This window comes from Poeciliopsis prolifica, unplaced genomic scaffold (assembly GCF_027474105.1).
Source record: "Poeciliopsis prolifica strain line A6 unplaced genomic scaffold, Auburn_PproV2 SCAFFOLD080, whole genome shotgun sequence".
NCBI lineage: Eukaryota > Metazoa > Chordata > Actinopteri > Cyprinodontiformes > Poeciliidae > Poeciliopsis > Poeciliopsis prolifica.
Window position 1 is genome coordinate 424885 of NW_026562455.1, and position 122035 is coordinate 546919.

Below are 122035 nucleotides of genomic sequence, written 5' to 3' on the forward strand. Positions count from 1 at the left end.
ATTAGTTTTATTTGGGAACAAGCTGAAAAGTTAGTGCTACATTGAGTCTCTGCATGCTTCTGTTCCAAAGGCTTTAATATTTGGAATCAAATGTGATCATATCTAAAGTTACACATTAATCAAAACCAGAAAAGGAAGTGGTTTATTTTTTTGATGAACCATTGTGAACACCAAATTGTGTCTGTTCAGTCAGCTGTCACTCTGATCAGAAACCAATACGTTTTCTTAACTGTCTGTTTTAGTCTTTTTAATAGCCTGCATTAAAATGACATTGATTCATTATTTTACTATTGTGATAGCAGTATACACCATTATTAATTTAAAAATAATCCATGTCAGTATAGTTACTTGTTTGTCACTGTTTGTGTTTCTAATGATTGCTGATGTTTGACAGAAAGGCCTTTAATTACTCTGAGGGAAAAGGTTGATAAAAAGCAGAGGTGTTGTCATCAAGTCGAGAAAACTCTTAATAAATGAAGGATGACACTTTCCTGATGAATTATCAGGCTTAATGGCAATAAATCATCTTTACTTACAGTAATGTATACAACTTAAAATCACTAGTTTCAGCATATAATTAAACAAATGCACAGTTTAAATTACATATTTAAAACATAAATTCATCACATCATAAACATGCCCCGTGTCGCTGTCAATGGGGCTAAGATACATTTTATAAGCTTTGTTAAAACCTATCTTGTATATTTATTGCTCTTAAGCTGCCTCTACACTGACAGTTAAACAAGAAAACGTTTTTCTTTTTTTTTTTTTTTTCAAAAGAAAGGCATCAGAACTTAAACAGGAAATTAAAACTAGTTAAAAGTAATAGAAGGTGATGTAACTTGCTGAGTTATTAGCAGGTTATTTGTACATTGTAGTGAACATTTTATCTGCATATTTCCCAGATACTGCAAAACATTCTTATATTTAATCTGGACTTATGTTTGTTCCTTACGTAGATAGAGTAACATGAATGAATGTGCTGTCAGATTCAAATGCAGCATTGACTTCCACTGATCGTTTACAAAGTTGTTTATTTAAGCAAATGACAGGCATGATTATGATGGGTTTTTTAATTAGGAGTGGTTTGCTAATGTATATTTTGGGCTTTTTGGTTTTTAATTGATTTATTATTGTTGCAACAGTTTTTTATGATGCATGCAAGTATGAGGTTCTTCAATTCCTCATAAACTTCAATAAAAAAATGTTGTTTGGTGTGAGGGATGGCTTACGCAGTTTATTGAGCATATCATTAGTGAATCTGTGATTGATTTCATTAGTGTCTTGAAGAAATCTGTTGATGCATTCACCTGAATTATTTAAGCCCAGCTTAGCAGCTGCACTTCCTGAGCCTGGTTTGGTCTTTGAAACGGATAGAGCCAGAATGAACTGATGGTTCTATGTCAGGCCTAGTACGGCAAGGCGTTTTAACATAAATTCAGTTTAACAGCCCTTACATTCCAGATATCTCAAATTGTTTTATGACTAGACATTTTAGCGATTTAAGATATCTCTAATTATATTCTGACTAGTTGAAATGACATGAGATTTACCATTGATTTGTATGAAGATTCAGTTCAAAATATCTTTGTGTAGGTCCCTCTTGAAAATGAGATCCAGATCTCAATGGGGTTTACCTACTGGAATAAAGAAAATAAAAATAAATAAATATCTACAATAAACTACTGACTATCTGAAATACACATTTCATATATCTGTAATTAAATTAGTTTTGATTAGTCATAATTCTAACTAAAGATATCTCTAATTAGTCCATAATTCAAGATATCTTAAATGTATTTTTGGATAGGAGAAGTGTAGTTTTGACTAGTGGAAATTAAATTAAAGATATCTTAAAAGCAAATAATGACTAGACAAAATTAAATTAGAAATATCTTGAATTATAATGTTGACTAGTCAAAATTCCTTTTAAGATATCTCTAAATGAATTAGATATCTTGAATTATTCAACTTTTCTATTTAAGATATCTTAAATCAACATTCTGACTAGTCAGAATGACATTCCTGATATCTTGAATTGGCATTGTGTCTAGTCAAAGTGTCACTGATTTACGTGGCAATTTGAAAGTTTAATAAAACAATGAAAAATAGAAAAAATCGAAACAAGATGTTTGAAAATGCACAACTTTCATGTTGAAAATGGATTGACAAAACAGTTTTAGCTTTTCAAAGCTGTTTTTAAGTGCATTCGGTTCCTCGGAAATGAATAAACAGGAAATTCTTTGCAGATTTGAGAAGTAGTTTAATAGTTGATGAAGTTTTTCATTCTCTGCATATCCAACATTCACGAGCTCTTTCTACATTGTGGCATTTACTGACAATTTTGTGCAGGAAACATAAAATTCTGCAGGCAACTGTTTGAACAGCACAAAGAAATTGTGAATTATTATTCTTACTCGTCAGAATATAAATGCCGATATCTTAAATTACCATTCTGGATAGTCAAAATGCATTTTTAGATATCTAGAATGTAATTACGGATAGTCAGACGGAACCAAATTTATGTTAAAACGGCTTGTCACAGGCCTAGCTTTTTCTCTTCTCCTGGATTTCTGAATCCTACTTTTGTGGAACAGTTCTCTGGTTTTCAGACAATAAGATTGTTAAATCTCAGTTGTTTAAGTTTGAAAGTTGCTGATCACCATGGAGTGGATGTCTGTAGAAACAAATTTGAATCAAATTCTCTACTTCTATTTGATGTATAAAATCTGAATAACTTTTTTGTCCTCACATATCAGATGATAATGTCTTTGAGCCGAACCTGCAGATTTCACTGTTTCCATTTTGTGCTTGTGAACAGACATGGTAGATATTTTTGTTGGTGAGTGGAGGGATTGGGGAGGAACAGCAAAGAAACAACTGCTTCAGTAAATCCCCAGGAGTCTCACTGCTACAACATTGCAGTGGTTTGATGGCATCTCCATAATTCAGCCAGCAGGGCTGATGGGATCACGCTCTGAATGGCCCAGATAGCCTTCATGGTACACGGTGCTGGACCAGGCAGTTGTAAATCACTGCAACCATCTGACTTCTATTCTGTGTGTAATGAAGTGTGTTCTGGTTTACAGTGAGGTAATGGGTCCACAATTCAGAGTTACCTAATTGCTGATAAAATATAGCTATTTTTTTCCAGAAAGGGCAGATTGGAGAGAACAAAAGATACTAGTACCCTCAGGACCTCATGTACACTTTTTAATGAATAAAAGCTACAGCTACCTCAGGACACAATCAGATAAAATGTGGTTTTAAAGAACAGCAGCAGCATTTTGCTTTGTGACCAGGTCCTGCTTACTCTGGATGACTTTGCCGACTCATTGTGATTTACAGTTAGTGATGATGTTCAGGGCTCTACGTGTTTTAATTACTTTTGCTTATTGAGCATCCGTCATGTTCTGCTTTTTTCTCAGTCTGATAAGCTAATACAGAACTTATTTTACTTAATTTACCAACATTCTTTTAACAGCAGGCCTGCTCTGGCTGGTGTACGAATAGGAATATTAAAATGTAAAGTATGTAAGTGTAGAGCAAGTGTAAGACAGGAGATCTAGAGAACTCAGATCGTCCAGAGCAATGTGTTTTCAGTGATTGTGATGATCATGTCAGTGAGGAACATGAAATAATAGGAAAGGGTAAGAGTGAGGCAGTAAGTGGTGTGAGTCTAAAAGAATGAAAACTATCTAAAAAAAACTGATTCTAGCAGAACTTAGACAATCTTACACAAAGAACCTCCTTGTTCCTCAGTCACACACCTGCTTCCCTATTTTAGCTCCAACTCGTCTTTCATTGATGAAGTATAATCAGGAGGTCAAGTTGCTAATTTTCCAAATAAATGTGGCGGTTCCCTTTCAGTGCAGAGGGAAATAAATTACAGGGAGGCATCATCCTAATAGCTTATTATTGGACTGCAAAGGAGGAAGAGATAAAGACAAGATGGATGAAGAGGATGATTGCCCAGCTGAGGGACGCTGGTGTCCGGTGGTATGAATATGTTGCGCTGGCTTGGCTCCATTGCCGATTGTGAAGGCAGATGTTGCTGTGAGCCCTCAGGCATGAACATGACGTGATGGCAGCGGGTTTTCCATGGCTGCTGCCCAGCCAGCTGCCACCTTAAGTGTCACTCTGCATTGGCAGAGAAGAAGAAAAGCCAAACTGGTCTTGACCAGAAGGGCTGGGGGTGCACTTCACACCATGTGCAGGGACAAAAGACCTGGTGATCTGCAGTCACAGCTGAGTGTGCCAGAGCTTTTCAAGCTTCTGTGGAGGATGGGTGGGCTGAGGGGGAGCTGACAGAGACAAATGACTGAGCAGAGTGTCGGTCACAGGATGCAGCTGCTGCTCATCAATTGCTTCCTTATTACAATTAGACTTACTGCCACTTTGAGCTTTAAAGAGCAGGGATGGAAAGTCAAGTTTCCATTTGGTTTATTGATGGGTGTGAGTTGCACATCCTGAAATGAAGCAGAGCAAAAGGACAAACTTTATAAAAACTTTAGGAGCTTTGCCCAGGAAAAGTTAAAGGTTCCCTTTGTCTTTATTTTTTGATTTTGTCAATAAAACATTTTTGGAATAGATGTACAGTAGATACAGCAGATACAAAACAAAACATGAATTATGTTTCCTTCTGGACTCTTATGGTGAAAGCCGGATATCTTTAATTGTAAACTCAGTGTCATAAAGTTTCTTCAGGTTTATTGCTGATAAATTTGCTCCTCAAACTTTCAGCCTGGTGCCAAACTTCCCACCTAATGTAAACTGTTTTCTCATATAGCATATCACTCTGTTATGTGACACCAACAGAGATTGAATGGCAAAATGAATCCAAAAATATACGTATGAATCTATTTTCTATTGAACAGTCACTACATCTTATCACACTATGTAAGAAAATGAGGGATTAAGTGGAGAGACTGGGATAGATGAGACATATGGTCAATAAAATAAAGCAGTTTTCTAGTCATACCTGATGACTCAGCGTTCACCCAGTGCATTAAAATGTTGATCATGGCACACTGGACTGCAGAGAGGAAGGAAGCTGAGGTCACATCTGTAACGTTCAGGTTGTAATATGTTTCACCAGAGAGTGAATGTCTCCATGAGTTCCACACAAATATGCAACAACTCTCTCTCTTAAATGATGCCACATACATATTATTGACTTAATGATTTTGGATTTTACTGATAATTCCAATCAGCTTTTGAACAACCACCAGGCACTCAGAAAATATTTTTCTTCACCCATCAGAATATTAAAAAAACTCCTATTGAGGTGCATATTGTAAATTAAACATTTTGTAAGAATCCATGCAATAAAGAAAGCTGTACATACTTTGAAAATGAAATCTGCGCATTTGTCTTTCCAATTTTCTTTAAATAAAAGTAAAAACAAAATCTGCCTCCTCTTGCTAACAACACTCATTTCTACCTGAACTCTAACATGAAGTAGACAAAATGTGAATGTGAGTTAGCATTAACAACATAATAGGATGCCTTGTTACATACACTTTAATTATGCTCTGACATTTTTTTACAGGGCTTAACACTTACACTTGGCAAAATGTGCTGAAAAAAAAGGTTTAAGTCTGCTTGTCTGTTTCACGCCGCTCCCAACAACACGCCCATGTTGCCCACATCAGAGACCAGTACGACAGTGCCTCAACTGTAGATCACTGAAAACTGCTGCACACCCCTGCATGGTCAAACAGTATGGTATAAATAAACTGCTTTATAAGAAACAGTGGTGAGGCAGGACAGCAGCACCTTCGGGATAACTGGTAATAACAGACAAGGTTAGCCAAATGCATGCATTCAACCAGCGTTATCTACCACACGATATCTTTCTGTTGAACAATTATTCACATGCTCAGCTATTTGCAGGAACATGTAAAGCTGTCATGTTTTGTTTGTTGTGAACCCACATGCAGTAAAGAGAAAGGCATTCCTACTGCAAAGTATGTTTTTTTCTTATTTTTTAAGAGAAAAGTCCAGAACTTACAGACAACTGAAACATGGAGGACACAATAGAATCATGATTCATGAGTCCAAAGCACAATATCCAGAAAGCAAAGATGTAAACAGACCTGCTGAAAGCTGCAAGGGAAACCAGGACCAGATGTATCTCCTCAACAGAACAGAGTGCAGCTGAATGGGGACTTGGACCTGGTCTGGTCCCAATACTCACAGTGCTCCCTAGACCCCTCTGTGAAGTGTGGACTCAGTCAAAGTGAACATAAGGGTTCTAGTGTGCAGCTCACAAGGATGCAAAAACTTGGGAATTGGGACAGTATCGCCTGCAACTCAACTTTGACGTCCAGAATGGCCGACTGGTCACTGTTTAGACATTTTGCTGCTAAAAAATACAGATACAGCAAAAAATGGATTTTAAAAGTACAATGTTTTTGCTTTCCAAAGACATTGCTGGAGATATTTGGCTCTTCAAATACACTTTATAATGAAAAAAATATTTATTCAATACTTTACATTTGAAAACTGACAGAGCTTCCTTAGTGAACATTGGAAAATTTCTATTGTATAATATGATGATTTTGTCATAAAAAGGCTAAATTAAACTCACATTTAATTTAGTTTGAAATTATAGTTTGAATAATAAATTCCTGAGGAACACTGACATAATTTTTTCCCCCCTGACAAGAAAACATTTGTTTAACAATAAAAACAATAAGAAACAAAAACCTTTCTCTTATGAAATTCCAAACTACGTCTGACATTTTCCCTGTAAAGATTTCCTGCAAAAGAAATTCAATATAGATATCAGTTCCTAACCCTACCACCTTCAACGGCATCAATATTTTTAGAAAGATTTTCAAAACTGGCTCTTATACAAGAAATCTATTCCATTTTTAACACTTTCTAAAGTGAAAATTTTATTGAAGAAAACAACACAATAACCCAATATTTATTTTAATATTTTAACAACTTCATTCAACTAACATTTGAAACATTTTCTGTTTTAAGTTCCTCACACAGTTAGTTTATGTTATTTCCTCTCATGTGCCTTGCTATGCTACTTTCTTTGAATTTTGAGCCATTCATCATCCATTCCATCAATTCCTCTTATCCTTCATGAAGTGCTGAGGAGCTGAGAAAAATTGACAAAGAAATGAAGAGATGAACACAAAGGAATCCAAACACGACACAAAACAATCAAATTATCAAAGACTAAAGTCAAATCAAGAATATTGATTTGACATAAATGGGCAAACTAAGAACACAGAATCTTAAATTGAGTAAAACATGAGAACCAAAAGTAATCACAACTCGCAGCCATCCAAATACAGACCAATTTATTTCTATTTATGTAAATAGCCCAGTTAGCACGAAATGTCATGCTGAGACATTTTACTAAAAATCATTTGAATTCCATTAACTATACATTCCAACTGATATTAGTTATCGGACACTACTTTATGCTCAGTTAATTATTCAAATTGGTTCAAATCAACACACATGGAGGGTCATATTGCCCATGTTAGAGCTTCCCTCTGGGATACATGAAATATTTGAGGTCCACTTAAAGATTTCAAAGTGAGCCCAGTGATACCTCCAGTGATATTTTCTGAAAGTTAAATTGTTGGATCCTGTTTATTTAAGCAAAGTGTGGTTAAAAAAGTATCTTGGGTGCGAAGCAGTGGTTGCTTACTTGCCACATCTTTAATTTGACCTCGCTGACCTTTAGAGCTCAGGTCAAATTAACCACTGACCCATTCAGGTGGTTTCAAGATGGATACAATCCACCTTAAGATTGGCAGTTCAAGATCTCAATCTTTAATTGACATGTTTATGCAAATCCACATGCATGTTAAGTACCATAAAACATTCCAGTTTTGTTACACTAACACTGAAATCATACAAAAAAAAAGGCTGAGTCTTAGTCAGTGAAATATAATCAGATTTAAATTGATATGAGTACATAGCTAATTCCTTTTCAGTGGTAAAAGTACAGTCATGTTCAATAAATTCTATACCAAATAAAGGTAAAAGTTACTGCCACAGTTAAATGTCAGCAAATACAGTACTTAAAGTAAAGAGATGCATTTCTAGAAAAAAATAAAAATACATTGAAAATTAAAGAAAATGTTTGTCTCCATATAAAGGCAGATAGTTCAATCTATGAAGGAAGACAATGGTTTTTCATTTGTTGATACAGAATAAAACAGATTTCTCCACCATCTGCTGAATATTTCTTTTTTTCTTTGTGTCTTTGAGGTTGTGGTAAAGTCACCTGTCTCATAACATGACTTTAACTGATTAGCACAGCCTGTAGGACATCCTTTTCTTGGCAGATGAAACTTAATTGGAAGACAGAGACATGATTACATGAAGGGCTGATTAAATGAGACGACCAGAACCATGTAGCCGGCCTCTGTTTCACTTCCCAAACATCTGATCATAATCATGGACTCCAATGATAAAGGTAATTACATTATTTAAAGAGGCAGAGGACAGCAATTTAACCAACAGAAAAATGAAATAATCAGATGTGATTGTCTGCACACACATCAGGACAGAGTTAATGCAGCAGGGAGAAGCCAGCAGGACAGCCTGGGACACTGGCAGAGACCTGGACTGTCTGAATGTTGAAGCACTGTGTGTCCCAGCTTCTTGTGTTTTGAGCAAAGATTCTTCGACAAAGGTTAATACCCACTGACCCATCCCTCTCCAGCAAAGCTCTCTCATCTTATTTAATTCCACTTCTGGATGAGAAGTAGAAGTTTAAGGCAAACTGTGGTCTCAGTCAAAAACGTACAAAAAATAGAGATGTCTAAAGTCCTATCCCCAAAAAAGTTCATCAAAATCAAACAAATATGAATATTTACTTTAATGTTTACACTTGACTATTCACATATGGAAGAATGTTAAACTGCTAATAAAGTGGCTTTGCCACTGGGGAAAAGTTTTCCAAAGGATAGATGGGAAGCTGGGAAGTTGAGCAGCGTTGTAGCGACATCTATTGGTGTATTATATTATTGTAGACTACATACCCCTTTAGCCTTCCTTTTCTCTGCTCTACATTTACAGTTGATGAATAGATTTATACATACAATATTTTATAACCTAACCCCTCCTCTTGAATCGGTTTGCTTTAAATGAACTAAACCCTACAGTTTAGATTTGTGTTTAATCCTACACAAAATTAAACACAAAACTGTCACGTTTCCTTCTAGCTCTCAAACAGTTATGACTGCTGTACAGTAGGAAGGTCACTCTAAAAGAAAAAAAACAAAAAGAAAACACCAAAATATTATTTTCAACCCATTTAAAAGCATAAATGTTGATCACTAATATTGTGATCTACAGGACCAGCTCTGGTGTTGTTCCACATGTTGTTTCATGCACTCAAATTACAAGACTGATCGTTGAGTTCAGATCAACCTCAATGTTATGAGGTCTTATACAAAAATTCAGTTTTTCTGAAATAATGTTTGTCTTACCTAAAACTAGAAATGCGTTTCTGCAAACAGAACATCCATTTCAGGTGCAGCCAGGCTGGTGTTTGGAGACGTAACCAGTCATTGAAATTAAGCTGAAAACAAGGAAAGAGGCGTGTCAGCTGTTGACCATTAAGCTAAAGTGACTGGAGAGTTGGGTCAGACTCTCTGCTACAGCACCAGACTGGTTCAGGTCACGCCTAAAGAACATTTCTAAGAGTAAAAGATTCCTGGAAATGATTCTTTAGAAAGTCTTTCTTTAGACCAATATCTAAAGAAACTCATCCATGCGTTTACTTCAGTCCTATTGATCGCTACAACATCATTTTCATAGAACTGCCTTAGAAAATCAGACAGCTGATCCAGAATGCTGCTGCTCACTTCTCACTAAAACCCCAGAGTCCTTCTGCTTACCTTCCACTATCACCTCCTAGACCACTCAGGTCTTCTGGTTCTAGTCTGCTCTGCTCCTCAGATCCAGAATTCAACACACAGAAGCAGCACTCATTTTCTATGCTGCTACAATCTGGAACAAACTCATGGAAAACTGGAAAGCGTTTTAGCAGTTTTAGCTGAGTTGCATTAAAGCAACTCCACCTGTTTAGAGTTGCTTTTGATTCCTAATCAGTGGCGCATCAATCAATATATTTGATGTATATTTGCTTGATAAAAGCATTTGAAAAAATTCTATTTTTATTGCTGTTTTATAATTGATTACTGTATTGAGTAAAGTACATTGAAATGCCTTGCTACTGAATTGTGCAATACAACTAATCTGGGCTGGACTTTGATTATTGATATGAACTGTATTGTAAATGGACTGATTTTGGCATTGCTTCATTGCTTTGCATATTTCCTTGCAGATTAAATGCTGTACCAAATATGAATATGAAGAGGTTGGTCATGGGTGGATTGGTGAGCTTGGGAAATCTAGTAAATGTCACTTTATAATTATGTTTGGCTGAATCCATCTAAAAAATAACAGAACATATTTTTGATTGTTTATTATCAGTAGGTAATCAAATACATATAAAGCAACAGTAGGAAAGAGAAGTTTAGAAGCAACTTTTTTACAAGGTAGATTTTTCACTGTTACAACCACATTCACTCCTGTTTTCTCTTTCTTTCTTCATGTGAAACATGTTGTGCAGTACAAAAAGAAACATTGTGTTACATAAATAATAAATAAAATTAAGAATAAAACCATTATTTACAAATAATAAGTTCAGAAAAAAATAAATTAAACATTCCATGTACACATTCCACAAAACAATAAAATCCTCCCTACCACCTCCAAGTGACTTGTTATATTTTAGGGATGACCATTCAGAATGCAAAGAGCTGTATTTTAGAACTATCATTTAAAATTAAGGGCACTGTCATTTGGAAGAGAAAAAAACATGATCAACATGTCATTTGTATTTCATTACTGTCTACTGAAGGATCTTAGGGATTAACAGAAAACCCTCCCACAAAGGCTTTCTGTAGGCTTTGATACAAAATGGATTATACCAGAAGAACATCGAATGTCTCAATATTTTAAAAACCTGCAATTGAGCTTCTGTCATTTATCAATTTACTATTACAAACTGTAAAGTCTGTCTTTTCATACAAAATTTTGTGTCTTTGAAAAACAGGTTATAAATGCAGATCAAAGTATAAATGAGTATTTATACAAAGTACAAACATGGCAAACTGGTGGTTGAGAGGACCTAATATGCTTCCCTTTATACAACATAGGATTGGTATGGGTAGTGTTTCTCAGTCCTGGTCCTCAGGGACCCAGCCCTGCATGATGTAGAAGTTTCCCTTCTCCCACATACCTGTTTGAAGTAACAGGTGATAAACAGGCTTCTGCAGCTCTGGATGGCATGCAGAGGAGGTCATGCTATCATTTGACTCCGGTGTTCTGGAACAAAGATGCATCTAAAACACACAGGCCAGTGGCTCCTTGGGACCGGAATTGAGAAACATTGATCTATGGGTGAAACAGACAATGTTCTTTACATTTTTTGCACAAAATCCTTTTAAGATAATGATATTTTGCCTGTTTAGTTCTGGGTACTTTGAACTCCTTTCAGAATGAGCTTTCTTATTGCTGTCACTTTTATGCAAATAAAGTGCTACAGTCGGCGTCAGTAGCATTTTGTGATTCCAGAAGCAGGAATCAAAAAGTACATTTTGCATAATGGGTCTCCTTTAAATAGCAGAAAAAGTAATCAAAAATAAACAACTATGTTTCTAAAAACAAAATGAAGAAAAGAAAAGCAACTTGTGAGAATTGAAACCATTTAATCCATTTCTGGTTAAAACATTAAGAATTTTGAAGTATTCACATTTGGAAGTATTCACATGGCCTCTGCAAGATCAGCAATATGCATGAAACATGAAAACACAGATGCAAGAGACTTCTTATCGTGGGAAAATAATAGAATTTGCTCACAACGTTATCATCAAACATTGTGGGCAAAACAGGTCAATTTAAGCTCAAACAGACCTAATTGTCTGATGGTCGAATGTTTAAGATCCTTTTCAGTCCTGCCTCAAACAGTCCAAATCTGGGTATTTCATATCATTTTCATAACTGACAAAAGTATTCTTACTTTTCAGTGTTCCTGTCACTAATGTACTCTTATACGTTAGTGACAAAAATTAAGAACAAAAAGTAGGAAGACGTTCTGCCTTTGGATGTGGCAGGAGCAAGTTTGTCTCACAAAATGCCATGACTGCCAAAGCTGGTTGTAGTAAGAGATTCATTACAAACCTCTAAAATTCTATGGCACCAAAAAGTCTAAAGGTAAACCTGAAGAGGTTTCACCTGCAATAAGCTGGATGTTCTGTTGTCTGTGAAGAAACAAGCTAATCCTTCTCAAATTAATGTCCTCACTAATTCTGACTACAGTTCAGTTATTATAAAGACGACTTCGGAGAGATGGCCTCAAAGAACAAAATAAATGTCTTCAAAACCCACACTACAAACTTGGCCGTTTAGTTTTGCCAGCCCATTGAAAGCCAGGATATCTTGACGTTTTCTGATGAGAATAAAAGTTATTAGATTGCCCTGATAGCTTCCAATGTAAATGAATAGTTGTTCATACAGCTAGGTGAAGATAGCTCTAGAGTAGAAGTCATTTAAACGGTCAGTATGACCAGAAGGGTTGGGGTTTCATCCATCTGCTACCCGACAAAGCAGCTTGTCGTCTTCAGAGCTTCGTTAGGATCATCCTGGATCATCCTGCACATTATCCTCAGTGGACTCCCACAGAAAACCTTCGGGGATTGAAGAATGTCTAAAAAGCACGATATGAGTGGAGCAACTTACTATGTATTCAATAAAAGGTTCTTTTGCTTGTTTTCGCTCTTGCTCCCATTTTGTTTGATTTTTTTTTCTGCATTTAGAAACCAGCTGACAACCTGGTCACAAACCACCAGCACAAAATGCAAACAGTGTTGCCCTTTCTTAAGATTTTGATCAGAAATGTATGGATTAGTGAGATATTTTTAGTCGAGTAGTTTCAGCTGGGTAAGGGCATTTTATTGATGTAACTTAAATTTCCTAAAATGGTCAAAAATCCTAAAGTCACAGTTACCAGCTCAAATAAAGGCTCCAACAGAGATTTGGATATAGAGCAGTACATTGTGTAATAAATAGCCAAAGTGAAATCACTGAAAAATCTATTTACAAAATTCTGTTGTACAACATACAAGAGGTATTACAAAAAAAATATCAAACATTATTAAGTTTTGTTAGCAAAAAGGTATTTTTGTACATTTCTAGCACAAGAGTTGTTCATTATCTTGTATTGAGAGAGGCAGTTTTCATATGGCAAAGCGAGACATAAGTACATATCATGCTGCACTAATATAGTGCAAAATCACGCCTGGAAATAAGAAGGGAGAGGCGGGCAGAATGATGGCAGCTCCAGGATCCTTTGGGCTCGCTTTCCTTTTTCTCGGTGAAATTTTTACTTTTCAGTTCCATCCATCAAGCAGTGACTAAGAAAAGACAAAATATTCTTTGAAGGACCAAGCGCAAAGGTGGACCAAAGACCATGCAACTAAGCTGTTAAGAAATGAACAACTAACGACTGAATATTTATGCTTTCATAGCAAATCTCTTCTGCTTTCCTCTTCTCCATGTGATATGGTTGAATGCAATTGGTGGTAGTAGATGTCAAAGAAGCAAAGGCAGATTAGGGTAGTGAAGTCATGAAGGCTCTTTTGAAAAAATGTACATTTAAAGTGTTAAAATGGAAATATCAAAGCTGCTAATAAACACAGAGTTGTAGTGTCTTGAGAGGTTTCTTTTTCTGTCAGAAACTTAGTCTGCATATTTGTTGACCAATTCCCAGTAGTGACCCTGACATGAACAGGTATTACCAGCAACCCTGCATCACGAGCGAGGACAGAAGTTTGTACAGTACGTCTGTAAGGAGGACGATTTCTACATGTCGGCGTCTCCATCATAGGCCAGAGTCAGAGGCTTCAGTCTGTTGTTCATCTGCCGTCGCTGTGGCTTCTTTGGCTTTTTGCTGCACATTGGACAAACAACAACAATTGTTTCTTAGACACTCTGATCTCAAGCCAGAAGCATTGCAGATGGCTTTAAGGCTGACATAAACAAAATGACTTTGTATGAGAATGACATGCAAAGGGATGACCACTAGATGGTGCCACAGTAGTAATAACTACAACCTGTGAAGCTTTGTGCTTTTAGATAAATTACGTACTATACACTCCTTTCCCTTTCAGGTACTTTAATACTGAAAATACTTTCTTTTATGTTATTACAGAAATACATTTTAATTAATATTCCGAGCTCATAAACTCCTGCTTTCTCTGGGTTTCTCTGCTAAAGACTTTATTTTCATGTAAAGCTGTCACTAAAAAGTTTGTTTTTGTTTTTCCATTGTTTTTCATTGGAGCAAAGCTGTTTCTAGAGAATAAATCTTCTGTCATTCATTCTGTGGTGGTGATGTGGAGAGAGCTCTCTGCAATACGACCCTGCGGTCATTTGCAGCATGTGATGTCCAGCTCACCTCACCACAGGACAGGATCCACTGGGAGGCAAAAGCTGTTCTGTGTTAAGGCACCTGCTGTTTGGTTGTGCTGTGATGCAACAGGGAGTGAGCGAGTCCCTGACTAAGTGATAAGAGTTTCAAAGTGAGGTGGCGGCAGAGAGTGGTCCAGCTGTGAAGGTGGCGGCTGCTGGAGCGGTGCAGCACACTGATGGAGCTGGCTCTGCCGATTGAACTCGTCTTGTTCTAGTTTCTGGCAGGCAGGGCAGGTGTAAGGCACTGTGCAGGTGCTCGGTTCCGTCCAGTAAGTCCTGTCTGAGGGACAATCAGACCTCGACTTGCAGCAAAGGCACCGACCACAATAACTGAGCACAGTGTGAGAGCGATGACACAGGAAGACAAAATGAGGAACAAAAGGGACAAATGATGAGAAACTCAAAAAATAAATGAATAAAATTAACAAATGAGACTGAGCAGGGATGTGATGGAGCTTTACTTTCATGAGGTGTTCATTTAGTTTGCCAGAGTAATGATTTCAACTTGATGATTTCTGAAGTTGGAGTCTGTGGTGAAACACCATGGTAAACTAAAATAGTGGTTAAACACCGTTCCCAACATATTTTCCATTTTATAAATTCTAATTTTACAATTTAAAATTAGACTTGCACAATTTTTAAAATTGAATTTGAACATTATTGTAGTCATTGTTTTATTGCTCTATTTTATCCATCAACCCATGGATGGATAAAACAAAAACAACAAATCTTAACATTGAGAAGTCAACTTTGACTGCCAAGACAAGTGCTCTGAATACTTGTTTAACTTTTATTCACATAAATCAACAGATATGAATTTGTCAGTACTTTCATGCTGTAGGTTTTCAGTGGTTTTAATGTGCTTCATAGACAGAAGTTGAGCTGTAATTTGTTGCCAATCAGACAGATTTTCTTCAAATATAATTAAGTGATTTTAATTTATAACTTGCCAGGATTTCTGAAGGTCTCTGATATTTTCTTCTGTTTAAAATCCTGACAATATTCAGTGGAATCATTTTTCTTTGTTAGCCACTTAACATTGACCTATCAATCATTGAGCCTCAAAGGACTGAATAATCAATAGGCTCATTTTCATTGTATGTTCACATATTTTTGCTGAATCTATCAAAAAGAGCAAATTTGACAGTTTGACACAAAGACCAGCAGTGGAGGAAAAATGTGGCCTGAAGCAGATAATCAACTAAAAGATGTACCATCTCTACAGCCTTTTCCTAACAACATGGCTTTAAAGTTCTGTTGACTTTAGTATGAGACAAACTCATGTTGTTACTTTTCTACTACATCTTTTCAGAACTAATTGCCTCAGAACAGCAGCTGTATTTATGACCACTTCATATGGGAACATGCTGCCTCCTGAGGGAAGATTTGTTGGTCATCATGACAGTTTGAATAATAATTGTGTTTGTATGGAGGTGGGACACTAAGTGGCACTTTTTAGATGCCAGATTTAAGTGCAGCAGGGATTTGTGTTAATAGTTGTCACATTAGTTGCTGAAGAATTCAATTTGAAATATATATTGGGATAAACAAGTTATAAAAATCCTATATACATTATCAAAACCACAGATGTCCTCCAATGTGTTCATTGAAACACTTTTCTTTATGGTCAGCTCCATCACATCACTCAGTGCTGATAAATGGCAACACAGGTTATGAAAAATGATAAATGTGGAACAATAATTGAGAATAATTATTAAGAGATTGGTACGTTACCAGGCTAAGTATGTCATAGAAATGATGAAGATGAGTAAAACAAACACTCCTGCTGCAACTCCGTACACCCAAGTCTTCAGGGTCCCATCTGCACAGAGTCACACACACACAATAGTTGTGTTAATTTACAGAGCTGTGGTCTGCATGATATTCTTTCCTTCTGTGTGTATGACAAAAAAGTTTAATCAACCAAAACAGCATTTATTATCATGTTCCAAAAATAGAAAAAAAACAGAAGCTGTATTCCATCTTTCATCTAAAATATATGGAGCTTTTATGCATAAAATCAAAAGATGCCAAATGTATGTCAAAAGTCATTTGGAAATGTTTGGTATTGTTGAGAATTCATAATTCTGTGTTTTCCTCTATTTCTTTTAACTATTTGCCTACTTACTTGTATGTATATTTAAACACACACACACACACACACCCACACACACACACATGCACACACACACACACCATTTTCCTGTCAATTCACGATCAAATAAAGGACTGTGACAGCTGTCCCTGCTGTCACAGAATAAGGGTAATTGTTTTCTTTATATTAAAGAAATATAAAGTTTATTTAATATTACTTTATATATTTGTTTGAATTAGTTTAGATTTTTATTTTTAAATTTGTTTTCATTAATTTGACCAATTTAGTTAACTATGTGTAGTGCACCCATTTAGTTAACTTTGTCAGTTCTTTATAATTTTTGTTAAATGCACTAAATTTCTTTTGTTTGAGTTTACCAGTTTCCCCTGCAGCTACAGATGATTTCCAGCTGATGCCCACTGGTGGTCAACTTCCCAGTGGGCCATTCCATCTGCTCACCAGGGGAGGGGGAAATTTGGTTTTTTAGTTTAGTTTCATTATTTCTTTAATGTTTGTTTCTTTTGAAAGTTAGTTCAGTTCTAATATTTATTTAATTTAAAGATTTAGTAATGTTTCTCTGTATTTGTTTTTTGTGTGTGTTTAATTATCCCTTTTGTGTTTAGTAGTGGTTTGATCAGCCACTATTTAAGTTTTCTTCATGTCTTGTTAGTTAGGTCAGTTTTTTGTTTGAGTTATTTGTGTTGCTACCTGAGTTGTAGTTTGTTATGATGACCTCAGTTTTGGGCCCGATTTATCATTTTGAAATTATTTTTGGATTTTTTGTAATAAATTAATATTTCTTTTGAATTTTACTCAATACTCTCTGGCTGGTTTGTGGAAAATCCTCACAAGGAGACAAGAGCCAATAAAACCTTTTTAAAAAGTATCATTCCAGAGATTTTACATATAAATCGTCAAAGCTACCTTCAAGTAAATAATTCCATCTTCTTTTCACACATACACACACGCACGTGTACACCCACACACACACACACACACACACACACACACACACACACACACACACACACACACACACGCACACACGCACGCACGCACGCACGCACACACGCACGCACACACACACGCACACACACACACACACACACACACACACACACACACACACACGTATAACTAAAATCTCCTCCATACCCACAAGTAGAACCTTGAAAATTAAAGTGAAGATCAAAATTGTGCAATAAAGGAAAGTCTAATAAAATGTTACATTTTGTAATTCATAAACAACATGATATTACACATTCTAGAACTAATCAAAGTTTAAAAAGATGCAGTGAGTGGGTAAACACACAAAAATCCAAACCAACAAATAAATCAAGCTCAGAGTAAAATCTTCCATTGCTTATGAATCTTGTGATTAGAATTCAGTCAAAAATATTTCAAAGCATTGTAATGGAGATAGGAAACTATTTCATCAGGAAAAACCCAGATAAATAAACAAATGTACCAATGACAACACATCACATACATACATCACATACACAACTAAAATGAATGCCTGAAGATATATTCTCCCTTTTGTCTCTTTCAAGTCGTTAGTCTGTTTGCTGCATGTCGTACACCGACCTGCTGATCTCCTGATGCAGACAAGTTTCTTTACTTCAACCCAGGTAACAGAAACCTGCTTAGATCTTTGCATGGAAGTGTACCTGAGGTTGTTTCAGGTAGAGAACCAGCATCCAGAGTGTGTTACCTGGACCAAAGGGCTGCAGGAACCAGGTTCTCCCTGCTCTGCCTGGCGCGCTGGCTGCAGGCTGGATGGGGCTGTAGGCTCGGATGGTCTTCACGTCAGCTTTGTTGTCACTTGCAGTCGGGATCTCCAGCACTGGGATGACAGTACACTGATCCAACACACCGTCAGATGTCATCACTTCAGTGTAGCCCTCTTCACAGCCACACACACCGGCCTAAAATAGCGAAGGTTTTACAACAAAACAATGTTTTATCAAGCATTTACAGTCACAAGGGAGCTGAAACAATCAGCCGTAAACACAAAAAGCCCTCCAAGATATATTAATAATCCTAAAACCATTGCTGTATGTTTGCCAGCATTTACAGTCTACAAATCAGCCTTCCTCTTTTCCTCGACTTTGCAAATTGCACTGCAGGGAGTTCCAAGCACCTGCTAATCTCTAAAGGAAATCTCACCCTCAGAAATCCTTGTTGTGCAAACAGCAGCTTGTTTCACTGCAGAGCTGACAGAGAGGAAACAGAGACTGTTCACTGATCCTGACTCTCATTTAGAATTTAAGTTAAGCAGTACATCTCAGAATGTGTCATTATTTCTTAAAGAAACAGCATTAATGCAATTTCTGCACCAACATAATGAGCATTACTGTTTACATTATCACAAACCTCAAAATCTCACTGCTCAAGCCTCAGTGAAGTAACAGCTTAAGAGCAGGAAGGGACCAGGAGGGGGTCAGGAGGTGGGGGCTGGAAACGAGACCGGAGCGGGACAGGAATGGGTCAGGACCTGACCACTCCCACTGGCACTCTGTGATACCTTCAGCTCACATAAGTATAGCGCCAAACACAGAGGGGATAACAGAGGGCAGGACTGCCACAAGGATTAACCACAGACACAACACCATGAGGTGACGGGTCTGCAGCCTGAGACTCCACTGAATGGAAACACTTCATGGGCTCCAAACAGAGCATGAACCCCTAGAATAATATTAAGTTGTTTTGAAATCAGCTAAAGTTGTGACATTCCTTTTCAGCAGGAAGTTTCTGAGAGTTTCATTCTGCTGCTTCTGAACATACATGAAATCTGGAAGCGGTTCCTCACTGTCTATGGCAGTAAAATGTCTCGTCCTCTGCTCTGTCCGCTCATCCCTTCTCACATTAACGCTTTTAGAAACTGGAATATATCCATGGATGTATCTGTTCATTTGTTATTTTAGGGTTTTTGAACTATTACCATCTTTAAAGCTAAAACTATGTTTAAAGCATCACAGAGGAGTGTGCATATAGTCAATAATCAGGCTGAACTAATGATTATTGAACTAATAATCATTTATGGTTTACAGCATATCTGAGTCCTTGTCTTTCTATTTACTTGCTTCCTTGTTGCTTATGCATTCTCATATGTTTTGGCTTGAATCTGGATCTTTTTTCCTGTTAGGTTGTCTCTGATTAGTTAAACTTAATTGACTCACCTTCCTTCACAGCTGAACACAGTTTCTCACCAACCAACTGCTCCATATTCAGGAATCAACTCTCTTGCATAAATATACTGCTGTCAGCTAATTCACTGTTATTATATTCTCCTATGTTGCAACCAGTCAATTAGTTCCACCCATGATGGAACATTTTGTCTCATCACTGGACTTTTGTTTTTCTTTTTCATTTATTTGAAAGCAGCTCTTTCAGGTATTTGACAATTAAATATAAATAATCTTCATTGCTCTTTCCAACACCCACCTCTGTGCACAAAGACCATGGTTTAGTACAAGGAGGTTCACAAGATCGATCCGCCTTTGGCTTGGCTGCTGCCAGACATCCACCTGCAAAGCAGAATGTAAGAGGTCAAACTGCCATGTTTTGTGGTTCATTAGTGGTCTTTATGTGTTATCATATCTGTGCGCATGAATATTTTAGACAGCATACTTAATCTCTGTTGGGTTATTGAACACTTAGGTTGATTCAGTCTTGGTTTCAACAGCAAACTGTTGGACTAAAAACCAATAAAATCTAAATCAATCAAGTTTTAGTCTTGACGTTTCAGCAGAAGGAGCCTTGGTGCATGTGGTATGCTGAACGGATGAAAGCTCTGGAAAGGTTTTCAGGAAAAATAATAAAAAATGTTGGAGTTCTAGTTAATTTCACTGGAAGTTCCAGAAATGAAGAAACTTTATATTGTCTGTACTATGGCAGGTTTTTGTAGCCTTTTTGAAGTAAAAAGTTTCAAAATAGTCTTTTGAGTTGTCAACCACGACAGTGCATTGATTTAAAAATATACCTGAAAGACTAACAAATGCACAATAAAGATTGACGACCTTGAAAACCATCACAATGCTCAAGCAGCCTTCAGTGAATAAGTACGTGACTGCTGGTACTACAGCTTCCTCCTACTCTTATTTCTTCACTTGATAGCTCATCATGACAGCTTTATTGGATAATCACTGAGTGTTTATTTGGGACCAATCAGCAGTCTGAAATGACCAGAGCATATTACCTGTGACATTCATCCCATCAGAGCGCTGACACCAGACATGACGGGATGAACCTCTCCATGTTCCAGTCCTCCACTTGTATTCAAAACACTGTCCACCTGATGACACATGATCTGATTGAATGGTTTCATCTGCATTTTCTTTGTATTATATGTTTAATATTTTCTTGTCAGCCTCCTCACACATATAAACTTCACTATCAAAACTGTCCTCACAGAAGTGCATCTCAAAATATGTGAATACAACATTTTATCACTTATTTCAGAAAGTGAAACAAGTATAGATTCATCATACATAGAGTGAAAAATGTCAAGTCTTTATTTCTTGTTGTGGCAATATTATGGCTGACAGAAAGAGAATTTAAACTAAATGCCTCAGAAAATTACAGCATTACATAAAGTCTATAGTATTTAAATGGAAATGTCAAGTTTATAAAACATATTTCATTTGAAGTCAATACTTGTATGTAACAATTCAGGCATGTAAACCACACTAACATTTCATCATCAGCTGTTTAAAGCATGTTTTTCTTTCTGCTCTGCCTTCACCGAAGCTCTGTTAATCTGACCTGCACATGGCCGAGCCTCCAGTTCTTGTTCAGGACACTCAAGCAGGTTTTCAGCATCCTGAGCAATTACAGCTCTGGATCGAACTTGGATTGAGCCAAAACCAAGGTCATCCCCACTCACACAGCTTAACTGACATGGACTCCAGACAGTCCATTCTGTCAGGTAGCATTCTCCTATAACAAGGCAAACAAACAAATAAAATGTTTACATTTCCAGTTTTTAAAAAACCAGTTAAACTGTAATATACATCAATGAATACAGAAATGGGGGTTTATGTCCTTAAAATTAATGACAAACATAGAAACTGCAGTTGTTGTTAAATATGGCTAAACTGTTTCCAGCAGATATTTTCTGCTACTTGCTCTGCATTTGTTACCGTTTATAGGAACAAAAGTTAGTAAGTACCTGAACTTAGGATTCCAATTCTGCTCACCAAGTGTCAAACTCATCTGCACATCAAATATGTTGCATTGTTAGAGTCTCATGTTTGTTTTTTTAATTGACCAACCTTAGAGTGGTACTGTCCTTTTCCTGTTTCTTATCCTCTGTTTTGTAATTGCAGATTTTGAACTGCTATAAAAAACAGCATCATGATTTATATACCTTCAGAATTACGTTCCTTCCGTCACGTCAGTGCAGAATAAAAGTGTAACAAAATCACATTAAAGTTATGAATATGTAGAGGAAAGCATTGTAGTTATCTACATTATGGAATGTAATGTCACAGTGTATAAACTGGAGATTGGCAATCAAAGTAGAATATTGTAGTCTATGTTTAAACTGTTTTTATAGTGTTTTATTATTATTAGTATGGTGATACTGATAGCAGAAATGCATTTTAATGCTTTTGCTTTTTTCATTAATGAAAAGGTTTGAGAAAAATCAAACCGTTTCTTAAAGAATCAGTTTTCAGTGTAGAGTTGGTCACTTCAGATTTATAAGAGTATTTTCTATCTTGGATTTGGAAAAAATCAAACTATTTTGGAAAAAATATGAACTTTGAATACGTATGGAAGAGCTACGTTTCCTTCATGAAACCAATATTTGTGTTTTGTTTCTCATGTTCTATTGTTTGTATATTTATTATCAAAGTCAATTGACTTTCATTCAATTTTTGGGGGGAACAAACTTATTTAGCACCTTTTCAGACATTTTGACTGCTCAAAATGATACTATTGACACATTCACACACACATTTATACACACACAAGCAAGCTTAGAAGGCAACTTGAGGTTAAGTACTAAATACCTTTATGTAAGTTTTGATATTGGAAAACATGAATTTATTTTTCTTTATTATGGACACTATAGCTAACAAGTTTCTGTTTTTAAATTGAGTTGGACTTCAAAGTATTGCTTTAATGTCAGCGAACACAGAGTTGTTAGAATCAGCATGTTGGAAGTGTGGTTAGTGTACCTGGGCAGGGGACAGTACAAAGCTCCTGCAGAATAATTTGTCTGTCTCCATTCACTGAAAATTCCACATCTCCGCATAGCTCATCATCAACCACGCTACTGTCCAGCTGACCGGAACCATCGGACACAAAGCAGGACACGTTCCTGAAGCGCATGCCTTCCCCACACCTCGCCCCCTGATCAGACACACAACAGAGAAACCTCTTACAAAGTGTAGCATTGTGGAGCTTCAGTTGCTCTTTTCATCTAGACAATTAGTTGTTAGTCTTCAACACATTTGAAAATTGGAAGGTTTTTGTTTTTAACTAAAGGATTAAAGTTAGGTGGCCGGAACCATTGCACACAAAAAGTGTCTGGAAGTGAAACCAAATTAATGTTCATGATCAATCATTAAAACATGACAATTAAGTGATCTCATATGAGGTCAAAGGTTAATTTTTTGTCTTATGTATTAACATATTAAGTCAAGTTTAATATGTTAAACTGAACTTAATATGTTAGTTAATATATTAATTTAAGTGTGTTAACACTTTATATTTGTTTAATCGTCCCCACAATGACAAAGTTGAACTTGGCAAAAATGTTTAAAACCACATTTAATGTTCATTGCTCTTCATAATTCTGCAATATAATTTGTGTTAGTCTTTTATATAGAATCCAAATCTAATACTTCAGAGTTTGTGTGTATTTGATATAATACAGCCTGAATAAGCTGCATGGCTAATAGTTGGGACAGTTTTGCTTGTCTTTTTGAATGATCTTGTTGTGTTTTAGATCCTAGAGTTAAAATCATCTACATTTGGGTGTTTCAAGTACAACCTGCAGCACCAATTCTCTAACTCAAATGTTTATCTAACTTGAAGCAGAGAGACAAAAAGATGAGGAGTCCCTTACATCTGACTTGCAGTCTGACCAGGCGCTGTATCGCCAACTGTAGCATGGCTTTACTAGACAAGGCTTCCATTGTTTCATCTGCGACGGGCACGGCCTGCCATCACCTTGAGGAGCCTGAATTACAGTTCGTGTCCTCAGCAGCGTACCTAGAAGAGAGGAAAACACATCAGTACAACAGTGAATCTGTCTGTTTATGATCGCAAAGACAATTTTCTGAAAAAATGTAAATCTAAGACACTTTGGGAAGAGTTGTTTCTGTTGTAGTAGATTCTACAGAAAAAGTTGAAGTTTAAGTGTATGGTTCCATGTGACATCAGAAAAAGATAGCGAGGGATCCATTCAGCCATCCTTATTCAGCTTCAGATAACTTGTTGGTGTTAGACAGATTTGCGTGTGCACGTGTGTGTGTGCAAGCATACACACACACTGGCCAGTGCCAGTTTTAGCTGATGCTATCAAGCACAGAAACGACTTCACCCAAAAGAATATAACATTTATTTTCTTAGGTTTTTATACATGATGACAGAATAAAGCTGCTCTCTGTTCATTAACTATAAATAAATCAAATGTCTAAGTGATTATGGCTCTGGTACAGACATGGCTCCTCTAGGGAGGAACATCCTCCCAGCCAGAGTAGAGATAAAAATAAATAGGAGCAGGAAAGTGGGGGAGTACTCGCTTTCTCCAGCATGCTGGCACTCAGTCCAAGAGAAAAACACACTCTCGCCTTGGGATAGATTACAGTTGCCAATTAAAGCTTATATTGGTTTATTATTTCCTGGTACAGCTTCTAGCTGCTAGTGCTGTGAAGGAACCGTGCAAAACAGAGTGCTCTCTAAGCCCCCACTCATTCTTGTAATGGACCACCAATCAATGACCTGATCTGATGGAATTACATTCAAGGACATTTTTATCCCTTTCCAGTAACACTATCATTTCTCACATCATAAAGCATTTCTGTTTTCCACACTTATTTTAAGAGGGGTTAGCCACAGAGTGTTATCTGGCCTATTAGGTACCTGATGTGTGTAGTGGATTATATTATGTGAAGAATTAGAACCACCAAAAATGTGTAATGTGTTAGAACAAGTGTCTTCAGAATGACATCGTTTTGTCAACACCTAACCACACGGACTCTACAACACTTTTGTTATTAAAGTAACCAGCTGTGCACCTTAAAGAAGTTTCCATTCATTCATCACTGGCATTAACCACATTATCATTTAGCTATTTTTTCCTGACCAGGGTGATGATCTTAACATGATGGAAAAAAATTTAGAACAAGAATTTGGTGAACAATTTTCTAATCCAATAATTACTCTCTTTTGGGAAAGTGATTAGGCAAGGTCAAGTGTTTGACCTGTCCAGGGTGACCCCGCCTCTTGCCCATAAACGTTCACTGGAGATGGTCACCAGCACCCCTTCAGACCCCACCAGGGGCAAGGGTGGATGGAAAATGGATGGATGGATGTGTTTGATAATTTTCTCTGAAAAAGGATTGGGTCTTGATCTGCTCAGAAATAAGGAGGGCACAGTGCAATCCTGTCTGACAGGTTAGCTTAGAATTGCAAGAACCAATAGGGTCCATTTTTTCTTCCGTCAACCTTGGTGACAGGGAAAGTGTCGTGCTAGGGCTGTGCTCTATATATTTGTCTACATGTTAATTTAAAATACATATATTAAGGTCAACAGTTATGTTTCTGCCGATACACCAGCCAATTTGATCGAGTTCCACCATTTCATGAAAAAGTGGAAAACTTTCAAGCCAGAGTTACGCTGAAAACTTATGAGTCACACAAAAAGTGTTGCTTTAAAGCACCATTTTAAAAGATGTTTAAGCAAATAGTATTATGAATGTATGGAAGTATATAAACATGTTTAGATTATAGAAAATTTACAATGCATTTAAACTTGAACACCCGAGTCTTACTGTCCAAATGTGTCAGCTGTTGAATAAAACCACCCTGAAAAATTGGTTTATATGTACATATTAAAAGTCTCAAAATACTCTGACATTCAAGCTGAATGAGCCAGCAGAGAGTCAGAGACTACGTCTGAGTGCTAGGACAGGTTTTGAGTACAAGCATTACAAGTTTTGAGAAGAAATATATGAAGTCCTTCTTTCAAAATAAAAACGTAAGCAAAAGTATTAAAAGTTCTGAGAACAAAAGACATGAAATTCTATTTTCAGACTGAAAATGTGTGCTCTGGGTCATGGTAGAAAGATTCCTCCATAGTAGACCAGTGTGCAGTCTTTGTTTCTTAGCTGTTTTATCACACAGAAAGTACTTCCACATGGTCACCTGGGTTTAAAATGCACATTTCATAGTCAGGCTCAGACAATCATACCTGCCAAGCCACAGGTATGTGTACACTCCGACCATGGTGACCATTCAGACAGCTGGCAGTTGACAGGACATTCCACCACACAGGAAGCATTCATCTGCCACTTCCGATCTAGACCCAGCTGCAATAAAACATCATTGGTTTTCATCATCTCTTAAAAGTGATAAAAACAAATGGTCTGACGACAAAGTTTGGTGGCACATATCTCACCTCTTTACAGAAACTGAGGTCTACAGATTTTCCATCACTACGCACACAGTCAAGCATGCGGGTTTTGAGGCCATATCCACAAACTGCTCTGTCACTGAGCTGACAGGTGCTCCAGTCTGAGAGGACACATGGGATTAGTAAAATATTAGTGTAATCCTGATCAGAGCTGACCGGGCTCTGCATCCATCTCACCTGTGATGTTGTATGAGTAGTGAAAGCAGTTGCTGTTGATTTTACACGATTCAGCTTCTTTAGTCGGAGGACATTTCTTCTCCTTTCCCGGCTTCCGGAGTGGGAAAGCCACCCTGACCCGTGTGCTGTTCTCACTGCAAGGCTGCAGGCAGAAGAAAGAATCCTGGATGAGAAATACAGAATGCACATCTGCACAGAACTTCCCATTTTCTGTCATGAAGGCAACCTTTCACTGAACCCCACCGAACAAAGAATTCCCAGTTGTTGCTTTATTTTTTGTGGTCATTTGGTAATAAGCAGGAACACAAACAACTTGCTGACCAAACAGAAATGTGCAGGTTGAAGCGCCACAGTCTGACTTTCTCACTGTCTGCTGTTTTAAAAATGGATTGTATATGCTTTACATAGAGAGGATGAATAAATAATTCTGTCTCCTTCAAGATAATATCACCTCAAAATAAACTTTTGTGCAATAAGCGTATTTTGGTTTGTAATCAGAGAAATTACACAAAATAACCCCAGCCTCTCCTTTCTACTGACAGTAACAGCATTATGCAAGAAGCATTTAAATGACACAATTCTTTGAAAAAAGTGTTTGAGACTTAGACACGTTACTGGCACTAAAATGTGTCACTGTTTCTCCCCAATGAGATTCCACCCTCTAGACAGAAGATGTAATATTTACAGTAAACTCGTTATGAACCTCTGAGGCAGCCTCCCTACTGCCACACAGTGAAAACTGCCACACACATATATCCTCCCAGTTATGATGATATATGTATCAGGAAACAACCAGATAACTAGTTGTACACTTCCCAGTGAAAAATATTTTTCATTCACATTGATATATTCTTATATATTCTTCTAATATATTCTTCATTAGCAGTGCAAATGCTGGCCAGTAGAATGTCAATGGATTAGACGAACCATGGACCATTCACAGCTCTGTCAGCTTTAGTTTAACTCATAAGACTAAGTTATTTTTATAAAATGTCATCTTAATGTCATGTTATACTAATATTATGTACCTTATAAATAATAAAGGTACAGTCCACAGTAAATCTTCCTGACACTGCTCCACAACAAGTCATCAAAATCAGGAACAAACTGAAACACTATAGAGACACATTATGAAAAAGATCCTCCTTTTTACAAGGTTCTGCTTTTAGTTGCAAAAGAAAATGAACATACCTCTCTAATTACAGACAATGTAAAAACAAATAAACAAACAAACAAACAGCTTGATCAATGATTACTCTCTCTAACTGACCATGCTTCCATAAAGAAGCTGTGAGAATAACTCTGAAGCCATTCCTACCAGAGGACATGAGCTCCACGCTCCCCAGTCTGACAGCACACAGTCCTCAGGGCAGGGCAGGCGGCTGTTCCGGGCTCCCAGAGGCATCTCTTCTGGGTCACAGAGGTAGTCTTCCACCTGCTCTGATGGGCCATCTATTGTGTTGAGCATACACCTTTTCACAGGAAGATCAAAACAGCACACAACGAGTTTCTACAAAATCCAAGCATCAGAGATTTACTGTTTTCATCTATAAATCTGCATGACTGTCAAAAAAATTGACAGTCACATTAACTTAGCATTAATGTCAACAAACACATTAATGCTAAATTTATCATAACAGATGTCAGATTGGTTTGTCACTAATTTTAGTGACAAACCAATTTATAAAGCAAAAACAAATTCTTAAAAACAATATTTTTTGTGTGTGATACAACTTGGATCATCTCACCTGATCTTTCGGGTCTGCACACCTTCACCACAGTTACTCTTCAGGTCCACACTGCTGACCTTCCATACACTCCAAGGTTCTGTCACCCAGACATACTGTCCACAGTCACTGACGCAGGGCACCACCTCATACACCTGACACACACACACACACACACACACACACACACACACACACACACACGCACGCACGCACGCACGCACGCACACGCACACACACGCACGCGCACGCGCACGCACGCACACGCACACGCACACGCACACACGCACACACACACACACACACACACACACGCACACACACGCACACACACACACACACACACACACGCACACACACACACACAAACGCGCGCGCACACACACACAAACCACAGTTACCAGGATGAAACTTTAACAAATTCAGAGTAGAAACAAGTGAACCAAGACATACTGCAGAAATGATCACTTCATCAGCTAAACGTAAAATTAACTTAGAAATAATGTCAGAATTTATTTCCAAAAAGTCAAAGCAAATCAAATAGTTGAAAATGTACTCACTTGAGCCTTTAGATGAAATCCATTTGGCACAGGAAAAAAGACAAAAAGTGTAAATGAGCTCATTGTTCCAATTTGACATTTTAATGAAATATGACAATATGTAATGGTTTCATTTATGGATATTCTAGGATTTTGTTCGTTGCTTTTTCCTGTCATTTGATTGTATATTTTATAGCTCAAGTAATTGTGCTTTTAAATTTTTAAATTACATATTTCACTGTTGTTCACTGGCTAAAATCTCCTTATAAACTATTCCCTTACAAATAAATTAAGTATCAATAAAACCCCACAGTTCACCTGGTTCACATGGTCCAGTTTGGGACAAGGTCTTCCACCATTGTACGGCTTTTCTCTGAGCCACTTAGAGCGAACTTTGACCCCACTGCCACATGACTTGCTGCAGCGTGACCAGTTGGACCATTCACTTAATTTGCAATCAGATGGACAGGGGATGATACAAGCCTCCTCGATATACCCTGCAATCAGTCACATGACGTGTTAGGCAGCCTCTGTCCTCGGCAGACAGACAGAGGCTGCCTAACATGTGCAGAAAACATATTATGGAGTTTTCTACAGAGAATTCATTTGACATACACCAAATGTGCTTCCTGTTTAATATCTGAAGCACACTGTTTTTCTTGTAGAAGTGTATCCATAAAAAACGCACCATGACTGTTGCAGCGAGACGTTTCCACTATGCGGTTGTCCTGGTCGTAGCACACCATGGCTTGGTAGCGGTATCCTTGGCCACACTCCTTCATGTCTCCCTGCACTCTCACAGCAGGCTGGCTCTCCAGGCGACTGCCCTCAGGGAGAACACAGTCTGACCAGTTGCCCACAGGCTGAGCGTTGTATTTATTACATGGACAGTACTGCGTCTCACTCAGAGGATACATCTGGTTGTTTTTGCACTGATCGCGCTTTTTACTTTTTCCTGAAAATAATAATAACAACAATATTAATAATAATAATTAAAAAACTCAACTGAAACCAGATGTTGACATACCCTGAATAAAAAATATATTATTCAAACACTTTTTTTCCCCACTATTTGATATTACATCAGACTAAACCTTTTCTGTTTTAAGTCAAAACCACAATTATTTCTCTTTAATGAAAAAAAATAATTGTACATACATTTCTAAAGTTTTTGAGGAGTGAGTTGTCTTTACACTGTAATAGGGTGAAACATTTTTGGTGTACTTTCACAAGCTTCTCACAACAGTGTGTTTTAATGTTGGCCAGTTTCTCCTGACAGAACCAGTGAAACCAAAAAAGATTTTGCCCATTTCCATCCGGGTGAGAAGGTCAGGGTGACCCCATCACTGGGAGAGACGCTTTCTCCTGGAGGCTGTGATTGGTTCTTCTTCTACTACTTTCAGTTTAATGGTGGTTGGAACATTACCATCACAGATTGATAAGAAGTGGGGGCCAAATGTAAAAAAAAGAAGAAGAAAGAAAAGAAAAACACTTCATTTAATACTTCTTGAGTTTTCTGAACTAAATCAATAGGTGTAGTTTTTGACTCTGGTTGATTGATGGACATCAAAATAAGACACAAACACTCACCCACACGCATGCACACACAAACATAGCCTGCACCCTCAGTAATCAGTGGGTAGAATTTTAATGATCATAGTCTAGACTGGATTAGGAAATGTGTGACATGATGACAAAGTCAATGAAGCAACTGCCATCAACATCCAGATCTTGCTGTTGGTGCAGCTCAGTCCAGTTCGCTCTGTCAATGTTTACGTCCCATCCATGTCATCACTATTTAGGTTTTCTCAAACTTGGATAATGGATAAATATTTAAATTACAAGAAATATTTTTAGAAGCATCTATACGAGCCTCTCTAATTAATCTGGTTTTTAGCAATTAAAAATCACTGACAATTCCAACTGGCCTAGATCAGGAAACATTTCATTAATTGTCAGAACATTAACCAAAAATATGATATGTCTCATTTAAATATAACTGTTAGGTTTCATATGTATGACACAAGTGTCTGATACTGACCTACTAGTATCCTCTTGCGGGTTCTGACGCCCACACAATCAGTTGTGCAGGTAGAAAACCTGGACCAGCTACTGAGCTGACAGTCATCTTGACATGGAAGATGGCACAGCTGCGTGAGAGGAGGCATGGGACTGGCAAGCTGGAGACAAACCTCAACGTCTGCCTGCCCACCATCCAGCTTTCGGCAAGAAACAGCTGTGGGAACAAAATAAGGATATTGACTGGATTATTGAATGTGTGTATTTACAAAAATAATTATGAGTGTAATGAAAGGTAAAATGGAAAGATAGATCAGCACCATAAAACCATTTTAGTATTATCAAACATTTTACATTTTCATGTTTCAGTCTTTTTGTAAGATAAATATGCAAAAAATCTATTTAAATCTATTTAACTTAAACTAATAAACAGTGAAATCAGTTTTATTCTGATCTCATCTAAATATCTTGACCTAAGTATTTCAAGTTAAGCGTTAAAATATATGACTTTTATTCAAGTTTGTTTTTGTAATAAACGGATTGTGTATAAAATCACAATATGGTTCACAGTTAAGACTGATTAAACACTAAAGCAAAAGTATTAATAACTATTTTCCCATTAGGGTTAGTTGTGTGTTAGTAGTTGAGTTGGTTGAACAAAATGTTTTAACTGTAAAGTTAAATTTGTTTTGTAAATAAATTCTTGTATCTTTGAGAGATGTTGACTATGTTCATTGCAGCTTTGGTTTCAGATAACACCGGTGCTGGATTTACACCATCATCTGTTATTTTAAAACCTCAGCCTTATCAGGCAGGAGACTGAACTCTTTGACTATTTGCTCCATGGTAACAAATAGTTACCATGTTAGTTAGTTTTATTGATAATTGCCTTAAGCAAATATTATAATTATTCCCATCCAAACCTGACTCTTACTGAAGCACAAGACAATCTTTGATTGACAGCCTGTCATTGTGCCTGATTCAAACAAGAAACTCATCCCTCTCATCAGGTATTTCTGACAGGTGTTAGAAATCAGCCATTATCAAACCACTGCAGAAAAAGAATGGCGGGTGGGGGGTGGCCGCACTTACCTCGAAACTGAATGCCTGGACCGCAGGTCTCCTGAGCTCCTGGAGCGTCCTGTCGGACAGACCATGGAACAAGCTGACATCTACGCCACTTGTGGGTTTTCCATCTGCCAAAGGCCATTAGTAGAAAAGAGATAATGGTAGAATAATATATATATATATATATATATATATATATATATATATATATATATATATATATATATATATATATATATATATTATATATATATATACATCATTATTTAACTTAGCATCAGAAATTAGTATACTGATTCTTTCTTTTGCAATGTAAACTGGACAAACTTGCCAAAAGATGAGCAAGCTAAAATAAAATAACACACAAACTTTTAGCACATATTAGAAATGCAAAAAAAAAAAAATAACTAAACTAAACTAAAAAAAGAAAAGAGAAAAAAACAATAAAAGTCCTGGCAGGATTCCTTTTAATGATTCTATAATATTTCATACTTAAGATTTGGGTGAGGTTGGACTGGAACACTGAACCCATATAGCTGCTCTGTTTCTGATTTAATCTGCACTGTCTGAGCTCAAGCATATCATTTAATACTTGTATGTTACTAACATTGGTAACAGTTTCACAAAAAACTGTGGTGAGAGAATAAATGCAAAGAGATTTTCTTGTGATTGTAGCTTTGTCTTGTGGCCTCCCAGTAAAGTGAAAATCAAGTGTCTTCATCTTTAAATTTACTATGATATGATTTCAACTATCAAAATGTTTCCTACATTTTAAAATGACATTTACAGTGAAAAATATACAGTATTGTAATACAGAGTTAATCCCTATTGGGTTATAGCAAAGTAAAGTTGTTCTGCAAAACCTCTGATTGGAAGATAATATCTACTGTTGGTGAGTGAGTTAATCTGGGCACTACCACAATACCAAATTAGGTGGTTAAGTATCTAGATAAATCATTTCTCAGTTGTAGTCCTTGAGATCTAGAGTCCTGCAAGTTTTAGCTCCAAAGCTACTGCAACACACCTGAATCAAATGATTGAGTTACAGTTTCAGCAAACCATCTAAGGCCTGGAAACAAGAGATTCATTTGACTCAGGTGTGATAGAGCAGCGTTGCAGGAGATCTCAAAGGCTAAGTTGGAGGCCATTAGATAATCAGAAAAAGGTGAAATATGTAATGTTGGTAAGTCTGAGAATGTACCTGTAGCCATGACAGACAGATGGTGCTTCACACTCTCTTTCCTGACTCAGAATCTCAGGACAGTCCTGTCCTCCATTAGCTGGTAACTGAATGATCATCCGCTTCCTGTACTGCTTCCTCTTAGTCTTTTCACCTGAAGAGAACCACAGAAGGACACTTTATGTAAACAATATACGTTCTAGCATTTTAGCTTAAGTCTTTAATAAGGGTGAAAAATGCAAAAGCATGCCATTAGCATAAAATATTACATAAACATGAGTAAAGCAGATTGTCTGCCGTCTACATTCTTCACTAGCTTCTTTGAGTTCATGTTTGCTTTTTTTATATATATATAAAAAACTTGATTTCACAGTGGAAATGAATTTACACTTTTAACTGACTGACTATTTCACACACACTTCTCACATTTGGTTATTTATCTGTCATACCTGCCCTGGGACACCACGACTCCACAGTTCTACAGACCCTTCTGGACTGACTGCATCATTTTGCCGACAGGCAAAAGTATCCATGGGTGTAGGAAATAAAAGCCTTTCTCTTATCTACATGTTTACTGTATCACATCACAGTTAATAAACCAGCAGAGGTCTGGGCATTCATGATGCACAGCTGTTTATAGAGGTCTGATGGATTAAAGGGCAGCACAGCTCTTTTCAACTGTCTGTGGGTTAAGTGCATGGAGAGTTAGGAATGTGTAGCATTATGCTACTGTGAAACACATGTTAAGATTTCAACAAAAGACAAGATTCAGTACAAGAAGAAATGTTATATCAAAAGAATGTGCTGATAAAGAGACATAATAACAAATATTTGTTTTGTTATGATGCCTATTTGCTGATCTAGTACTAATTTACATCAACTACAGCATGAGTTGTTTATTAGAGTATACTTCATTACACCTGATCAAACTCCTTGTCATGACTTTCCTCAATGGGTTCATGCTGCATCTTGTAAAGAACTTTAATGTGCGCTATAGTTACCTGTTTGACATGCTGGGGGACAGAGGCTCCAGTCGCTGTATGGGGTAACAGTACAGTCTCTTTTGCAGGGAAGCAGGCACGGCCTTACAGTGTCTGGACGGAGACTCTCTGGACACCTGGAAGAGCAGAATTGCTGTGAGTAGTTCAGATACACCAAGAGCCTGTAAAAATCGGACAAACCCAAGATTTACTGAATTATGTCAAGCATCACAATAAATATAAATTAATAAAATAAAAATGTCTGCAAGCCAAATAGAAACATTGATAAAACTACTGTCACATGCATAAATATGTTCTCCTGTCCGATCGATGTTTGTAGGTAGCAGTACCCCTCATGTGGGCAGCAGAAAGGGCTCCCAGTAAAACCAGCTCTTCATCTTTCTATTAATGTGTCAGTGTGTCCCCAGGGACCAGACTCAGTAAGCAGTATGTCCTGTCCGATTTCGGAGTCAGTACAGGCATAAAAGCCAGATGAGTTTCCAAAAACAGCATGGAGGCTGTGAGGGCTCGCCTGAATGTGGCTCAGATGCCAGAATAATGTTACTGTTATGTTGAATAAATACATAGATGATTCATGTTCCCAGCAGTTGCCTCCAGGAAGGGAAAGACAAGCAGATGCTTAGAACATTTGGCAAAAAGCTCAGGAGCTCATCAGTCTATCAGCAAGCAGCTACCAGACATGTTAACGAACCTTTAGTCTACACAGCAAAATGAGAAATATGCAAAAGATGGCAGCAAACCAAAGCTATTCTTTCATTTAATAAAATAAGTCCTCACATTACAAAAAAACATTTATTTATGAATATTTTTGTTTTATGTGCAAGCAAAAGCTGAACATAAATCAAACCAGACATTAGAACTTTCAACTAATATCAGATAGCTGCAATGTCAATGAATTCACACCCTTGGAAGACAATGAAAACTCTTGATATGCTTAAAACAGTTGACTTTTTGAGTTTTGTCTATGAAAATTGTTGAAACACTTGCATCTAAAAAGCTTTAGATGTATTTTTCCCTTTTAGTTGTTGTTCATTGTTTCACATTGTACACAACATTCTTTTAACAATGATCAATATTTGAAAATTACTTTTTTCACAGACTCAGCTTATCTTTGCCTGATATTAAAATATGTTTGATGATCTGAAGCATTTAAGCATGACAAAGAAATAAACCTCTTAGAGAGCAAATATGTTTCTTTTTTACTGAAAGCTACTTATTTTGTCCATCAATCCATTATCTTATACACTTATTTCTGAGGTCATGAGGGGTGCTAATGACTGTCTCCAGTGGTCAAAGGTCAAGAAGCGGGTCACCTTGAACAGGTCGCCAGTCCGTCGCAGCCTTATTTTGTCACCTGCTATATTTCTTATTAATGATGAGAAATCTTACTTTTTTGGAGGAACTTGGCCCACGTTGACCCGGACACAAATGACTTTGCGGGTTTGCATTCCCACTGAGCATGAGATGTCATCACCACGCGTTCTCCCCAAAGACGTGTTAGTGTTTGGACCTGAAGAGTCCTCAATGCATTGCCCCCAGGAACCAGTTTGCCAATGATACACAGTGCATGGATGCTCATTGCAGTTCCTCATCTCTTGCAGTGCACTGACATTGGGACATTGGAGTCCTCCTGAAGTACAACAAAAACAAAGAGCAATCTTAGATTTGGTAGAACTACTTCCAAAAAAACCTGGCTTCATCCTTTTTGGCAGCATGTATACATCTGATTATGAAAGGATGAGGAAGATAAAACTGAAGGAGAGTCTGAAGACTACTTGTATTGCTTTAACTCTAATTTGACATTGAGCAGAAATAAGTGTAAAGCGCTATAGATACATATGCAGTTAGCATGCACCCCTTCCGTGATGTTGGTCTGCTTTTATTAATATCAATTGATTTTGTTGGATTTCATAGGCAGAGAAAGAAAATTGTCTTTGAGGCCTAATAATGGTCATAACCTAAGACAGGGGAGCTCAAGTCCAGTCCTGGAGAGCTACCGTCCTGCAACTTTTAGTTGCAGCCTTACTCCAGTAGATCAGGCTCAGCTCTGAACAGGCCTGGTAACGAGTCATTCATTTGATTCATGTGTGTTGGAGCAGGGATGAAGCTGATAGTTGCAGGATGGTAGCGCTCCAGGACTGGACTGGAGCACCCCTGATATAAGACATTGTTTTGAAAGTTTGTTCTAAAAATCTTACAACATATTTCAACATAAGTATCTTTGTTTTTCTTTTAAGTTTTCATTTTTATAGACAATGGCTATGTTGACACTGCAATTTTGAATGACTGCTCATTACGAAAGTAATTAATTCTGAGTGTTTGGTCCACATGTTTACAAACCTCCTCCTGTCCAACATTCTGTCACATTTGAAATGATTTGAAAGTGAAATAAAACTTTGTTCACTTTGAATATCAAAAGGGAAAAATAGTTCATTTATTTTTTAAATTCATTTCATTCTTTGTGTTAAATTGGTTTCTGTAGTTATGTTTGAGCTCTGTTCAGTTTATTTTGATTCATTCTTTTAGATGACTGTCAGTCATTTTTACCTTGGTTTGAAGTTTCTGGGAGTCTGGTTCAGTTCTCACTGAGGTAATAAATTGCCTTCTCTCAGTCTCTCTGTTTTCTCTCTTTCAAAAGCTGCTCAGTATTTTTCCTGCTTATGCTCTTTTGACCTTAATGTCATTATGACACAATCAAGTAACTAAGTTACTTTCAATTGTCATAAAAAATTCTGTATCTATCCTACATGACTTAGAAATTTGAAGCCTTGAAGTTGACCTTTGTTTCTTTAAGAAGCTCCTTCCCTTTCTGACCCGCTACCTTCAGCATATCACCAAAACAATGCTCTTCCATTATCCTGTTTACTAGCATTCTCCGGAGCTTTGGAATGAGAAATAGCTGACACTCAGTGTTGCTTTAGAGACGTTATATCACTGACCCCAGAAGCCCAGAGAATTAGTAGATGTGAAGGTTTCATTGGTGATCTGCTGCTTTCACCTGTTTGTTCTGGATTTGAAGTGAGTAAAAAGGACTGAAAAGATAATATTTCGACAAGAAAAGGAAATCTATTGTGGCAGAAAAATACTCTAGAGCTAAAACATCAACAAAAATCACATCTGGTGCCTAAAAACATCAAATACGGTACAGACCAAAAGTTTGGACACAACCTTCTCATTCAATGTGTTTCCTTTCTTTTCATGACTATTTATAAGGTAAGAAATCCACTTATTAACCTAACAGGTCACACCTGTGAAGTAAAAACCATTTCAGGTGATGACGCAGAGTGTGTGCAGAGCAGTGATCACAGCAAAAGGTTTCTACTTGAAGAAACTACAATATAAGGCGTATTTTCAGTTGTTTTACACTTTTTTGTTTAGTACATATTGTATTTCCACATGTGTTAATTCATAGTTTGATGCCTTCAGTGTGAATCTACAATGTCAATAGTCATAAAAATAAAGGAAACTCATTGAATGAAAAGGTGTGTCCAAACTTTTGGTCTGTGCTGTATAAATATATATATATACATATATATACCAAAAACTGGCTGGACCAGTGACAGTCGCGAAGGACCTTGAACAAAAGAAAAGAAATCTGTGTATATTCAAAGCACATCTTTTTTCTTTTCTACAGCTATTAGGTAAGTTTTAGGAAATGCAAATTCTTACCCTGCATCACAGAAACCCATGCCACAACTTTAGCAGTCACTATATAATGAAACACAAGAACCAATTTATGCACAAAGACACAGTTATGTGCATAAAGTCGACTATCAGCTCTCCATACAATCTAACCAAATGCCTAAAGAAATCTGAAAAATGTTGACCATTCCAAAAATTAGAATAAACAAATGTAAAAAAGAATACAATTAATGCTTGTGTGTTTTGATTTTGCTGCATTATTACACCAAAAGAAAGTTGGACTTTGTTTACGGACTATAAAACAGCCTGTGGTTTTAAACCAATCAGCTGCATAGGTAGATAGTGATTATTATTATTATTATTTTGGTGTCAGTCTCTGTTATGTGATCAGGTTATGTTCCAGTGATCCCACTGCGCCTTTTTAAGTTTCCTCATGTGTTCACTGTTCACTGTTCTTTCTGCAGGAAGTTTGTTGTTTGTACTCACTTCTGCTGAATTGTAACAGTAACTTAACTTGAGTTGAGTTGATCCAAAACTAACAATTTAACGTTCAACTCATTTACCCTTACACATTTGTGTGTCATTTATTTTCTGCTAATTCTCCAGCTCTACTGCAAATTTAAGTGGGTTACCAACCAGCATTTGCCTTAGAGAGAATTCTTCAGGCATTTTCAAAACATGCAAGAAATGTTATACTTGGGGATTATGATAACTCGCCCATGTAAATAAATAAAAAAAATCATAATGAATAAAGTTTTAAAACAACTAAATATTTAAACAGTACATGATGAAATGTATTTATTCTCACCTTTCTGACATGGATATTAATGATCAATAATTTTGCACTCTGTGTGGCTATTCGGGATGAAATGGAGATGAACTATGAAGGCAACGTTGATCTGGCAACTGATGAGAGGATCCTGCTGGAGTTCCTTTCTCACCAGGCCACCATGTTGTGCTTGAGGTTCAGGTTGGAAAGACTTCTGATCTATGTTGTGAATCTGAACTATCCAGTAAAGTATGATGATTTTTTGAATTTATTCAAATAATCTTGCATTCTTACTGTTTGCATGGATCAATGTCAGACATCATTGCAGTTCATCTATGTTTGCATTTGCAGTAGGTGTATATCAATATATCAGAGTATTGTATGATAAGTATAATAATAATGAATGAAAATGTATATTTATGACAGCTATAGCTCATAATTGATGATAATTAAATCTATTTGTTTCTGAAAGAGTATGGTTACTTTGAACCATTTTGCAATGTATTGATGTATACCTAAAACAATGTTTCAAAAGTACTTGGTGATTTGAATAAAAGTACAAACATGTAACTACCTTTAAGGCATCGGCTTCAAAAGACAATTTTTTTATATTTGTCTGGCACAAATATAAAAAATCATGGCTTTTGTTTCAATTTTGTGGAATCGATTTTCCCATTTTTATTGACTAAATCTAGCAGAGATCTAAGTTGTTTAAAGGTGATCCATTCCAGTTGATTTAACTTAATTTTGATATTAACATGTAACACTTTTAAATAAGTATAAATAAATTCAGCATTTTAGTCCAACGTAATAAATGGTTGCAACATACTGAATAAAATGAATATTACACATTTGAGCTACCTTTCCATAAACGTATCGGACTCTTTAGTTTGTGTTTCAAAACTTCAGTTGTGCAATTGGTTTTCCTAAATCATTTCAGTAACTTATTGGGTTTTACAGTAATGGAGGCATCTGTTCATTCTGCTATGGAGGTCTGAGGAATTCCCACCTTCTCCTGCGTTATGAGCAAGTATGGAACGCACTCGAGTCTGCTTCCCCTCTGTGTTTTTTCCAGAGCAGGTGTGGGAGCAAAATGACCAGGGAGTCCAAGGGCTTAGAGCGCAGTCCTTGGAGCAAGGCACCTGACAGATGGTAGGCATTGGAAGGATGGCATCCCGGCAAAGCTGTTTCTCCACTTTTTCACCTGGATGAAAAAACAAACATGTTTTCGATATTACAAAGAGAATTCTCCACTTCAGATATTTTCCCATCATTCTCCCCTAATGATGGGAAACTAGTGGAGATTGTCAGCATCAGGCTGTATGCTGGATGGCTGACAGTATCCCATCAGTTTAATCTTTTCATTTTGGAACAAATAAAAAAATTGCTAATGGACTGTTATTGTAACGTGGAAAGTTGCAAGCAAATCTTCAACGTTTTTTTAGGTCTTTTATGTTGTAAAACAAATAATTGAGAGAAAATTGTTGTTCTTGGTTGCTTGCTCAAGAATAAGAGTTTAGATTTGCTTGAAGAACTCATTCAGCGTAAAAAAGATTTGATGTTGTACATACCATCAAATACTCACAGTGTCAACTCGGATTGGTAGACATCTTATTGAAAACACAAGAAACGGCAGTACTATCCCATTCAGATGGCCTTTTCTATTTCCATGGTTAAAGGAGGTACTTTTTTACTTATTGTGCCTCTGATAAGATATTGAATCGATCTCAATAAGATTATGCTCTTTCAAATCTGAGTTTTGTTTTCTCATGCCATGACACAAATCACATGATTCTTCAGGGTAAACCAGTTTTAAAGTAGTCTTCATGTGTTGCATGTCATGTCGGAGTAGTCAGGGGATGAATCTTGAAAGTTTCAGATGCTGAGGAAGCCGATTGCCTGTTGTTTGTGGATGTCTGCAGGGACTGTAATCCCTGATGGAGAACATGGTGGTGTTGTGTGAGGTTTCTTTTAGTTCCAGAGTGGCAGAAAAATGACAGCTTTTTCTGCTATCATTTCAGATTTGGAGCGAACAAAAAGTGTTGCATTGTGTTGTGTTCATTCCAGCAAAAGAACTGGAACGGTTCATTCTAGTAGCTCGGATAAGCTTCTTTTTAACATGAATAACGTTTCTGGACGACTTTTTCTTGCGGACCCGGGTTCACAGAGGAGCATTATGTGTGTTTCTGGCAGCTTAACATGTCTACAGGTCACAAAAAGGTGACCTGTAGACTCAATGAACTCACAAAGGGCACAAGTGGTCGATGATCCCAAGAAGGTCCCGGCTAATTCAACACTTTTGGCCCACCCATCTCCAGCAGCTCCAGTGGCCCTCATGACAGTTGCCTCTGGTTATGTGTGAAAAATGGGTGGATGGTACCTGCTAACCATACTTTTATCACACTTTAATCACTCACTTTCATCACTCAGTATCTTAATCTGCTATAACAAGCGAGGGCCTTTTACAGCAGGAAACCGTGTGTTGGTAGTTGACCTTACTATTTCACACTACAATGTAGGCTTTTATTTTGAAGCCTTGGGGAATGGAAATGTTGTGAGATAAAGGGAAGATAAACTCATACTCGTAGTTCGTATTTTTTTGTTTGGAAGTCTTGTTGATTAAAAGCGAGACTTTAGATAGTGTTGTCTCTTTATACCCGTCGTACACAATGGGATTAAATCTATGACAGATGTTCTTGGAAACTTGCTAGAGGCCAGATATGAAGCCTAGGCGTAAATTCAAGCTGGGAGACAGAACACAGCTGATCCCCATCACTCTCGACACGCCGCAGCCAACCAGGATCGGCGCCTCATTAAGCTGGTCCCTTTAAGGAGCCTAGCCACCGGGTGTCTGCCTGCTGGTCAGCCGTGCTTCATCCCGCCTCCTCCCCATCTCCACCTTCAGCCCCACGAACATCCTCCAGGCCCACTCTTCGTTCCTCCTTCAAGGCTCCGCTCCATCACCAGGATTCGGACCGGGGGCAAAGATTAGTGAGCTTCGCCGGACTCATCATCGACCCTCGGCGATTCTCAGCTCACTAGTCTTCTACCGGGTTCGAGCGCCAAAGAATTTGTTCATTAAAATCTTCTAACTGCTTCTTTTCTCTGTGTGAGTCGATACAGATTGAATTAAGTATTTAAACCTTGCTGGACACCAGATGACCTAATCATTAAACATGTATTTTAGGTGCTACCTAATTCTATTTAATATGCATTTCTTTTTTGTTATTTTTTTAAATTATTCTTTTTTATTAATATCATCAAATTAACATTTAAAACAGCAAAAGCTTCCATCAAAACTTTTTTTACTCTGGGGTTTGGAGAAATATATAATTAGATTTAGGAAATAATCTTTATTACCATTCAACACTAAAAGATGATATGACCATGAAAGTATGTCTGCCAGTTTATTCTGTAATATTTTATGGGTCACATCTATCAATAGGAAACTACCTGCTGAGCTGCTGATATGTTCTGTATTGATCTACATTGAAAAGCTGTCTTCGCTATTTTTGCGTCATTCATCCAATTAAATTGTAACTCTTGGATTTTTAGCGATGAAAGTCGATGAAAGAGAGCCTAAGATCTCATTTACACAATGATGACACAATCATGATAAATGATCTCACAGACAATGGAGAAGGAAAGGGAGGGTAAATTCAAGATGGCTGTGTAGATCAGACCATGCTAACTCAATTTAAAAGATGTCTGATCCTTCAGAGTGCAACGAAGGAGCCTCTCTGCACCTCTTACAGAAAGCTGAGTACGTCTCACAAGATAGAGCACAATCACAGATAATGTGAATGAGGACATGTGAAGCTCCAGTCAATAAGGAAAGTCTCAAAGCATACAGGCTTGGTCTGCAGCAAAACAGTCCTTTCTTTTGGAAATGTTCCACCCCACAATCCATCAAAATCATTGGAAAAATGTCTTTCTCTTCACTTCAATAGCTTTCAGGTATACGCACTGCGACTGAGGAAAATCTATAACACAGCAAGCACATGCAGATTCTGAGATTTTAATGAATCTTCTAGTTGTAGCTCATGAAAAACACATTTTTCAAAATTAGAAATACAGTTTGTGTTAATTGCAGGCTGCTGATGGGTCCTGATCACACCTTTTTTAAAATAATTGTTGAATAAAGAATTGAGCCCAAAATAAAGATCTAATTCCATCCCACGTTCCAACCCTCACCTATGAAACCTTGACATTAAGGATGAGATCCCAGCAACAAGCGACTGAAATGAAATTCTTTGGTAGGATGGGCAGGAGTTCCTTCCACTAGCAGAATTTTGAGAGACCATGTCAGCATAGCACCCCACTTGTAGGAATACCATCCTCCAGCATGTCAGAGAATGAGTACAACAGTATCACCAGGGAGTTCGATGACCAGTCAAGCTCATGACCTCACATTGAATAAGCAGAGGACAATAGATAGATAACAAATCAGATTGTTTTCGAACAATCTAAGGGTTTTTCCCTTAATATTGAAGAAGAGATCACTGTACATGTCCGGCATCATTTGACCTCATGTCCTTAACTCAGATTACATTATTAAGACACCCATAGGGTCCTCAGAGAGATGTAGACAAAGCAGCTGAAATACTAGTCAAAAGAGTTTATGAAGTTTACGATGCAGTGAGCAACCATTTCTTGGCTACAATCTGCCCACAAATAACTGGAACTGTATCAAAGTATATTTGATCTTCTCTGGCTGTGTGTGTGTGTGTGTGGGGGTGTGTGTGTTTGTGGGTGTGTGTGTGTGCGTGCGTGTGTGTGTGTGTGAATGAGGGTCAGCTAATGAGGTCTCTGGGGAGTAAGATGCACTGAGAAGGGAGTTGACCACCAGGTTCAAAGACAGCACCATCTGAATTTTGAGTTTTTATTTTCTGTCATCAAAATATAAGAAACAAAAAGTCAAAGTGTTATTATCTGCAATGAAGGTATTCCATAGGAGTTTCACTTTCTAAAGTGAGCGACAAATTATATTGAATTTCCACATGATGACATGTATCTGTATATTAGAACAAAACGACAAAAAGAATAGTGTTCAAATTCAATTCAATCAAAAACACTTTATTGATGCCAAAGGGAAATGTGATGTTGTAACTTAAATTCATTCAAATTCTTCAAGATTATATATACCAGTCCTTCAGATGAGCAAAACCATTTTGCTTGTCTGAAATGGTTAATGGTAACTATTAAAAATATATATTTTTTCATTTGTGCAGACACTAAAGTGAAGGTTTTTACAACACAATGTTATGTCTATCCTACGAGTAACATTGTCAGAAATATGGTTAAATACTGATCAAAACCAAATTTTACCTTCAGTCCAATAATTACATATCTTCTCCAGCCATTGTGTTAAGCTAAACTTTGTTTTCTTTTTTTTCCTTTGTGTTGTGTTTTTTCTTACTTTTCTTGGGCATGGTCCTTGATTATTATTTTAGCATCACCAAGTGACTTTGTCGTAGAAAATTCATTTTAATAACACGTCGGGAGCTTGTTGCTCTAAGCTGCCATTGCTTTGCCAGCTCGACCGGAAGTCCCATCTTCTGTCAATTTCATAGATGAACTCTCACTTTGAGCACCATTTTATGTCCATGTGAGTGACCAAACCTTGGGCAAGTTAATTTGTTTTTTTCTCTCTCTGAAACTGATGATCATAAAAAATGCCTTTATTTGAGTCAAACACTCTGTTATTAAACCCCTCCACTGTGTGCCTCTGATAAATTTGATATTATGCTAAACTGATGTATGCACTTTAAGTTCAGTTAAAATAATATTACTGAATAATCTAAGCATATTTGAAGTATTTTTAATCACTTTTTGCCTCGCTGTCCAGATAGGATCTATTTAAATGCATTTGTTCATACAATTCTTCTCACAGCTAATCAGTGTTCACCATAAGCTACCATGTGAAATAATTGATCAGGCCTGGGGTTGGAAGGTCTTCATGAACTTAAGGTTCTGAAAAATTCCTGGCTTTGCAGAAAGGTTTCAGTGGGGATAAAAAGGGTTGTTACAATGAACCTCCATTTGAGAGCAATATATTTGGATTTTTACTATCTGATAAAGAGCTCCATCATGTAGTTTCACAAGTCTAGTTTATTATGTTCACTCACCATCACTGTTGATACACTGGACTTGGGGAATTTGCGTACCAGGACCACACTCCTTCTCATTGTCAGGGACACATTCCTCCAGTTGAACTACGAGCCACTCGAAGCAGCTGGGGTCTTCACACGGTATGGCCTCCACAAGATGAGGACAGTTTCCTGTCCCATCTGTGGGCTCATTGATGATTCTTCGCTTCCTCAGTTTAAAACCTGTTACAAAAAAACAGGAATCATAACAGCACATGATGAAATATGGATTTAGACATGTGTAACTGAAATTGAATTAAAAAAGCCCCTGAAATTTGAATGTATATTTGTGCTTACTTTTAAGTGTTAAAATATATTTCGGATACATTTTTAGTTCATTGTCATTATATATGGTTGAACTTTCAGTTGTTATTTTCACTTCAACGTAAGGAATTACATTATTATTTTAAAGTTGTTAATGTGCTTGGTAAGATATGCTCCACCCTTAGAATCCCCATTTACTTCTGTAATCAGAGAGCGCTTCATGGCAGTCAGCAGAACACTGAGCAGGCTTTATGTGAGACCTTCCTGCTCCCTCTACTGTGCATGTGGGACATTAATGGGTTGTTTGCAGTTTGCATAAGAGATCACATACAAGCCACATATGTCTGGAAGTGTGCATGACCATTCAAAAAAAAAATGCTAATCTGATTTCACAAAAAAAAACATTGTAATTGAGCATTAGGCCTGCAGTGTGAACGTAGCCCTAGTGACCTGCGTCACATTCGAAACAGTCCAATCTGTGTTGTTTAGACTGTCATAAAAAGATCATACTGCTCGTATCAGAGAAAGAAATCGGATTCGGGTAACATGAGACTGCAGTGTGAACATAACCTTAGTAACATGTTTTGTAAATATGTGATGCTTTAAGTTTATGTAGCTCAGCTAATACTGATGGGAAACTGACACCCAGACAGTCCTGCAAGCTATAACATCAACTCAACAGTGAGTTTAACACTTTTATTTTTATGTAATATTCATTACGCGCTTGAAGTTTCAAACATTGTCTTATGGCTTGATTTAGTAACAGGTTAGAGTAATTACTAATCATTGAACATGCACAGTTAGCATGTTAGTTTGCTGTTTTAACCCGTCTTCCGTCCACACTGGTGGCCCACTTGCACCAAATCTAGCATCTTTTGTCAAACTGATGGCGACCTGATGTAGTTTTTTACATTTCTGAGTTTGTTCACTTCATTGACATACTAATTCCAGAAGTGTTTATATTTAAGTAAACTCAGATCACCAGACATCAAATTTACCATAACATAACAAACATCACGATTATTTTGCATCTGGTCTGCCAATAACAAATCTCTGGTCTGTTCTTAGAGCAATATGCCATATTTTTAACTTGCACCCATTTATTTATTAACCCTTGCCCTGTTAATCCATTCTATTATTTCTGTTTCTTCTATTTTTTTAACCCCAAATCTATAGTGTTTATAAGCACCCAGACTCACCATTTTTTGTCTCTTAGTGTTAATAGTTTGGCTGAATTTTAAACAGAAACCTAGTTAGAAAGAATTTTTGACCGCTGTTCAAATGTCTAATTCATGCATGTCATACTTTTATATAATTTTTCAAACTTTAAATGGTTTCCATATTTTGTTTCTGGTGTTTGTGCTGATCAAGGGCTGGAAAACATGGAACAACACATGTTCATGGTTCAAGGGAATAGAGAAAGTAAAGACAAAATATCAGACAGTGAAATGAGCCAGTTAAATCTAAGGAGGCTGAAATTATTGCATTTGAATTTTGAAAAGTTGAATTTTTTTGTATGCCAATTTTTTTAACACTGAAAAGTTAAACTGGAAAAAAGCTATTTAAAATGTGATCAATTTGAAATAGCAATGTGAATTTTTAGCTTGACGTTAAATTAAATCTCAACCAAGTAGAAATAATGATAAAAATGTATTCTGAATATATTTTAATACTGAAAGAACAAACATGCATTCAAATTTCAGTGCCATTTTTAATTCAAATCCTGGTGACACATATTGACTTCCATGATGAGACAAGTAAGCTGACCCAACCAGGTCAAAGATTATAAACCCCTCCTGTCATTTTAATGAGTGAGGACATACAGCGATGATACAAAATCTAACATGCTCCATGGTAATGACATGGCTCACATTAATTCAATGACTGACACATGCAACAGCAAAAAACATAAAAACATAAAACTGAGTAAAAATGTAAGAATTTCTCCTCTATGAGTGCTCCAGTGTTTCACTCATTAAAACCATTTTCTTCCAAAATGGCAAACTGTCATTACAGTTCATTAATTCAGTTGGACTTCTCACATATGTGCTGCTTAAGGCAAAAGACATTCCACAGTCAAGTCCTCAGGATGCTCCTTCCACCCTTGCCAAGGTCAACCCCCCTTATTTCACACTCCTGCTCCTGTCAGATAAGGAAGCAACCCCCTGGAGTACTTGTGGGGTACAGGCGCTGTTTCATTTTTTGCCTTCCTTTGAAAATCCTTTATTTAATCAGTAGGTCAGCTGGACATGAACCATCCTGTGTCTGCATTCACTGACTGACAGGAGTGTTATCTGATGGAGGATGGGTGGTGTGGAGGGGGGAGTGAGAGAGCTATGTTTGGAGAAAAATTAGGCTCAGGGTCCAGGAAATTCAATTTAGGGCTCATTCTCTAGCTATCTGCAGGGGCTTAATGATTTGCATGGCTGAAAGATAGCAATTCAACACATGCTTCCATTGATAGACCTAGGGGCTTCATTTTCACTCGACACTCATGCATGAATACAATCACAGTTAATGTATTTTGCCAGGCAACAAAATAAGAAATAGTTAAAAGGATGAAAAGGTTAACTGAGTTTGATACAACTGAATAATAAGCTTCTAAAACCCTTTAACATCTCATGTATTAGGAAACAGGACACTGAAAATGATCTTCAAACATAGAGCACAGACTTAAACCCCATAAACCATCATTGGGTGTGCTGGAAAATAAGGAAAATTACAAATTTGTATCTTCAAAAAATTGTAGAAAAGCTCATTTAAAGCTAAAGGTTAGCTGTATGCAAATAAACATTTTAACACTCCATACAAGAACACGGAACTTGACATAGAACATAGAAGCTGTGTTCTTTTATTACATGTGGTTATAACAAGAACAACGTTATTTTTGGATAGACTGATGAATGGAAGGCATAATGAGATATTGCCATCTCACTGGATCTGCCATCATTAGACCTACTGATAAAGGTTCCATATACTGTCTGCAAACTTAGTATATGGATAGAGACAGAGGAATGAATCTTTCTATGAAAATGTCTGTGTGCCTGAGTATTAAGTTCAAACTAAAACTAATATCACTGAACATTGTTATTTTTCAGGAAACAGTATCAAGGCCACAATTTCTAGGTGATTCATAAGCCTCAATCCAGAAAGAAGAGCAAGGCTGCAAATGGAAAAGTGACATCAAAACCAGGACGACTGATGCAAAACTCAGCAGTGAAACCGAAGGCCTCCATTCTCCTCCTTCATGGACCAGTGGAACTTTTAAAATGGTAAAATTACACATTTACACACAATCGGTTCTTTTACTCCATCTCTCTCCTGTCTGTCTTTTCTCCGCCTGTCTCTGTCTGTCCTGTCCATTTCTATCAGACAGACAGGAGGACAGCTACAATGAAGGAAGGTCAGAGTGTCTGTCCACTAAATCTGTCCTTTTCACCCTTTCTGTCTTTAACTGACATAAATGCAGTTTGGAAACTTTGATATTTGGGTACTTTTGTTTTATTAAAGATTATTGAATTCATTGCAATATTACATTGATTGTAAATGTATCAGTTATGTTTGTACATCGGAGTATTTTTACCTTTGGTTGGAATACTCTGACTTCTGTGTAACAAGCAAATATTGCTGCTGCAAAATATTATATTTTGTTTTGCTTCAGTTGGTCAGATTTAAATTGACAATAAAATCAAGTGATTTTAAAATATAGATGTAGATTTTTTTAAATTAGAAGAATAAAACATTTTTTGAGATTTTGGTCAATTAAGTTACAAATTCATATTTAAGCTGAAAAAACTAGCAAAGTATGCAATTTTATGAAGTACTGTAAAATGAACTACTGCTGCCAGTAAGTTACTGTAAATTCTACAGTGACTTTTTTTACAGTGGGAATTCAAAACAATTCCCACTGTTTTGAAGTTTCTTGTTACTAATTAAACACTGATTTCAAAGGCTTTGTTTAAACTATTAATTTCAGCTAGCTTAAAAGCATGTTCAGATGGGTTGCCATATGGCAAACATTTATACCTTTTGTAGTGAAGTGCCTGCACTGCACATGGAAAAAATGGATAACAATTATGAAATACAGTTCTGTTCTACCTTCTCTAATTGTTGAGGGTTCTTTCTACCCTTTCACCCAGTGCTGCCTTAAAACCTTAAGTTAATAGCACCTAAAAATGTCTTTGAAATAACGCAATTCAATCATGGAAAGGATTTCCACACGATTAAATAGCTTTCTTTCAGCATGAAGCATGTTTGTTTAGCTAACTTAATTTCAACTTAATGAAGTAGTGTGAAGGTAACACTGTAAAATATGCTGGTTTCAAACTAAATTTGTATTCATCTTAATCAAATAAAGTCAATCATTTGGTGCAAAACATTACAAAGTACTTGGGCTTGCTCTATTAAATTGCATTGGTCCAACTATAGTAAATGAGTTGAATCAATCTTAAAAGTTAAGTTGAGCCAACACAATTGCTTTAAATTGGAATTGAGAATTACATGGTTCTGAAATAAATCAAAGTAATCAGGTGGACATTTTTTCCATAATTTTTCTATGTTCATCCAAAGAGTTACTTCTTTCAGTGTATGTAATGTGTGAGCAGAAGCAGTGAAGGTTGTGTTTGGTTATACTGTGTTAAATGTCCATGCCCTATTCAATTCCCACTGACCTGCTGAGTCTTCACTTTGATGTTTTTTCTCTAGTATTGGTTTACAAAAGGAACAGTGCTTGACAGTAAAAGCAGAAGTGGCACAGCGAGCAACTAGATCCATCATTAAGGTGCATGGAGGATCATTTTCTACCATCTATTTCATTTAAAGTACTTCATTAAAGCACAGTCAACATGCATTAGTCATGGTAGATGATGTAGCTTCAGGCGGTAATTATGGCTGGAGTAGCAATGCTTCCAGAATCATGCAGTCTGTCATTATTGGAAGATTTTCAGAATGGACATTCAAATTTTACACAAAGAATAGGCCTAACAATCAACAGTACTGGAATGTACTAGGTGAGCTTGTCTGTCACATAACTGGGTAAGCTCCAGAGTTCATACATGGTTAAAATCTTCTTTATTGACTGCTATTTGTTAGATACACAGTCTTAGGCTGATGGTTGCTTTTCATTAGCAATGAAAACCAACCTATGTGTCCTATGGGTTTCCCAGGTAAACACTGTTAAAGCATCTATCTAGTATCTAGTAAATCATTCAGTCACTGTGAAGTAAATGTATCTCTGTTTTCTCCTGCTGAATAGTCATTTTGTGTCATTCTGGATCCCCTCAGCCAAGCGTCTTATTGTATCTGAAAAATTCTGAAGAAATCTTAAGACTCATTAGACTCAACCCTCTGAAGCACCAGAGGTTTTCATAAAGGTTAGATGAAAATAAATTATTTTTGGTAGACACATTTGTGGCATGACAAATAAAAGGAGCATACCACCACTGGACTGTTAGAAGGCACATGGCTCTCTCTCCAGCTAAGCGTGTAACAGATGTGAGGAGTATTAAGTTGTGCTTCCTCATAGACAGTAATACTCTAGGGAGTCCAAATCAAGATATTAGCCAGTCGTATTTGTGCCATGGAAGCATAATTAAGACTGCTGTTTTAAAGGTGAGAAGTAGAGAACCGATTCTGCCTTTGGGAGGTGTGTGTCCCCGTACCTTGGCCATTCCTTCCTGTGGTATTCCATTTGATTAGAATTTGAACCGGGCCAATCGGCGAACAGAAGGAGAAGTAGAGAATGATGATGTTGGCATTCTGCTCTGTTTTATAATTATAGTATTTCTGTACTTTTAACAATGGCAGCGGAGGAAGTGAGCAAAGGTGTTCAGTCCATGTTGGCCACTGTTCAAAATATTGCATTAATATTAATAGCCGTCTCATTCGGGATCCCACTTCTCTCGTTGCATTGGAGGATGGTTGTTGACAGCATAGGCAATTTCTGGTAAGCATCTTAGCATCAAACTGGTAAATTACACATGTCAAGGCCAAATGTCAGCCATTTGGTAAAATTTAAAACCTTTATAGAGACTATGGCTCCAGGAAGCAATCGTTTCTCAATAGCCTAGAGTCCAGACCCTCTGGAAGAAGCAGACAGTGTCGGGGAATGGGCTGGTTTTTACCAGGCTGGTGTCCCATTACATCTGGCATAAAAGTAACACAGCAGTTCAGAAAATGAACATAATACCAACTGTAAAATGTGGTGGTGGTGGCAGTGTGATAATCTGAAGTTGTCTTGATTTCAGAATCTGGAATACTTGCTGTGATAAATGGAACCATGAATTCTGCTGTCTACAAAACAAATCCTGAAGGAGAATGTCCCACCATGTGTTAGTGGTCACTGACATAACCTCCAGCAAACTATAATGCACTGTGGCTTCCACAGTGAGGCTTTATTCTATGAAGGTGTGGTACACTGCACACCTCCAATCAAAGTTACCCAGCAATCTCTTACCTTTCTTAGTAGTCTGGTCTTGACAGTTCTCATAAGTGCAAGGTCCCCAAGCGCTCCACAAAGACACCTCACACTCCACAGGGCAGCTGATATGGCAGAGCTGTGTGGTATTCGGAGGAGCCCCCAAACACAGTTCACTGTCCACTGGCCGCAAACCTATGGAGAAACACAAACGATGAATGAACTAGCAGTAGCTGTGCAAACTCAATTACAGAAACAAAAAAGGAAAATAACAGCAAAATATGTAAATATTATGACTAATCATTGAGGGTTTCTGACAAATATAAATTAGTTGATCAACTGTACTTTTACACCAGTTTTTCTTTGTGTTTTCCAGACACAGTCAGATGTCGGTGACTCTCTCCAAGGTCGCCAGACTGATGAATTATTCAAGCTGTGCAACAACTGCATTGAGCTTCATTCACATGCAAATTGCCATTCCCAAACGTGTGTCCTTTAATAGTGACACTTAAACATGTGTACATGTCATGTGTCCTTTAAACCACATGTAATGCTATTGAAGGTGATAAGTTAAATCAAGTAAAATGATTGGTTGCTCTTTTATTACCATCAAAACAAAAATTGTCCCATTTCTTTACATTCTCCCATTGTTACTCCTATACTGTAACTGCACAGCCAAGAAGTGTTTGGTTTCTGAGTTACTGTAAGCTCTTACTGTGACAGACTGGCAATCTGTCCAGAGTGACCCCATAAAGATTTGCCTTTTAAATCAATGGTTAGCTTGGAAATTACAACCCCAACTTCAATGAAGTTGAGACTGTGTAAAGTATAAAGATGAAACTATAATGAGTAGCAAATCCTTTTCAACCTGTTTTCAGTTGAATCCACTACAAGGGCATAATGTTGGAATAAGGACATATTTATCACTGTGTTACATTATTTATCCTTATAACAACACGCAATAAGTCTTTTGGGAGCTGAGGAAACTAGTTGTTGATTTATTCTTGCTTCATGTAGAACTTCACTTGTTCAACAATATGGGGTCTCTGTTCTTGTATTTTGGGCTTCACACACTTTCAGTGAAGGACAGGTCTGGACTGCTGGCAGGCAGGTCTGATTCCAGCTCACTAAAACTGGAACTAGTGTGCTAGTTGCTGTAGGCTGCAGGTCTGTACCAGACTGATTTGTGATCTGGTACAAGATGTCATACAGGATGCGGTAACATGTTGAAAAGATTATCTACTATTATACATTCCGTATTAGAAACCATGACTCAAAGCTAAATGTGAGCATTTTTCTTAATGACACAAATGTTGAATTACACCAGTAATTTTTTTCTTTTTTATGAAGGGTTTTGGAAAGTCAAACATTCCTCCCAAAATTTTCTTCATTTATAATGTTAAGCAACAATAGTTCCTTTGTGAAGTCAAACAAGCATCGGTAGATTAATGGACACTTCCTCACAGACTGTCCTTGCTCTGGTATCTTCATGCCAGATGGTGTGCATTCCCATGTGCTGTGCTTCCAGACACAAATTAGGGAGCCGAGAGGCCGCCTCCAGGAGCCACCTGCCAAAAATATCCTGGTGCCCAGCTCTGTTCCAGCTGAGGACTCCTGGCATCACACTGGCACAGCTGCTTTCCAGCATGTCACTTAATATATCACATCAACTAGGATGTGCATTGATAAGACTGTCCATACACATTCTTATGAAATGAATTATATCACTAAAGCATTCATTTGTTTCCATAACTCAGTTCACTAAATGAAATGCATTATGTAAATTATTTCCAACAGAGTAATGTTTTCAATCATTATTTCCGGTAATTGCAGTGATTTTTCCACTTTACAGTTAATGAAAATATGCCATTTAAAATTAGAATATCAGATTGGCCCAATAAAAATACATTTTCAATACAGAAATGTGTCCCTAATGACAAGTTAAATTCAGTTCAGACTATGTAGCACTAATTCACAAAACATCATCTCAACACATAAAGTCTACTTTGTGTCATAACATCCTGCACAAAGTCCACATCTGTGTGTGTTTGTGGGGGTAGACACACGTCATCCTTAACCTCAGTCTTATTAGTCAGGTTACTTTGGTTCATTTGGTGGCTTGGTGACTAAGCTGTGAAGCGAGCTAAAACTGAATAAATGGAGTTTTAGCCCTCACACAGTCTGAAGAGGGGGAGAGTGGACTCTGCTTGAACTTTTTACCCTCTGCGCAGTGCCGGTGGGATTCCACTAACCCAGCGTGCGCTTTTACAAGTCGTCTTCTTTTTTTTATGGTTTTGGGAACTAATCAGCTGATGGGAAACCCCCATCAGTTCTTTGCTGAACGACTGTGACATCTGCCGTGCTTTTCCTGAGCGTTACAGTAAGACTGTGGAAGGGCTAAAACATTTAATCTAGTGGAAATGTTTGCCAAAAAGAATAGAAATCAAGCAAACATTGTTGCTTTGCCTCCTCCTCTGTTGTCTGATGTCTCAGACAAATCACCCGATCTTATAATGAATGAATGAATCTGTTGTCAGTTTTCCTTTAGGTGTCAAAACACCTTTAGATAAGTAAATTGTCACTTTTGTGGAAATATTCAAAAGAAAGTTAGGTTGCAGAATCCTATTACTTGTGAAACCTTGACTGTGGAAAGGACAAATTTCTGCCTCAAACAGTTCTAGGAATTTATTAGATTGTTGTATTTATGCATTTAACACACTGCATCAGTTGGGCAATTTCAGTCTAAAAGACATTATTTAACCACTTTCATACAGCTGGAGGATGACGGAAAGGCTGTAATGTTTTTAAAGTGTCTTAAGCACAAGATGGGAAACATTTAGGATGAAGATGCTGCTGTTTATTGCTTGGTATGACCAAATACTACCTGACATGATTCCATACATGCTGTCCGGGAAATGACAGACTGAAGGACGGATGATGAATATGAGCAGTAGAGCTGGCAGAAACATTTTATCCCACCTACACTCTCCACTCCTCCCTTTTCTTGTATATCTTCCTTTGACTCTTTCTTTTTGGCTATTGCCTAAAGCAGAATCTATTGATTTTTTTACATCTCTGAATGCCTTCATTAAAATCTTCTACCTAAAAGCAATATCCATGACAACCAATGGCATTTTTTTATGGTATGTCGACTTAGACAGCAGTAAGGAATAAAACCCAGGAAGTTGCCCGTCTCTTTTAGCAGAATTAGCACCATGGATTCTTGGCATGGAAGGCTGAAAACAAGCCACTGGTTGTGAGCATAAGATCAGAATAATCTCAGCAACAGATGCCAGTTTCACCAGCCAGATGGACGGAGACTTACTGTGTCAATGCTGGATAAAAATGGGCAAGCTTCCAGGCCACTTCCAGCTCTGTGTGTTCAGCACAACCATTGATTTACTGGAAAATCAATGAAGAAAGCATTTCAGTGCTTTCTTCATTGCACTGCACACAACTCAAAATGCAAATGAATGACCATGTGGACACTATTTTAATTATCTGTCCTACATGTGTCCGGAGAGATGAGCCATTGTTGCTAAGCTCATCTGTAACACAGCTTGTCCATGTAATTTAAAACTGGTTTTAGTTATTAGGTAATTTATTTCAAAATATTTGTGAAGTTGATGTTTACTGCATCACATTTTTGCTCAACTATAAAGTTGTCTAATCTTGTTCTATTTGTTCTGCAAAACATTGGCAATCAGTCTACAGTACAACAGGATATACTTCAGATATCTTGACGTTTTATTTCTTTGCAGTTCAGTGAAAATTCATCCAGATTGGATTGAAAGCATCAATATTAAATAATAGAATAAACTCTGGGTCTTCGCTGAGCCATTTTTAAAAGATGATCATACTTTGATTTAATCATTTTATTGCATGGCTGTACTTACACCCCACCACAGTGTTTAGACATTCTACACCCATTAACTCAACCAACTTGCTTGTCCAGCATTAGAAAAGACATCTTAATGCTGCTACCTTCATGTTTCATGCTACAGACTGTGTGATAGGTTTCTACTGCACAAAGTGTTTTACTTTTAGGTCTAAGAGTTTGCTTTCTATGTTAGAACTGCAGTGTCCTCTTCATGACTTTGGGAAAACTTTAAATAAGATGGTTTTCTCATGTTTAGAGTATCTAACGTGTTTAGCAGAATCAACTGAATATAACATGTTGAGGACTGTAGTTACCTTCTCTACTCCTCAGGGAACTGAGATTAGGCGGAGCGACGGCACTGGCCTGCACACAGTAAACCTCGCGTGTCTGGATTCCACCTCCACACAAGCCTGTCAGGTTTCCACGCCGTCGATCCTGCTGGCTCAGCAGCATGTCCACCCTACACTCTGTCCACTCTGTTGTTTTCCAGGTGTAGCTGATGACACATGAAGGCAGATGAAGTGTCAGATTGAGATCACATTAACCTAAGCTTCGCGTGACTAAACACAAAACGCTAAGAAGAAAAGAACACATTGATTAGATGCCAGAAAGTCTATATTTTACGTTAGAACATGATGCTGAGATGGACACAGAGTCTGTGGCATATTTAAAACAGGCATTATGTCTTTTATAAGCAACATCACTGAAGCCCAAAATTATTTCTATTCCTGGCAGATTTTGACGCAAGTTTCTTTTCATCTTAGTCATTCGAACAAATAAGTCTTTTAACTGATACTTTAATAATTAATCTTTGATGATGATCTCCAAGTCTTTGAGTTGGAAGATCCAGGATCCATCATCCTAATCCTCAGGACCTTCCACCAATTTTCAGGTTCAAGTCAGCACTCTGGCTGACACTCCATAATGTTATTATTGCTTCTGGTCAGAAGAGTTAGGTTGTAAAATGAAAAGTTGTTCACTCACACAGTGCATGGAGGAACCGCCCCGTCTTGGGGGCTGCACGGCTCTTTTTCTTCAAGTTCTGGGCACTCCACTCCTCCACCGATTGGAAACTGGCTCACTTTCCTACTGCGACTGCGCTCCCCTTTCACCTCATTGGAGTCGTAGCACTGCTTAGAGCACGCTGACCATCCAGACCACTCAGTCACATCACAGTCTCTGGGAATCACACAGGCCTGAAAGGTCACTGGCAGCATCTCCTGAGAACAAAGGCTGCAGAACGAGACAATGATCAGTTTTAATTAGGTGCTGCTGATTATAAGAACACAACACATAATGTCAAGGTGTTTTTCAGATCAACTGAATGAAATTTATTTTAAAAAACAACAACCAGTTAAATTTGGATTTTCTGTGTGTTTATTTAGGTTCCTGTGTTCTGTTGAGTCTCTGTGTTGTCCTGTCATTTTCATGTTTCTAGTTTCAGTCAAAATATGAAATAAATAATCCAATGGTATTGTGACCCCCATATAATACAGTCAATATGTGTAACTAAGCCTCTTGAAAGCTTTCAGCCATCTGTCTGTACAGTAAGAGGCTGAGAATGAGAAAAGGTCTGTGGTTTCTATTCTTTCAGGCATAACAAGAAAATCTATAGTAGGGCCAGGGCTGTCTTAGGATGGAGTTGATTGTGCTCACTGGCCTCTTTTAGAGTGGAGCGAGCCCAGAGACAGAACAAGGCCATTCATGTGGTGTCAGTGAGCGTGGCTCTCTGACACCACATAAAATTCATATGATGAATGAGTTAAAGGGGATGTTAAAGTGGAGCTTGGGCCAACTTTCATTAAGGTGCTGTAATACTGCCTGTAGTGTGAATGAATGTCATAAAATACTATTAAATTTTCAAAACTTTGGACATACCCTAGACCCGCAGATGCCAGAATTTGCACCCTCTATCATATCATGTTTGAATGTTTAGACTAACTGTAGGAATGCTGAGTCTGCATTCCTCCATGAGAATGACAACAATCACACAAAGAAAAATCATTCTTTCTAAAACAACTGTCAGAATTTGCAGAACGTAAATGGTTTGACACCAGGTAGTTAATCCAAACACTTCTGTAGAGTTAGTGTCTTAACTGTAATTCAGTGCTGAATAAAGACTCTCAATGGCCGAATTTGCTAACATCAACCCAACAATTACTAGTAAGAGCTAGAATTCATTTGTAGATATAAACTACCTGATAAAAATGACAGACTTTATTAACTATACAAGAGGTCCCCTTCCAATAATAGTATCAGGTATACATTTCATTTGTCTGATTTTGCATAGCTTCCTCCTGGCTCTGATTGGTATTTTTTGCCTGGAAGTGTCTCATTTCTGCAGATGGCTTTAGTAACACTGGCAGGAGGTGGAGGAGCTTGATTTTTTGTCTCACAGATGATGTGTTTTGTATTATACTGTTGCAACATGGCAGTTGTGTAAAAAACATGTTTTTTTGTAAAAGTTACATACTGCAGCTTTAACAGCTGAAAATGAATCTTGATCATAATATTTAAAGAAGTCCAGCCTTTAGACATCCCCAAAAAACAGAAAATAATTTGTTGTATGAGAAATTATTTGTAACACCCTAAGAAGAAGCTGTCAGAACATAAAATACTTATCTTTTGATTTCCATCCATACATATTTTATGCCCATCTCAAGCTTTCAGAGTTATGGGAAGCTCATTAGATAGAGTTACCTTAGATATACAACTTACCCTAACCCTACCCCTACACCATGCATGCACCGACCCTATGATCTATCACAAATGTGAACTGTAAGAGGAAGCCAGGGAACCCAGAGAGTACTCACAATCCACCAACACAACTGAGAAAGTTCACAAAGAAAGACCCCAACCCAGAATTTGAATTCTGGACCTGTTATATGCTGGACAAGGTATTCTTGTTCCTTGTCCTATTTCTACCTGTGTGTCTTAATAGCTGGTAACTTTGCTAACAATGCTAACATTGTCTGTGATGTCATCAATCCAGCTCTTAAGATTGTGATTTGTGTTTCTAGGATGTGAAACACAAATCACATCCTATCACATCACCTATCACATCACAAATCACATCACCTCACCAACGTTTTAACTTTTGGTTTATTCCAAACAAGATAAGATCCTCTAGCAAGAGAAATGAAACAGGACCTATACAGATTCACAAGCTTACAGAAAGAATGTCATTCTAATCATTTGTACCTCAGAGCTTCGATGGTCCCACTCTTGTGTACACATGTCACTTCTCTGGTTTGGTATCCAACTTGCAGATCCCAGAATTTTCCTCCTGGGCGGTTCTGACGATTCTTGTTCCTCTTCTTTTTGATTAGCTCTCTGGTTTCTGGGTCTTTCGTTTTCCCCTTTTCTCTTAATCTTCCTTTGCCTTTCTCTCTTATTTTCTCTTTTTTTGCCTTGTTTTTGACCTTTTTCTGTCTTTTGGGTCGGTCTGCCTCTCTGAATGCCTTGCCCTGTTTTTTGTTTGCTCTGACCAATTTTCTCTTGCTCAAAAATGGTTTGTTACCATTTTTGGACATTTTCTCCTCACCTTCTGTGGCCTTTATGTCTTTTTCTTGGTACTGTTTTTCATCATCTCTCATCTTTTTTCTTTCTCTCATGGACTGTTTGCTGTCTTCTCTGGCCTGTTTATCACCTCCTCTGGATGGTGTTTCATCATCTCTTGGCTGTTTGCTGCCCCCTTTAGCAGATTTGTCACTTTCTCTAGATCTCTTGTTGCTCTCCTTGGGTGGATTTTCAGCTTGTCTGGCTATCCTGGGCAAAGGTGCAGAACAGGAGCCCCAAGGTCCAACTCTGAGGCTGTAAAGGTTTTCCTCTCCCTCACACAGGCCAGGCTGACATGTCTGAAATTCAGTCAAATTTGGACAGGCAGACCCACCAAATAGTGGCGGTGTCAGAACAAAGCGTATCCGATTCCGTAAGCCAATCCCACATGTTTTAGAACATGAAGTCCACGGGCTGAACTCAGACACCACACAGTCCCGAGGACACGGTATGAGACAGGCCTGTTCCTGCCTTGGTTTAGGTTCAAAGTATTCACAAATTACGTCCTCCGCAGGCTCGGCATCAGATTTCTGAACACAGCCCACTTCCCGAGTCTGAATGCCCTCCTCTCCCCGTCTGCACACTGTTGGCCGCTGTACCCCGGCGCTGCGCATCATCACTGGGACACACTGGTTCCAAGCACCCAGCTGCCATTCATACTGATCTTTGTGCCAGTCACACACTCTGAAGCAGCTCTGCTGGTTGTCTGGCCTCTCTGTCTGGTCACAGTTTGTATGGAGGGTGGTCCAGCCTTCAGAATGGGCGCACCATACTGCTCTGCTCTGGCTGCCTCCAGGTCCACATTCACTTCCCATACACCGACCCCAAGGACCTGCACAGATGAAGTCAAGAATAGTCAGTGATACATTAGAGAGCAAGCATAGCTTTTGCAAAGGGAAGATTAGTTCTATGTTTTTGTGAAATACAGAATAGAAAACTTAAATTAATTTAAAATTAATCCAAAGAGGTCAGATGTTACACAAGCGGTCAACAGAATGCAGCACTTTTGGGATACCTTAGTTCACCAGAGTTCCAGTCAGTTTTGGATTTCTAAAAGTTCTGAACTGATTCCATGCAGGAACAAGCTACTCACTAAGAAAATTCAAACACTAAATTAAATTGCAAAAATTATTAAAATTGTTAATTTGTGTTAAATAGAATCAGTTTTTAACAACTAAGCCATTACCTTTGAAGATAGTATTCTCCAGTGCCTTCAATACAATCCAGCCCCTTCTGCTCCAGGACAAACTAAACAGCATGGGAGTGGACCAGCACCTGGTCACCTGGATCCATAGTTACCTCACCAACAGGCCGCAGTATGTCAGGCTAAAGGACACCGTGTCTGACACTGTGGTCAGCAGCACAGGAGCCCCTCAGGGCACAGTGCTGGCCCCTCTTCTCTTCACCCTGTACTCCTCTGACTTCCACTACAACTCGGAGCTGTGCCACATACAGAAGTATGCTGATGACACAGCCATAGTCGGATGTATCAGGGACGACAGAGAGGAGGAATATCGCTGTCTGGTGAGGGACTTTGCTCTCTGGTGCCACACAAACCACCTGGAACTCAACACCGCTAGGACGAAGGAGCTGGTTATAGACTTTGGGAGGTCCAGACCAAAGCCGAGACCAGTCGTACTAGAGGGAACTGAGGTTGAGGTCGTGGGCTCCTACAAGTACCTCGGGATGTGGCTGGACAGTAAACTGGATTGGTCAAAAAACACCAGCCACCTGTACGGGAAGGTGCAGAGCAGGATGTACTTCCTGAGGAGACTGCGGTCCTTTAACATCTGCAGCAAACTGCTGTGGATGTTCTACCAGTCAGTGATCGCCAGTGTCCTCTTCTACACCGTGGTGTGCTGGGGAGGCAGCACATCCAAGAAGGACACGTCCAGACTGGACAAACTGATCAGGCGTGCCGGCTCTGTGGTCGGCATGAAGCTGGACTCTCTGGTGACGGTGGCAGAGGCGAGGACACTGAACAAACTGCTGGACATCATGGACGATAGCAGCCACCCTCTACACGCCGTCATCAGCAGCCAGAGGAGCCTGTTCAGTGACAGACTGCTGCTTCCCAAGTGCCGGACCAATAGATTCAAGAACTCCTTTGTCCCCCACGCCTTCAGACTGTACAACTCCTTACTGGGGGTCGGAGGTGACACAGGACAGAGGGAAGAAGGAGTAGTGACCCCTTGTACTTTTCTGCAAATATCCATACTTATCGGGCCAAACCATATAGTGCAATATCATATCACTGGTCAATCTATCTGCCAAATTCCTATATTTTCTTTGGTGTTGTATTTATATTTTTTATTTATATTTTATTTATATTCTTATTTCTTGCTTATTTTTGCTTAATTTAGGGTTTTGGCTACTCACATTTAGTGTGTACCTTTGTATTTAATTTGTATTTCTTGTATTCTTTTGTATTTTGCGCACTGTGTGCCACTTTTCTGCCTGTAAGCTGCTGGTAACTTCAATTTCCTGAGGGAGTCTTCCCAAGGGATCAATAAAGTATGAGTCTAAGTCTAAGTCTAAGTATGAACAAAGCAATTAAAATAGAAATATCAAGCAGCAGTTTGCAGATCTGAACTTTTCTAAGCTGTAATTTGGGGTTTTACTCAACAATACAATGAGCACAGCAGTAGGCTATAGCTGCAAGCAGAGTTTGGATCAATACAAATCAAAAGAGGTGGAAAAGAACTGACCCAAATAAAAAAGACAGCTGCAGACCTGGCAACGTTCAGTGGCACTTCTTGCCCTCCTTCAGTGAGAATGAGGAAATAATTCACATAATAATTCAATTCAATTCAAAAATACTTTGTTACTCCCAAAGGGAAAATAAATGTTGTTGAAGCTCATTAATTCAGATTCTTCAAAGAGTTATTGAAAATGGTGATGGCTGTTGGCAGGTAAGATTTCTTGTAGTGGTCTGTATTACAGACACCTCTGATTTCCCAAAATATCTCCTCATCAATTGTAGTTTTACATTTACCTTATCACACCTTGGGCCGTAGGTAAGTTATCTGATAAAAATCAGCAGTGAACTAAAGTTGTGAATAAAACTACAGACAAAAGTTAATGCTATGAGTATAAGGAACGATCTGTGCTGCACTTTTTAACCACATCCAACTCTGTTAAAAGTGGAACACTTTTAAAGTCCTGAAGTATTACTTCTCCAGACATTATTGTTTCAGGAGCAGGCAGGTGTTCACCATCATTTCTGAATATGACAGTTATTCCCTAGCTACTCATAAGAGTTAAAATGAACCTACTTACAGAAATAAAAGGCATCAGACAAAAGACATTCCATATTTCCACTAAAGCAGTATTAATCTGTGAGAGCATCCAGCTCAGCAGCAAATGGATTAAAGACTGGGTACTGTTAGCCCAAGCTGAGAGGAAAGCTAATTATAAAATTTAGAAATTTGCTGTATCAGACGTACAAAAAAAACTATCAGGACACTCAAAGATGCTTTACACGGAATCAGACATTCCCATTCACACACACACACAGTAACACACTGATGATGGCAAGCTAACGGACAGTAGTTACAGAAGCGAGACCATCGGCCCAAGGTGGGTGAAGTGTCTTGCCCAAGGACACAACAACAGAGGGATCGGGGATCAACCCAGGGACCCACCAATCACAGGGCGAAGTCCTACCGTCGTCATCATCATCACCCCAAAAGCATTTGGGTCAACCATCTGCTGGTTCTGGTATACCCTGTTAACCAAACCCAAAATCAGAAGTGCTTGTGAAAACAGAGATGGCAATTTGGAAAACCTACAGAGATCAATTCCACTTCTTTTTGAATGGACTTTAGAAACCTAACGCAATGCTGCCAGTAATGTTTTCACATCTTTTTGTCACCTAGGGTTAGGGTTAGGGTTAGGGCATGTGAACTCATACAACCTGATCCAAAAAGAGAAAAGCAGAGGAGGAACATTTCTTTTAAAAGTACTTTACATGACATACATGATGGATATAAAACCTGCGCAATGAATATTTATTTATGGGTTTTTGTATTCCTCTATGCAGCTGTCAGACATCCCACCTTATCATCTGTACTGGTTTCAGTTGGTGATAACTGTCTCTGTCTTGGTATTTACAGAGATAAATGCTTTTAGATATAAAGGTGAAGGAAATGAAAAATGGCAGCAGTCAAGCTATGTTCCGGTGCTGAACACATCTGTGATAAAAAGTCTGAAAAGGTCGAGAGCACTGAGAAGCCTAAGTTTTGTGTGTCTTGCAACAATGAGACAGAATGACTGGTTTCAGCTGTAAGTAACATCAAGGGGGGAGTAAAAAGTCTGTAGGCGGCTCCAACCATCACTTAATGTACGCACTGAGTGGAGGTCAGCAGAGAGAACGCCTCAGAAGAGTATTAGACAGCCTAAGTGCTTGTGGGACTGCATGAGACGATGGGTGATGCTGTGTGTGATGATCACTTTTTAAAAACAGCCAGGATTTAGCTCTACAGAGTACTTTACTCTCTGTACTTGACCTGGATTGATATTCCATCATTCTTTCTTTCCACCCTGACTAGGAAGACTATTTATAAAGCACAGGCCCATTCTACCCCACTCAATTGTCTACAAGGAAAAACTTTCACACAAAGTCCTAACCAGGAGAATCGGTGACCAGCTGACCTGCTGTCCCAGATCATCAAACTGAACACTCACTGCCTTTAGTCCTACCAGAACAAATTAGCTGAACCTTATAAAAAGTACTTCTGTTTTTGTTGTGCAGATTCAAGTAAATCATTAACAGCAAAGTTCAGCCACATGTTTTTTTAAGCAAAATGAACATGGACACGTTGATTTACCCATTTATTTTCGGAACTCTTCAGCAGTCGGGTGTGATTATTCATTGAATCGTTTGTCAGCCTCAGAGCCACTAAATGTAAAGGAACTGAAGCAGATTGGTTTATTATCCACTTGTTAGAAAAAATGCAAATGAATCTTTCATTAGCTATATTTTTTAAACAACACAAGCATCTGCAACAGCAACTATGTGGAACACAGTTCAAGACCAATAAACTGACAAAGAAACAAATGAAAACGGAAATTCCCTCACTTGTTCCCATATTTGGGTTTTCTTTCATTAGCAGTAAAAACTTGGCTCACATATACTTTATAGTATACCTAGTGTCATTTATTTTTTTAAGGGTCACCATTGTTGCAAACAGAGAAGTCTAAATTATACACAAGCAAGAACCTGGCAATCTGTTTCTCTGTACTTTATCTAACCTATCTGCTGCTGCAATGCTGCAACTAAAGGGATATTCTGCAGGGTGTTTTATTCTGTCGTATTTTCAGCTGGCGTTGGTGTGAGTGTGTGAAAGTGTTGCTCTGCAGACAGTCAAATCAAAAGGACTGCTACTAAGGAATTGACAAGGCAGAGATCTGTTTTTCTTGTAGGCACCAAAAGCCAACTCTTTCAACTTAACAAGCACTGACATCTAAACACAGCTGCAAAACTATGACAGTCTTTGGTCAGTTTATTGCAACCACTGTCACAGTTTGCAGATCCAGTTTCTTTTTGTCTCTTTCCTTTTGAGTTTCTGTATTTTCATTCCTCGTTTCCTCTTTTGCCCAGTAATAAGTAGTTTTATTACATCTAGAGATCATGTGAGGTTTAATTACATCTAACAAACTAAGTTTGAAAATGTGATGATAGAAAACACTGCTGCTTGTGCCTACTTTCAGTTCATACTTGCTGAGTTTAGCCAAAGCAGTGTTCATGCATCTTTCATAAGACTTGTCAGAAGAGGGAAGCTATCCCTTTCAGGAAGGAACATTACACGGCTCATTTATGGTGTCATGTTGCTGCACAGGGATCTGCTTCTGGAACGTGTTACTGAGCACTCTGTGCTGTTTGCTAAATGCACCGCTGCTCTCCGGATAAACCAGAGGCGAAATTCAAACATATGTTACAAACTGGTTTTCTTTGCCTGTTTTTATTAATTTATGAGTCCAATTTTCAAGATTATCATTCTTAAATCTAGTAATAAGTAATTAGAAGACTAATTATTTTATAGCAACCACATTGGCATTTTTAAAAGGCCTTTTTAGCAGTTCACATGTAATCTTTTGATGACACATTATATAGTTGAATATGAAAGGTGTGTTTTATTTCTGTCTTTGGAGTAGAAGTAGAAGTTGTGTAAGATTAACTGAAATAAGGAAAGAAAAATGTTTTCCAAGATAGTAAACATTGTAGGTAATATAACACAACTGCATATATTCTAGATTATATTAGAAAAGAATAGGTAAACCTATGGTTAAAAATTTCAAATTTTAACTTTTTTTTTTAAGCAAAATATTTTTACCTCCTTTTTACAAGGCCAGTACTTGTATTTTCAAAGTAAGATCTGAAATCAAACATGTACAAATACTAATTAGAGTCACACATTAATAGTGACCTGCCGCGCTGCCCCACCGCCACCTCATGATGAAACAGCTTTTCTGACACGCAGCACACAAAATTCACAGCCCTGGAAATCTATAAACACAGATCTCTGTCCACTGCAACTGCAATTAAAAACAGTAATATAATATCAAAAGCATATTATTGTCAGACTGTTTCTCAGTGTTCATGGTTTAAAAGACACACACTGCTGCTTTGAGTTGAGCTGGAACAGGACAGGAGGAGCTGAGATCAGGACGCCAGCCTGCTTTCTCAACACGTCATTTAGAACAATTTCATTGAAGTTAGAAGAACTCTAACTTCTTCTGAGTTAGTTAGGCTTCTAACTCAGAAGAAATTGTAATAATTTCCAGATTTTCAATTATTTAGAGCTTGTGAGATGTTTCTAGTGTAAATGTATTGACAAACATGCTGCAGCATTGCATCTGCTCCATTCAGACGATGCCATGTTTACTGGTTAAGGTAGATCCATGTACAGAAAAGTAGTATTATAATAAAGTTGGTTAAGAAAAAAATTACATTTGTAAAAGAACAGTGACCAAAAGATAATTCAGACAGAATGGATAATACACTCTAAGAAGTGTATTTGGGCTGCAGATCATGTTATGGACTTATTTGCATTAATCTCACAGTTTAGTTTAATGATTAAGTTAATTCTGTGTTGAATTGACTTAAAAGTTACAAATTTTAACTTAAAGGAACTTTTTACTTTAACTTTACCTGAAACAATTAAGTTCAATGCCACATTCGTAGCTTTGTGCTGTGCTGCGGGGGCCAGCTGTGCTGCAGGGGCCAGCTGTGCTGCGGGGGCCAGCTGTGCTGCGGGGGCCAGCTGTGCTGCGGGGGCCAGCCTCCTGACTCAGGGCGTCTCTGTGTGGCTCTGACAAAGTCTGACAAAGTGAAGAAAATAACCTGGTCCTCAAGGTTCCTAATATGTCCTGTACAGAACAGGATAACTTTATAAGGCTATAGAAATCAAAAATGCAGGCCAGGATAAAATATCTAAAAAATGAATACATTTAAATCTATTTAACATTAATGCAAGGTCACTTTGAAGGTTTCGATGATCAAATCTGTACATGATAATCCTGTGGAAGTAGATTATTATTTCAAGTCATTATTTTGGGGGAAAATGTGAGCAAATTAAAATCTGACTAAGATTCAGATAAAATGCAGGTATAGTAAAAAGAGCTTTTGTCCAGGCTCACGGGGAACAAAGAGTAGCAGTGATAGTGGTGACGATATGAAGTGGTCTGAAACGTGGGGGAGGGCAGTTTGTTTAAATGTCAGAGACATTGAGGAGAGATGAGGAAAAGAATAGTGCAGATGAGGTGATTTCTTTTATTGAGTGTAAAGGTGAGCTATTGCTTACCTGACAAATCTAATTCACATTAAAGCTAAAATGACCATCAAGAAAGCTGGAAAGGGTTAGGGTTAACATCTGCGTTTGTTTTCCCACTTTCTGTCTCAAGAATTCTCCTCAAAATATGGATTTGCTGAGAACGTACAAGGGAAATATTTAAATGATAAATATGCTTTTAGAAAAGTTGCACTCTAACATATGAAGCATAAATCTAACCAATCAGAAGTCACTGACAATGAAATGAGCTCAGACTACCTTTTTCATGGAGCCTAGCCACCAAGATCCCATGAATCCTGATCAAAGGTGAAAGGTGAAAGCTTTACTCCATAGCTCCCTACAACATGGTGCTGTTGTTACTCACAATGGATTGCTCCCCTCCACTCAGTGTCAACATACAATGCAGCAGATGGCAGTTATGTGAGGTTATGTAGAGTAATTTATGTTGGTCTCTGAACATGATAGTAGCCACTTGCCATCATTCCAGGACCTCTAGTTCCTGTATTCTTCCAAATGCAGCTTTGTCTTCTTTGATGGCTGTAACTTTAGGTACAGTGAGCTGCTTGGTGCCCAATGAAAGATTCCCCCCATGGTTTGGTCTGCATCATGAGAGCCTTCATCCTCCTAACACTTTGTCTGAGTCCATCTTCCTGATTCACCACAGGATCTCTTATCCTGTAAACTGACTCTGATCTTTACTGTGTTTCTGCACATTCATGTTGAGCATATTAATGAGTCAAAGGCTCACTGACAACTCCATGTCATCCAAACAGAGCAGGTCATGCAGTAGATGTATTACTACACAAACAAGTCAAGTAAAAGAGGTTATCTGCAGCAGATATGGAACATAATCCACATGTCCATAATCCCTCCCCCCACGCACAACCATCCCAATAGTATTCTTTACTTATCAGCCAGGTCAACTAAAAATCTGGCAATGGAAATTGGATGATTGGAGCAATCATCAGATTTACAGTTCCAGGTGTTTCTTTCCCATCAGAAGGTTATGGAACCCTGTACTTGGATTTCCTCTGACCTGTGTCTGAGCCAGACCCTTAGAATTCTCTCATTCATTATTTGCTGACACGGCAGAGCTATTCACTAAAGTCACAAAGTAGACAATATCATTGACTTTCACCAAAAAGCAGTAAATGTTCTGGCTGGCTGCAACATCCTAATATAAGGCTCAGGGGTAAAAATGGTTTTATGAGGGAATTCCTCGGATTGGTAGAGACTCCAGAACTACTGACAGCAGGACTGGCTGCAGAATATTGTGAGAGGGTGCAAAGCTAAGTCTGCACCTGACCCACATGAACACATCTTCCAAATCCCTCTTTGTACAGCGCACAAAACCAGTACAAACCTAACCCACACAAATACAAGCACCATTCTATTTTTTTTGGAAAACGTTTTGACTAGATTTTACTGATTAACCCTTCTGCTGTCTTACTGCTATGCTCAGGCAGAACATGGCAGTAAGAGTGTTAGCGCTTCAGTTCCTGAAACCATGAAAACAAAACCTGGTAAAAGCACACGCCGGGTCAGTGCAAGCCCATCGGCACTGCACACAGAACGAAAAGTTCAGGCGGAGTCCACTTAACAGCTCTTTGGACCGTAGCAGAGTTAAAACTCAATTTATTCAGTTTTAGCTAGCTGGTCACATTTAGCTTACAAAAAGAACCTGCATGCCAAGCCACCAAATAAACCAAAGTAACCTGACCACTAACATTCAGGTTAAGACCTCATGTGTCTAAACACACAAACACACACACACAGGTCTGGGCTTCAAAAAAGGATGTGTTAATAATCTTGTGTTAATAATAAATGACTAGAATGAATAAATAGAAAATTATTTTTAAAAATGATAATAATGATAATAATAACTACACCTCTTTTTAATCAAAGGAAAATCTCAAGGTAGGTACAGTGTGCACCGCCATGCAGCTGCAGGCGCTGACAGCATGGGCTCAGTTCAGCCCATCATCAGATGAATTGTAATCTGGTATTTGAGTGAGATTCCCACCATCAGTTGAATGATGAACAATTCTGTTTTGTGAATATAAATTTTAATGAAAAGCATTTCCTGTCATGACTGTTTGCCATAAAATAACGGTGAGTAAATTAACCCAAAAAATTACTCAAATAATGTTACACAGTGGAAGGTGTGACTTTCGAATTTTGTTTGTGTTTTGTTTCCTCTAACTTTTCAAAGACACTGAAGTCTGGTCTGTCAAAGGAGGTGGAGGTCAGTAACTGGCTGCTCAAGAACCACATCATTTCAATCTATTTATCATTTTAATATGAAACCCAGAACAGACAGCAGTGAAGTTTAGAGCAACATCATAGAAAAAGCTTAAATCAAAAGGACTAAAAATAGTTTTTAAAAAGGTTCTCTGAAATCTTTGAAGAGATCTTTTTCTATAGATCAAGCTTTTAATGTTCTCCTGACCTGCTGCACACTGTGGAAGATGATCCATGTCGGTGGCAGCAAACAACATTATGATTAAGGGTTTCAGTTAAGCACCACTGTGTTATTTAGATAGATTCTGTTTCAGAGGATTTTGTTCTGTGAGAGGAATTAACTTGGTCTCGTGTCCCCAGACAAACAGCCTTGACTCTCAGCATTAGCTCAGCAGATCAGAGCCACTGTGTCAGTGAGCACACACTAGACATGTGAATCAGTTGGTGGATTAGTGACAGTTACGGGTCATGGATTTTATATATGGCACAATGCCAACACAGATTATACGGTAGATTTGTACAAAGGGAAAAAAAGAGCTAGAGGTAGGCCACTGCTTTCCAGAGGGATGACTTTATGTTGGGCCCTACTCTGCTGGTGACCTTGCATGATTTTTAAGATTTTAGACTCTGCTACTGTGCTTCTTGTATATACTATTATTAATTTATCTCATATATTTATTATAGAAGTGAGTACACACCATTAACTTTGTAGCTGGCTCTGACTAAACATCCAAACTTCTCTACAGGAGCTGCAGTTAATGATTAACAAAACAACATTGGTATTAATTGTGCTTTCTGTATCAGCTTTTTTTCTTGCTATGATTTTGTGACAATAGTGGTATCTCCCATCTTTGAATTAATTTTAAAATCAGCATCCATTATAACTTCCATAAACCAAGCACTCCTTCTTCATCTGTGCATGCGGGTCACTTTGGGAACATAAACCATTCACAAAAAAGACTCATTGCGGTCACATCATTTAGTAGTATGAACAACCATGAAAAAAAAAACGTCAGACTTCAGCAAGAAATTGGAATTGACAAGCAAGTCCTGCTTTGTGACGGTACCCAATAGTGGTACTATACTACAATAGAGCAAACACAAAATGACATGAAAACATTGTGAATTGGACTAAGAGGCAGGTTATATAATCTAATATGATAATGCTGAAAATATGTAAAAATAAATAAATACAATTAAAAGAAAGGGATAAATGATGCGACAGTTCCAATACTTAGCTGCGGCACCCATTTGTGTCATTCATTACATAGATATGCTGTAGAATGGAAAAAGGTTTGAGCCTCTATTCAGTAACATAACGAGCTTAATCATCCATGGCCTCTCTCCTAATCCTTTACTTAAAATCTACTTCCATTTCTTTGGTTGAGGTTGCAGAAAATATCAAGAATTGCAACTTTCTCAAAATACTAAAATACGATGTCATTGCACCACGCTGTGGGTTCGAATCTTATTTTTCATTTTTACAGCTTTAATTGCTGGTCGTCTTCATTTTACCTTAATATTTTTACTTACTCATTTAACTGAATGTTAGTAGCTTAGAGAAATACCTCTGACATGTCAGGTATTTCTACTGAATACTGAGAAAATATCTTCAAACATATGACTTTGGGGAAATCAAGAAAATGTAAATCATAATTCTGGCATTCAGGAAGTAGAAAGAATTGTGTTAATCATAGCTGACAGACACAGGAAAAGGTCAATCATATTTAATGTGAGACAGTGAAAAAACAAACTGTCATGAAGTATGGTGGTGGAGATGGTGAGGCAGACGCTGGAGGCCCAGGTAGGTGAAAGGTGAATATTTAATGATGAGAAACAGTCCAGAAACACAGTCCAAAGCAGAGTGGTCCGCGGCCAGGCAGCACGGCTGAGCGGAAGCCAGGGCTCACACCGGTAGCAACTGGTCTTACAGGCGGAAAAACACTAAACGGCGACAATGTGCGACCAACAACGACAAAATATGACAACTTACGACAAAGACCCGACGAGGAACAAAAGACACAGGAGGGACTAAATACACCGAGGGTAATCAGGAGAACAAGACACACCTGGGAACAATCAAGGGGAAGACAGGACAACGAGGAGACACAGGACACAGAAAACTCAGATAAACACAACAGAAAAACACGGAACATGACACAAACAGTTTTTACATAATTTTATAATATCTAGTTCAATTAAGAAATAGTCAATAAATGTAAAATGTCCCTGTTTTTCAGCTAATAATTAATTCAACATATCATACATTTACTTTTAAAATTTGTTAACAATAACCACAGGCCAAAAAAGAGTCACTCATTTTCAAGAATTAATTTGAGGTCTGTATGATGAAGTCACATTTCTAAATCCACCTTCAAAATGTGAAAGAGATATTCCACTTTTTTGAGCAGGTTCATTTACAATGAGGTGAAGAGCTGAAAATATTTCTGCTTTCAACTCTTATGGTCATTAATAAAACCAAATCTACAGCCTCTCATTGTGGCAGCATAACAAGTGCATGGGGAGTGATGCAGTCGATGTGCTTGTTTGAAGTTATAAAATGTCTTTTTTCAGCATTGATGCCTTTTCACTTATAAGGTTTACGATCTAATTATGTGATTTTAAATCACAATATGAAGGTTCTCTGTGGCACTGAAAGAATTGTCTGTGTAATAAAATCAGATGGTTTGTACTTAAGGTTTAATAATTGTGTGTTGATGTTTTTTTGTGTCTAATTTGTTTGATTTTCCAGAGCACATCAGCCTCAGAATTTATTCTGTTTCCTCGGCTACACTGTCTGGCTTGGTCTCATTAGAGAAAACCCCAAACGTCAGCAGATAGCTCATGATGGGGGAGTTGTTGGGTTCAGCATTGTGCAAAAATTCCTATTTCTGAATATTCCACTCTGATTTAGAGGAGTGGATGAGACATTGCCAGCTTTTCTGTTAAATCCCCTGAGACTGCAGAAAAACCTGACAGGAAACAAGCGAAGGGGGATGGGTCAGTGGCTACCTTTGATCTCCATCCCTTTGCTTTAAACTGGGCTTTACATGCACAATTCTGCCAATTGACTGACAATCATGGAGGAACAAGAGCAGATGGCTCTGCTTTAATGAAAGGCAGCTATTTGATAAGAGTGATATTTTGTTGCTGATCCTGGAAGACAAATAATGCAGAGAGAAACGAAAGGGCAAAAGAAAGTCACACAGAGGCTGATGCTTGAAGCAGCTTTCCAAATATTGTTTGTTTGTTTGGGATGGTGCTTATCCAATATTGATTATCCACTTGAATAAAATTACTTTATGAATTTCTGAAGGGAGATTTACATATTAGAGAATATATTTCTGACAACAACTATGACCAAAGAATAATAATCTGATTTGCATCCACTTTACTGCAGATTGCAAGGATATTTTTATGTTTGTTCAAAAAAAATTGATGACACCAAACATTCATCAGAAAATATCAAACCAGATCTTACATAAAGGATATTCATTGTCATCTTCATAAAATAATCTCTATTTTTGGCCAAAAGTTTTTTTTTTTTTTTTTTTTTTTCTGCCTAAAACATCTGTTGGAAAGAAAGAGGTGGTGAATTTTGTTGGTCCAAGTCAATTGTGTCAAAAAATGATGTAGGCCATTATTTCAGGAAGGTGAGGATATTGAAAGATAACAGGAAATATGCAATGAATGGGAATAAAAACATTACATAGCAAACATGGAGTTATGCTGAGTTCAACGTTTTTGTTTTCAATCTGTTTAGTCCTCGAAGGATCTTCTTCAAGGTGAGAAAAACAAAGATTGAAAAAGTGTTGCTAAGAAAACAGACGTGTACCAGTCCAGATGGAGTAATCACAGAGAAGAAATGCGGGAAAAAAGTAATGAGAATTGAGGTAACATTACTTAAAAACATGTTCACTATGAACATACGCTGAGCAAAGGTCATGTGGTCTGATCTCATTCTACTCCTTTTAATAAACTGAGTTTCATATTCAGCTTATCCTCTTTTCTTTCTAAAACTGAGCACTACTCATGGCAGAAAATATTTAAAACTGGAATATGCTTTGGACTATATTTTTGGAATGTACCATGACAAAAACATTTTAAAAACTAGATTGTGGCATCACTTTTCCTAATTCATCAAAGAACAAAGGTAAACAACCAATGTACCCAAACGTCAGCCTTCCAACTTTCAAAACATAAAGGAATATGAAGTGGTGAGATGGACGAGTTCAAACCAGTCCAGAAGGGAAAGTTTGAAGCTTTGCACTGAGCAAAGTTTCATTTTGACAAACTAGAAATGGAAACATGATCCAAATCTGGGAAACCTGATGTGGACACAATGTGTGTGCAGTGTGGCATCAGTTGGACAAATAATATAAAATGAATGTTGTAGAATATTATAATTATAATGTGAAATTAATCTGGTTGTTCATACTAACATGTTCATTGTTACTTTTTATCATTGTTGACAAGCACAACCATGTGACTTCAGTTTACTTTAAGGTCCGTCCAGTTCCTGCTGGATAGTCTTTGAAGAACATAAAGAATTATTATCTCACATAGAATAGAATATTTTCTCCATTTTAGAGACAATCTTTAGGTCTTAAAGGTTGAAACTCTTATAAAATTGAACAGATACTAATAAAAAGACAATATATCTGGAAATGGATGCATCACAGAGAACTCAAGTAATGAGCAGCAGCCCGTTTTTAGCCACAGCTACTGTTTCCTTACAGGATGAAGGTTCCCAGTTAGTTTAAATCTTCTAACTGGAAAGGCTCTGCAGGATTTTCCCAAGGTTTGCTCAGGGAGCAAAATGCTTTTTTTGTGACACAGAATTACACCATGATGTACCGTCATGATCCTGGAGCTGATCCTGGAACTGATCCTGGAACTGATCCTGGAACTGATCCTGGAGCTGATCCTGGAACTGATCCTGGAGCTGATCCTGGAACTGATCCTGGAACTGATCCTGGAACTGATCCTGGAACTGATCCTGGAGCTGATCCTGGAGCTGATCCTGGAACTGATCCTGGAACTGATCCTGGAGCTGATCCTGGAACTGATCCTGGAACTGATCCTGTTGGCTTCCAGGATCAGTTCCAGCATCAGCTCCAGGTCCCAAGATTGTAATCTGGATTGAATCAGCATACAAACCCAATTAAATTCATACCAGGCTGTGTTTGGAATTACTTTGAATGTTATCAGTTGGCATTTACCAATTTAAACTGGACTGAACGTAACACACATAAAATGGGTTTGTTGGCTTATTTTGTTTTCCGTGTTTTGCTTTTAATTGTGAATTGATTACCCTGAGTTTCAAACTATTATTTCCCCATAAAGATTATTGTAAGATGTCTCACATCTGAGTTTGTTGAATCAAGAAGCAACTCTAGAGCAGCATTTAGTAAAGCATAGAATTCATTCATTTTAATCTGAAATGATATCTGCTGCCCTCAGCTCTCCATAGGTCTGCTATGATTGAGTTACATGTTTTTGATTCTTTGCAGAATAATTCTGCATTATTTATGTCCAAGTAAAGGAAGCTAAACAGTTTACTGGGAAGTGGAATAAAATGTTGCTATTTAGAGAATTGTATTGTGTGATCTGGATGATAAAGAATTTATTCCCTCACCCTGAACCACAGTATTCTAGTTCTCTCTTGGATTCTAGAGTGCAGTAACATCTCTGTCAGATAAAGGGATGAGTGAGCTGGACATCATTCAGTCATCTGATTACAAAGGTTTATCATGTATCAATGTGGCACAAGGTAAATAAATCATTTCAAGGCACCTGTGGTTACTACTCATCAGTTTCATAGCCGTCAAGTTCATGTAAAATTGTTACTGCAGAACATTATTATGTTTATGCAAAATTAAAATAATTCAAGCATTTTAAAAACAACAGCAGGCAACGCCTCTTCAACCAGCTGCACCAACACCTCCTTTTGTCAAGAAACAACTAAAGTTCTTTCTGCTCTGTCCAGAAGCAGAAAGAACCAGCAGACAGTCACACAAAGACCTAGAGAATGAACCAGAACATGACTACATGACTGCAGGTCCAAACTGTGTCAGCACACAGCAGATACAGCTGATGCTGGCCCCTCTCTTGCTATAACCCAAGAGAAAGTTCCAGGTCTGCTTCATTTTCACCCATTGCTCTAATTCTGCCTTTAGTACTGCAGGCTGAAACAGCACCGTGTTCACTGGCCACAGGAGAACACTGTCAACTAAACAAGGCAGCACAGTGAGGGTTTCTCATTCAGTTCTACCAGTGATGATAGAATGGTGACCTAGAATCTCTATAGCAATGCAGACTTGGTCTAATAGTTAAGACAGCAGGATAACAAGTCTACAATAAAAACACATGCTAAAGCAGGTGATATCAAACGTCAATTATTTTAGATCAATAATTTACAATCAAGTACTGCAATCAAATCAAATTTACATATAAAGCACCTCAAACATGAGTTTGACCAAAATGCTGTGAACTAAGCAAACACTACAACATTACAACATCAGAAAATAAAAGTAATAAAGTCATAAACTAATACAAAACGGAAAACAGACTTCTCACAGGTCAGGGGGTAAAATGTGTTTTCAGTCAAGAGGAAAAACAATAATTGTAACCAACAGGACAGATCTATGACTGCAGGTTCTTTGGTGTCTTCAATGATTCTGCATAAACATATGATCATTTCAAAATGTATCTAAATACTCAGCAAAGACAGTTTGGCTTAAGCGGATCGTGAGCTCTGGAGGTTGTGGTGCATTCAACATACAAGCCACAGGAGAGAGAAGAGTAACCAGGCCTGAACTCTGTCATCACAAAGCAGGATCAAATAGGAGAAAGCCTTCCTCTGTTGCTTTTCACGCAACATCTGTCAAACATATGGGCTCAGATTTTTGTGTATTTTCTTTAGCTGAAATTCATCAAGAAATTTTTAGCAATGTTGTTCTTGATGTTTTGTTTTCTTATGTTTCTGTGTTTGCATCTCAACAACTTGCTGTTGATGAAGTTAGGATTTGGATTCATCTTCAGCTTTGCAGAAACAATGTCTTCTATGGATAAGTTTGAAAAATGGTGGTTTTCTTATTCAACTTCTGGACCTGGGAAGCTTTGCAGGTTTATTAATAAAGTGACATTTTAATAACTGCTTTCATCTTCATTACTGATCAATGCAAAAAAACCTAATATTTTAGATGTACTCTGACTTAACAAATGATAACAATAGTGGATAATTGTTTGAAAGAGATTGATTAATATAAGTTTCTTGCGTAACTTCATCTCTTGCTCTCATCTGCATTCAAAGGAGTTTAATACAGTAGACCCTCAAGAGTTAATACCTGGGCTCTTTTAGATTGGATGCAAAATAATTATCTAACATTTTTAAGAAATCAGTTTTACTTTTTTGTCACATTTTAATGTTTCAAATCACATTATCATTCATGGCACACAAACAAAATGTCTGTTTTGAAGTTGAAAGTAAATTTGATTACTTTTCTCTTTGCCTCATGATAAATACTCAGTCAGTAGAATGTAATCTTTTACTTCATTAGTCTCATTAAAGTAATGCCTGGCCCCAGAAAATCATTGTTATCTGGCATAATGCATTCTCAGAAAAAAATCAATATATCAAGTAAATAGAAACAGAAAAAGTAAACAGAAAGCTTAGATAAAATAGTAGAATTTATTTTTTTAAGAGCGTCATCCTATTTGCTTAGGATGGCTATGCAGCAAAGAGATCACAAGGAGAGTTAGAGAGAAGGCCACATTGACGTGTCTATGACCAGCGAGACACACAAAACCCCAATAATGGTCAGTTGAGTCAATGCACAAGTTTGACCCACTTGTTCACAATTCACTTCATTGTTTTCCCTGATCTTTAATCTTTCAGCAAGATAATTTTTAGACTGCAAAACTTTGGTCTGAAAGGATGAACAGCAAATGATTGAATAACCTTCCATCCTCAGAGGACAGGCAGACCCAAACTGAGAAGGTCAACACCTGGTCAAAGCTGGAGACGCTCTCTGTCCTTTCTCTTTCCTGTAATAAGACTGTTTTCTGGTACCTCATGTTCCCGCTCATAAATTCCTCTAAACGTTCTGTTACGGCCCAAGGCCTTTCTTCTGGGTTTTAACATCCCTGTTCTATAACTTGTAATTGGTGCTGATTGGAAGAGGAGGCAGCTGGCCTCCAGAATGACGTCAGATCTAGATAAAGATGCACCATTCCTTCTCACACCAGTTCATTCTTCTTTTGTCTCTCTGCCACTCTCTCCCCTTTTTTGTGCCGTGGTGGCGCAGGGGGTTAGCACGCCCCACGTTTGGAGGCCTCAGTCCTCGACGTGGACGTCTCGGGTTTGACTCCCGGTCCCGGCGATCTTTGCCGCATGTCTTCCCCCTTCTCCTTGCCCTCCTTCCTGTCTGCCTACTGTCAAAAATACAAGCTACTAGCGCCGCAAAAACTCTTCAGAGAAAAAAATGTTATAAAAAATTAGTCCCATTTAAATGATCCCATGCGTTGCTTCCCTTGAATTTGTCATGATTCTAGAGCCAGGCCATAACAGTTCTGACTTAGAAATACAAATTTTCCAAATACAGAGAGAGATTCACCTTTCAGAGAGAAATGGCATTTAACAAAGTTATTTTGACATATCTGTTAATGAAAATTTGAACATTTATTCTTAAACATAAAACCGAACTACTTAGAGGAAATTCCTAAAGAGCTTATCTGATTTAGTGGATAATTGTATTAGAGTGATTACTAATTGTCTGATTATTGATTGAAATAAGAAAAAGTTGGACCTAGACCAAATCATTTCAAGCGTCTGTCTAATTTTGGACTCAAGCCAATTGCCCCTAATCTCTGGTTCCGAAAACCAAATTGCTAATCCCAAATCAGCTGCTTTACAGTCCTTTCCTGTTCTTCAGAGTGTAGGAAAAAACTATATTTCAAATGTGTTCACTAGTCAAATACATAGCACCAGCACAAGTGCTCCTCTCTTTCCAAAATAATTTAATAACAATTTACTAATTGTTATTATCAAATTGTTAATTTATTAATTAATTATTATTATTACTGGTTCCTTCAAAAAGGAACCAGTTGTGTCTTGTAAAATTCAACACCATGTCTCAGTGTAACCATTTGGGTAAAGATGATGATGATGATGATGATGATGATGATGATGATGATGATGATGATGATGATGATGATGATGATGACGATGATGCAGGTGACATTCATCTGCAACAGCTGGGCAGATTGTTCTGCCCAGCTGTTGCATCAAAGGCAATGAGTGTCTGAATGCTACTGAATGCAATTTGAAAGAAGTCAAAGAAAGATTTCAAAACAGTTTCCTATCATTTTCAATATGTACTGATGTTTCCCATACAAGACCACCTTCTATTTCCTAACAGTTTCCTAACGATTTTTATTGGTCAAAATAACAAGTCACAGCATCAGACGCTGAAGAAAGAAAGAAAGAAAGAAAGAAAGAAAGAAAGAAAGAAAGAAAGAAAGAAAGAAAGAAAGAAAGAAAGAAAGAAAGAAAGAAAGAAAGAAAGAAAGAAAGAAAGAAGCAGGTTAAGAGGTTCTTTCTGCTTTTTAGGCCAATCCGGTGACACATTTCCAAAACCTTACAGAGGCAAACTGTCAGTGAACGAGGGTTAATCCAACCACAGGAGACCTTAAGCACTGTAATGTGGTTAGCTGGATTGCTTAGCAACTTTAGTGTCATATTGTGTTTGATTATGTCAGATGAAACAGATTTAGGAAAATCAGGGATGTGGAAAATTCAGCCATGTTGAACAGGGAGCTTTTTTGTTAATCATTAGTGAATCTAAAATATGCAACAAACCTGTTAAAATACCAGTTTTCTGTCATACAAAGAATAAGAACATGATGCATTTTTGGCCTTTGAAACAACTGCATTCAATTTTTTTTGCATTTGGTCTCATCTCTGTCAACAGCCTTGATCTTGACTTTCTTTGCTCACTCTTTTCAAAAGTTCACCAAATCTAACAAATTGTCAGAATTTTTCTTGTGACCCATTAGTAGATATTGTGTCAGATCTTCGTGTGGACAGTGGCTTGGTCATTCCAAATCTTTAAGTTTCTCTTTCATTGATTTGAATGTGTACTTGGATTCAGAAAAATTAGCCTCTCTTTACTATCCATATTCTCTCATGGAACATTTTCCAATGTTCCAGACATTATTTTCCAATATCTGTTGAACAAAAATGTTCAACAGATATTTTGGGGGGCAGGTGCTCCAGTGGGAAAAAATGGCACCTTTTATATTAAAAGGAACTGCTCCTTGCCTCAAGAGTGTAAGATTTATTCCAGGCACAGCTTGAACTTGAACATCACCTGTATATATAACTGTATATGTAGCTATTTCAAATCAACAGCCATGTGCTGTAGATACTTAATAATGTTCACCTGAGGAAAAAAACATCAACTCAAAACAAAGATGCATGTTACAAAATTCTTAGGAATAATCAAAAAAACAAAATTACTACTCAGAGATGGACACATAAAAACTTTACAGTAAAATGTACTTGCTGAGTACAGTACAAATGTCAATGTATCAAGAGTCTTGATTAATATATGTAGCTAGTTGTAGTGTTGTAGCACTAGACCGGTCTTGGTCCCGAGACCACTTTTCGATGGTCTCAGGATTTTATTTCAAGACTAGTCAAGACCACAAATGCGGAAATGTCACTAGATTCCCAGCAATTGTTAAAAATGTATTTGTTAAAAAAAAATTTCACTGGATACAAAACATACCTATTAAAATCCAAGCAATAATACCAACATGTTTCTTTTACCACTGTCACACATCACCTCCCACTTTCACTCTCACATGGGACTCCAACACAGTGCAGTGGTTTTCTCTGAGCGGCAGAAGATGTCTTTCTAATCGTCGGAATCCTGTTACATACTGTAAATCATAGGATTTAGCGACATGTAAATTCAGCTGTGCTTTGCTTTCACAGACAGTGGGGACTATGTTCAACTTTACCATCACTTAGCAGAAGCTCAAAGAAAGATAAGCTTTGTGGACGTGATGTCAGCAGAGCTAACTGTACAGCAGAAATGCCCACAGTTGGTCTTCCAGGGCCAGCATCCTACATGTTTCAGTTCTCTCCCTGCTGGTAATAACAACCTTGTCAGCATCTCAATGTTCCTCTTGGACCTTCTAATGAGCCATTAGAAGGTGTTTTAAACCAGAGAGAGAACTAAAACTTGCAGGATGACGGCCCTCAAGGACCGACTTTGGACACCACTGATGTACAGGGACAAATTGCATTTGCAATGAAAAAAAGTTGTCATCTGTGTGACTCACTTCATTGAATTATTGTGCGGAGTTCTTGAGTAACATGTCACATAAAAGGGGCAAGGCTGTGACTAAAGTCTGCAATACAGTGACATGACATTCACAAATGATCCGATTCTTCTGAGTTGCTCTTTACAGAGAACGATAGGATTGGAGCCTCACTGAGTGCCGTTCTTTGTTCTTGTAATGTTCTGTGTACACTGCAGTAGCTGTTATTATTTTACTTAATTATATACAGTGATATTTATTTAATTAACGAATGGATAAAACACTAGAATGGAAGAGCACGCAGAGCAGCTCGTTGCTCTCAGATTGTTTGTCACCTGTCATGGTGGCAGATATTACAACACTGGCTACATGCAGCGGGACGGAGGGAGCCTGTTGCTCCTTGGTCAGTGTTCGTTGTTGAGTTTATAGTTTACCATTAATGCATTGACTTAATTGCTATAATGTTTAATGTAGCAGACAGTGATGGTTGCTGACATGGGCGATACGGGTAACTGCCCAGGACATTATACTTTTAGGGATGGCACAAGACCTCAGTGGATTGTGGCACAGAGATGGAAACAAAGCAGAATGAAGAGTTTGATAATAATATTGGTTAAATTAATTTCAGCTGCAAGCATTTAATATCTGGGTGTTCTTATGAAACTGTGGGTCTTTTAGATCAATTTAAGAAGCAATTTTGATCACATTTCATTTTGCAGGGCGCCAGTCTTGGTCTTGCGCCAGTCTTGGTCTTGCGCCAGTCTTGGTCTCGGATCCTAAAAGTCTTGGGGCATGAGGGGAGTACGTGTGCATCTGTGAACTATTGACAGAGAAAACAGCTGAATTCTACAGTCTACTCTTCTTAAGAGTTTCCAGTTATCTAAGAACATTTGAAGATGACTTTATGAAACTGTTCTGGTCTGACTGGCATGCTCTGCTGACAGACATGTTGGTGGCAGTGCAGTGGAGTTGTATCTGGATCGAACGAGCTCCACTTGTGCATAATTACTGAGCCTCTCTATGTCCAACGCCTGCAGGTGGGATACTGACAGTTGCACTCCTCCCCCACTGTCAGCCTGCTCACTAGGAGTAATGAGGCACACCACACACATACACACATTCAGCACAAAGCCTATTGTTGTGTGTGTTTGTGTTAAGCTAAAGGGTGTTTCTCTGGCTGTTAGACTGAGGAGCATAGAGGGTAACACAGAAGAAGCAGCATAAATACTAAAGATGTTGGTGCAAGATGAATCGCAGCATCACTCTGCTTTTGCAAGCATCCTCTGATAAAAAAAAAAAACTGCCATATTGAAAATGTTCTTTTTTTTGTCAAGTAACCAAGAGAAGAAATGGGAATATGTTAATGGAGATTAGGGATGGCAGCCAGAGAAGAGAGACAAAGGCATCATGTTGAGTTTGGTGGAGTCGTGGTGGGTACAAGCACCTGTGTGTTTGAGTGTTTGTGCCCTACGTGTGCATGTATACACACACATTCTCCCCATGGGGCAACCCACTCGGCAGAATACAACACTTAAAGTCAGGCTCTTCAGACCCTTACAGAGTAATGGCTGCAATTTGGCACCTGATGAAGCTTAGAGTAAACAAACAATTTCACCTGCCTTCATTAACTTTAATAGTACAACCCCCAGCTATGGTGCTGAAGAAGCATCAAGGAGTTTAAAAACACAAAGGCTTTAAAATAATCTACACACATAGCTGGAGACAAAGAGGAAAACAACATTTTCTCCTATAAAAACCCACCTGACTTTGAATGTCATTCAGATGTGACTCAACACTAATTGTAATTATGAGCTAATTTTGACCTACACATTTCCATCTAAGCCTACACTTCATTTATACACTCAACAGAAACAACTTGAAATATATGAAATGTCATGAAACATGCAAAAATAAAAAATCCACAATCAGCAATAATACGAATCTTGGTCTTTTAGTATGAATCATATAATTTTTACAGTTTTAGCTGTATTATTGTGTGTACGGGTGTGAAAAATAATCTTAGTTTGTGAAGATGTGGTGCTTTGCCTTACTATGAAAATAAATATAAGTACTTCACCCTACTTCGCCTATGTAGAAGTATGTACATATAGGTGCAGGTTGAGTCAGTCAGCTTTGGTACTGCAGAATGCTGAGTTCTTTGCTCTTCCCCTGAAGCTTGTGGACAGACAGGCAGATTGTCTTTGAAAGCAATGGTATTTGAGTGTTTATATTTTAATAAGAATGTATTCCTGTTTTAGTTATAGCGGGGACCTTTTCTGCCACACTCACCAATGTCATCACGAACTGTATATGTGGGTAACATATCATGTGTCCTTTGGAAAAAAACATTTCTTACGACTATGGATACACAAGTTAGGTTTGGTAGAAACATGCAGCGAGATTACAGTTATAGTGAAAGACATGTATTTTATGTGTAGTTATAAAAGAAAGAAAGGTAGTAGGAATTCTTTATGCATGCATGCAGAAAGAGGACATAGGTAGAGAAACAGATCCTCCTAATTCCATTGGTCATAAGATGGAAGCGCAGCGTACTGCTGCTCAGTCACATCTAGACACAATGCCAGATCATAGAAGTCACACATGGAGCTTCATTTTGTAGAAGTTCTTAATAATTAAACAAGGATTTATCTCAGTAGGATTATTACTTCAATACCTTTTCTAGTTTGCAACAACATTTTCACATTTTGTGATTTTCTGCTGTTGCTAAAACAGCCTAGCCATGGGCTTGCTATGTCAATGTACTTCTGAGTTGTAAATGAATACATTAAAGTGATGTCTTGTGTTCTTTTTATGAAGTCAAGATTTCATTAGATTTCTGCTATGCTACAGTTAGTTCCCCAAAATGAAGCCTGTGGTGAATTCTAAGGCTGGTTAACATGAGAACATTGAGCAGCGTGTACATGAGTTGATGCTCCTCCTTCCTCTGGTGGTTTTTGACTGGGAGCGGTGTATTCCTTCACATGCCAATTCCACCATTGGAAGAAGCAGTGGAGCTTGATTTGTTTCACAGGTTTTCTGTCTCACACTATCCTATCCTATCACATAGTCACTCCTTGTCATTTCTGTTAGTCCTTGCACAAAATGTTGAAAAAAATATTCACACTGTTTCCACACATTGACTAGACAGTCCTCTGTGGAGCTAAACAGTGTCAATATTCACAAATGCACAGAGATATTCATAGTTGTATTTTTGATGCAAACAAAAATATATTTGATTTACAAGCTTCTTCTGACCTGTGAATTGTGTTGCACTGGTGTGTGAATTTTGAGACTCCCATGGCTTCTTTTTTCTTTTCTTTTTTTAAATAGGAAATGATTGGCAACTAATCAGACAGCTTCCTTGTTTCAGCCAATCATATGACCAGGCCCCATGTTGGGGTAACTGATCCCATTGACCCATTTCAACAGCACTGTAGCCATGAAGAAGAACAGGTAACTCACCCTGGCTTCTGTTTCCGATAGCAGAGGGGTAAGTTAACTATTTATCTTAACATATTTAGCTACTTGTCCCATTGTTCTGATTCTTAATGTCAATTGATTTAATTTAAATGCGATGGACTGGTGACCTGTCCAGGGTGTACCCCGACTTTCACCCGTTGACTGTTGGAGATCGGCACCAGCGCCTTTCCTGACTCCAAAGGGAAAAGGCTGTAAGAAAATGGATGGATAATTTTCTTACACAAGCGACTTATCAACACAAGCTAGCGACTTAAGTGAGTGTGCTATGCTACGGAGCTATGCTAGCACAAGAGAATGTAGAGAATCTTGTTCTCTGCATTTGTGAATATTGAGACTGTTTTAACTCCATATGACCAGACCCGATCAGTCTTATCACACCACACATGGCAGGATTATCACTTACGATGATCTTTAGCAAAATGACTGCATTGGGAAGTACAAAAGCAAAAGTATGAGAAAGCAAAATCATGACAAAATTGGCATAAAAATCCTGTCATGTGGACTAGACTTTATGGTACAAAAAGCACCAAATGAATCCTGTAAGACATTTTGGACAACAATCTACAGATCAAATACTTTATTTTTTTCTATTACATTGTGTCAAAGTAAAAGTGATCTGAGACCTAAATATGACAAAAACACACCTGCTTTATAAAATGCTTCACTGCTGTTCTGAATAATGCTGCTGCTCTCTTCTGACAGTCAACCAAGCAGCCATCGGTGAGCTAAGAGCCAACGCAGTACAGCCAGAGGAAACATATAAACATGTCTATACTGTATCTAGGTTAACTTTGTCTGGCCAATCTGTTCTGGTTTCTTGATCCCTAATCTCTTCCCCTGCTTTAACACGGTGGGAGGTAGAGCACATAATACCAGGAGAGGCTTTTCCTTCTACTGGGTGTGAACAATGAATACAACAAATGTGATGACCAAAACAGAAATAATCATGTGTTATCAAAAAAAAAACTAAATGTTATCAGTTGATTATTTTATTGAATACTAATCACATAATTTCTTTTTCTCACTTTTGTGAAAGATCTTTGTTTTTTATTCAAAATTTGGAACATGCAAAGTTTGAGCAAATGATTTCAACAGCTTTGTCCTTGTTAGGATTTGCATTTAGCAGTAATCTAAATAACTGTTTTTCTACCTGAAAACTGATTGTGACATGTCAACAGAAGAACACATAAAACTCTAATTCAGTATCTGAAAGTATTTAAATCATTACCATAACATCAGTAAAATCAGGAAACTATCCTTTGTCATACTTGGTTGGTTTTTCTTGACAGTTGCTTCAGAATCTTGTTATTACAACCACTGTTCAGTGGCAGCTGTTCTACTTTCCTCATGCACATGTATGGGGACAACAAAGGCTTTGAATTTTGATTAACTAACTGGAATAAAAAGTATTTTTACAAATGTTGTAGAATTATGGGTAGTAAGTCACAAATTTAAAAGAGGACAGTGGGCCACTGGCAAGGCTGATGACTGGACTCATCTCAAAGATATAAATATTTTCAACATTAAACTTAAAAGTAAAATAAAATACATTAGTAACTGATGTAAAGTATCCTAAAAGTTAAGAATGATTATCATATCTATGTTGCGAGAGGAAGCATCTCAGAGTAAATCCACATGTTCATTTTACAGCTTTTTAAAACAAGCCAGTGCTGTAGATTTAATATGGAAGAAAGTTATCATTGATCCCATAGATTGACAGGCCTTTCCTGGACCATTTCGATTGATTAGCCCATTCTTTGTTGGGTTTTTTTTAGGTTTGGGGGGAGGAGATTGGATAACAGAACCTCAGTGAAACTCATACGAAGATGAAGAGAAAGTACAAGATGAAACACTACAGAAAGAGAACATTGATCTCCAGCTGCACCAAAAGAGCACTTCAATCCCAATAGATCAATAGAGATCCATACCCTCACTCCTGCTCCCATGATTGTCCCTCTGGCCTGCTCCCCTCTGCCTCCTCCTTCACTCTGATCACTGGAGCATGCATCAGTATTGTCCTCCTGACCATGTGCTGCTCTCTCACACTGAATGAGACTCAGCCGGCACCACCCAAAACACCACAAGCAGAAAGACTCTCATATTCCACTGCCTTCAGTGTGACGCTCCGAACCTACATCATAAACATTACAATTTATGTCAAGATGATTAATAAATTAACCGAATAGAAATGATTTTAACACAAAGAAAACTTCTGCCTGTTCAACAATAAAATCCAATGGACTGTTTGTGTTGTGTCTCTCAGCCTACTTAGAAAAGAGCCACATGCCGCTATTGTGCATGAACCATTTCTCATTAACACAACAGACTGTGATAAATGAGTCAAATAGAAGCATAAGGCAGCCGAGGAGTCCCAGCTTCCTGGATTCATTCAAACGAAAGCAGAACCAAAGAGTAAGAAGCAGAAGAGACATTCCCTTCTGAGACTGCAGTAAATATGTTAACACTTTAAACTACAACAAGATGGCTCCAATGCATTACCTTTTGCCACATTCAGCAGTAAACTTCAGCTGTAAATGAAGGTACAGTTTATCCACAGAAGAGACCAGGAGTAATGCTACAAAGTGCAGGATCAATTAACTGCCTGTAATGAAGTGAATTGTACAAGAACACAGAGAGTGTCCTTTATTTCACTTTGCTATGCACAAACATTTCAACATTGTTGTCAGATCATTAAAACAGGATAGCAGATGGGACATTCATAAAAGAACTGGGAATTCCCATTTTCAGAAGATAATAAAAGAAAAAGGGGCATACCTGTTTGCCAGATGTATAAGGGTTTAGTTTCTACAGTGGTTTGTGCATCAAGTGCCCACATGGAGAAAAAGAGCAGTGATAACCTCCAGATGAAGAGGCTCGCTGGTTGTTTTAAAACCCCCTGCACAAGTCGAGCTCCGCCAGGCAGCCCCATGGCCACCACGCTGCCAGAGCGCACTTCCCAATGCAGTCAACTGCAAGCCTGGATAACAGCAAAGAGCTGAAGTGTGGTTCTTCCTTTGTCCACAACAATGTTCCCAAATAGAAATAATCCTGGCCAGACAAAGCTGATATCCCTTAATGTTTCTGTCCTCTTTGCTTGTTCTGCCCTGGTGCTTTAATGGGAAGGAATACGTTCCGGCTGTGGAAAAACATGGAACAATGGATCCCAAAGCACAGCCTGCTACTTCTGCTGCATGCCGGGTTGATGCAGCGTCTCCCTCTCTGTCTTTCGCTCTCTCCAGTACACAGACACACACACATGCCCATCCTTTCATCCCTCCCTCTCTCCCTTGTCTCTCGTGCCCTTTCAACAGACCCAGTGAAGCTGTTCAGCAAGCTAAGGTGCAGGAAGGGATTTGTTTGTGAATAGAATACAGAAATAAAGATAGATTGCATCTTAAATCTTAAACATCTTTTGTTATAATTTACATTTTTACTACTGTCAATATTTCCAAAACGCAAAGCTTCAGTTTAACACTGTTTTGGCAAATGTTCCTGTTTGCATATGACATTTTGAAATGCTTTTCACATATGGCAGCAATATGTAGTGAAAACACTTCATCTAGGATGAATGTTTCTTTTCATAAAAGGTTGAACAACTGTTAAGGATGTCTTGCATCAAAGGCAAAAATTTGCTTCTCCCAAATGTTTTTATCAACTTGGCTGACACTTTAAAACTTTAAACAGGATCGAACAACAAAAAGCTTCAAGTTCATATCCCAGGATGTGGGCCAAATGATTTGAAGAAAATATTAGCAGGTGACAACTGACGACTTTAATTTTTCCCTTTCCTCTCTGAACTTTTTAGAACTTTCAGAATCAAACCTCTATGTCATATTGAACAGAGGCTCCCAAAAGGTTGTGTGCTTGGTTGGTTGTTTTTAACATAAGGAAAATTTGAACATGAAATTTGCAGATGAATCCAAAAAGTAAGAATCAAATGAATCAATGAATGAATCAAAGTACAAGGAGGATAGAATAGAATAGAATAGAATAGAATAGAATAGAACGTCATTTCAATTTTCTTGAAAAAGGTTTTTTTAAGAAAATATCATTGCTTGAGCAGCTGGTTGTTCACAGAGTACTGTACCCATATATAAAACTCTAAGTGGAAGCAAAAGGTGATGATTATGATGATGATGATGGTGATGATTGTAAGTGCGGCAAGCTCTCATTAGTCTACCACCTTAAAGCTTTTTCGTACGCGATACATTTCTTCTAAAAAATGAGGTCTTGAATCCGACGGTTATCTTTAAGTCTGAACTTAAAAGGAAAGAAAAATAACCAACAGATTCAAAACAAATAGAAAGTGACGGTCAAAAGACTGTTACTCTCAAGGTGCCAGACTTCCACAATGAGCAAATGATTTCATCTTTTCTAAACTAATTAGTCAATAACCAATCGAAGGGCACCACGTAATAAGCTTAAGCACAATACCATTACAGATGCTCGTCCTTTTAAAATAGAAGAGTGATAAATTAAACTCACATAAACACAAAATGATATTTTGTATTTAGTTCCACAAAATGTTTGCATGGCTCCTGCAATGATGATGATGATTTATTTCAGACATTTCACCAACAAAACAAAACAACAGTTATAAAGACTTTCATGTGTTGAAGTGTAAATACATCCATTCATCCATTTTCTGTGGTTGGGTACATTCCGGGCGAGAGGGGTTTACACCCTGGACAGGTCGCCAGTCTGTCGCAGGGCAACACAGAAACACACCTAGGGAGAATTTGGAAAGACCAATTAACCTAAACAGTCATGTTTCTGGAACATGGGAGGAACCTGGAATACCCGGAGAGAACCCATGCATGCACAGGGAGAACATGCAAACTCCATGCAGAAAGACCCCAGGCCGGGAATCAAACCCAGGACCTTCTTGCTGCAAGGCAACAGTGCTACCAATTGCTCCACTGTGCAGCTCTAAATACAATACCCTTCTATCAAATTTACAAACTCAAGTACATATAAAGACACCTCTTACTCCTTTTCAGACTCACAGTCACAGAATATGATGAAGTTTAACTTATATTATCAGACCCTTTTCCATTCATCAATTCATAGCTTAGTCTTCCTGTTTCCAGTATCCTTTCAAAAAAACAGAAAAAATAATAATAATGTTTCCTGAACCAGATTCAAATAATACATACACCCATATATATACATACACATCTACCTGCATACATAAATAACATATACCTATTACCCACATATATTTACACACTTACACAATCCTGCACCCAGTTGTCCAAATCATCCACAGTGCTGTAATTCCCAGCCACATTCATCATTCTTGTTCATCCTCATACTTTTGAATAGCAACCATTTTGAGTCTTTTCTTAAAATACCTCATGCTTGGACTTGGCTTCAGCTCTTTAGTGAGTTTATTCCAGATCTCCACACTAATAACAGAAATGCACATTATTTTCATTGTTGTTCGAACATTCAGCGTTCTGAAGCTGAGGTTTTTTCTGTAGTCATATCCTCCCACTCTATCATTAAATTATTTTTGAATATTTTATGTAATAGCTTGTTTCTAACTTTATACATGAACTGTGCAGTTTGAAACTCTACCAAATCTGGGAGTTTCAGGAAATAAGAATCAATAAATGAATTATTGTTATGACACTTAAAATCAACCTTCTGAACTATTTGAGTGGCTCTTTTCTGTAAGGTGCATGATGATTGAAGTGAAGATTTGTAAGTGTTGCCCCAAACGTAAAGTAAACAGTAAAGATTATGAAGGGCAGAAGAGTTTAGAAATTTTCTACCATTAGAGAGAACTGCAATACTTCTAGCTATTTTATATTGAACATATTTAATATGAGGTTTCCAACATCTTATTATTTCCTAATAAGATCCAACAGATCAAAAACCGAATTTCAGTCACTCTCTCCACAGTCACATTATCAATTATTATATGTAAATTTCTATGCCCTTTACAATTCCCAAATAACATAAACTTGGTTTTATCTAAATTTAGTGATAATTTGTCTATATCAAACCACTTTTTCAATTTACATAACTCTAAATTAATTTCTATCCAGAGCTGCTATAAATTTTCCCCTGTACAAAAAATATTTGTATCATCTGCAAATAAAACAAAGTTAAGTGTTTTGGAAACCTTACATATATCACCTATGCATAAGATAAACAACTTTGGTCCCAATACTGAGCCTGGGGGAACACCACAAACAACGTCCAGGCATGGAAACTGGAAATCACCCAATTGCACAAACTGTTGCCTGTTGCTGGGAAAGCTTTAATATTATTTTTATTTCTCCATAAGCTCTCTTTTACATAGATCTGTTTGTTCTCATTCTTTATGCTCTAGCATTATTCCTCTGCATGTTCCACGTGTTTGATCAGAAAAAGGGAAGCAAGCATTCAGTGTGATGCTCCTACAATGTGGAATCAACTGCAGTCAGAACTCAAGATGTCGGAAATGATTTCATTGGATTTCTTTCGAGTGGGTCTTAAATATAGGCAACAAGATTCTATGAAACAGTGTCACTGCTTTTATTGTTTTATTCTTGTGAATATGTATTAATTGGTTTTATTTTGTAACCAGGTTACTGTGTATTGCAGAAAATGAGATCCACATCTCAATGGGGTTTACCTGGTTAAATAAAGTAAAAATAAATAAATAATTTCTATCCAACTGTTTGCTATAATAATCTTGTTTTGCTATCTGTAAAATAGCAGTTAATTTGTCCTTATATTTCTTATATTTTTTCCACCTCTATTGATCAATGCTTTATGAAGTCTCTGTATAGTTTGTTCTTTTTTTACAGGCATTTTGCAGTCCCTTAGTGATCAATGGAGTTTCTGAATATTTTTTTAATGAATAAACTTCATATTGGGACAGTTTTTTTTATCATGTAACAATTTAAAAATATTCAGAAAATTATCATTTTCTTTATCCATGTCATTTTCTTTTAATACCGACTCCCAGTTTTGTTTAGAGAATTCATCATTAAATGCTTTTATGGATTCTTCAGTCCTTAGTCTTCTAGAAATTGGATTACTCTTATCTTTCATGTGTTTTTTTTCACAAACCACAAAAACAGGTAAATGATCACTAATATCATTAACTAATAATAAGGTGTGATAAGAAAGGATGAAACAAAGATAACCACAACCCTATGTGGCAAAATCCATTCAAGAAAATGAGTGACTTTCCAAAGGAATTATACCAATGCAGCAGTTCTGCTGTCTGGATCTGGTATTTGGTGCATATAATTCGATAAAGTTTCGTCCAGTTTATGCCACCAAATGAACATACTTTTCAGAAGCCTGAAATTTATATTTAAAATGTTTTTTGTTTTTTTTACTGATTTTATGTATGATTTAAATTTCCTGAGACATTGAAATTTGTTTTTATTAAATTTAATTCTGAAAACTCACCATTTTGATGAAGTTTCTTCAGTGATGCCTTATGAGCAAACCAGCCAATGTTGAAACTGATTGATCAAAATCTGAAGTAGAACTTCAATCAAATGCAGAACCCGAATTGGGTCAAAATTGGAACTTCAATCCAAGACAGTCAACTTCCTGCTTGGTGTGGTTACCTGGTATTAATTATGTACTTCTAGTTTACCTTTAAATATTTGTTGAAACATGCATTTAATCACTATGTTAAATTCTGAAATGCATATCCATAACTTGCTTATGTAATAGATTTCGTAGAGTATGTTAAGGTCAAGTGAGGGTCATGCCCTTGATTGTCAGTTTACTGAAATATGTCTAAACATTCTGTCAATATTGGAAGTTGGGTGGTCCAATATATGACTGTTCAAGTTATCAGATCAGAGCTGCAGCCTTGAAAAGACTTTTACAGAATCTGACCTACACTTCAAGCACTGTCATCATCAAAGTTATTTTCTTTCATTTTGCAAATCCTCTGAAAAACCTGTGAATTTTTACAGTTTGGTATTAAATTAGCTTTTTTAGGGTCTTCAAATTTCAGACACATCTTCTTTTTGTTCTCCTAAATGAGATTATTTAATTATTATTTTTGCTGTTTACATGGTTCTCAAAAGGAAAGAACAACAGTAACAATGTTGCAATGATAGTTTCATACAATCTCAATAATGATGTTTTGATTGAACATTACAAAAACGGTGTTGGAATAAAATTTGTATAAAGATGACTAACTCAGAAGTCACCTTATTAAAAAAAACATTCAAAATCCTTTATTTCTAAGGTAAAGAGCCTCCTTTGAATTCTGCTTGATCAGATGAAACTGTAGGCCATTTCTCAGCCAGTCATCTGCTCCCAAATCATTTCTTTTTTTCTTTTTTTTTTTTTCCATCAGGTGCTACAGCTCCAGTTGAAAATTGCCTGGGCATTATTTAATTGTATCAAGTGTAGCAAAGATATTAGATATCAGAAATTAACAGAATTAGTTTTTTTAAATTTCAGAATTTTTAAAGACATTTATGTAAAGTGAGGAGTGCTAATTTATGCCTCGTGGTCAACACTTTTAAAGACATCAATATTTCAGAATGATACAGTATGTCTGTGTCAAGGTATGTTTGCTTTCTCAGATAGTTTGCTCATAATATTCTTCTGACTGAAATAGAGAAAACCACTGCATAATTTTTCCCCAGGCTATGGAAGTATTAACAAAACACCTGCAACAACCTGAGCTGAAACTCCATTGTGCTGTTCTGTGGAAGACGGAGGGAACTGGATCTGTGGAGACCACAGAAAAGAACATAAAACCATTTGCACTAATTTAACTCTACAGAACAAAAGCTAAAATGGGGTTCTGAGGGAACACACAGATTGGTTTTCATCTTTTACTCATGCTTCTGCTACCCCATATTTCCCCATCCCCCACTCCATGAACCCCCTGCTGCACTCCCTGCGACCCCCCAGCATCTGCAGGGCTCTACCAATGGGAGGCTTTCAACGGCATTCCTTCCCAGAGACAAGAACTTCCAGGTCTGGTGTAATCATTCTCACTGCCTGTCATGCTGCTTTACTTGTGTCACGTGTTCAATGCCGAATCATTTCACATCACAGGGTTACAGATTTGCCAAAACGCGCAATATGTAGTTTTCATGGTTGCTACCCCTGGGCTTGACAACTGTCGGTCTGGTGAAGTCTCTCAGAAAAATATAACACATGCCCTTTTTATCCATCATTTTGTTGTGTTAAAAATGTTTTGTATCTACAAACATTGCATTCCAAAATCAAAATAAGAATTGTTGGTAAACTATGTATCATCTGACTCACTACCAGAGCTCAAAGATGCTGGAAAGAATATGCATAGCAATGGGCTCAGGATTAAATCCAATCCAATCCATTTAATGTCAAGATCATTAACACAAGTTGTATGTGGACATGTGATTACACTTCATGAAACTGTTCAATTAAAGCAGTATATTTGGAAGCATCCCTGAATTTACTACAAACCTTTTTTTCGTCTTTTTGCCTTGTTTACAATTGAAATAATTAGCAGGACAGGAAATACAGAACCTATAAACGAACTGCTCTCGTTAAATATGGGTCATTGCAATCTGAAGGATTTCATGTTGTACCCACTGGACTTTACAGTAAGAATCCAGGTCATCCAGAGGAAGTAGTTCAAGGCTGACATTGTATCACACCAGAGACTCACTGAGTATGTGCAGTGAAAGATGCCTAAGTCAAAATCGGGTCAACAGTCTTCCCTATTTAAAGTGTAAAAGTGTGAAACAAAATTTTTCACTATGATTATAGAAGTCCTGTTAATTCACCCAGCAACAGGAATGAAATACTGTACAACATGTCATGGGAACAAAATGCAATAATTCGGTGGGGAAAGTAACAGAAACACACAGAACTGAAAAGAGGATCTATTTTTAACAGTGACACCAAGCAGGTAGATGAAAAAGTTATCTTTTAATAAGGGGGCAGCTGATTCACACTGAGCTAACTGTATCCACACTGCTAGCACAGATGAGTGAACATTGTACCTACAAAATGTAATAAGTTCAGTTCAGATTACGCTCACCAGGAGTATAGAAACCAAGACTATTCTTTATAATATTTGTTTTGTGTAGCTTACATCAATGTGTATCTACATGTTTCATTAGCCTCAGCAGCGAAAGCCCAGCAAACAAATGTGGTACACTTGTAAAACTTTCCAAAAACTACACAAAAATATTTGCACCCATGCTCAACAAACAGGAAATTGGACATCTTGGGTTGAATTTATGTTTTTGACCCCTGTTTGGCGATTTATAGCCTCTACATTTGATCAAACTCCTCCAAGCAGATTGATCATCAGCTTGAAATTTGATGAGTTCACTAATAAAACATGAGAGATCTAAACTTCTCAAAATCCTGACTTTTTGAGATGTTAAAGAGGCGGGGCCAGGCCTCAAACTTTGACTGCATGCCAAAAATATAGAAATTGCAACAACTCTTCTATATTTTGTTTTAGATCATGTCTATCACAGTTGAGGTGTACTGTACCTTTGATGAAAAGTACAGACAATATTCTTTGTAAGTGGAGAAGATTAAAAACTTTGTGGTGTTTTACAGATTTATTTTCCTCACTGTACATTCACAGTTATGTAATGATACAAATGTAATGTATCATTACACATCATTCATCCGATGAGTCATTGTGCTCCCCTCCTGTGTTACATTCTCTGACAAGCACAATGCTTGAAACATAGCTAAAGCAGTAATGATGTTTTATTAATATCAGTCTATGTGACTTCGATTATCATATTTTGATGTCTCTCTGCTGCTTAAAAATGAATAGGTTGCAAATTTTTTAATCCTGAAAAGGAACAATGCCCTGCAACACTGGTTCTATTTTCACTCAATAAGAAAAAAAAGCTAATTGTTGGCAAATTTGAGGATAAAAAGGACTGTGGTGATAGTACAGTCATGTGACAATGGGTGAGACACAGAGAACATTGAATGCTGGAGTGTACAAGAGAATTGAAAAGAAGACAGTGAGAGCTCTGATCAGGAAAGAAAAAACTCAAAAAGGCCATTCAAAATCAAGCTTTTGCTTGTTTCAGATGGAAAACATATGCACACATTTTACTCTCTGACCAAGACTTTTACTCAAGGCTTTCATCAATCTGCCCATAGGCAGATTGAACAAAAATTATGTTTTACCCAATAGAGCTTGCTGCTGAGTTCTTCAATTCATTCATAGTTTTGCAGGCATTTGAAGAAACTTTTTCTTCAAATGCCTGCCAGTTAACTACTGAAGATGGACACCAGTACCTTCATGACTCCAAAAGGGAGAAGGGTGTCAGAAAATGGATGGACATCTGTATACATGTGCATATTCAATGGACTAAAATCTAAATGTGTTGTTTTTATTCTATCTTATTGAATGTCTACCTTAAACCCTGAGAGAGTAAGCAGTTAAAGGAAGGGTTCCGGAAGTGTCTCTCCTTTTAAAATTAAAGAGAAGGGAACACAAGTGCTGCAGCTGAGATCTTAGACACACATTCAGAGATTGGTGGACTGAGAAACACATTGAAACAGAATGAAAAAGAAGGCAGTGTAAACTCTTGTTTTAAGGTTTGGTTGCATAATTGCTTTGGTTCTGTCAGGGCCTGGGTTTTTTAGTTGTTTTGGAGTTTGATTTATTGATTCTAGTTTCATTAATATATTGTCTCTTTCTTTGATTAGATTAGCCTTGTTTCAGTTTTACTTTAGTCAGTTATTTGATTATCCTAATGATGATTTTAGTTTATTATGTATAATTGTTTCTTATGGCTGATTATTCTTTAAAAACTAAAGAATCATTAACAAATAAAATTATTAAAACACTTTGTGGGGACTTCATTTGTATGATGTGTTTAACATGTGAGATGAGTTACTGAGATACAATATTTTCATAAATATTCATAAATAGAAATATGTAAAGATCTGATTGCAACGTTTCTGCGTGTACTGAAGGGGGCAGCAATGGTTCATCCCACCTCATCCTTGGGGAAGAAGTAAACAAAAGCTATTATCTTGAAACTTTTGGAGTGTCGCACAAGACTCCAAAAGTTATGGTGTCTTATGTCTGCTATAGTAAGAGGTTATGGTGTTACGAGTTGCTCTGTTCAGGTAAGTTTGTCCTTTCAAATACTCCTGGGCGCGACTGCAGTGAGTCATTTGTTATCGGTGAACTTGTCGGTAAAGCTAGATTAATGTTCATTAATGTTCTCAGCACCTATGTGCTCTGCGGCTTGGGCCTAGCAGCTTGGGGCTAGCAGCTTGGGGCTAGCGGCTTGGGCCTAGCAGCTTGGGGCTAGCAGCTTGGGGCTAGCAGCTTGGGGCTAGCGGCTTGGGGCTAGCGGCTTGGGGCTAGCAGCTTGGGGCTAGCGGCTTGGGGCTAGCAGCTTATTTTGTTAGTTGAAGTTTATGTGAAGCTGCCTGTTCACAGTTAAGCACCTCTGGGGCTAGCAGCTTGGGGCTGCTAGCCCCAACATTAAAAAAACCCCATCGGGTTTTTTAATGTTTAAAATGTAAGCCAATAATTTTTATTCTTAAGTCACTCTTTGCTCACTCTTTTTCACGATTCTCGAACCAATCCAAGTCGGTCGGGAAAAATAGTTGAGGGTTTTGTATGAGCCATTCAGTAGTCGAAACACAAATATTCAATTGTTTCAAGTGTTTGTTACTTTAAGTGGATATGAAGTCTAGTCATTCTGTCCGAACTCCAGATGAGGCAGAAAGTTGAGGTGAGAGTCTGCTGGCTGGCAGCATTCAGAACAGACTACGACCAGTGCAGACTATGACTCTGCAGCTCAGAGCCATCTAAGAAAAATAAAACTCATGAGTCAGGCTGTTAAAACTCAACAACAGATCTGTTTTTGTTTGTTTTTTGTTTTTTCAGTGTTGGTTGGGTTAACACCTTATATAAATGATAGATGTTTGGATGGTTTAAACAACTATTTTATTAGCCTACCACAGATTACCACTAGTTAGTAGTTAACTAGAGCTGGTAAACTAAAACTAACTGTTTTATCTAAGGTTAGAAGCAGAGAACATCAGCAACAAAACACAAAAATTATAAGCTGAAAGCAATGTCTGAACCTGTTTTATTCACCCATTTTCCTGATCATAGTTCTGCAAAATACACTACCATATAACATCAGCTGTTTGAATACAGTATTTGCATTCGAACAATGCAAATTCAGGTACAAAAAATTCTGTTTTTGTACATTAGCATTGTACAGTATTTGCCCATTTGGATAAACTATCGTTTTTATACTCACAGCTGTTACTAATCTTAACAATTAAAACCCTGATGCTCAGGGGAAGACATTGCAATTGAACAGGATATCCATCCATTTTCTAATATCATTATCCTTAGTGGGATTCTGAGGGGTGCTGGTGCCTATCTCCAGCGGGCAGGGTCACCCTAGACAGGTCACCAAGTCCATATTCATTCATTTGCTCCTCAGTTAGAAATTGTCACACTCCACAGACTCACCTTCTAATTACAGATGTACTTCTAATATACAGATTCCTTGTAGATTTTTTTTTCTCCCCAGTTGTGACTATGGGGATTTCAGTTTCCTGCATCTCTAAGGAAACAACCCTCATTGATGAAGAGGACAACTTGTCTTCTCCTGTGGAAGATGGAACGATGGAGAATGGCAAAGTGCCTGATGTCTCCCAGTTTCCTTATGTGGAATTCACTGGAAGAGACAGCGTGACGTGTCCAACATGTCAGGGCACCGGGAGGATCCCCAGAGGTGACCATGTACTTCATATATTGCACCCAATATATAAGCTGTTCTTGAAAAGGTAATGAAGCTTTTAAAGTGTTTGACTACATAAGTTCATATTGAAGTAAGCAAGAAGTTGAAGCAAATCAAGTTGTGATTGGAGCTAACTTAAAGCCAACGGCAAGGACAAGTCCAGCATCACTGTTTGCTTCCTGTTTTCCAGAACAGGAGAATCAACTTGTTGCATTGATTCCATACAGTGACCAAAGACTGCGGCCAAGAAGGACGTAAGTATTCTTAGATCTTTTTTGAAGACACATCTGGGGCAGTCAAACCTGAAACCACATGTTGACATTTTTCTATTCTGATACCTGTCTTCCAAAATTGATGGTTTCTGGTCTCCCAAAACACCAGATCCATGTAGACACAGACAAAACAAAATACATTTGCAGATACACTTAATCTCGTCTCCATTTGGACGGGGCCTAAATTCCAAACTGATGCTTGGAGCTAATTTCCTGACTTGATCAGCTGCAGTTATACAGGGTGTGTCTGTAAATGAATGACCTTTATGAATAGAAAGTATCTCCATTCTTAAATGTGCAACTTATGTGATGCACAAATGGTCCTAATGAAAGGAACATTGGCCTAAACAACATGATTCTGTCAGACCGCAGTACCAACTTTAACAGCATGTTGATTTCCCCACTCACTCCAAGCTGTCTCTTTTTAAACCCTGCCTAAAAACTGTTAAAAGGCCACTTTCACTTTGTTGATTTTGCTCTCTAACTTTTCTGTTTTCTTTTGTATTTCTGTCTTACTTCTTCTTTTTGCTTCCATTTTTTTCCATTGTGCCCTTAAGATGTCATTTAAATAAAATGTGTCATTATTAGTAGTAGTACAGAAAACTAAAACCGTTTCCCTGATCATTCTAAATCTAGATTTATCAATACAATGAGTACAGCTTTGCACACTATTTTTACAGCTGCCTTTTTGTGCACTGTAAGTTTCAGAAATTTTTCATACTGCGACCTTTCATTCTGACAAACTCTTTCATGTTTGAAGGCATGAAAAAAATTGACTTGAGTCTTGCAGAAAAGTTAACTTTTAAGTTGAAACCTTTCATAATATCAGTTTTTACAATAACTTTTACAGAAGATTAGGGTTATTGAGGTAATCCAATTCTTGATTCATGCAGTTCAGCTGATAGTTGAATATCATTTTGCTTGCAGAGATATACAGGAGGTTTGCAATCGGATCATTGTTTTTGTTTTACCCCAATTAAAGCCCCTCACCTCACCAAGAAGAGAAAAAGCAACATTTGTCTAAAAGGTTTGAACCAAAGGTGTATAGATGTCATTGAGGAACTGCAGCTGTATGGATCACAGGGCTTCCCTCAGAAAACTAGTTCAGTTCTTTGATATCATTCCACCAGAAACCTGCCCTGTTTTTATTAATAGGTAATTATATGTTACTGTAGGGCATAGGTGTCAAACTCTGGCCCGTGGGCCAAATTTGGCCCGCAGTGTAATTATATTTGGCCCGCGAGGCAATTTCAAATTAATATTAGACATTTACGTCAGAAAGGAGGCATTAAATGTTTATTTAAATTTTATTTAATATATTTAATATTTTATTTCATATATTAAATATCTTTTATTTAATATGTTTTATTATTATTAGCAACTCAGTTTTGCACACCTGCACTTTTAAGTTAGATAAGCTTTGCTTGTTCAATATTTATTGTTATATTAGAACTTGTTTGGGTCCATATTAAAAGATTCATTTGTTCAACCTTGGCCCGCGACTTTGTTCAATTTAAAGTTTTGGCCCACTGTGTATTTGAGTTTGACACCCCTGCTGTAGGGCATTATTGAAAATACTTTAACACACAAATATAGTCTTAAAAGAAGTCAACTCAAAAAATATACAAATTATATCAATTTTTTGTACTAGTCGATCAGCTATGTGCTTGGTGTTAAACAGTCTATGTAATACTAGTCACATTCAGAGATGCCTGAGGCATAAGTGAACTAAACAGCAGATTAGAAACCCTCAAACTTTCTTGGACTTCATTAATGTTAATATTTTGACACAGACCATCAATCTAGAGTTTTGTTTATGGAGAATGACAATGTTATTAGGTTTGAGTGAACCTAGTGACATTGTGATGCACAAATGGTCCTAATAAAAGTCAGTTTCAGCATAGATAAACTTGAAGTCTTAAAGTTGAGGCTTAAGAGAGTTGGCATGTTTACTTTTTAAAAAATTATGTTACCATCACTACAATCTGATTCTATGAGTCCCAGCAAATGACTAATTAGGAGTGATTGTTTTTAAGCTTGGTCAGATTCCACCAAATATGTATTGAAATGTTGTTAGTAGTGCTGATGTAAATTGTCTGACTTTTTAAAATAATTTTCTTGATCCTTATCAGGAAGTTGTATGTGAGCACATCAGTGGTGCTCTGCCTGCTGCTGTCCAGTCTGGCTGTTTTCTTCCTCTTCCCTCGTTCCATTGATGTATCTAATGTGGGAGTCAAGTCTGTTTATGTCAGCTATGACCTGGATCAGCACATCGTCTATCTCAACATCACAGTGAGTTTGGTGTGCTCCTCTCCCCTTCCTATTCTTTTATAGTAGCAGTAGTGGGCTACTTTGCTTTAGTTTACTTAATCATGCCTAAGACATACAAAGATGCTCTTATACCAGTTCACTACTGCTTTAGCTGGGAAAGCACAAACAGGGGAACAGATCTGTCATCAGCCACAAATCAGAATAAACTTCTAATTGTAACAGCAGCAGAATCCTCCTGCTGCTGTTATTTGATATTCAAACATTTTTATACTTACTGATCCAGTTAGTTGTGGCACATTTGCAGGAAGGCTCAAGTTTAGGCAATTTAGGCATTTCCTAAATTCCTAATGGCATTTAAGAAATGCCAGAATGAGAGAATTTTACCAACATCTGGTAGAACTGAGTCTGATGAGCTCATCATATGAACAACCTTCCAGACCTCTCAGGTTCTGGTTCTAGTCTGCTTTGCATCCCCAGAACCAAGAGAAGAGAAGCAGCTTTCATCATCTATGCACCAAAAATTTGGAACAAACTTCCAGAAAACTGTAAAATAGCGGAAATCCTGACTTCCTTTAAATCTCAACTAAAAACACACCTGTTTAGAATTGTATTTGAAATGTAATATGTAACAATGTATTGTTTATTCCATGATGGTGTTTATGATGTAAAGCACTTTGAAATGCCTTGCTGCTGAAATATGCTATACAAATAAAATTTGACTTGATTTTGATTCTCAGCCCAATGCTCCTAAAAGCATCATGGACAAACATTGTTGTAATGAGTGGAAGCTACTTAAAGAGACAGAGGCCAATTTCAAGTTATCAAATTGTGAAGTCAAGAGTTATGTTTGACATGTGGAGAATTTTTACAGCTTAATATAGTTATTTGATTGTGCTCTAAAATGGCTTTGTACGCCTGATAAACACTAAGCCTTCCACCATAACAAATTGTTCTGGATATAAATGGTAATTGTCAGTCACTGAGATAAACAACAATTTTTTTTGTTTTGAAACCATCTTCAAGTAATGGCATAACAATGCAATGACACATTCTCAAAGATCAATAAACTTTCTAATGAACATTTGGATATTTAAATGTCCAAAATAAACCAAACAGAAACAACAAATGAATTATGAAATCTTTTGTTCAGAAAAGACCTACCTGAGACCAAAGCACCAGACTGAAGACTGTTGTAATCCAGTTTTTGGTAGAAAGAGAGAAAAGAGAAAAACAATAAATTGTGCTAATGAAAATTATTGACTTTGTTTTAATTTATCATGCAATTAATTGATTTATTGCTTAATGACAGGCCTGCATAAGATTTATCTTCTGATCAAAATTCTCTAATGATCTAAAGTCGTTGACTTTATCCTGAATAGCCAACTTGTTCTCTTCAAGTAAAGTTTTCTGGACCTTTAAGAAATGCCCTGTTCAAACTTTGAACACTGTTTTAATACAATACAAAGACTGACAGTAATTTATTTGGCAAGTACAGACTATTTTCACAAGCTTCCACTTTTATTTTCAAATTCTTCATATCTCTTTGATCTATATTAGTGTTGCTTTTCTAACTTTGTATTTTAGATTATTATTTTTGTCCTTGTAGACTTAAAAATGTGCTGATGAGAAATCAAGTGACAAATGTAAGGAGAGAAAAAAATTAAAAACCTTACAAGAGCCTTTTAGCTGCTGATTTCCTGCTAATTAAAGCAAACAATATAGTTTTTTAACTTCTAAATGACCAGAATGTACGGGAAATTAGGTTGAGTACTTGAGATAGGAGCTCGTTATAGAACCTACTTCTCAGTGAAACGCTCTTCAGAACAGTGTTAAAAGCTTGATAGAGAAATGCTGCTGTGATGACTTCCTAATGGTGGAGTTTTATAGCATGAGCTTCTTAAAGAGACAGAGGCCCAATTTCAATAGTGAAGTCAAATTTTTTTTGTCATGTTTGATGTATGTATGTATATAGCATTCTTGTAACAACTGAAGATAACAATAGTTACTCGATTGTGCTATAAAATGACACGATGTGCCTGGAACATAATACTGGCCCTTTAAGTAAGAGCAGTAAACTAAAACTAGCACTGATGCATCTTTCCTCCTGCTGGTCATCCTCACAGAACACTCTGAACATCACCAACAATAACTATTATTCAGTGGAAGTGGCCAATATTACAGCACAGGTGCAGTTTGCCAGGACGGTGATTGGTAACTCTCGCATCAGTAATGTCATCACTATAAGTCCTCTGGACATGAAACGGGTACGTCTTCCTCCTCTGTCTGCACATTCACTTCTTACATAGACCCATTTGAACGACCTGCCTCTGTTTGTGTTTTCAGATTGATTATATGGTCCCTACTGTCATTGGAGATGAGTTAAGCTACATGTAGTAAGTGCAGATTTTTTTTCCATGGTATGTCACAGAAATTAACCTCCAGAGATATGGTGGAGCAATATTGTCAGTATTAGGATTTTGTGTTTCTTTAGTTAGTTTTTAGGAAGTGGCTTAAATTTTGTCCACAGGTGACTGCAGGAGAGTCTCTGAACTTCTTGAATAGCTGCTCTCTTTGGCAGCTCACTGTGATGTAGAGAAATTTATCATTTTAGTATCTCCTGAAAGAGTTATTAGTTAATTCCTGCCTTGAACTGTTGTTTACCACAACATATAGTCAGTCATCTTTGGTTTAATGGGACCATATTGAACCATAAGAATCAGAAACATTGAAATGTTTCTGATTAAACTGCTTTGCCTGGGATCCATTTTCAAACATATTTAATGTTTTCTAGTGAATACTGCACCTTGGAAACCATCAAGGTACACAACATTGTTGTCACGACTCAGTAAGTTGACCTTGTCGCTTGTTCACATATAATTCCGAATTGACATGCGCTGGCCACTTTATTAGGCATTTCTTGTCTTGGGTTGGAACCTCTTTCCTTTCAGAACTATAATAAATCTTCATAGCATAGAATCAAAGTTGTTTCAGCTGCTGTTCCCTTTCCATCATCTAGGAGCAGTCTGTCTGTGTTTCTCTGACCTCTCACACCAACAAGGCATTTCTTTAAACAATTATTTGCTTTGAGTATTCTCTGTAAACCTGTACTTGTGTGTAGAAAACTTCCCAGCAGTTTTTGAAATACTCACATCTGGCAACAGTAACACATTCAACCTCTCTAGTTGCATTGTGATGCTGTCCTGTGATTGGCTCCTGTGTGTCAGCAGAGTTTTGAGCAAGTTTGCTTCATAAAGTGGCCAGTGTGTGTCTGTGGTCTCTGTTTGTAGTGTGTGTTTGGCTTTACCACATTCCTCTCCACCTGGCGCAGTGTGACCATCACAGCAACATACTTTGGCCACTCGGAGCAGATTTCTGAGGAGATGTATCAATACGTGGACTGTGGGGGGAACACCACCACCATCAGAGGAATAACCCGACCAATTGGCAATCCAGCTGAGTAATGGCTCTCACTCAGGCTAGAGGTTTTGATTTTGTAAATGTTCAAAACTTGCTGTATTCAATCACAAAAGTGTAAAAGTATAATTAATGACAAATAAATATTTGTAAGTGAAGAGAAAGTTTAATTGTAATATAAAAAACTGTTTCTAGCTTACATAAATGAAAAGTTATAAGCAGTTACTAAAATTAACTTTACTAATGATAGTTGTTCTTTGCAAGCCTTTATAAATAGGAAAATAGAAGACATCACCCAGTTCTACTGGCTCCCTGAAGCACAGACTTTAAAATACTGTTGTTGGTTTATAAATCTCTGAACTGCTTTGCACCAAAATATATTAAAACATGCTCCACAAATAATCAGTCAAGTTCACCTGTACAGCACATCTCAGCTAACACTATATAGTGTACAATTGAGAAAACCAGTAACGATCATAACATTTTGATGAGTGCAATGTTTAATTTATTATGGTTCAAAAGAACTGTTAATAAATGGCTTTGATAAGTTATCCTTGAATCTGCTGTATATCTCAGTTCCAGGTCCAGTTTTTGGGATTGGCCCAATGATAAGCATGTTTGCATTCAATTTTTCAATTATGATTAATATACTACTGTAGTCATGTTTCTGAATTTCTGATTTTTGTTTGGCTAGATCATTATCTCCATTGTCTATGATTCGGTGTTTGGATGGTCGGTGGTTGAGTTTGGGAGTTTTTTTTTTCTCTGTTATCAGTCACTGTGTCTGAAGAAAGGAGACTGCTTTTGTTCTCTTTGCATTGCAGAAACTTTAGATTCTATTTACAGCCTCATCACCTACTATAAGAACTTATAGTTCTGGAAGACATGTTCTACAATGCTTAACTCTTACAAACAACAAAGCAAAAAAAAAAATAATACAACATTTGTTTATTCAGGATGACAATGCTGATAAATTTGTTTTAATGGTTTCAGCTTAGATAAGTTTTAAGATGTTCAACCATTTAAATTTCAGATTTTAAGGAGCTGGAAAGTTTGCTTTGTAAAAGTTCATTGAACAATCTTCATGGTTTAAGTTACCATAGCTACAATCTAATGCTGTAAGTTTTAATCTGGGAGCTTGAGCTGTTTGTTCACAAACACAGCTTAGTAAATTACAATTATAACTGATTGTTTTTAAGCTCAGCCAATTAAGCTACCCTCTTCTCCCAAAATGAAATAATTCTATGTTGAAATGCTGTTCGTTGTGCTGATGTTCTTAGCAGAAAGAGGGGTCCGAAAGTCAAATTCTGCCCAAGGCCTTGTACAACCTTCGACCGGTCCTGAATGATGAGCTAAATCCACTGAACTGGATACAGAGGAACTAACAAAGAGATTAAATGTATCTGGTAGAGGCCAAGCTTTTCCATTTCATGTCTATTGAGTTTGTAATAACCATCAGCATGTGTGAGATGTAAATGCAGACGGAACACATAATTATTTGCTCACAAAGACACATAATTCTCACGGGACCCTCGTCGCGCACCTCTGAAATACCCGCTGTTTATGTCTAAACCAGACTTTATGAAATCATTCACTGTTAGAGCTCACAGTCTTTCAGCTTAAAAAGTGAACTTATAGTTTAAACACATTTGACTCTTGTCTGACCTGTTGTTAAATTATGGGATGTCCTGTGAATTTTAATTGATTGATTGATTGATTTCATAACGTGAACATAACTCATCACTATTTCCTTTCGTGTTTTAAGCTATTTTAAAGAAGTATGTTATGGATTCCTTCCTTTTTGCATGATTATGATGTAATTTTATAATTTCTTTTATATTTTTGAAATACTTAAACAGTGATTATCATTCTTAATCTCCTTTCATTCTGCTTTTAATGAAACAAATTTGCAGTTTAATGTCTTGTTCGATATTTGTTTGAAGACAGTTGTCTTCAAACAAGACAGTTGTCTTCAAACAAAGATAACTGTCTTTGTTTGAAGCCAGGCGTCTTTATCAAACACTGTTTGGGTAAATAATAGAGCAATTATTTAAGTCAAGCAAAAAACATTTTCTTTTAATGAACCTCTTCACCCGTTTGTTTTGACTTGTCCAGATCTTGTTTGCACTTTGTTTTTACGTTTGGGTTTAAAATATTTAATAAAATTATGAAACCTGCACACTTATGTTTCATTTATTGTTTCTTTGTTTCAGCAAAAAGCAAGGGGAGGATTATAATAATTCTAGTCATGACAGAAATATTGGGGATTTTGTGGTCATATGATAAATGTTTTACATGGTTCAGTGTTATGCTGATAAACAACAAACATTTTAGTTTTCAAAGCTTATGGTGGCACATAGTTTTTATTCTGAAGAAAAACTATTTTTCAGAATTCTCAGTCAACTTATGAGATGGTATTTAAGAGAAACTAATGACACCTCTGTTGTCCTAAAATTATTTGACAGCTGCTGCAGTTTCCCACCATGTGTTAGTGGAAAGTAACACTGGTTCTTTCCTTTCCTTTAGAGGAGACAAACGGGAACACAGCAGAGCATTTCAAGCACTTTTCTGTTCATCAGTAAGCACTTTAACTCTCCGTATTTAAAGTGCTTACAGCTGGTCTCTTTAAAAGTTTTATCACAAAACTACACTTGAGTGAATTTCGCTGACAGTTTGCAACAAAAGACTGAAAAAAGATTTTTGTAGAAGTATAAACTTTCTAAAGATTTCTATTAAATGATGATCAGCCCTGGTCCTGCTGCACATGCTGTATGTAAAGCAGGTTTATAAGTGAGGTAAAACCTCTGCATGCTTTAAGCTTTTTAACTTGACTGATGTCTAATTCAACTTGCATACATCACACTGAACTAAAGTTTGAACAAAGAAGTTTATTTGGATAACCAAGCATTATCTCGTGTGACACAGACCTTCTCCTTTCTTTATGTTTCACGGCACAGTGGTGAAACTTTAAACGCCTGTTCTGCCTCAGTATGGATAGATAATCCAGATCTATTATGGTTTAAAACTTCATACACAATTATGGTTGATGTGATGACTTGGATCTTTTTGTCCTTGCATTCAAATTTGTTTGACAGGTAATTGTAGCAGACATACTGTAAAATTTTAATCCCCTGACAATGTCAGCCAAAAGTTGTTTATTAATAACCCAAGTTGGACCAACAAGGAGAGGGTGACGAATCCACCCTGGTGGTCTTGTTACTAATCCATCCCTTGGAGAGATCCAGTAATAGTTGTTACAGGTCAGGTGTTGGAGTTCTGTTACTGGGCAGGCCCAGTAACCAGAAGAGCTTCAGTTTCTATTGTGTTTGATGTAGCTCACAACTTGTCTCCTTTAGCTTTAAATGTCATCTGAAATAAGTTTCTTTTTCAAATGATCCTTAGATTGAAGTTAAGTTTCATGCATTTCTAATATGAATTATAATTGCATCTTCATAAGTTGGTAGGGGAAAAAATTGGGTCATTCCTGAAGGAGTCATGTGTTTAGTCAGAAAGGAGTGAGGTGACAGATGACATGTTAACTGCTGCTGTTCAGTTATCACCGCTCCACCTTCTGGTGTTCAGAAGGAAAACAAAGCAAACTACTGGAGACAAGCTAATAACAGCTTTTTATTTCAAGATGGTTTTGTTTCTACGAACTAAATTCATCTTGTAGAGTCTGCGTTGCATTCAGAAGGCACCCAAGTTGACTATCCAAACTCCTTTCCCAACTCCTATGAAAAAGATGGATTTTGCTGAAACACCTTTGGCAGCTGTCACCGCCTCACATCTTCTTGAAACTAGAGAGATGCAGCAGTTTGAGGGAAATTTCTGCAGATCATCTCTGCGTTCTCTCAGGGTCAATCAGGTTGTATGCGCAGCATCAGTGGGCAACCATTTTTTATGATTCACCCATCCACTGTCTGTCAGCTTGTAAGTGTAGCCTCATGTGGCCCTGTGTGTATCCCCAGAGGTCAACAGGTGAGAGATGGCGTAAACCCTGGACAGCATCCTAGTCCGTCACAGACCATTTTAAGTTTTTTTTTTTTTTTTTGTAATATATTTATTGTTATCAACAAATGAACAAAACTGCAGGACAGTTATCAAAATACAATGAAATCCGGATCGTCGATCAGACCGTGATGACCAGTTGGCGTAGGTTGACGCTGGAATTGGGATCTTCTATATTGTCATCAGTAAGTGAGTCCAAAGCAGATCGCAGTTACAAATAGATTCCAGATCGCGACTGTCCTTTATGTATCCAGAAAATTATTTTAAGTATTTTTAATAAATTTGTCAGTGTCAAACAAACTCTTTTCACATTGCTATCACTAGTTTTATAGATTTGAGGTATAAAACTGGAACATGACATAGAAAACATATGTAATAAGTGAAATAATGTGAATACTTGGTAACACTTTATTTGATAGGTTAGGAATAAAACTGTCATGACATTGTCATAAACATGACATAAGACATGAGTAAGTCTTCATGATTATTTATGACTTGTCATAAAGTGTCATTCAGTAAATCAAACTTTTAATACAAAGTTGACATTATTCAAAATGTCTTAGTTATGACAACTTGACATTAACCAATAAATCATGATAAATTTGTTACAAAATATTACTGATTAAACTTTAGCTTTAATAACATAAAGCTAAAGTTTAATCAGTAATATTTTTACAACAAATTTATGTCAGATCACGATTTCTTGGGTAATGTCAAGTTGTCATAACAAATAATATTAACTTTGTATTAAAAGTGCCATAAAGACACTTTATGACAATAGTCATAAATATTCATAAACAGAAATATAAATGAACAGTCATAAATATTTATGTCATGTTATGTCAAGACAAAACACCTGTTCATGATCTTATGTCATGTTTATGATATTGTCACGACAGTCTTATTCACAACTTGTCAAAGAAAGTGTTATTGAATGTAGTAACACTTTATTTGATGAATACTTTCTAATCTTTGCATAAATCCATAAGGAACACCAGGAAAACCAACAGCACCACTGGTCTGTCTGAACACAGCAGACAGACCAGAGAGAAAGCATTGACAAAGTACAGAGTTAGGTTCTAAAATATTCTGCAAGCTGAGAGGGCTGAAAATGGAAAGATGATGGACCTGCCATCCACCTAAGTGAAAACTACTTTCTGCTATGCTTATTAGGGGTTTATTCAGAAGACAATAAAACTATGCACCATTTTTCTTGGACCTCACAGTAATATGTTGTTGTATCATTATATAAAATCGCAATAAAATAGAATTTTGGTTGTAATGTGGGAATATGTTTCATGTGTGGGTTCTGTTCAGAGGCCATGTAAATGGTAAATGAATTGGATTTTGAACATGAACATTCTAACCTAATTTTTTTCTGTGTTTTCAGCCTAATTTTAGCCATACATGGTTTACATCCAAACTTAATGAACTGCTTCTCACTGATCCCGTCACACAGAGAGACAACTATAGACTTCCAACTGTTGTCTCTTGTTATAGGCCAATGAGAAGGTGGAGGGGCTTTGCAATGGGAGGGTCTCAGTGTCTGTCATATAAATGAGCTGCTATTATCTTAGCGTTTGGTTTATCCTCCAGTTTGCCAGACCACCAGGTCCACACCCTGCAGAAATCTGTCTTTATCTTTGGTCTTTTTCAGTCTGCAAACATCCCCCAACAGAAAACATGGAAGCCATCAAAAAAAAGATGCTTATGCTGAAGCTGGACAAGGAGAACGCATTGGACCGGGCTGAGCAAGCTGAGGCAGACAAGAAAGGAGCCGAGGAAAGGAGCAAACAGGTCTGTCATGGAACACACACACGCGCACACAAACACACATGCACACAAACACACACAAACACACACGCGCACACAAACACACACGCGCACACAAACACACACACGCACACAAACACACACGCGCACAAACACACACGCGCACAAACACACGCACACAAACACACACGCGCACACAAACACACACACACACAAACACACACGCGCACACAAACACACACACAAACACACACGCGCACACAAACACACACACACACACACAAACACACACAAACACACACGCGCACACAAACACACATGCACACAAACACACGCGCACACAAACACACACACACACAAACACACACGCACACAAACACACACGCGCACACAAACACACACACACACAAACACACACACGCACACAAACACACACGCGCACACAAACACACACACACACAAACACACACACGCACACAAACACACACGCACACACACCCAGTCTTTCAATCTTCACAGGCACTTTGTATTGACTTCCATTCATTTTTCCTTCATTCCTACAGCCTAGGAATGACAGCTGCCCTAAACATAACGAGTACCAGTTCACACCTTAGTCCTAAACTACTGAACCAAAAACAGCACTGCTTCTTTGGGCCCATCAGGAACAGTCAGTAACCACAACATTTTTGGATCTGTCTTTTTAAATTTTCTGACAGACCTGAAATTTTCACCTGGAGTTGGTCTGCCTACAGTTTCAGAAGATGACCAATCTGTCTTCAGAAATGTAGATTTATGTCTGCTTTTATCTTCGTACTGGGAAAAAAATATCTTATTTTTTTTGATAGTAACAAACCTAATCACGACTCACAGACAACAAAATGGCTCCAATGGAGGCTAAAACTTATGGTTAAGTAGAAATAAATCCGGTTGGAACTGGTTTAGTGACAATTAAGATAAGAACAAAAAATGTTTACTTAAAAAAAATCTAATGCAGATTAATTGTAAATATATATTAAATATAAGTGTATTATATTTAATACCCTTCCTTCAAGTGGCCATTGGGTGGAATCAGGTTTGTTCCCTTACAAGGGCCATAGGGATTTTTAAACAGAAATCAATAAATGTACTTTTAGTTTAAAATGTTTGTAGATATAATTTTGTACATGGTTGCAGTGCTTCTGATCCTTTGCTGTCTTTTACTCCACCAGCATGAAGACGAACTTCTGCAGATGCAAAAGAAGCTGAAGGGGACGGAAGATGAGCTGGATAAATATTCAGAAGCCCTGAAGGACGCCCAGGAGAAGCTAGAGGTTGCTGACAAAAAGGCTGCTGATGTGAGTGACACACCTCTGAACGCGAAGCCATGCTACACAGACGCAGACATGTTCAGAGGACATTTTCTCTTCTTTGACCTGAAGAAATGAAATGTGTACCTGGTTTCAGTTAACTCAAGAAAAAGTATTTTTGCTTGTTCATTAAGTTGAATAAGTGTAATGGAGATTAAATATGCAATTTACAATAGTTTAGACAAATCCAAAACACATCACAGCGCAAAGTACAACAAGGCACTACGTCACAAGATATCTTGGTTAATTTCAGAGTCATTAATGACTCTGAAATTAAAGATTTGGGGTCATTAAGTCTTAGTGACTTCAGTAGCATAATGCTTATTTACACTGTGTCGTGTAGCAGTAGTTACATTGACTATGACCTCCAGTTTGGAATTCTGCCTGGATAAAGAACAACTGTAAGGGGACAGACACTTTACTGTACTTCATGCCATAAAACTAAGAGTGACAACTCTTTTTCCTTTAGAAGGAATAGGTATTTTATTATTCTAATGAAGCAACTTTAACTGTGTTTAATGTTGGATGTGAGGTGCAGAGTGGAGAACTGAACTGGCTCTATTGATTTAGTGAGATGTAGGCTGAAGCTCTGAGTCATGCAGTGACAGATAGTCCTGGGAATTTGGAACATCATCAGTTGTTTAATCTTATTTTCTTTCAGTTTTCATGTCAACGTGCATTTGAGGACCTCGCTGTGTGCAACCTTCAATGCGTTCAGTGCAAACTGAGCTCCATCTGCTTTCTTTTCTCTCTGTCGCATTCCATTCTCATGGTGCCCTGAATGGAACGCTCACAGCTGTTGGGAGGATTCAGGCTCCTATTTTGACTCTGATGTCACCTGCTCAGCCTTGACAATGGCTCATGTCCATTTTTGGGGCTCTACCCATGACTCCCAGGTCACTGTTCAGCAACTACTACCCTCTTTATTGAGGCAAATATTATCATACTCATTTTTTGTTGCTCTGTTGGTTCAAAGAGAAAAATAATTATCTCAGAGGATTTGTTTCTGCATTACTTTAAGTATTCTTAACAGTTCTCTGACACTGTGTGCTCTCAGTGGAGCCCTATTCAGCCACAAACAGGTCAATGGGTCATTCTTGTTTCTTCACTCTGTTATATATGTTTAATCAAAAGCAGAAAAGAAATGAAAATGTTTTCACTTCAGGACTCTGTTCTTCTGTGACTAAATGAATCCTGACTCACTACTGAACAATTTGTCAGCGTCTCTATATAGACGAAACAGCTGTCACCCAGGCAAATACCTGCAGAGCATGATGCCCAGTTCAGACTGCTTAGCTAACAAGTTCACAGTTCTTTCACAGGAAATGGGGAAGCAAGCAATTTTTATATCAATAATTGTCTCAATTATTTTTTCCAATATCTTGCCATTTACTTCAGATAGTTTTTGGTTAAATGTTTTATAAATTTGTATTATTATTACTATTATTATTATTATTGTTGTTGTTGTTGTTTGTATGACTAAAGCTACAACAGAAACTACAACTCCACTTGTCACGAAGGGATCCAGATTTTAAATCTAGGTTTCAAAACTAAAACCGTGTCAGAAATGTTTCATGTTTGAATGAATGCACACCATGTTTGTCTGGACGCAGGCCGAGGCAGAGGTGGCTTCCCTGAACAGACGCATCCAGCTTGTGGAGGAGGAGTTGGACCGAGCGCAGGAGAGACTGGCAACAGCCCTGCAGAAACTGGAAGAAGCTGAAAAAGCCGCTGATGAGAGCGAGAGGTGACTTTTCACTGGGCTTGCAACAACCCCGCCCCCTTTGCTTATGTATGAGGAAGAAATACAAGAGTTGTATTTCAATTATTGTGGCAGACAGTTCTCATAGTTCAATTCACAACAAATGTCATCTCAAGTCACTTACCAAAAAAAAATCATTTCAAATCAGTCAGAAACTTTCCAGTGGATTCTAGTTTTCAGACAGTGTAGTAAACTCAGTTAATTATACAGAGTAGTTTGAAAAGTTTCTCAGGAAACTCAGTAGATTGCATCATTCACTCCTCATAGACAAACACGTAGCAACAATCGCTAGCTTGTGTTGTGTTGTTGACTTTACAGCAATCTCATTCTGAGCATGCACGTAACAACAGTAGAGAGGAAAAACTTCCAACAGACAGTCCAAACTAATGCTGGGTAGTGGAAAAATTGAATCAGTTGTGATCAAATGATATATTTCACCCAGTATGGATGTCATATCAAACATCAGTGTGTCCATAAATGAATTCAGTCAGAGGGGTCAAGCAAAAGCAACAGAAAACCAAAGAATTTTCAATCCACTGGGCAACCAATTATTGACAGGGAGCTACAGAAGGTTGGCATTCAAAAGTGGAAAAAAATCATTAAAAATATAAATAGAAACAATATAAATAGTAACAGTAATTGCGTATTAATATTAATATTTCAGTCTTTTTATTGTAGCAGGGGTTTTTCTTCAGATAAATTGATCAACATTCAAACATTCGACTAAGTGGTTCTTTAAAACCTCAGTGCCATATTTTTATATTTTTATCAACAGTGTATCCTGATCAGCTACAGCAACTTCTCCATTACCTACAACTCCTTTGCTATGTACATATTCTGATATTTCTTGGACAAAAGCCATAACAAATGTGCATATCGAATGAAACAAAAGTTGATAACAATAAAACTAAATATGACAAAGAGCCAAGGTTGATTAATGCTGTCGAAAACAATAAAAGATAAAAAAAAAAAACTTAGATAACTGAAATAGCCAAATTCACTGTCCAACTCTATTTGTTCCATAAAAGACAGACTGATGGGGTAGACCTATAAATTTACCGACCAAGCTTTATTATAAATTTACCAACCATGTAGACCCTAGACCATGTGATCTGGGTGGTAGAAAGTGGCTCATAAACCCATCAAGACGTTCGACGTCTTCATTCCAAATTCATCAGATCCAGTTCTATCATAAATAAATCTATAGGGTTTGGTAGAAAAAAAAACAAGCAACATATATGGAGGCCACACCTTTCAACTGCAAAAACAGAACAGATCTGCTGTTGAAGACAGCAGATCACGTTTCTCTAAATTCAAACTCTTGTCTGTAGAACTTGAATCTTTTTCATTTTAAGCAGGTGCTTGGTTCGGTCAGCCTGTGGGTTCACACTAACGAGGGGCCATATGGAGTTGTGTTTTCAGAATATTTTGTGGTAATTATTGCAATAACAGTATTATAAATGTATGAAACGATAGTGGTGCTTACAGCAAGAGTCTCACAAACTGTAATCTAGAAATAACACACCCTTCATAAAACAGTTTACTTCTGTACATCATTTACAATAAATATTTTCTTTAAGTTTCATCTAAGTTGTATACAGAAGTTGTAAGAAATGTACAAATATTTTAAAACCAACAACAAACAAAAATAATTCACAAAGCAAAGCTGGACTGTAGTTATTTGAGATTTGAAAACATTGTCAATTAATTTCTTATCACACCATTTTTAATGATAAAAGTTGTAACTTTTCATCCCTAACTCAAAAATAAACATGTACCATGGATCCATTCAGAAAATCTTTAGGTGAAAGCCCAAGATTAATTAAAGCATCATTTTCTAATTATTGTACTTATGAAGTCAGCAACTCTGTGTCTATAGGATCAGAGTTCAGAGGTCATGTTATCTTGTCTCTTGTTGAATTCCTAATTTCTGTCTTAAAATTTTTTCTTTGTCAGTTGCTTCATTTTTGGGCTTGAAATTCACTAAGTTTGCAGTGACGTGCAGAAATCTCCTCAAACCACCACAAATCGTACGGGAACAATATATGGAAAGGTGCAAAAGAACTGACTACCAGCCTGAACTCTGGCTCATAAGCTAGGACTGTGAAGAACCAACAGCTGTTTTTAAGGAAGATTTTTTTTTTTTAAATACGTTGACAATTGTTTGTAATGAAGAAGAAATGACTGACTGTTTCTCTGCACAGAGGCATGAAGGTGATTGAGAACAGGGCCCTAAAGGATGAAGAGAAGATGGAACTCCAGGAGATCCAGCTGAAGGAAGCCAAACACATTGCTGAAGAAGCTGATCGCAAATACGAGGAGGTGATTCTACGACTGCAGTGTGACTGAGGGATGTTTTTCTGAATTTTCTTTCAATTAGCGCTTTATTATAATCGACAAGTGACAGAAAGACATGTTGGTGTTGTTTTAATATTCAGAAATCCTCACATGTATAATGAGACCTGGAGTATTAAGCTTCACCTGTGTCTGGTGAACATAGCTGACCGTACTGACTAGCTGTTTACAGTGTGTCAACATTGTCTGTCATTCTGTTTGGCCTAAACAAAGGCCAAAGCTGCTTGGAAATTTAAGTAATTACATTTTCATGCTATGGTTAGCCACTCCTTTTGTGTGTTTGACTTGGTGCTTAACTGAGTGAGTGTATTGTGTTTGAAAGTTTCCTGTAAAACAAGCTAACTCTGTACTTGCGTTTTTCTAGGTGGCTCGTAAGCTGGTGATCGTAGAAGGAGAGTTGGAACGGACCGAGGAGAGAGCAGAACTGGCTGAGGCGTGAGTGTCCCACTATAATACGCAGGAAATATTACCATTAATGCAGCACTTCATGCAGGTGACACACACATTTGGTTAGCAAGTAATTCATTTATTCAAAAACATTCAGGATACTTCAGACCAGAGATCAGCCAGCGGAGACTGATGTAGTCTTGACCTTTTGCTTATGACATTCAGAATCATATCCAGTGAAAATACATCAGGTAATGCAGGGAACAGCTAATGGTTTTGGTTGCATTGCTGTCTTGTCAAAATCAGTCACATAACAAAAACCCCAGTTTTGGTAATGGAGGTAAAAGGTTTAGGAAACCCAGACATCCTCCTACTGGAAATATTTTTCACCATATTCTAGGATATCCCAAAGCATTCCCAGGCCAGAGGAGACTTATTGGCATTAAAATCAGATACCTGATACCATCAGCTAACTTCTGTTAACACACAGAAATGGCGCAGTCACGTGACCTGCACCAAACCTCTGCACATGTCCTCACACGTGGTGGAAATTTGTGGAGGAGGTTTTTTATGGTTTCTGTGGTTTTAGCTATAGCAGGTTCAATAATGGTGCAACAGTTCATCTTTACCAGGTGGGATTTGAGATATTTTGTGGTCTTGCTGCTCCTCCTCCAATGGAGTCAGCTGCATCCCCACAACTGACTCTGTCTTTCTTATGAGTTTGTTGAGTGTGAGTCATGTGATGTGCATTAAAATGGTTTATACATATATAAATATGTATAAAGACATAGATCTTGTCTTTATACATATTATTCATGTCTAAAAGAATAATATGTACTCTAAAACAGTCATATGTGTTTTTCATAGATCTTGTCTTCACCTCCTGAGTATTTTTAACTGTAGTAAAGTTCAGCAAAGCTCTGACATTCCCAGAATAAGCTCCTGTTCAGACTAAAGCATGCCCTGAGAGACCATTTCCTGACTAACTTGAAAGATACATAGCCTCTAGCTTCACTGTCTGTCATTAAACAGATACCTGACACTGACACTGATTTGTTTAGGTAGTTTCTTCTCTTTTTTCTTCATGTCTGGAAGCCATTTTATCAGCAAAGCTAAAGCTACAGCTAAGAGCATTTTCCTTTTCAAGGTTGTTGCCATGGCATAGGGACTAAATGTTAACACCTTAAAGTACTTCTAACAATATCAGTGACTGATCAAACTGTTGCCTTCACTAACATTATGTCCTCATTCATCAAAACCAGAAAATGTGCAGAGCTGGAGGAGGAACTGAAGAATGTCACCAACAACCTTAAGTCTCTGGAGGCACAAGCTGAGAAGGTGGGACAGCAGCATGAGCTGCAGAAGCATTAGCTGTGAACTCAAATCTGATTGTCAATCGCACAAATACAGTCCAAATGGCTAGAATGTTCTCCACAGAATTCACCGTGAGCAAGTATTTGGTTGATGTTTTTCTGATTCTTGCTCCATAGTTCATATGTACTGATATAAACCAAATTTAGGAAATTTGATCAACATAATGATCAAAGCATTAGTATAATCACTTTCATTTGTCTTGAAAGTGATTACATGTTCTACCCATGGACCCATTGGGCAAATTTTGCTCACACAGTCATTATAACATGTTGTACTGTATCTCCAAACTATTGCTTACATATTAACAAGACGTAATCCAACAGAGGGAATAATAGCATCACAAACATCATGAATATGAAGTATAATTGTAATTGTTGAAATATTTCCAGCATTAAGATGCTTTTTATTTTACCACACTTACTTGTGTCGTAGTGTGATTTCTGAAGAGCACCTCAGCCTGACTCTGGAAACCACTGATGCAGTAGATTTCTCCCAGTGTCCTATCAGGACAAGATCAGAGTTCATGTCTAAAAGAATAATATGTACTCTATAATCTATCAGTCTATAATCTAACAGTTCCAGTCTAGAACCAGTGGTGGATCTCGAGGGATAGAAAAGTAGAGCTCAAGATGACAGTGCTGCTCTCCCTTCACAGTATTCTCAAAAAGAGGACAAATATGAGGAAGAAATCAAGATCCTGACTGACAAGCTGAAAGAGGTGAGCATGAAGACTGAGTTTTCATCATCAAATAATTTTGCTTTGTTTTTAATCCAAAATATGTTTCACAAGTCATCATTACATGTTCAGGTTTTTGTTTCTCTCACAAAGGATTTATCTCAGATATTTTGTGATCAGATGTTTCTTTCATTCTGTTCTCAGGCTGAGACGAGAGCTGAGTTTGCTGAAAGATCTGTAGCCAAGCTGGAGAAGACTATTGATGATCTAGAAGGTAGAGAATTGTCTCTTAAATTCACCACCATGTGTATTATTTAAGATGACTTGAACAAGCAAGTCTGCCAGGAAGTCTGCAGTGTTTCTCAACAATCTGCTTTCTGATACTGAATTTACAAACAAAACATTGTTGAAGCAAGATTTCTGATTAAGCTTGCGCAGAACTAAGAAGCACTTATTGGTGAATTGGATTATCTATTCCAGTTTCCACCTCCTTCCACTTCAGTTTCTGATATAACAAAAACTTGACAACAGCATCACAGATTACTGAGGGAGATTTCTTATGGTCTTCTGCATCCTGTTCAACAGAGGTAAATAGCTTCCCATTGCATCAGTAGTTTCTCTACATGGTACATGTATCACCTATAGTCTTCCAAGTTTCAAAAATGAGTAATAATGGATAATGAGCCCTGCAGGAAAACCAAACTTCCCTCTTCCAACCGTCATTTTCCATGTCTGAAAAACCTGGATGCCTTGGAGGTGTATTGATAACACACCTGGTTCATGTCGAGCTCACACTTCCTCTGAGGCTGCGTGACCTAATCTGGCTTAAAGAGTCGACTCTGTATCCAAGGTCTGGTTCTTGAGGTCATGGTGATGCTGCGTCAAGCAGAAATACAAACTAGAGTACATTGTGTTTCCATAGCAAATGACAGTAACTCCATGAACTGTAAACCCCGAAGTTGAACACAATGACATCATGAGAAAGTGTCTCATGACTCGTTGCCTTCGCCCACTACTTTGGCTGCTACAATACATTAAAACAGCAGAGCCTGACATACAGCTATTTTAATGTATGACAAATGTATGGCATTAGAACCATCTACAAGTGGTTCTGATGCAGTAACAGAACCAAACGCTGATTCTCATTTATTTGGTCCCGTAATGCTTGGTTGAAGATTGGCCGTACAGGCCGTAGACATCAATAAAATCACATTTAACCCCAAATGCATCATTTTATGAAAGGATCTTATAAATGACGCTGGCTCTTTGGTAATCTGGTGGATTACCGGGTCTGTTCCTGGCCTGCCCTTGACCTTTGTATCCCACATCAGTAGACCATCATCAGAGTGAATGTACCGTGTCACATTTGAATTTGATATTTAAAGGGCATTATATATAAAATTGTTATCATTACATTTTTATTAATTATTATTATAGTATAAATTATACTAATCCAAAATGTCATACCAGCATTCTATTCTCCGCAGTCTGGTTTAAGGTTTTATATCATAGATATAGACATCAACAAAATTTGTAATTGAATCTTCTCCTAACCCTTGAGCTGAAAACTGACCAGTGTCCCATAGTCAGTGGCTCATTGATGTGAATCCTTTAATTACTATATTTTTCTTTTTCCTTTAATTAAAAAAAAATTATATGCAGACTGAAAAATAGAAGCGTAGAACACTTGTGAACTAATTGCTAATTACAGAATAATAAACATAAGTGTAGGTTTGTCTCAAATCCAGCACAATCGTCTATTAGGCTCTATTTGAAGCCGAACTGCATCACAATGCAGGTCTTCAACAAATATTTACATTTCATTAGATTTAACTAAATTTAACTTTGTTTTATCATTTCCTCATCGCAATCATTCATAGAATTGCAACAACCAAAAAGACACTAATGCTGCACATGTTGTAAAAACATGTAGATCTTATAAAAGCATTCATTTTGCATTTCTGTAGCGAATGTGAAAAACGTGTTTATGATTTGTGATTGATAGAGCGGGGTTGTAAGGAAAGTCTTTTAGAAGGAGACAGACTCAACATCACTGCAGGGTGACAGCTTCAGATTTTTGCTTGACCTTTCATGTTAGAAAGAAGCTCATGTAATGACAACGAAGACAAGAATGCTAAAGGAACTGGATCTATGCAGTACAAAAGCAGGTCACACTGCAACACAGGGGGCAGGGCACAAGAAAACTGGCATTGAACCTACAAACTTCTGATTGCTTGTCTCCCACTGAGCCACAGGCGCTCAGTGTTGAAACAAAACCCAAATCCTGGTGTCGTTTCCTGAGGATTTCTATTTTTTTGTCTGTCTTGTTTGTTTCTATTCCTCTGTTCAGTTTTCATCTTTCCACACATTGTTTGTTCTGTGTGCACATACAGATGAGCTTTATGCTCAGAAGCTCAAGTACAAAGCCATCAGTGAGGAGCTGGACCACGCCCTCAATGACATGACCTCTATGTAAGTGCTGACCTGTGTGAGGTCATCAGGCCCAGCAGTCTTGTGTTATTGCAGCTTTTGATTTAGATACAAGGCAGAATTGGAAACCGTCTTTTTTTCTTGCAAAAAAGACGGCATTTTATGATTGCATTCTCAGAGGAGATGAAAAAAATGTAAAAGCAGCATAGGCTAGGATGATAGCCTAAATTGACTACTTTCACAATAGTCTGTTTACTTTTAGAAAAATATGATTGAAACCATGTGTTTTAGATTTAAGTAGTTAGAACATCAATGAAAAATACAATTTCTTCTTAATATAGATAAAAGCAGAACTGCTGGACACCAAGAACACCACAAAATCTGGACTAAAGCTTTTCTTCATTCTGTTCTGATGAGCTACATCAAGTTTTCATGGTTGAACACTTTTTGCATTTCAGCTAACTGAATCTTAACCCGGGCAAGCTCCGGATCTTCCTCCTCCCTCCTCCTCCTCATCATCATCTGGTGGCTCCTGTGGTGCTGCTGCCATTGGTCTCTGTTTGAATAAAAATGATGTTTTTACCAGCATCTCTGGTATGAACAAAGAAAACAAGTTCTGAGTCAGCATATTTGTGTTTTAACTACTCCAGCTGTACTTTGTATGTAGTTGAGCTCTAAATTATTAACCATAATTAACAGTTTTTATTTGTCTCAAAAATCTGTCTAATTGTACATAAAACAGGCATTTTATGATTGCATTCTCAGAGGAGATGAAAAAAATGTGAAGGCAGCATAAATTTTTATAATGTTGGATATCATATATACCACTCAAAAATTATTCAGAAAAAACTTTTTTACTGGCATGACAGCAATGAAACCCTTCTTATATATGCTAATTAGTTGTTTGCATATTAACACTAATATTGTTGCAATTTATCTGAATGCCAAGTCTTTGAAGCTCTGCACCATCACCCTAATTATTCACTCCCTCTACAGATTCTCTGTCAGATTCCAGACAGCACTCCATCATTCAAAAACACAATTGCTTTCAAACAACAGAAGCTTGAGGGTAAAATGAAACTAATTTAACTACTTGAATTTGTTTAAACCTAAATCTTTTCAAAGTATGAATAATTTTGAGCTTAACTAAGATTTTTTTCTCATTGTTCAAATTCACCAAAGTGACAAAAGGCTGCTTTTAGAGAAGTTCCTTTAGAACAGCTCTGTGTGAATTACAAACAGGGTTGCAGTCATTTTTTTCTCAACTAAAACTGAGGTGAATGTAATTTAACTCCAGAACCATTTTAATTCCAAAATAAAGTTCTCATTGGGTGATCTACACTCATGGCTGAAAGTTTTGTTTTGCAAACTTTGTGGCTTCATGTTTTGTGGTAGAAAAAAAAACATTATTTTGTTATTGTGCAGAATGTTAAAGTGCTTATTGATTCGTTCTCATGCTCTTATTGTGAAGCAAGTGTACATTATTACTCACTGTTTACTGAGGACTGCTGAAGTTACAGGCTAGTCCTCCCACCATTGCAGAGTTTGCTCAGCTTTTAATGTGAGCACATCGGCCTCCACTGTCTGTCTTAAAGTTTATTTGCAGCAAGAAATCACATTGTCCAAGAAAACCCTAAACAGTCTAAAATTCTGCAGAAATTACAGGGATTTGCAGCTGCAGCTAATCCAAATGCATAAATCTGGATTTATCTCAATCATAAATCCAGATGATTGTTTTTAGATGATCTGTTCTTGTGGTAAGCAATCCAGATTAGGGGTGGTAGAATTTTATCACAATATTTTGTATTACTTCTGTGATAATAAACTACTGATTACATCTTCTTTAGGTGACTGCATGGCACAGCATTCATAGCAACAAAAACAGAAACGCTGCTCTTGAAAAACATTCCTATTTGAAATAGGAATGTTACATTCATAAAGAAGGGTGAGTTATTTTATTGAACTGCACATACAAACTTTACTGATTTTATCTACAGTTCAAAGATCAGAGGAGAAAATAATAAAATTTAACATTCCTATCACGACAAGAAATTTAACGACAATAAATGAAAACAAAATAAATCCCTACCCCTGGTCCAGCTATAACCCACATGTAGGATTGGTTCTCATCTAAAGAAATGGGCTTATTGATAAATCTCCCCAAACATGCTGCGATACATAAGAGCGACACCAAAATTTCTAAAACTAACTTCTTCCAAAAAGGCAGTCATCATCTGTATGTGTTCCAGTTGGATGATGATGAAGTAGCATTTTGAGATATATGAGTAAAGAAGCTCATAGATCATCTTAGCTTCTCAGAGAAATGCAGTCAGTTCAAAAAGCATCTAGATAAGTAGAACCCAGTAAACGATGATCTAGTCCAACTAGAAGACCTGGTCATCACCAAACAGGACTTTACTTTACAGGCTGAAATCCAGTAAAGAACAGCAAGTTAAAATGAAGACCTATCAACAATGTAAAAACTGACTTTTTGCGATTCGTGTATTTGCCAATAAAAACGCGTGTAAAACAAATAGTGTCTCTCATAAATATAAAAATCTGAAGCCACAAACAAAACATCTGTTTCCAACAAAACTTTTGGCCTTAAAAATATTTGGAAATGGAGAATAAAATGTACTCCACACACTCCTCAACACACTGAGATGAATAAACAGTTAATGTAATCTTGACAAAAGAAAGGTGAGCACAGAGATCCAACAAAGCTTCAAATAAACACTAAAAC

The 122035-nt window shown here is 37.5% G+C and overlaps 3 protein-coding genes across 4 annotated transcripts; 2 read left to right on the forward strand and 1 right to left on the reverse strand.

Moving 5' to 3' along the window:
• Positions 1–10456: 10456 nt before the first annotated feature.
• Positions 10457–86695, reverse strand: thsd7aa (thrombospondin, type I, domain containing 7Aa). The gene is made up of 28 exons (XM_055021951.1): positions 86273–86695; positions 58296–59484; positions 56079–56327; positions 55409–55590; positions 51254–51409; positions 44515–44718; positions 39396–39590; positions 35365–35605; positions 33976–34091; positions 32996–33128; positions 31819–31922; positions 30749–30943; positions 29396–29662; positions 29026–29204; positions 28729–28734; positions 28190–28323; positions 27760–27913; positions 26442–26583; positions 26250–26365; positions 26043–26160; positions 23694–23839; positions 22801–22975; positions 21383–21556; positions 20817–20912; positions 20063–20145; positions 18330–18543; positions 16255–16342; positions 10457–13999 (listed from the first exon to the last, which is right to left on the reverse strand). The coding sequence occupies exons 1-28, from the start codon at positions 86424–86426 to the stop codon at positions 13912–13914; spliced, it is 5298 nt and encodes a 1765-aa protein (XP_054877926.1). The 5' UTR covers positions 86427–86695; the 3' UTR covers positions 10457–13911.
• An 8751-nt stretch (positions 86696–95446) lies between these two features.
• Positions 95447–105362, forward strand: LOC129352799 (transmembrane protein 106B-like). 2 transcript variants are annotated; one of them, XM_055021946.1, is made up of 8 exons: positions 95447–95581; positions 96997–97218; positions 97415–97478; positions 99629–99788; positions 101891–102031; positions 102111–102160; positions 102559–102612; positions 103096–105362. In XM_055021946.1, exons 1-8 carry the CDS (start codon positions 95524–95526, stop codon positions 103226–103228), a joined length of 882 nt encoding a protein of 293 aa, XP_054877921.1. In that variant the 5' UTR covers positions 95447–95523; the 3' UTR covers positions 103229–105362. The 2 variants fall into 2 exon arrangements, with proteins under 2 accessions (XP_054877921.1, XP_054877922.1); XM_055021947.1 differs by having other exon boundaries at positions 97015–97218.
• Positions 105363–108760: 3398 nt separating this feature from the next.
• Positions 108761–119905, forward strand: tpm3 (tropomyosin 3). Its single transcript, XM_055021945.1, has 10 exons — positions 108761–108986; positions 110171–110296; positions 111922–112055; positions 114275–114392; positions 114790–114860; positions 116075–116150; positions 116842–116904; positions 117067–117136; positions 119256–119334; positions 119751–119905. Exons 1-10 carry the CDS (start codon positions 108873–108875, stop codon positions 119752–119754), a joined length of 855 nt encoding a protein of 284 aa, XP_054877920.1. The 5' UTR covers positions 108761–108872; the 3' UTR covers positions 119755–119905.
• Positions 119906–122035: the final 2130 nt, after the last annotated feature.

Bases quoted from the DNA above. Each gene is read 5' to 3' on its own strand.
- thsd7aa (XM_055021951.1), bottom strand. From the start codon at position 86,426: ATGGGGCTGCCTGGCGGAGCTCGACTTGTGCAGGGGGTTTTAAAACAA. The intron at 29,663-30,748 runs GTCAGTATCAGA...TATTATTTTCAG, and splicing joins CCGCAAGAGGATACTAGTAG to GAAAAAGTAAAAAGCGCGAT. The intron at 26,366-26,441 runs GTGAGATGGATG...GTGTCCTCTCAG, and splicing joins CTACTCATACAACATCACAG to ACTGGAGCACCTGTCAGCTC.
- LOC129352799 (XM_055021946.1), top strand. From the start codon at position 95,524: ATGGTGTCTTATGTCTGCTATAGTAAGAGGTTATGGTGTTACGAGTTG. The intron at 97,219-97,414 runs GTGACCATGTAC...CCTGTTTTCCAG, and splicing joins CACCGGGAGGATCCCCAGAG to AACAGGAGAATCAACTTGTT. The intron at 102,161-102,558 runs GTAAGTGCAGAT...AATGTTTTCTAG, and splicing joins GATGAGTTAAGCTACATGTA to TGAATACTGCACCTTGGAAA.
- tpm3 (XM_055021945.1), top strand. From the start codon at position 108,873: ATGGAAGCCATCAAAAAAAAGATGCTTATGCTGAAGCTGGACAAGGAG. The intron at 112,056-114,274 runs GTGACTTTTCAC...TTCTCTGCACAG, and splicing joins GCCGCTGATGAGAGCGAGAG to AGGCATGAAGGTGATTGAGA. The intron at 116,905-117,066 runs GTGAGCATGAAG...TTCTGTTCTCAG, and splicing joins TGACTGACAAGCTGAAAGAG to GCTGAGACGAGAGCTGAGTT.